A 143,782-nucleotide genomic window follows, 5' to 3' on the forward strand; every position below is an offset into this window, starting at 1 on the left:
ACTGGAGGCATCAGAGACCCAGGGAGACAGGGAGCAAAGCCAGCAACTCAGTGTTCAGGGTAAATTTCTTATTTTGGTTTTTTTATTTATTCTTTTTTTTCCCCCAGGGTAAATTTCTTAACCACCAGGTCAGCCTCCCCCAGACATCAAGACAAAACATCCTGTCTCTAATTAGGTCATAAAGTATATGTTGTCCCTTCTCCTGGCCTTCAGAGCACCAAAGTGTGCTTCCACTCCTGCCATGGACCTTCCCCATCTGTGGGAATTTTTCTGTTTCGATTTCTCACTGCTCACAAAAATGAATCTTCACAAAGCTGTCCTGCATTTTTTCTGTACCACTTCTGTGAAGCTTTCCCAAGACCCTGGGGGTTACTGTTTAGCTAGAGAATGATGGTGGATGGAGGAGGGGCTACCCTTCTGGGTACCTTCTATCCCTAACTATTGGCACTACCAGAGGAGGTCCAGTCCTAAAGGGAGGGAATGGACTGGGGCACGGGATACCCCAGATCAGTGGTCCTCAGGCACTGACAAGGCAATGACTCCTCGGAGGTCTTATTAGAAGGCAGATTCTGATATAGAAGTCTGGGGCAGGCCCAAGATTCTTCATACTCAACAAGCTCTAGGACACTGCTGATGCTGCTGGTCCACAGAGCCCACTTGGAATAACAAGGGGGCAAGACTGAGAAGTGAAAGTGCAGGAAGAAAAGAGGTCCAACAGGGACCATGGCAGGAAGAGGCCACAGGCTCTAGGGAAAGGTGGTTCGATGGTGCTCTCCAGCCGCATCATCTCAGCTGCACAGCCTTCCTTGCGGGGCCTCTGGCGGTCTGTGTGTTAGTTACAGTGGGATGCCATGGTCCTTCCCTTCCCCTTGTGTTCAACAACAGCAGGACTAGAGCAGCTATATGTTGGAGAAGGGTGGGGGCTGGAGACCTCCTCACCCCCTCCCACAGGCAGCTGTCAGGGAAGGAGGCAGGACTACCATGCTGGATTTGCCCCCTGGCTCTGGGTTCACTCCACCATGGAACGGCAGTTTTCCCAGGCTGGCCTCAGGGATAACAGATAGGCTCTCTCCTCTCCACTTCATTCCCAGCACTACTTCCTGAAGCCAAAGGAGTGAACGTCTTCACTCTCAAACAGCAGCTTCCACTTACTGGGTACCAGGCTGTGTGAAACACCCTCCTACATTGTTTTATTTAACCCTCACAATTACCCCGGGCTTCCCTGGTGGTTTGGCAACAAAGAACCCACCTGCCAATGCAGGAGACACGGGTTTGATCCCTGGGTTGGGAAGATCCCATGGAGTAGGAAATGGCAACCCACTCCAGTATTGTCTGGGGAATCCCACGGACAGAAGAGCCTGGCAGGCTACAGTCCACGGGGGTTGCAAAAGAGGTGGACAGGACTTAGCAACTAAACGGCAACACAATTACCCTATGGGGTAGGAACTGGTTTATCCCTACATTATAAGGAAACCGAGGGTCCAGAAGAAGTTTGTGCAATACCTTGTGGCAAACGAGACACAGTCTATACCCATCCCACGCTGGCATTAAACCATAATTGAACTACACACTGTGAGACTAGGAGCCTGTGGGACGGAATCCAGGAAAGAAGCCTTAGGATAGGAATTTAGATGACAAACCAAATAAGCTGAACTGACTCATGACCCTCCGAAGGTCAGCAGTCAAACCCGCTCTTGTCCCTTACCTGCCTCCCTCACTGGACCAGTAATGGAGGCTCCTCTGTGCACAACCTGGAGGAGGCGACTTGGAGGTGGTTGTGAACTGGGCTCACTGGCCTGAGCAGAGAGTGTCAGGCAGACTTGATTCACCAGGTAGTATCAAATCTTGTCTACAGAGCAGCCGGCCTCCCCGGCAGCTGAAGAGGGTCATTTAGATAACTGAACGAAACAAGACCAGCCCATCTGTTTGTACCTCAAAACACTGCACCCTGGTGCAGAAATGCGCTGGTTCTTCATTCAATAAACCTAAATGCCCACAAGCACTGTATTAGACTTTGTGAAACTGTAAGATACACTCTTTGCCCTTAATGAAGAAAACTAACAGGTCTGATGCAAAAGGAACCAAGCAATGGTGGGGACTGCAGTGAATTTGACAATTCTGCTCAAAGCTGCTTCACTTACTATTTTGCTCCAATTGGTTGCCTCTGAGCAATAAAAATCTGATTTTTTTTCAAGAAAAGCCCCAAATCAGGTTCAGTTGAACTTTTCCATTTTTAAAACTATTCTGGCCAACCTCTGCTTCTCACTGACTAAGCCTTATCTTTTCCTATAATAAAGTTATAGCACCTAAAAATTCTTGGCAGAAAGGAAGCAACCAACATGCTTCTGGCACACAGACCAGGTAAAGCTTATCCAGAGAGAATGGGCCTGAAACTGCCATCATATATATTAACAGAACATTAACATTAACAACTGGGGAGGATTTTTAGCCTTGGAAATGACTAATGAGAGGCATAATTGCTGTTGCAAATAAGAAAATCCTTATAAATCTAGGGCACACTTTGCTTAAACATGAGTCCCAAATATTAACTTTTCATCTAAGAATCTTTCTCAATTCAGGGTTTTCCTAAATATTAAAATATAGTAGAAACATGTAATGAAATTACCTGGCACAACATTTGGCAAAGCGTTCAAGAAACACTGACCATTATTATGGAGGTTTATACGTTTTCTAGAAAGCACGAGAATATACCACTACTGTCATTGCATAGTTACATAAAGTCTGATTTTGGCTTAATAAAAAATACTTCTGTTAACAATTTCAACTACACTATGAGATTATGAACCTGACTGTTCAAATACAGTAGCAAAGGCCACTCCTCAGGGGATTGAAGATATGACTATCACTCCAGGAATCTGATTTTTATGGTCTCTCTTCTTAGGACCCTATGACTACATGCACAACTTGGAAAACTACACATATGATGTGCATTAAAAAGAAATGCGGCTAATCTCTGGGATATAAAAGATACACAAAACTGAGTATGTAGGGAAAAAATTTATATAACTATAGAATGTGAGTCAGTTTTTTTTTTAAAAAACAGATACAGATAGTGCTTAGAACATTTCTAGAAAGGGATACAAGAAACTTACCTAGACAACCTTGGGAACTGGCTGTTTACTCCCCCCCACCACTCCATTTTAATTTTTCCCCCCCTTAGTAGTAGTTATCATTACCCTTAAAAAATGGCCAGATAATTTAGTTTGGCCAAAGCCTTCTGGTTCTTAGCTTTGCAAACACTGCCAAGGATACTAAGCTTTATATATTTCCTCACCTTTTCACTGTCACAGCCCAAGAACTTCAGACTACTATACTCCCCAACCTATTTTCCCATTACCAAATGCACCTAACCTTGGTGGCTGCTTCAGGTCACCCTCTCACTGTCCCTCATTTCCTGAGTCTTACAGTAGATATTTTCCCCCATTTGTGCCCACTGTGAGGGTGTAACAGCTTTTAGATATCACCCCAATACTGACTCCCAAATTTCTAACTGTAGTTTTGACTTCCTTCCCAAACTCCAATCTACATATTGCAATTGCCTACTCAGTATTTCCACTTGGATGTCAAGTAGACATCTAAATTTAATACATCTGAAGCTGAACTCATCCTCCCCAATAACACCACTCTACCTATAGCCCTTCAAATCTCAGCCAATGGCACTTCCAGCCTTATAATCATCCAAATCCATTCATTCAGTTCAGAAGCTCAGTCGTGTCCAACTCTTTGCGACTCCATGGACTGCAGCATGCCAGGCTTCCCTGTTCATCACCAACTCCTGGAGCCTACTCAAACTCATGTCTATCACATTAGTGATGCCATCCAACCAACTCATCCTCTGTCACCCCCTTTCTCCTCCCACCTTCAATCTTTCCCAGCAGCAGGGTCTTTCCCAATGAGTTGGTTCTTCACATCAGGTGGCCAAAATACTGGAGTTTCAGCTTCAGCATCAGTCCTTCCAATGAACATTCAGGACTGATTTCCTGTAACACTGACTGGTTGGATCTCCTTGCAGTCCAAGGGATTCTCAAGAGTCTTCTCCAACACCACAGTTCAAAAACATCAATTCTTCAGCGCTCAGCTTTCTTTACAGTTCAACTCTCACATCCATACATGACTACTGGAAAAACCATAGCTCTGACTTCAGAATAAAACAATGACTAGAAAGCAAAGTAAGCACAATGCTAGTTAACCAAAACTGAAGGTTGCCCTGGGGATTGGGATCAAAGACATATAATCATTAAACTGTTTTCTAAAATAGGTTAACATTAATTTTTAAGTCTAGGATTTAGATATTGACATTTTAATTTCTTTTGAATACAAGTCATTTTTTGCAAGCTAGGAGGCAGATCAAGCTAAGGCAGTTCAGTCCTCTGAGATCCAGGCCAGTTCTTAATATCTTCAGCAGAATGACATTAATACAAAGTGCTAACAACAGCGTTATAAACTCTAAATAATAACCATTCGTCTACATTTTTTCCTTAGGAAACAACCAAAAGGTATGATATAAGAACATCTTGATCTACACAGGACAAAATGATCCAAATTATATGCTGGCCAACCTATCAGTGAGCCAGATCAGAGCTGGCCAAGGATTGGTGTACAGAGAAAAGTGTTTACATTTTGAAAATTTGCTTTGAGGTTTAAAAAATTTCTGGTTGTTGTTAATAAGAAACCAAGTGAAAAATATAGATGCACCACAATGATATTTGATTGTGCCAAGGTCTTCCACTAGAACACAAAGTTAAACAGTATGGGGAGAAGACACTTAAGATATTTTCAAAATAAATTTCTTAGTAATAAGAAATCTGACATATCGCATTTTTTCATTTGCCATAAGAACATTCTGACCATGAGGACTATTTAAAAGAATCCTCAACTTTAAAAAGGGTGGTGGCAGAACACTTTCCACTACAGAAAAACCTCCCACTTTCCCATACAATTAATATTGCTACTCTCCCATGATGCATATTCATACAGAAAAACTTTTGTCAGGAGCTTTTTGCCAGGGCCAGAAAATGAAAAATAAGAGAATGCCCGAATGACAGTTACTTGTGAGCTTAGTTAACATCTTTCAGGATGGACCCATAAAATTTGGCCACTGTTTTGTTAAACATCTGCAAACTGCAGAACTCCTTAGCCCGTAGTCATAGTTTCTGCTCAATGTCTTAAAGCTGGGCTCAGTTCCATCTGTGACTCTTTTCTTGAGGGCTGGGGTGGGTGCTAGTCATCAAAGTCTGGAATGTCATCGTAGGAGTATCCCCGGTAGCCTTTGGATGCATAGTAGGCGATGCGCAGGTGGTAAAATCCTGGCAGGAACACCAGGATGCCAATGATCAGGACAGGAACAGCCCGGTCTGCCCCCTGGTGGCAGAAGGAAGCAAACATTACTACATGCAAGTTATTAAAATTTAAAATAAAGTCATGGGTCCAATTCATAAATCAGTTATCATATACTTTTCAGAGCTTTGGGAAGTACACTACCAAGAGAAAAGGCTTACATCTCTTTGTCTCTTTAACAATTGCAGAAAAATTGCAAAGTACTAAAATTATAAATAACTTATTCATGTTCATTCACAGATATTTTGACTTTTACTCCTTTAAAGTTTTTAGTTGTGAATATACCAAACTCTGTGCCTTGTTTTTTGTCCCTTATTATAACACAATCTGGGTTTCCCTCATAGCTCAGTTGGTAAAGAATCTGCCTGCAATGCAGGAGACCCAGGTTTGATTCCTGGGTTGGGAAGATCCCCTGGAGAAGGAAATGGCAACCCATTCCAGTCTTCTTGCCTGGAGAATCCCATGGATTCCGGCAGGCTACTGTCCACTGGGTCACAATAGTCAGACACAACTGAATGACTAAAGCACCACAACACAATCTATAAAGATCTGCTTTTAACAGAGCTATACATGCAATGTATTGATATACTGACAGGCTACTTCATTCAAATCTGAAATAGGATTATTTACCTCACATGGTTACAGTGGAAATTAAATGAGGTGATTGATACATGTAAAGCAAGTAGCCTCAGCTGGCACACAATGACAATGAAAGCAAGCTTAAAACCAAAGGAAGAGAACTTGAAGGGGATTATTTGAACATTAAAAATGATGATCTACAACTTTCACAACTGACATACTTGGTGCTATTTCTATTATCTTATTTTACATTTTCTACTTTTCTGTTTATTTTTTTCTGGATTTCGACTGTACATCCCTAAGGAGATATATCCTAAGGATTAAAAGAGTTGCTAAGAAAATTTACAGTGCATTCAGCCTTCTTTTACTTAGCATTAAACTGCTGTTACTTTTAAACTGCTGCTGCTAAGTTGCGTCCAACTCTGTGCGACCCCATAGACGGCAGCCCACCAGGCTCCTCTGTCCCTGGGATTCTCCAGGCAAGAATACTGGAGTGGGTTGTCATTTCCTTCTCCAATTACTTTTAAACTATTTAATGTCAAATAAGGCATGAAGAAATTATTTCAATATCATTGGGATAGACATACATACCTACAAGCAAAGAAATTAAGTAATCTTAAACTTGCACGGGAAATATCTAATACTACAGCTATTATGACATATTGGATTGGCCAAAAAGTTCATTTAGGTTTTTTGTAAGATGTTTTGGAAAAACCCAAAAGAACTTTTTGGTTAGGTCAATGTCTATACAATATGTTCTTGTTTTCTAAAGGGTACTTATTTCCTAATTCTGTCTCTGAAAAAGCCTAGAAAAAATGAAAACCAATAGTAATGGCATCATTAATGCCCAGTTTGTGAGCTCTAAATCTACTTCCCATAAAGAAACCAGAGCTCCTTAGTGAAATGGCTGTTTAAAAGTTGGGGGACAGGGAATATACAGATGGGCCTGGGATAATGTACTGAGCCAGAAGGCAAGAAAACTATTAAAGGTTTTGAGAACCCATGTGTAATAGCAAACACACAGCATCCCTATGAAATATTCTTTCTAAAACAAAACTAAAGTAGATCTAAATCTAAGCAAGTTCCTAAATTTATCAGTATGCAAGAAAAAGGGGACTAGAAAAATAAGGTAAATTGTATTAAGACAATACCCCTAGATTTAGGTAAAAACTGTTAGAGATGCATACTGATGATGCACACTTATAATAATTTACCAGCAAATGTAAATCTGGTATTTGCTTTAGTATACATAGGAAAATAAGTTGGGGGTATAGATGAAACAAAAGGTCACTAACTGTTGATGTTCAGCTGTGGATATGTACTGGGGGTTCATTATGTTATTTCATCTGCTTCTGTTTTATTTGAAATGTCTGCAATAAGAAGTGAAAAAACCCCAAACCAAACCAAAAACCAAAACAATCTAATAACTGATTTTCTTAGTTAATACCTTTATCTTTACTTACAAAGTAGTCTTTTATAAATCACACAAGGTGTGACCTCACCTCCATTCTCAACTTTTACATCATTAATAAAGTTAACTGAAGGCAGTCCTGAAGTTCGATGTTCAAATTTAGACAGCACTAAGTAAGCCTCTGGTAGCCACAATACTTTTAAAATAGCTAAAGACAAATTGCTACACAGCTAAAGCAAATTTATATACATCTCAAAAGCCATATGCAGCCATTTTATTGTGACAGTCTACTATTCCTAATTCCAAGATGCCCAGAGTTTTAGCTCTTTGCTGTGTTCCCTATACAAAGCAATATGACCATCATCCCCTGGTCTGGTGTGTGTTGAAGATCAGATGTGAACTATGGTCAATATCAGTTTACATGCTGTGTATAAGCATCTGTCTTGGGCTTCCCTGGTGGTTCAGATGGTAGAGAATCTGCCTACAATGAAGGAAACCTCGGTTCAATCTCTGGGTTGGGAAAATCCCCTGGAGAAGAATATCCTCCAGTATTCTTGCCTGGAGAAATCCCCAGACAGAACAGCCTGGAGGGCTACAGTCCACGAGGTCACAAAGAGTTGGACATGACTGAGCGACTAACACTACCACTACTATACAATCCAAGAGAGAGAATCACCAAAATCCACTTTAGGTTTCTAAGGTATCATACTGAAGCTCAATAGCAACTTCAAATCCAATTTAAGAAAGATCTGGTCCATGAGCCAAAAGTCTTGGCTTGGTCAGTGGCCCCAGACCTATACAAGCCTCACTGCTTTTGCCCAAACACTAACTACAGTTGTACGTCTGTGGCATTGCAAAGTTACAATAATAGCATCCCACTCCAGTTATAAACTTTACCACTCAGGAATCCTCAGTGTTAGACTCAGCTGTGCTGTTCCAAACTATGATGGTAGGAAAACTGCCCACATCTCAAAGGGAAAATTTGCCCACCTGCCATACCCACCTCATAGGAACTGTGGGAGAAGTTTGTTGAGGCTCAAAGGAAGAACATCTTGTTATCTGAGAACAAAATCTTAAAAACAAAACAAAAACAACCTTTTCTTCTTTCTGGTGAAATATGCTGTACTAGATACAAGACAACAGAGTGGCTCACATTTTAAACATCTTATGGAAATCCCACAAGCCCCTCAGCTTACCCCTTTGCTGATATGGCCTGCCAGCAGAAGGGAGCCTATGATAATGAGAAAGGCGCCAATCAAAAACAGCACTGTAGCAAGCGCAATGGCCTTATATGGGATCTTAGGAGGGCTTTTCTTAAACTGGAAGAGAAACAAACAAAAAAAGACAAGGAAGAGCATTATGAATATACCAGGACTGAGACTTCAAAGCAGGGAGGATATGAAGAATCAATCTTAGTGTGTCTTGAATAAGCTCTACCACCCAGTGCAGCTCTGGGAGAGAAAGGAAAAGGACTGCAGGAGATGAAGTTCCAGTTACTGCTCTAACAATAACTCGAGTAAGGAAATCCCAGCAGAATGTTATTTTTTCTAGTTCTAGTCTCATTCCACAGACCACTCATTGTACTGTTAAAAAAATCATTTTCTTACAAAAACAGGACACTTCATGTTACACATGTTTTTAATAAACATGCCTTTGCACATGGAAGGCTGTACTAATCTACAGGGATTAAGAGTGAACATTAAGCTCTGGAAAAGTAAGAAAGAAAAAAAATGATTTCTGGCATTCAAAGTTAAGTTGGCATCTGGTCAAAAGTTTTAAAAACAACTTTTTCTGAAGCATTAGTTGCTGCCCCACAGAGCAAGTAACCTGCCTTATTAACAAGTTCAACTCAAGGTTAACATTCAAAGACAAATTTCTAAGGTTTGGCTCCTGTTTGTGTATGACCAAACTGACTGGAAGCTTTTCCAACCTGTTTTATAAAAAAAATCTCTCTCCTTCAAGTGTGGGTCCCAAAAGTACAAAGAATAATTGATTTCTTTATACTGTTACTTATTTAAAAGGATGGGTTCCTGCTACTTCTTTGATCCTAGTTCCACCTAAAATAGTCTAGTCTAAAGGGAAGTGGGCAAAAGGAGATGCTACACCCTTAAGTACTTGATAAACAAGATCAGGAAGGACACACATTTAAAAAATATTCTCTGTTTTACTTACTGTTTGCCACAAAGAATACCTTTAATAAATTGGATCTCATGACATCAGGAAAGAAGGAAGATTCCCACAATCTGCTGGCTTTAGTAGTGAGTTTCTCCCTTAAAAGATGAACTGGTTTTGACTGAAGTGTAAACAAACTGGTAACACAGTCTTTAAAAAATTCTACTTAACAAAAAATAATCTGATTATTTCCAGATAAACTAAATAAAATTTGCAACTATTGGACTCTGGCATCACAACTAAAATTTCTCAGAAATGGACAATATTTATATTGGTTTGAAACTAATCTGCCAAGGTCCCTTTTCCTGCAGGCTATGGCTGAAAGAGTCAGCAGTTTCTTTCCTGCCTCTCCCTCTAATCCCTAGGAACAATCAGCAAAACCTGGAAGGTCTCCCTGCTAACTCAGCATCAACAGAGCCAGCTAATGTCATTAGGTTCTTTCTGCATTTACCTGAAGGTCAATGTAGCCATCATCTGTACTAGAGAGTCTTGAGTATTTCACTTTGCTACTGGGAATTCCAGTAGCCAGGTTGGTACGAGACGGCATCATAACACGCTGACACAGCTACAGTATGAAAACAAAGAAAAGTATTATTGTTTGCAGGCTACAACAATGTGTTTGTTATACACACTGGAGTTCTGGGCTGCCATGTTATACTAGCAATTGGCGACTGAAGCTCCATTGCTTTTAGAGCCTGATATTCCTTTGACATGAAAACATTCTCATTATGCCTCTCCTCTAGTTTCTCCTGGTAGAATAAGAATCAAGACATTTGCCAAGAACCAGACTTCATATTTATTTTTCCATTAATGTTTCCCTGTTTCCTAGTTTTTTCAAAGTCACAAGAGAGTAGGTGAAACAGTGGTCACTTAAATCCATCTGACTTTTCAACCATTCTGCTACAGTACTGCCTGTCCCCCTGTCCCAGCTTCCAGAAAAAGCAAGAGAAGCATATACTCAAGTGATTCTCTTATTTCACTAGGACAGAGGAGAGAGGGTGGGAAATGAAATACATTCACATCAGCATTTTGCCTATTTCCCTCTGATGGATATCATCCGTTTAACGCAAAAGTTCTGTAAAAGTTCTTGTACATTTGGAGAAGCTACTGGCTACCAGTATTATACCAGTGTCCTCTGATTTGCCTGTCTCTCTGCTCCACCCCAGAGGGCTTCCCAGTTGGCTCAGTGGTAGAGTCCAATGGAGGAGACCCAGGTTCAGTCCCTGGGTTGGTAAGATTCCCTTGGAAGAGGGCATGGCAACCCACTCCAGTATTCTTGCCTGGAGACTCTCATGAACAGAAGAGCCTGGCAGGCTACAGTTCATGGGGTCGCAAAGAGACCAACAGGACTGAAATGACTGAGTATGAATGCACTGCTTCACTCCAAGCACTGAAAGTAGCAATTTCACTTTCCAGGTTACTTCTTCAGCTATATCAAAAACAAAACAAAAAAACTCTGAATGAATACTTGGTTTTTGTTCAAACTAGTCAAAGTTGACTCCCATAATGAAATTGTGGCTATTACCTCACCAACTTAAAAGACAGTAGATAAGATTAAATTGAAAAACATTTGTAATTTGTGTACTTTTCCTCCATAAAATCACAAAGTTATGTGAATGAAACAAGTAAACCTATTCTGATCATGAAGTTACCTGATTTCTAAAAGTGAAACATATCTAAGCGCTTTATATATACTTAATTCTGAATATTAAGCTGTTTTAAGTGGCCTGCAGTCAACCTAATTAGCATTATAAAGGAACTGGTGCTAAACGCTCCTGTTCCATTTTACTAATTTTGTAATGATGCACAAATCAAGTACTGAAAAAATAATGTGTACTTTTCTTATAAGCTTTTCAAAAATGGTTAGATCAAATTATGTCAAAAATTATGTTTTTAAGTGTTGTGATCCTGATTACACGATAATCTAAATTTAATTCTATAAAACTTTAAGTTCAAACTACCAATAAGTGGGGAGTTTTGAGAGCATTTAATCACCTGTGATTTGTATCAGTCTTTAAAAAAGTTCACATACTGTCATTAGCTATTCATACACTACATCATACACTACATCAAAATATAAAAATGGGCATGGCGTGAGGAACACCAGACGACTGCTTATTGGTAGCTGAGTAAGAATTCTAAAACAAGGAAAAGGAAAAACGTAAAGCAATGTTTTCTGAGTACCTGCCCAACAGGCTTTTTTACCAGCCTCACCGGAATCCCAAAATTTCTTCAGCACTTGAATGTTGCAAGAATTTTTAAAGCATCAGCAAAGCACTTAGCACACAGCTTCGCACTACGGGCCTCTCCACACTACCTCCCCGTCCGCTTACAGACCCAGCCAGCAAGAGAAATGAGAACTGACGTGAATTTAGATGGAAAAAATCTGGTTTCAGGAAAGCGGCCAGCCGTGCCCCTGGAGAGTGAATGCTCCACACCGATGACTCCAGCCTTGACCGGCGGAGAACGCAGTCTGGGCCGCGCCGCCAGCCTGAGGCGAGCGCTTCCGCTCCCGCCCAGCGAGCACACACACCTTATCCGAAGCCCGAGCGCCGACAGCTCGCTCACGGTTGGCAGCTGAAGCGCCCGAGGCCTCCCCCAACTGCCACCCCGCCTCGACCGGCTGAACGCCGGAAATGGCGTGTTTTGGAGGCTACGGGCCGGACGTGGCGTCAACGGGGGCGACGCATTCTCATTTTACTTGTTCCGGTTTCAAGCCCGCCTTCTTTCCAGCGGCCCGCAGAAGGCGTCGGGTCTTAGGGCTCCGGAAGCGGAGTGCCCCCCGTGGGGTTGTCTAAGGCTCTGCGGTCCCGGCTGGCTGTCCGCCACTTCCGCCGGGGCCGGTGGGTTCCTAGGCAGCGGCGCCGCCTGGGTCACAGTAAGGCCCAGGGCTGCCCGGCCACGTGTTTCTTTCCGGCCGCCCGGGCAGTGTAGAGAGCTCAGTAGCGCTGCGAAACGCGGAAGCGGAGCTGAAGCTCCAGAAAGCTGGAGCTGTCAGGTCTCCGTGTGCCCAGGGAAGGCCGCCTTCCCCGGGGTCTGCGCAGCAGTCTCTGCCGCCGTCTACCTCACCCACTGCTCTCTAGTAGCACCCTGCATTCTCGTGCTTGTTTCCTGCACATCTTCAGGCCATGCTCCATTAAGAGGCCTGCCCACAAGGGACATTTTGCAATACATAAAGCTTAAAATGTCAAGCTTTATTAAAATATAATTTACATATAATAAAGTACAATTGGGTTAGTTTTTTGACAAATGCAGTGGAAACATCACCACAGTGTAGATAAAATATTTTTTTCACTCCAAAAACTTCCACCAGGCCCTCTGCTGTCAGTCTCCTTCCCCAACACGCCCGGAAGATAATTTATCTCCTGGATACAGTGAGTTCTACCACCGGATAACTAGAATGTAATATGTGACTTTGTAGCACAATTACTGCTGGGCCTTTTTCACTTTCTTGGTTGACTCCCGACACCCATCGAAACTATTTTCATCCTTAAGGGGAATAAGTCCCCCTTGCCCCTCCCCAAAAGTCTACTTACACTAGAAAAACTATTTTTGCACAAACATACTTCTTGGGAACTATCACAGGCCCAAGGCCTATAAAGGCCACTGAACATTAAGCTTCTGTAAAGTGTTAGTTTCTGCTAATACTAAGTATTATATATGTTCTACTCTCTTTTCATTTCTTGAGCTCAAGTCAGAATACCAAAGTTAGTTTGGCAAATGAATCACCCCAAAATACTCGCTGTATTCGGAATACTTTAGACTGAACAAATAGAGCTGTTACATGAAAGAGTTGCTTGAATTGTAACTTTAGGATACCTGCAATCATTGTAGTCCAAACGAAGGCACTGTCCTGTGATGCTTAAATTCAAATGACTTTTATTTAAATTGAAAATGATACTTAAAACACATTTAGGGTCAAAACTCTTTTGTTTATAAAAACTATAAGGATTATTCCTAGGTAACACAGAAGTATTACTTGGTTAACAAGACCAGATTTGACTTTGGACTTTTCTTTAAACAAGTTGTAGAGGATGGAGAAAAAAAATTATTTACAGAAAACAGTATCTACAATATGTATTCAGAGATACAAAGACAAAAAAGACTTAAGTGTGTGCTGGCATCTTAGAAGCAGTTCTCAAAGAGCTTAGTTTTGTTTCTTTGAATTTTAAGAATGTCTAAGATCCTTCTTCATCCTCGATCTTGGGAGCCAAATAGTACTTTAAATGTCCCATATCAGCAATTTTATACTCTACAACTGAAAGAAAATAGGAGAACATAGTTAATTATTAAGAAGTACCACATACACTACCTACAAAACCAAGATTCAACAAGTTTGTTATCTTACCAAGGGGTACATCTGCAGACATACTGAGTGTTACTGTAGGAGAGAGTGGAGTGGCTTTTGTAAAGAAGTTCAGGTACCTCAGTGCAAAAGTTAGCTGAACTGGTTCATTCATCTCTATGGCAACCTTAGGGAGAAAACAAAAGATCCATTATACTGAACGACATTAAGAAAACTGCAATCCATTCATTTATAGTATACATTAACAAATAATCAGCTAATAAATAAAGGAATAAAATATATTAATATATTACAATTCTGCAAACCCTAATGACTTAATGATTATAGACAAAATTTACTATGGCTGATAAATCACAAAGATATCCAAATATCTCATGTCTCCTATAGAGGGACACACCACTATCTATAAAATATTCTCCTTCTCCCACCTTCAAACAAAACACCTTGAAAATCATCAAGCCCCTAGAGCTGTACCTATCAGAAAAAGGATCTGAAAAACATATTAACTGACATAAGGAACTCAGTGAGCAAAATCCAGACTTTGGGAAATTTGACAACAAATGACTTAGTTTCTTCAACGAATGAAATTATAATGGAGAAAGGGAAACTGAAACTGGAGAAACAATGGATTAAAAAAAACCTGAAGAGCACATCCCAGTAAACTGTAATGTATGGACCATATTAAAAATCTTGATTCAAATAAACTGAAATAACAAGGGAAGCAGGAACACTGAAAAATTCCTTAACATAAATTTTCTTAGATGTCATAAAATGTTTATACTATAGTAACAGTAAGATATTCATGTGTGAACTTTTTAAATTTCTGGCTGTGCCTCACAGCTTGCAAGATCTTAGTTCCCAGACCAGGGATTGAACACATACCCTCATCAGTGAAAACATGGAGTCCTAACTACTGAACTATTGAGAGAAAAAGAAAAATCAAGATTGGCAAGGAAATGAGATGTAATTTAGAATAAAAGAATTAGCTCCTGGAATTTTGTTACTAATACATATTTATTACATATATATATTTAAACTCTTTATTTAAAAGTTAATATATAAGGATTACTTAAGAGCTAGATTTTCCTTTTATTGACCCTTTTATTGAGTTGCTCAATTATTTGGTAAAAACATAGTAAATACCCCCAGAAAGTCAAGGGTAGCCTTCCAATCATATTCTTAAGAGTACGTGTGGGACTGATACACAAACACATTGTTCTGTAGTTTATAAAGGCTGCACTGAATTTGCATTCCCTTCTCGCAAATTTAAGTAAGATGGCATTTATAGATCAGTTGCAGATTTCAAAAGTGTCTTTTAATTCTCACAAATCAGTTACTTGAAAATGCAAATTGTAAAAAAAAAAAAAGAAAATGAAAATTGTTTTTCTTTAGAGCTCTCTTTAATCTTAGCAATTACCTTGCTATGGACAGAATGTTTGTGTCCACCCCACATCAAATTCACATTAAAACCAAATTTCCATTACGATGGTATTGGAGGGGACTTTGGGAGATGCTTAGGTTAGGAAGGTAGAGCCCTCATGAATGGGATTAATGCCTTTTAGTGACCACAGAGAACTTCCCCACCCCTTTCACCAGGTAAGGAGGCTGCTGTCTTCTTAAACCAAGAAGCAGGCCCTCGTCAGATACCAAATATGCCAGCTTCAGAACTGTGAATAAACTTTTGTTGTTTATAAGCCACTCAGTCTATGGTATTTTGTTATAGAAGCCTTAGCAGACCAGGACATAACCTAGTTTAATTCTTCAAAGTATTTTATTTACTTAAAAACTACTTACAGCTTCCTCCTCTTTATCAACATTACTTGTCTGTGACAACTTAATATTTCCATTTCCAAGTTCTCCACTTGCAGAAAATTTCACTCCATCTTTTGCACAGGAAATTACAACAGCATCTCCAATATGACTGAGATCTCGGCATATACGTGCAAATTCACCAGAAGGCATCTTTACTACACAGCTATACTCCTGTTCCTATAAAACAAAGAAATGTAAAGGTCATGGAAATGAAAGATTTGGCACCCTCACTTCCTGAAGATTCAACATCTAAACAAGAACTCAGAATTCAAGATTTTCTGATTACTCTGAAATATCACTCACTGTGTAATTTCTTAACATTCTACTAAAAAAAATGCAGATATAAAAAACTATAAGAATAATCACACTAAGAAACCAATTAGAACTTAAAACTTTTAAAAGTAAATGCACTATCCAGGGAACAAGAGCCTCCACCTATCACTCTACAGGAGGTCTAAATCAAGAAGACATTAGGATATGACATACAAATGGTAACAGCGCAAATAGGTTTGCTTTCCAAAACAAGAGCATGTTAGGCATTGTAAACATCTAAACACATGTTCTCTTGATGTTGATAAATCTCCTCTCAATAAAAATCAAGCACTCTAGGAATAATAATTTTTTTAAAAGATGCAGGGGCTAATGCAAATATGTCCTTGGCAGTAATGAATTCAAACCAATGAGCTACTGTATGAATACCATAATTTAATAAAATGACAAATATGTCAGTCTAAATACCCTACTCTGGAATATTCATGAGCAAATATATAGAAAAGTTCTGTTAGGAAGTAGGCTTTAAGTTATTATATAGATATATGTTATATAACTATCATGACTGTGTACAGCATGCTCAACCAGAAACTTCTGATACTCACTGGAATTCCAAGTTGTTCAACATCTAAATCCATTAACTTCATTTCATAGTCTGAAACCTTTTCCTGATCTACCAAAAGAAAGCAAATTTGAAGAAAAACAGGTAAGTTTAAAACTAAGAGGTATATTTTACAATCATCAGACTTGGGAAATACTGACACTGCATTTTAGTTTCCTCTACCATAACTCAGTAGAAGGGTAAACTTACTTGGAGCTTCAAATACTAGTGCCAAGGTGTCTGCATTATCTTCAGCTCGTAAGGTAATGATGTCTTCATTGCCAGCACATTTTAGTATTTTGGACATGCTAAAACAGAGAAGACAAAGGGTTTTAAATCAACACCATCTTCTCAAGATCGTTAGTTTTCTAATGGAATTAAAATCAGGAGTTACCATTTTTAACCATTTAGCTGCTGTAGTTTAGACCCCAAGTGGTGTTCGACCCTTTTGCAACCTCCTGGATTGTAGCCTATCAGGGTCCTCTGTCCATGAAATTTCCCAGGCAAGAATACTGGAGTGGGTTGCCATTTCTTTCTCCAGGGGATCTTCTCTACCCAGGGAACGAACCCCCATCTCCTGCATTGGCAAAGGGATGCTTTACTAGTAAGCCACCAGGGAAACCCTTAACCAGTACGCCATCTGTCAGACTGGGGAGTTAGGAAAACGTACTGCACGGGGGATATGCAAGCCGGTCCAGGCATATTGGAATGCAATCTGGCAGTATTTATACCCCAAAGGCCCACAATATACCAAGAGCAATTTCGCTTCTGGATATAAATAAAAGAACAATATTTTATGAATTTCAAATCCCTTTTGGTGGGTGAAGTAAATTATCGGGCCAACTATCTTTAAAAATGACCTAATACACCTATTAAAGTACACTGCATGTACTATGGGTATTTATCATAAGCTTTAAGCTGTCAACATGGTATTTATCATAAGCTTTAAGATTTAAATATGTGTATTTCAAAAGTTGAACGCCACTGCCCTGGAGAAAGTTTTCAAGTCCAGGATCTTAGGGTGCTCACCGCAACTTTGCAGTAAAAAAAGAAATACTCTGGTCCCTAGATAGGGTGACAGAACTAGGATACACTATAAAGTCAACCAGGACCAAGGTTTCTCGTCCAAGTCGCCTGCACTTAATGACCAAAGCGTTCTGCAACAGTCTTTTCCTGGCACCGCAAAGTCCATCATTTTCCCGCCACCACCCGCTTTGTGACTTTGGCGCGGAAAACAGCCGGTTCGCTGTTCGCGCTGCAGCCAGCGCGGGCTTTGCAAACCGCGCGCTCTGCTGGGTCCCGCCACCACCCTCACTCCGCAGCAGGCCAATGAGAAGACGCAGATGGCCCACGCCAGCCAATGAGGGCCCGGCTCGTCGGAGCTCCCGCCAAGAGCCAGACGTAGGAGTGGACCAAGGCCCGGATGCCCGAGGCTTTGGAGCTCACCTGGTGAGGTTCACGCCCATGGCCAAGTTGCGGTCGCAGCGATAAGTGTCGAAGCCCTCGGAGCGAAGGGTTAGCTGCACCAAGGAGACATGAGACGAGTCCATGCTCTGCAGGTTCACGCCACTTGAGCTGATGTCCCAGCAGGCCTCGTTGATGAGATCCTTAAGCGCTTCCAGCACCTTCTTCAAGATGGAGCCCTGGACCAGGCGCGCCTCGAACATGGTGGCGGAGTCGCAATGACACGGCTACAGGTAGGAGTGAGGAAGGTGTAGCCGGCTTAGGCTTCACAGGATGAGAGCGAGAGGCGGAAAACGACTACGAGCGCCTAAGACGAAGGAAGCCACTAACAACTCGCCGCGCCTGCAGCCGTTTAATACTGCCGCGTCTGCTAGCGCGCGCTACGCCCCCGCGCCCCTTGTTGATACGTCATCACGCTGCCCTCCCGCTGCCTGGGCGGAGAGACTGTAGAACCAGTCTTGTCCCTGCACTGCACGAAACCCGCCCCACCCCGAACACCCATTGGAGGATGCAGGCATGGGGGCGGGGCAGGGGCGGAGTGTTTCGGAGGCCCCGCACATAGGCGTGCGCTGGAGTTCGGGCCTTTTTGTCTTATTACGGCACCCGTTAGAGGAGTCCATGTGAGTGTGAAAATCGGTCCTAGACTGGGCGGGAATGGTCGATGAGCGGCGACTCTGGTGCCTCGTCAGCCTCCCGCTTGAGGGGTAGAAAATTTACAGCCGTGAGTGAAACGTAAATCCAGCCTGTGTGCTCAGTCGTATCAGTTTGTCTGACTCTTTAGGAAGAAAAGCCACCTTGTAGCCTGAAGAGTGTAGGTGCTTTAAGGGAGGTACAGTTATGATTAAAAAAACAGACAGCTCCTCACCACCAGCTCTTAAACCTCCTCCGCCACCTACACACAAATTGATATCATTTACTGTATGTAACTTTCTAAGTTTTTTTTCCTCTACAAGTTTATATATTTTAAAAAATGAAAATGAGTTCATGCCATAAAGAATTCAGCAAAGTGCTTACTAAAGTATGTTTAATTTTATGCCACGTTCATGTTTTGTTTATCAGCACCTCTTAAAAAGATGGCATCATATCCTACAAATGTAACCTAACCTAATTGCCAATCTCTTGTAATTCGGGCAACTCCTTGAAGTAGTATTGCTGGATAGAGGAGCATACGCATTAAATTTTTGATAAATGTTAACCAAGTTGACTTCTAAAAGATTGTAAATTACATTCCAGCCAAGACTATGAGCATGTTCCTTGCCCCTAATTTTTCTAACTTTAGTTATTAGCAATCTAATTTTTAAATCTGTGCTCATTTGTGTGGAAATTTCAATTTGCATATTAAAAGACTGGTGCAAATTGGATATCTTTCATACAGTTCTTGACCATTGCATGTTTATATTTTTTCTATTAAACTTTTTTCTTATTGATTAAAAGCATTTCATATATTAATCATCTCCCTATTATAAATATTCCCCCTTTGTTTTTTCCTTTGTTTACAGCATTTCTTTTTAGTTGCTTCTTATGTTTTACCTTGGTCTGTAGAATTCTTTAGCCTTTCTACCATGTATGGTGTGGATTTGGTTTTATTTATCCTGTTCATGGAATTTTTGTATTCCTCAGCCAAAAGATTCACGCATTTCATCAAGTCTAGAATATTGTCAACCATTATGGTTTCAAAAATTGCCTTTCCCTACTCAATGCTCTCCCTCTAGTATTTCTATTAGATGTGTCTTTAATTGAATTTAAGATACCTTCAATTGTAAGATGTAGCACAAGAAAATAAAATATGAGACTATCCTGATTTATCATTTAGATTTTCTGTTTTGTTATTATCCTAGAACTTTGACTTTTCAAAACATTTGTATCATATATCTTGTGCATGTGATGCACACATATTATATATAATATATATGTAAAAGCACACATATATAAAAGCTCTCGTAATATATCTTAACATTCAGTTTCTCAGTCAGTTGCTAATAACTGCTGTTTTTCCATATATCACCGTTGTCAAGGCTGTGAATGACGCAGCATTCTTAAGAGTGATACTGGGCTTCTATGGTGGCTTAGTGATGCAGTCACCTACTGGTGTATGACCTCTGGGTTCGAGCCTAATCCTGAAAGATCCCACATGCCTTGGAACAACGATCTATGTACTACAGCTATTGAGCCTGTGCTCTAGAGCCAGGGAGCCGCAGCTACTGAAGCCTGAGTGCCCTATATCCCATGCTCCAAAACAAAAGAAGCTATCACAGTGAGAAGCCAGCACACTGAGACTGAAGCCAAGAGTAGCCCCTACTAGCCGCACTGAGAGAAAGTAACAAAGTAACAAAGATCCAGCATGGCCACAAATAAATAAATAAAATGATGTTAAAAAGAGTGCTACTCTGTTGTTTCTGGAATTTATTCCAAGACTCAGTCATGCATTTGTAAATTTTGATGCTAGCACTAACTTCCTTTATGTATGATCAACTATCCTTTTGCATCTCTCTTTATATCAAAACACAACAGTTTCATCTTTTGTGGGTATTTTTCTTTCTAGGTCATTTTGGTGTCTGAGTTCCTTTGCAAAGTGTGGAATGCATTTATTCTTCCAGTGAGAAATATTTGCTTCACTAGTAACATGTATACTCTGTTACTTTGTTTTTATGCTTTCTGCTTACATAATCGCGTTTTGGTTTAATGCCAAATCAAAGTGTTACTAATTTGAAAGTATTTTAAATGGCAATTAAACTCCACTCATGATTTAAGAATGGCTATGAACTGTGGCCGGAGAAGGCAATGGCAACCCACTCCAGTACTCTTGCCGGGAAAATCCCATGGATGGAGGAGCCTGGTAGGCTGCTGCCCATGGGGTCGTGAAGAGTCTGACACAACTGAGCAACTTCACTTTCACTTTTCACTTTCATGCATTGGAGAAGGAAATGGCAACCCACTCCAGTGTTCTTGCCTGGAGAATCCCAGGGATGGCGGAGCCTGGTGGGCTGCCGTCTATGGGGTCACACAGAGTCGGACACGACTGAAGTGACAGCAGCAGCAGCAGCAGCATGAACTGTGGTTAGATATGGCCTTTCTGAGTAGTTAGCATTTTACCAGAGAAACTAGCTGTTTGGAGAGTGGGAGAAAGAGTATTCTTGGCTAAAAAAATAACATGTTTAAAAGGTCAGCATGCTTAGAAGGTGTTCAGATAGTAGTTTGTTTTAAAATTCAAAGCTTTTTGGACTTCCCTAGTGGCACAGTGGATAAGAATTCGCTGCCAATGCAGGGGCCTCGGTTTGATCTGTGGTTCAGGAAGGAAGATTCCACATGCCATGAGCAACTAAGCCCATGTGCTACAACTACTGAGCCCATACTCTAGAGCCCACGAGCTGCAGCTACTGAGCCTGAGCACCTAAAGCCTGTGCTGGGCAATAAGGGAAGCCACCACATTGAGAAGCCTGTACACTGCAAGAGAAGCTACCACAATGAAAAGCATATACCCTGCAATGGACAGTAGCCCCTGCTCACTGCAACTAGAGAAAGCCCAAGAAAAGCAACGAAGACCCGGTGCAGCCAAAAATAAGTAAATAAATTTGAAAAACTTCAAAGCCTTTTAATAAATATTTTCCCCCAGTTTTATTGAGATATAATTGCCATATAGGCTTCCCTAGTGGCTCAGTGGTAAAGAATCAGCCTGCTAATGCAGGAGATACGAGTTTGATCCCTGGTCTGGGAAGATTCCCTGGAGAAGGAAATGGCACCCACTCCAGTATTCTCGCCAGGAAAAATCCCATCAAAAAAATCTCTGTGTAAAAGCCTACAGAGGATCCTGCTGGACTGTGTGGTTCATGGGGTTGCAAAGGTTTGGACAAGACTTAGAGACTGAACAACAATTGACATGATAGAACTCAAAGATTGATATGTCTGGAGCACACTGAACAGAGGGGAGAGAAGTTGCAAAGAGAGGCAGGGCTGAGATCTTACAGCACTTTGCAAGCCTTCTATAAGTGAAAAAGAAAGTTATCAAAGAGAGCTTTGACATGAGACTTCTATTTTAAGAGGATTACTTTAACATCTAGTAAAGGTGCTATTCCAAACAGTGAGAAAAATGAATTAAATTATGATAAAAAATGCATTAAACTTTTAGGAAAGAATAAAGCTATAGACTCTTCCTAATTGTTTATTGAAATAAATTTGATGATTAATTAAAATTCAAACACATGTAAATTCAAGAAATGGAAAAATATATTGGTAAATATTTAACAGAGCTTGCTATGGACTTCTAAGCATAAAAGGAAAAAATACCCCATAAAACATAAGGAATGACTACATAAGTTTCAAAACTTCCATATGTCTAAAAACTTGTGTTGGTTAATATATTTGAAGTTTCCACACTAGAGAAACCCAATTCAATGTATCTAAACAAAAATCAAAGGTCTCTGGCTTTCAGTGTCTAAGGTCCAGTCTTCGTAAATGTATGAAAAATGGTTTGCATTCTGAAACTGTGTGCACTGGTTCTCCAGTTAGGCTGGGTTTCAAAGCAAACAGCTGAGCTTCCAGGAGGACTGATGTATTGCTTACTTGGATGTGACCTCTCACATGTTTCCCAAAGGTGAAAATATAGTTACTAACACTTCCACTTGTCTTAAAGGATGAACTTGTGACTCTCTGTTGACATCCTTTTACATCCTATAGCTAATAAACCTTGTATAATTTGTCCAAGAAGTGTCTAGTCTTCAGTTTAAGAGGTGATCACTAACAGTCAAAATAGTGGTCACACAGCCCCCAACAGATTAAAAGAGTTTAAAAATTACAATCAGTGTGTTATTTACTTTTATAAATAAGATTAAGACAAAATAAAACACAAAAGCAAGGCTTTCTCTAAATAAATAATGGCCTGAATGGAGTGGTCTGTTTCTTTCAAAAAACAAAACAAAACCAAGTATTTATGCAATGTTGTTAATAGGGAGCAAAGCATACCCTGAATTCAGTGTTCCTCCACACCTATTTTGGGCTTCCCTGGTGGCTCATCGGTAAAGAATCCGCCTGCAATGCAGAAGGGAGACGTGGGTTCTATCCCTGGGTCAGGAAGATCCCCTGGAAGAGGGCATGGCAACCCACTCCAGTATTCTTACTTGGAGAATCCGGTGGACAGAGGAGTCTGGCGGGCTACAGTCCACTGGGTCGCAAAGAGTTGGATACCACTGAGGCAACCTAGCAAGGATGTCATGTCTACTTTACTGTAGACTGTAAGCAGTGTTACAGGCATTTGGGGATCTAGTTTCACAGAAATCAAGAAAATAAAACATCCTTTTCAGAATTCTCACTATTTTCCCCAAACCTCACAGTTCAGGTCAAAATTGCTAACACAAAATTGCATCTCCTATGTGTGCAAATTTCTCTCCTTGTTAAATTACAAGATGCTAAGGGAAGGGGCCCCATTTTATACTTGTTTTACATCACTTACAAGGCAGCAAACAGGAACTGCTGAAGGCAATGCTGAGTAACAGATATTAACAATGAATTTAAGAAGGCTGGGAGTATGTTAGAGCAGGCGTTGGTGGCAAACAGATTTATGTTCTAATTCTTAGTGGGCAGTTTTTAGCCGTGAGACCTTGGCTAAATCATTTTCTTTTAGGAGAAACTTCATTCATTAGGGACTTGGGATGTGTCAGGTACAGAGGGGATCCAGCTGCGAACAAAGTAGGCAGCATTCCTCCCCACCTAAAAGGTCCTTCAGTAGTTCAGAAGGCAGAAAAAAAATCTGAATAATCGTGGAAAACCCTACGTGTAAAATGAAAATCATATCCACTTCCAAGTGTTGTGCAGTTTAAATGAGATAAATTAGATTACATAGTTCAGTGACCAGCACATAAAGCAGACGATACAGACAGAAGTTTGACTTTCACTTCCTTATCAGTAATCTCCTTTACACAGGTGGGCCCCCCAGGCCTTTCCGCTCAGGGCCTACTAAGCAGATACTTATCCGTGTGAGGGAAAGTACAGACTAGGCAGGTTGGAGACTGGGGAAGTAGTCTATTATCTCCAGCAAATTGTTAACCTCTAAGACCCTGGGCGCCAGTGCTCGAGTTCCCATTGGCTAGTCTCCTTCCAAAACGCACGCCTTTTCCCGACCCCCTCACGCTACTAGCTAATAATACACGCCTCCCCATTACGTTTCACTTGCCCCGCCTCCGCCCCGCCTCCCTGACGGGTTCGCGCCATTGGTGGATCTCCCGGGCCGTGATGGCGGTGGTGCGCCTGCGCCCTCCCTCCTGGCCTTTACCAGAAAAGGAGCTAGCAGGCAGAGGCTGGAGAAGGCTGGTCAAGCTCCGCCCGGGTGAAAGGGCGGCGGCTGCGCCGGGCGGGGCCGAGTTCCAGGGCTGGCGGCCGGGCTGCGGTGGGGCTAGCGAGGCGCTGCGTAGTTGCGCTCTGCTTTGGCGACTCGGGGCTGGCCGAGCAGAATCCGCGCGCCGGCCCCGGCGTCTGCGCTACGCGGCAGCGGCGACTAAGCGCTGGTGTCTCCAGCATGACGGAGCTGAGGCAAAGGGTGGCCCGCGAGCCGGAAGCTCCGCCCGAGGACAAGGTAGCGGCGGCACCGGGTGGGCGCGGCTGCGGAAGCGGCGTCCTCCAGAAGTCCGTGGGGGGCGCGCACAGAGGGGTCGTCTCGCCAATTGACTCTGGCGCGGCCGCCGGCAGCATCGGGCCTGACTAGGGCCGAGGGTCCTTGGGTGCGGGGTCCCGCGGAGCTCGCGGCAGGGTTCAGCAGGTCGAGGTCCCGAGGACACGGCTCTGGGGTCCGGTGGGGTTGGTATCTCCGCGGCGCAGGAAGGAAAGCGCGGGAGGTTGCGCACGTCCGCCAGCCTCGCAGGGCTGATTGGGGCGGGGGACTGGGGGGTGTCCCACTCCAGTCCACCTCCCCAGTCATTCCCGGGTGTGAAGACGTCGAGACCCAGCAAAGATTCCTCAGAGCGTGACTTAGCCTTTCCGATCTCCCGTTATTTGTTGAGGGGTGAAGGTGTACCAAGACAAGGCCATGAGATTTGCCTGTTAGGAGATTTAAACCCCTTCTCGAAAGTTAAATCTGTTGGCTTTAAGCAGAGAAGTCATGCAATCATTAGGTGTTGAAAGGTATATTCCCCAAAGATGGACTTGTTTCCTGCTTCAGATGTGGGCTTTGTTGGGGTAGAGAGGAGGGTAGAACAGAGGCCATCTTGGGGGGTTGAGGGATGAGGTGAGTAGACTTACTTGGTTGAAGTGAAAGGTCTGTGTAGGAAAGTTGAGGAAGGTGATGAGTGGCCTTGTTACTGTGGACGCTAAATGACAGCGCAAACTTCGTGGTAGTATTTCAAGCCTGGAGTTAGTCGTGGTCAGGAGCAGTGTTATTTGGTGGGTTGATGACAGTGATGTGTAACCTGGACTGAGGGAACCTGGACCAAATGAAAGAGAATCTGACTCGCGGGTTGCCAACTGGTGACCTGCAGTTGTTTTCTTGGGTCCCTGTGTTGCTTTAAGAAACCAGAATGTTTCTCCCAGCCATTTGAATTTATTACCTATTTTGGATCATTGGAAGATCTGCCGTCATATTCCCAGCTGATTAATGTTTGGCTGGAACTGAGGAACAGCTGCTCTCACCAATCCCTGTTGCCCCTACACCAGGCCCTCAATACCCATTTATGTAGCTTTCCATTTTAGAAAACTGGAGGAAAGGAACGTTAGGGAGATATCAGGAAGGAAGGAAGCCAAGATTTGGTGTCAACAGCAGTTACACTAGAAGGGTGAAAGATAATGAAATTTTATTTCTAGAATATGTTTTGGAGAAAAATTTGGTTGCACGTTGAGGAGTCGCTTACAGAGACAAGGTACTTTGAAGTTTCTAATCTTCCCATTAAATACCCTAGTTTGGCCTGGAAGAGCTCTGTTGCCACCATGCATTTGCCTGTTGGGAAGTTACCAGATATTTTGAGGCTGTATAGGGTGAGAGATCAGTCTTGATGTTAATGGGACTTTGTGGTTTTAGGTGCGAAAAGAGCAGTCAAAAAAGAAAGCATGATACCTAGTGGTCTGTATGTTAAAAAGCTACTTGTAAGAATTAATGGTAAAAACAAGCAAACCCACATACCCCAAAACCATGAGGTTTTATGAGGTAAAACAAAATTTCTACCCTTCCCATCCAACTGCTTGGATCCATTTCCCAGACAAAAGTACCAGCTGATTATTAAGTATTTTCCCATCCCCTGTTTTAGGTAGGGAGGGTATGAAGAACTAGTCAGCTAAAGGTACTTACATTTTTTTACAACTTGGCTTAAAGTGCTCCTATGATGAGAGAATGCCTGGGGCTTTGAGGTTCACTGAACGCTTGTTGCTCCACAAACACTTAGTCCTTTAGCTCAGAACAAGGCAGTTGCTCCGTTGCCAATGTTTCTGGATTACCATGCATGAGGTTTTTAATAATAAAGATTCCTTTTAAAAACTGTGAAATGCTTTATTTGTCTTTGATGAATGTATGCTGTGCTTAGTCACTCAGTCGTGTCTGACTCTTTGCAACCCCATGGACTGTAGCATGCCAGACTCTACTATCCATGGGGATTCTGCAGGCAAGAATACTGGAGTGGGTTGCCATGCCCTCCTCCAGGGGATCTTCCCAACCCAGGGATCAAACCGAGGTCTCCCGCCTTGCAGGTGGATTCACCGCCATCTGAGCCATCACATGAATGTATATAAAGTATTAAAATTAGGTTTATTTTATTTCATGGTTCATAAAACTTACTTCCATGATTCTGACTTTGCTGATATTCTTGGGTTAAAATTTAAGAAAATAAATAGTAAAACAAGGGTATCTTTTAAGGGAAATAAATGGCTAAATTCCAGCTTTCTTATTTTATAGTAGAATTCAGAAAACAGTGTCAGGTCAGTTTATCAAAAGAACTGAAACAAATTTTAAAGATTTAGGAAAAAGTGCTACAGTTGTATTAACTGGTGTGACAAAATTTAAATAGTCATTTCAAAATAATCTGGGGAATGTGTTTATTATTATAAAAGTCAGAATGTATTATATTTAGCATCCTAGAATGGAATTGTCGAACCAGTTGCTAATAAAGGAAATTTTTCCTCTGGGAACCATGCTTAAAATTTTAAAGTCCCAAAGCATGGTATTGTTGGCAAAGCAAGAAACTTGGAGTTTAAAGTTTGGAAATGATCTTCCTCCCATAGTTGCATGTTTTTCCATTGGAGCTTAGGAAAGGAGAGAATGGAACTTGGGCCAAAACACTGGCATCTTAAAATTTATGATTGGGTTGGCATTTCAGGAGACTTTGTTTTGGAGGTTAGAAAGAAGGATGTGGAGTTGTCTACTGTCCTTAGGTGCTAGAGTGCTGTTTAAACTAGAGTTTTACTCATTCAAGGCTTTCTTTCTACATCAATGAAACCAGCATAAAGGTGAAATAAAGGCATCATTTAGAAAGAGGAGTTTAGATTTTAACTGAAGATGGTGGTTTTAAGAGCAGGGGCATAATAGTCAGCTAGAGCTAGTAACTGGACAGTACACTTACTAGCTGTGTGTGTGTGTGTGTGTGTGTGTGTGTGTGTGATGTCACTCAGTCCATGTTGCTCGGTACACTTACTAGCTGTGTGTGTGTGTGTGTGTGTGTGTGTGTGTGTGTGTGTGTGTGTGTGTGTGTGTGATGTCACTCAGTCCATGTTGCTCGGTACACTTACTAGCTGTGTGTGTGTGTGTGTGTGTGTGTGTGTGTGTGTGTGTGTGTGATGTCACTCAGTCCATGTTGCTCGGTACACTTACTAGCTGTGTGTGTGTGTGTGTGTGTGTGTGTGTGTGTGTGTGTGTGTGTGTGTGTGATGTCACTCAGTCCATGTTGCTCGGTACACTTACTAGCTGTGTGTGTGTGTGTGTGTGTGTGTGTGTGTGTGTGTGTGTGTGTGTGATGTCACTCAGTCCATGTTGCTCGGTACACTTACTAGCTGTGTGTGTGTGTGTGTGTGTGTGTGTGTGTGTGTGTGTGTGTGTGTGTGTGATGTCACTCAGTCCATGTTGCTCGGTCATGTCCAACTCTTTGCCACCCCATGGACTGTAGCCTGCAAGGCTCCTCTGTCCGTGGAATTTTCCAGGCAAGAATACTGGAGTGGGTTGCCATTTTCCTACTCCATACCAGCTGTGTAACTTTGAGCAAATCACTTAACTTGCATAAAAGCCTCAGCTTGTCCATCTCTAAAATGAGGGGTGATAAAAAGTAGCATGTGCTTCAGAGGATATTCCTGTGGATTAAATGAGCATGCATGTTACATTTGTAGAGCAGAAGTTGTTACATTGTACTGTGTTAAGGGATTGTTTCTGGTTGAAATGTAGTTTTACAGGAAAAAACTAATATTCACATTCTACTCTTGGAAGATGATTCAGTCTTCAAGTTATAAGTGTTCAGAGTAGTCTTTTCCTATTTATCACCTTTTAAAGAAGATTTTACAGACAGAACTTGATCTTCTATGACCCACCTTTTCAGTTCATTTTCTTACTGAATTTTTCATTGCTCAGAATCACAGTCAAACTTCAGCTGTAGAAGGAATATTGCTTCATGCAATTGTCTTTCCCTAATAGCTTTTTCAGACCTCCCTCTTGGCTCAGCTGGTAAAGAATCTGCCTGCAATTTGGGAGACCTGGGTTGGGAATATCTCCTGGAGAAGGGAAAGGCTACCCACTCCAGTATTCTGGCCTGGAGAATTTCATGGACTGTATAGTCCATGGGGTCGCAAAGAGTCGGACATGACTGAAAGACTTTCATAGCATATTTTAGAATAGTGGTAAATAATTAAACATAGTTTTCTGCTAGGCTTCAAAAGTGAACTACTGAAATAATAAAATCTTATTTTCGGAGCTCTGACTACTTCAGATGCAGGAGAAATGCTTTATTCTTTCAGTCTATTTTTTTTTTTTTTACATTGAGAAATAATTTAGGTTTTGAATAATCCAGTAAACCTTAACTATGGCTCCCAGACTTAAATAGAGAAGATGAAAGATGAGTTTGTCATATAACCCAGTATTTTAAGTTGCTGATCAAACAGTATAATTTTATTTTAAAAACTCAGTTACGTTCCAACTTACGGCTACTTAAAATTAGTTTTTTTCAAAAAATATTTTGTTTAAAATGTTTTGTGTACATTTATGTGATATTTCATTAGCCTTTAACATTTTAAAAAATATTAAATTGCTGTTATCAGATGCTAGAACTAGAAGGGATTTTAGAGTTAGTTATTTTATAGCAGAGTAGCCCAGAGAGCTTGTTACTTGTTCAATGTCACATAGCTGGTTAGATGCAGAGTTGTTAATAGTATGAAGGTTTTCTTATTCCCTTTTACTCATTATGTTGCATAATGTTGCCTTTTAGGATACAGACTTAATTTATAGACTTTAAAAGTTTCTGCCTGATTGACTTTGATTTAAAAAAAGCCCCAGTATCTCCTGTTGTTTCACAAAAATAGCAAAATCTTTCAAAATGCCAAATATATATATATGTATATAACCGTATGTATGTGTTCCTGAGTGAAGGTTGAAACTCTGAGAAAACTTTTTTTTTTTTTTTGGTAGAAAAAGTTGATTAGGTCCTGTTTTCCTGGTTATTAGAAAAGTGGTGATTTATATATTTTAAGTTCACCCCTGGGAGCACCCACTCGGGTATCCTTGAAAGGAACTCCTAGCAAATTGTCAGCTCCTCACTCTGAGCTTCATGGGAAGCTACTCAGAATAAATACTTTTTGGTTGGTGGCTCTTAGTAGTAGAACTATTTGTCCTAGCAACAATGTCATTCAGTATTTACACATTTTCTTTCAGAATGTTCACTGAACCCAAGGTCTGCTATATACAGTCTCACTAGCTCTGAGAGAGGGCTGGTGTCTGTGCTCCTGGGGAAAACGTCCAGGATTTTATATCACTTTTGGCTCCAAATAATCCATTCTTTCTCCACTGATTTCAAGAAATCATAATTTTGAATGTATCTGGGAAGCTTTTGAAATGACTCTCCTAATTTCACAGTGCACATAATCACCCTTTAAACTGTTTGAAAAAAATAGTGCATCATTATTTCTGATTTGTGCACTCTGCTATCTTTTCTGAGATCCACACAGATGGAGTGTATTGAACTTGTTAGTGTGGCAGAGGGCTCGCCAAGTATCTCTCCTGCACACAGGTTTTTAACGTGCTGTCTGTGCTTTGCCTTCCTGCCTGGTGCTGGAGGCTGTGGGGGTAACAAAACACAGCTTTCCACTTAACAGACTGTGTCTGCTTTGGAAAAGAGACTCTTGACTGTTAATTTTGCCAGCCTCTCCTTGGAAGAATGCTGATTTGTTCCTAGGGTTGGGTTGAGTTCCTGCCTTCCAAGCCTTGCTGCGCAGTAGTGGCCTGGTTGGGGCGGTGGTGCGGCGCCAGCCAGGGCAGACCTGGCTCCCTTTAGACAGGTCACCCTTCCACTGCCTGCTCTTTGTTCTTCTGCTCAAGTTTGCCTCAGCGGTGGGGATGGCATAGGGCCCACTCAGTTGAGTGACCTTTTATTTATTTATTTAGAGTGACCTTTTAAGGAAGGTTAAACTTTGTTATTTTGACTAGACAGTGTGTGCATGTCTCAGAATTTGAAAGGTGATGGTGTACACTGGGAGTGCCTCCCTCCTACCTCCCTGATTCTCCTCCAGCAGCAGCCTACCCCTGCCAGGAAGTAGTGCTCAGGAGCCCCTGCTGCTGGCCTGGAAGGACCCGAACTGTCCTTTGAATTTGTTGCTCTTTGGCAGCAGCTCTTTTGTATTAGAGTCACCCCAGGACCAGCCTGGGACTTCTCTGTGAAGACCTTGCTGCGTTTTTGAAAGAGCCCTTGAGATTTGAGATTTACTGACAGCATTCTCTGCTCCTGGGTCTCTGACATTGAGAGGATATGTGTCACTGACCTGAATCCCTCAGTGGGTGACTCTCAAAGCCTTGTACCCACAGTCTGTGTCCTGCTAGTCCTGTGATTTTAGTGATCTGCAGGAAATTCCTAGGTATATGTATACCTCAGTCAGCACAAACTTTCTTTGTCTCAAATCTGATTTTTGCCTTTTAGACATAGACCTTCCTTCTCCTGTCTGCTCTGCTCCAGCTGGGAGTCCATTAGTCCCCGTGTCTCTGCTCCCTCATCTAGTCCAGGCCAGATGCTTACATCAGATACCTGGATTCCTTATCTATTGCTTTTGCATATTTAAGGTAGTTCAGGACTTGATGCCTGAACTAGTTGTAAATCTAATTGAGTTTCCTTCCTTCAGGATTTACTGTCAGCTCCTTCTGGTCCTCCTGACCTTTCTTTGAACAGCTCTGAAACTACTCTGTGAGTTACAGAAGGGAAGAAAAAAATTCTGACCCTCTTTTCGGATCTCTTAAATTTGGTCCTTTATGACCCTGTCTCTTAACCAACCCCCTTCCTGCTTGGGGCCTCTCTGACATGGATCTTGCCTCTTGATATTTCTAACCCTAGGAAATATGCTTGTTTTCTGTCACCCCTCTTTCCACCTCTACCTGTTGAAGTCATGTTTTCTCAAAATCCATTTAAGATCTTCGCTCATCTCAGTATGCTCCTTGCTAGTCTCTGGAACTGCATTCAGATGGGTTTGTCTTTTGTTTTCTCCTTTGCCGTTTGCTTCTCTTCTTTCTCAAACTAGGCTTCAACAGTATGTGAACCAAGAACTTTTGGATGTACTAGTTGGATTTAGAAGAGGCAGAGGAAACATTAAATTGCCAGCATGGGTTGGATCATAGACAATGCTAAAGAATTCCAGAAAAACCTCTACTTCTGCTTCATTGACTATGCTAAAGCCTTTGATTATGTAGATCACAACAAACTGTGGAAAATTCTTAAAGAGATGGGAATACCAGACCACCTTACCTGCGTCCTGTGAAACCTGGATGCAGGTCAAGAAGCAACAGTTAGAACTGAACATGGAACAACTGATATTCAAAATTGGGAAAGGAGTACATCAAGGCTGTATATTATCACCCTGCTTATTTAACTTCTATGCAGAGTACATCATGTGAAGTGTCGGTCTGGATGAACCACAAGTTGAAATCAAGATGGCTGGGAGAAATATCAATAACCTCATATGTACAGATAACACCACCCTTATGGCAGAAAGCGAAGGGAAATTAAAGAGCCTCTTGATGAAAGTGAAAAAGCTGGCTTAAAACTCAACCTCCAAAAAACTAAGATCATGACATCTGATCCCATCACTTCATGAAAAGTGGATGGGGAAATAATGGAAACAGTGACAGATTTTATTTCCTTGGGCTCCAAAATCACTATGGATGGTGACTGCAGCCATGAAATTAAAAAATGCTCCGTGGAAGAAAATCGGCGACAAACCTAGACAGCATATTAAAAAGCAGGGACATTACTTTGCTGACATAGAGAAGGAAATAGCAACCCATTTCTGTATTCTTGCCTGGAGAGTCCCATGGACAGAGGAGCCTGGAGGGCTACAGTCCATGGGGTCGCAAAGAGTCGGACATGACTGAAGTGACTTAGCATGCATGCATGCATACTTTGCCAGCAAACGTTCAAATAGTCAAAGCTATGGTTTTTCCAGTAGTCATGTATGGATGTGAGAGCTGGACAGGAAAAAAAGCTGAGTTCTGAAGAATTGATGCCTTCAAATTGTGGTGTTGGAGAAGACTCTTTAGAGTCCCTTGGACTGCAAACCAAGCCAGTCAATCCTAAAGGATATCAAACAAGTCAATACTAAAGGAAATCAACCTTGACTGTTTATTGGAAGGACTGTTGCTGAAGATGAAGCTCTAACACTTTGGCCAACTGTTGCAAAGTGCTAACTCATTGGAAAAGACCCTGCTGCTGGGAAAGATTGAAGGCAGGAGGCGAAGGGGATGACAGAGAATGAAATGGTTGGATGGCATCACCGACTCAATGGACATGAGTTTGAGCAAACTCCAGGAGATGGTGAAGGGCAGGGAAGCCTAGCATGCTGCAGTCCATGGGGTCACAGAGTTGAACATGACTAAGTGACTGAACAACATCTCAATACTTCATCAGGAGGTATGTATTATAGAAATCACAGGAATGTATGCAAATGAGGATGAAATCCACCTGTAATCTCATCATGCAGGAAAGCAACCATTGTTCAAATGCCTTTTCCTCCTGTGCATATTGGACACGTGGCTGTAATGCTACCACTCATGGCCTGGTAGCTTTTTTTTTTTTAAATTCAAATGTAGTTGAGTTGGGAAGATCCCCTGAAGGAGGGTGTGGCAACCCACTCCAGTATTCTTGCCTGGAGAATTTTATGGACAGAGGAATTTGGCAGTCTCTTGCAGTCCATAGAGTTGCTCAGAGTTGAACACAACTGAAGTGACTTAGCACGCGTGTAGTTCATTTATAATGTGTCCGTTTTAGGTGTACAGGAGTGATTCAGTTTTATATATATATATACTTCTTAAGATTCTTTTCCATTATAGGTTATTATAAGATATGTCATATAGTTCCCTGTGCTGTATTAGTCCAGTTCAGTCGCTCAGTTGTGTCCCATTCTTTGCGACCCCGTGAACTGCAGCATGCCAGGCCTCCCTGTCCATCACCAACTCCCAGAGTTTACTCAAACTCATGTCCATTGAGTCGGTGTTGCCATCCGACCATCTCATTCTCCGTCATCCCCTTCTCCTCCTGCCCTCAATCTTTCCCAGCAACAGGGTCTTTTCAAATGAGTCAGTTCTTCGCATCAGGTGGCCAAAGTATTGGAGTTTCAGTTTCAACATCAGTCCTTCCAATGAATATTCAGGATTGATTTCCTTTAGGATGGACTGGTTGGATCTCCTTGCAGTCCAAGGGACTCTCAAGAGTCTTCTCCAACACCACAGTTCAAAAGTATCAATTCTTCTGCACTCTGCTTTCTTTATAGTCCAACTCTCACATCCTAACATGACTACTGGAAAAACTGTAGCCTTGACTAGACAGACCTATGTTGATAAAGTAATGTCTCTGTTTTTTAATTTGCTGTCTAGGAATTGATGGGACCGGATGCCATGATCTTAGTTTTCTGAATGTTTAGCTTTAAGCCAACTTTTTCACTCTCCTCTTTCATTTTCATCAAAAGGTTCGTTAGTTCTTCTTCACTTTCTGCCATAACAGTGGTGTCATCTACACATCTGAGGTTATTGATACTTCTCCCAGCAATCTTGATTCCAGTTTGTGCTTCATCCAGCCTGGCATTTTGCATTATGTACTCTGCATATAAGTTAAATAAGCAGGGTGACAATATACAGCCTTGATGTACTCCTTTCCCGATTTGAAACCAGTCTGTTGTTCCATGTCCAGTTCTAACTGTTGCTTCTTGAAACCTGCATACAGGTTTCTCAAGAGGCAGGTCAGGTGGTCTGGTATTCCCATCTCTTTAAGAATTTTCCACAGTTTGTGGTGATCCACACAGTCAAAGGCTTGAGATTGTCAACAAAGCAGAAGTACATGTTTTTTTTGAACTCTCGCTTTTTTTAATGATCCAATGGATGTTGGAAATTTGATCTCTAGCTCCTCTGTGTTTTCTAAATCCAGCTTGAACATCTGGGAGTTCATGGTTCATGTACTGTTGAAGCCTGGCTTGGAGGATTTTGAGCATTATTTTGCAAGAGTGTGAGATGCGTGCAATTGTGTGGTAGTTTGAACATTCTTTGACATTGCCCTTCTTTGGAATTGGAATGAAAACTGACCTTTTCCAGTCCTGTGGCCAATGCTGAGTTTTCCATATTTGCTGGTATATTGAGTGCAGCACTTTCATAGCATCATCTTTTAGGATTTGAAATAGCTCAACTGGAATTCCATCACTTCCATTAGCTCTGTTCATAGTGATGCTTCCTAAGGCCCACTTGACTTCGCATTCCGGGATGTCTGGCCCTAGGTGAGTGATCACACCATCGTGCTTATCTGGGTTGTGAAGATCTTTTGTATAGTTCTTCTGTGTATTCTTGCCATCTCTTCTTAATACCTTCTGCTTCTGTTAGGTCCATACCATTTCTGTCCTTTATTGAGCCCATCTTTGCATGAAATGTTCCCTTGGTATCTAATTTTCTTGAGGAGATTTCTAGTCTTTCCCATTCTATTGTTCTCTCTTTCTTTTCATTGATCACTGAGGAAGGCTTTCTTATCTCTCCTTGCTATTCTTTGGAACTCTGCATTCAGATGGGTGTATCTTTCCTTTTCTACTTTGCCTTTAGCTTCTCTTCTTTTCTCAGCTATTTGTAAGGCCTCCTCAGACAACCATTTTGCCTTTTTGCATTTCTTTTTCTTGGGGATGGTCATGATCACTGCCTCCTGCACAGTGTCACGAACCTCCATCCATAATTCTTCAGGCACTCTATCAAATCTAATCCCTTGAATCTATTTATCACTTCCATTGTATAATCGTAAGGGATTTCATATCTGTTAATCCTCAGTTCCTAATTTATCCCTCTTCTCTCCTCCTCCCCTTTGGTAACCAGAAGTTTATTTTCTATATCTGTGAGTCTGTTCTGTTTTAAATAGAATACTTTCTGCTTTAAATAGCCTGTTTCTGCTATAAATAAATTCGTTTATATCATTTTTTTGGATATAAAAAAATGAGCCACTGATTGGTTTATTTATTTGGCTGTGTCAGGTCTTGGTTGCGGCACTCAGGAGCTCTGTGTCATGGGGGATCTTTCACTGTGGTGCAAGGACTCTATGGTTGTGGCACATGGGCCTAGTTGCTCCAAGGCATGTGAGATCTTAGCTCCCTGACAAGGGATTGAACCCCTACATTACATGACAGATTTTCAACAACTGCACTATTTTTAGACTTTTGATGATGGCCATTCTGACTGGTGTGAGGTAATACCTTATTGTAGTTTGATTTCCTTTTCTTTAATTATTCGCAGTGTTGAGCATTTTTTTCTTGTGCCTGTAACTTACAATGTAACTTACAGTGTATTATTTTAACTTATAAGAATATGCTCTAGGAACTTTCCTGGTGGTCCAGTGGTTAAGAATCCTCCTGCCGTGCAGGGGACACAGATTCCATCCCTGGTCCGGGAAAATCTTATATGATTCCATCTGTGGTCCTGGAAGATCTTATATGTGGTGGGGCAAATAAGCCTGTACAACACAACTGCTGAGCCCATGCTCTAGAGTCCGTGAGTTGCAACGAGAGAAGCCATCGCAATGAGAAGCTGTGTACTGCAAGAAGAGTAGCTCCTGTGTGCAGCAAAAATAAATATAAGTAAATAAGTGAAGAATATGCCCTAAACATTGTTCGGGTCTAAACTTTTTAACCCACTATCATTTTTAGTGACTGTGTGTGATTTTGTTGAGGCCATGGTGTTGTTCGGAGGCATTATCATGCCTTTCTTGCATGCACTGTACCTTAGAGTAACCAAATAGTTGACTGGAAGTTTCTCTGTATAGAATAATTGAGAAAGGAGTGATAGAATATTAATATTTTTACAACCATTGAGTTAACTAGAACGAAGCAATAACCATCAGGGCTACTACCATCACACAACCAGATAGTGTGTATTTCTTGATAAAAGTATATTGTACAGTACTACTGATGGAGAAATCTTCTCAAAAAAAATCATACCTAAGACTATTCAAGACTCTAGGCTAACTTCTAGTTTACAGGAAATCCAAGGAACAGTGAGAAACAGCACTGGACAAGTGCCCTGGTTGCTTTAGAAAATAAGTGGTAAGGAGACCCACCTCCCCCGCTTAAAAAAAAAAATCAAGAGGAATGCAATGGAGATAGATATATGGAGGATTAAACCTATGAATTAAAAGACTTAAGACATATTAATGATTTCTGGACCTTCTTTGGATCCTGATTCAGTCAAACTGCTATTAAGGAAAAAATGAAATTATTGGGTAAGTTTGAATATTGGATATTTAAAGGATTTGTTAATTTTTTAGATGTAATATAATGTTAGTAATGTCTAAACGTCCCTGTGAAAAACCACTCACTATGAAGGAAACAGTTGACAAATTGAGCTACATTAAAATTAAGAAATTCTGATAATTGAGCTGTTAAGAGAATAGAAAGGAAGCCCACAATGAGAAGATACTTATAAAAAACACTTCTGACATAGGACTTATTAAGAATCTATAAGTAATTCCTACAAAACGAATATAAAAAAGATAACTAAGTAGGAAAATGGGTATTTCAGATGGTCAGCAAGGGTTGAAGCAGTCATTGTTGATAGGTGTGGTTGAGTTGGGTGATGAAAAGGGTGAGACACTCTTTTTGCTCTCAAGTGTCTCAGTTTGGAGGATACATAGGTCATCCTAATGATGGGGTTCACATCAAGTGAATTATCAGGTTCGGGAATCAAGTATCTTGTTTTTGTGTTGCTGTAAATCTTTCTGAACTGTTAGGCTTTCATCTTCCTTTGGACTATGTTGGACCATGCTTTAGGATGGAAAAACTGCAGAGTGAAATTGTGTTATACTCTTGGTAGTTAGATTAAATTTTTCTTTGTATGGTGCTATATGATATGTGTCAGGCCATTTTTTAAAAGAAGCTTCTTGGGAATTCCCTATAAGCACCGTGGTTAGGACTCCACGTTCTCACTGCTGAGGGCCTGGGTTCAATCCCTGCTTGGGGAACTAAGATCCTGCAAACTCTGTGGCATGGTCACAAAAAATAAAAGGAAACTTCTCATTATAATATCTTCACAAGGCATGTGTTGACAATATGACTCTCAAAAGTACCTTTGGAGACCACACATCTTTAGAAATTTAATATAGTATTTAAAAATTTTGATGTTCTCCCAGTACTATTTGAAATGTAACTCAAAAATTCCTACCCTTGGATTTCCCTGGTGATCCTGTGGTTAAGAACCCACCTACTAGTGCAGGGGACACGGGGTCGATCCCTAGTGCTGGAAGATGCCACATGCCATGGGGCAGCTAAGCTGTGCAATGCAGCTACTGAGTCCTCACGACCTGGAGCCCGTGCTCTGCAAGAAGAGAAGCCCCCACAGGGAGAAACTCATGCACTGCAACTGGAGAGTAGCCCCAGCTTGCTGCAACTAGAGAAAAGTTCACGCCCAACGACGCAGAGTCAGCGCATCTCCCCGCCCCGCAAAAAAAATGTTCTCCAATTCATTGTCCTGTTAAAAATGCTGAATGGATCTTTGGGACATAAGATATTTTGGGGACATTTTTTCCTTCTATAAACATTGGAAACATCATGTTGAGGATCATGTGCATTCTATGAAGTGTGTATTACTCCTCATATGTCTTTAGAAGAAAGCATTAGCTGGGGAGGGATGGCAGTGTGTGTGTTGCTTGATCTGGGCTTCTCTTCTGGCTTGCAGAACTCATCGCCTCCTCCCAAAGCAGACAACACAAAGCTCTGTCTAGTCACCAGTCATGTGTGACTGATAGTCCACATCACACTTTGATGTCCAGTGGTCTCCTCACTGGGTCTGACAACTTACATATGAAAGAGTTATTATCTGTCATCTCTTACCCCTTCAAGTACAGTTGTGAAAAAGGGACAGGATGAAGGTGGGCAGGACAGACCCCAGTCTGACATGGAAAGAATGGGGTAGACACATAGCAGTGTCTTGGTTCATCTCTGTCCTGAGTTGGAATTGGCCTGACTTCTATGTGGTTAGATGGAGTCTTTTGCCTGAAAGGCTTCATTTTAGGTTGAGTGGTTAGGGAGCACAGCCTCCTAAATCTCATCTACCATCTCATATATCAGATCTCAGTCTAGAGCTCTTCCAGGGTTTCAGAGGGCAGAGGGCTCCTACTTTTCCTGGAACCTTTCTTCTATATATATTCTTGGTCATGTATGTGTTTTTTTTTTCCTTTCCCTGTTTTATTCCATCCATCTTAGCTCTTCAGTCTACTTTGTCATCCAGAAATTTGTTGAAATCTCATCCACTGATGATTTCTGTCCCCTCATATTTCTGTCTGAGGTCATGGTTTTGTTACTTATTGTACCCATTGGCATTTCAGAGGCATATTGAGGTTAAAGGGAATGGGCCCTGTCTGCACTTTTCAGTAGTTTTGAGTTTTGAGAGACCGAGCTCATCTTACAACATGAGAAGCAGGTAGTTGCAACACTGTTCTTGTTGCTGTTTGATGTGTGTAGTGAAAATAAAAATGGTTCCTCTTGACTGGTGAAAACTGAATTCTGGGCTTCTGCTTTTGACACGCAAGAAGGACAGAGAGCTAATGACTGACCCTGGGAAGTTTGGTCGGAGTTTTCTAATGGAGGAGAGGAGACAGGGTAGAGGCCAATGAAGGAGAATGTGATGTGCTGCCAGCATCTGAGACAACAAGTTTTGGGGAAGAAAGAAAAGGTCAGTGTCATGTGCCTTGGAGATGTCAAGTAGAATAAGAAGTGAAACATGGTTTATCTTCTGCCCCTATATTTTCCCGGAATGACCCCCAAATCAACTTACGGAAGATGCTATCTCAGAAGGTAATGGGACCTAAGTTTTTTTGAACAGTAACTCTTTATACATACATTTGCCATTTTATGGATTTTGCTAAGCTCTTTTGGTGATATATTTTTTAGCCCTTATATAGCTTTTCAAAACAACTAGCAATGTATATTTATAACCTATTTCTTTAAACATAGCAAAATCTCAGGCTTCTTTGCCAAAAAGTAGCCCTTGCCCTGTTTAACTCCAAGTGACTGAAAACCAAAAATGATAGAGGATTAAACACAATGGAAATGTATTTCCTTTACATAAAGGAAGGTTAGAGGTCAGTGGACCAGCAGCTTCATAATGTCAAGGATTCAGTTTCCTACTCTTGCTCTTCAGCCATCCTGAGTATGTGACTTCTGCCTCTAGTAAAGGATGGCTGCTGCAGTTCCAACCATTGCATCCATATTTCAGAAGGAAGAAGGGCAGAAGAAGAAGGCTGCTTCTTTCTTGTAAGGCCATTTCCTTGAAAATGCTCAGTTTCTTTGAAAAACTTACTGTTTCTGCTTACAGCTTATTGGCCAGACTTTGTTACATATCTTCCTTTGGTTGTAAGAGAAGCTGGGAAATGGCCATGCACTTGGCTAAGCATTGGGGTTCTATTACAATGAGGAAAAAATCAGAATAGATGTTGGGGCAACTAGTGATCTCTAAGCACTTCCAAAAGCCTGAAAATGCCTGTTAAAAATGGGCAGGAGATCTGCTAAGCAAAGAAAAAGAAAAGGTGGGGGAAGATGAGGGCAGAGCGTAGAAGAGATTCCTGATGCTGAGGGTCTCCTCCAGTGGTGGCAGGCAGCTGATTTCATGGACAGTGAGGCAGCAAAGAAAGGGGAACTGTTTTGCAGGTTTGGGGATGGGAAGGAAGGGGCTGAAAGAAGGCAGCTGAGAGCTGCCTGCTCCTCAGTGGGAGAGCTATTGAGGCACAGGCCTTGGGCATCTTTTGGATGGTGCAGTACATAAATGTTTGGCAAACAAAGGAATAACATGTAGAAAAGTCCCTGCGTCCTTGAATCTCCCAAGATGGATGTCTAGTACTGCTTTGTTAAAAATAGAGGAAAATCCAGGCCCTCAGTTCCTGTCCATCATCATCTAATTTATATCTTTTGATCTCTCCATAGGATGGAGCAGAAATTGTTGTTTAAAATGATGTGCTTAAATTTTTACAAACTTGTGTGGTGGAAATAGCCAGAAATGGTGCGGCTTTAATAAGATGACTTTGGATAGAGGTTATTGCCCATGTACCCCCTTCCCACTATTACAGCAGAAATGTGTATTTCCTAGATGTTGGAACAGTAACTTGCTGAACAGGGCTACTGGCAGGGCTGCCATTGAAACCCAGCTGTCCTGTTGCCTGAAGAGCCTAACAAGGATGTGCAATGTGGCAGTTATCTTTGAAGAAACAAATCAGTTTTTAATAAGTACAGTCTTCAAAACAATTTTAGAAAGTATTCAAAATGAGAAGTCCTTGGTGGAAAAATAACTAAAGGATGAGATTAAGAAATAGTCTTATATTGCATGTGAAGACTGGTTGGCTCAAGTTCTCATTGCCTCTGGCCTTTTTTTTTTTTTTTTGCCATGGGCTTGACACTTTCTCTTTTCGTTTCAGTTGCAGGTTTATAGTGTCTCATCCTGCTTTGAGGTGAAGGTGTTTTTAGAAGCTCCTTCCTTCATTGCTGATCTTCGGCTACTTTGAATAGAATCTTCCACCATGGTCCTGTCTGTGCTGTTTGGGCCCACGTCTGTGCCCTCCTGTAGTTTTGGGAGGGCAAATCCCACATGAGTTTTATCTTCTCATAAGGTTATCAGTCAAACACCCAGTTTCTCTTGAACAGTTGCTATTACTAACTCTTGTTTTTTCCGCAGATTTCTTTGTCCAGAGACTTTTCAGTTTGCACATAGTGGTCTAGGGAAAAGGAGCCCCGGGGGGATAGCAGTTTTGAGAACTTCTGACCAAAGAACCATTTCTTCCTCAGGTATAGGCTCTTCTAGGAACTTTTCATCAGACAAGTGACACCTCATATTTTTGTAGGGTCCTGCTTGAGCCCTAGGAGCTTTGGTTAGACATCTTGTTTCCTAGATCTCAGGGAAGAATTATCCTGATTATTTAGTTTGGTGTTCTAACATGGCTGTTACATTTCTTATTGGTCTTAGGATATACAAAACACTAGAATGAACCACCAGTTGAAATTGAAAAAACAGACTTTTAGTGTCCCAGCAATCAAACAGGGCATAGAAAGCCAGGATGGTTTCAGATTTTCATTTCCAGCGTTTGTTGTCCACTAATATCGCTTGACTTTGACGAGTTGGGCACAGGTAATGTGGTTGTGGAAGCTGATCTTAGGACTGATTCTTCTGATTGCTTCAAAGATTCTCTTATTGCCTCATGTGTTCATCTGTGTGTGATTCCGGGAATCATTCATCATTCTGAGGTGTTTAGCACTGTCTGGTCAGGGGCAGAGGAAAGACCTTGTACAGGGTTTCATTTGAGCTGCAGGAGCAGGAATGAGTCAGGGGTCCCAAAGTACAACGGGGAGGCCTTGAGTGCCCTGCCATAGAGCTTAGGGGAAGGCAGTAAAGGTGTCAGCACAGAGGAGTGAGAGGCTTAGATATATTCATTGTGTACTTTTAATTTTTATTTATTTTGTTTTTTGGCTGTGGTGACTCTTTGTTGCTGTACATGAGCTTTTCTCTAGTTGTGGCGAGCAGGGGCTACTTTGTTGCGATGTGTGTGGGCTACTCTTTGCTTCTCTTGTTGCCCAGCACAGGCTCTAAGGCACATCGGCTTCAGTAGCTGCCGCGATGGGCTCAGAAGTTGCGGTGCACAGGCTTAGTTGCTCCACAGCACGTGGGATCTTCATGGACCAGGGATTGAGCCAGTGTCTCTTGCATTGCAAGGCAGATTTTTAACCACTGGCCCACTAGGGAAGCCCTATAATTTTTAAATTATGGAAGCAATACTTGTGGCAAATGTGGAGGCGACAGGAAACTATAACTATGTGTAAACTACCCAGAATATAGCTGCTGTTAACATTTTCATCTTGTCCTGTTAATCTTTTCCCCGTGGTTTTAAAATGACTATTTGGCATTCTTTCCTATCTTTGTTAAACAGGTAATGGCAGAATCTTCTATTGTTGGACATACAGCTTATTTCTTTCTATAATTAATGCTATGACGAACATCCTCATAAATTGGGTCTCTCTGGATATTCACTTAGGATAGTGTCTTAATATGGAATGACTAGATCAGAGATGTGAACCTTTAAAAGGCTGTTTGTATATATTTCCAAATTGCCTTTCAGAAAGGTGGTACTGATATACATTTCCAGGAATACTGAATAAGTACTGTTTTTTTGCCAACCTTGGTCTATAGTGAATATTCTTTTTATCTATTCGTTCAGTCTGATGTGAGAAAAATGTTTTTTTGTGGCCATTTTATTTATGTCATTTATAAATACAGGTTATTTGTATTTAACAAATTGTCTTTCTCTTTTGCTGATTTTTCTATTGGTATATTCACATTTTTCTTACTGATTATAAGGTTTTTTTTGTTTTTTTGTTTTTTTTTTAAGTAATGAAGTTGAAAGATCTAAACTGTGGTATTGTTCTTAAAGGATTTTTGGGAATGATTATCCATTTTTCACAGACATGCCACTAGGATAGTCTAGAGGAGATTTGGGGCAGTGGGGTGTTCAGTAGGGCTGTGATATTATCACATGGCCTGTCTTGCCATGACCAGCTGGTGACTTGTATATATTTCTAGAAGTGTGCTTACTGGATTATCAGAAGCTTTGACTCCTATTTTATAGGGATGAGCAAAAATGCCTAAAATTCAAGTTATAGCCTGAACTGTGCAGGGCTAAATGTTAGTTTCTCTGTCTTTGCCTTAGCCTCCTGTCCCCTGGGCCTCTTCGTTTCCCCAGTCATTTTTCTTCCGTCATGTGTCCAGAGAATCCCTAACACAGGAGGACTTATGAGTATCTCAGGGTTTCCATGGGAAGGCAGTGGGGGAGCCTGTGCCTCACTCTGCACCAGTCTGTGAGAGAGGAGCTGGTGACAGTGGCCATTGAGTTCCTTGGGGCCTGCAAACTGGAAGCAGGGACATCTCAGCCAGCACAGGCCCTGCAGACTGCAAGCAGATTGGAGGCTACACTGGTATGAGGCCTGTGAGGTGTGGAGCCCTCGTCCCCTGAGGCCCAGCTCTGCCCCAATCTCCCTGTGGAACCCTTTTGACTACTACACCCTATTTCTTCATTCTCCTCCCTTCTCTAGTCTTCTGTGGAAATTGTCCAAATCCTGGTTAGGTCCTATCTCCTCAGCAGATGAAATCTTTGGAGTTGGGCTCCTTGTTTTGGATTTTTGCAGTTCCTTTGAGCTCGGTCAAGACAGGTTGATCCATCATGGGTGTTCCTGGTGAGCCTGAAGGCACAGCTTTCCTTTATGTCTTAGTCGTAAACTCCCAGTTGCTGTTGGACTTGGCTGTTCGTAGACCTAAAATGATTGGGAGGTTGAGTGGTGCTGAGTCAGCTGTGAAGTTTAGCAACTGGCTGGGCAGTCTGAACCAGCCCTCTGGTTTCAGGAGGAATTTGTTGAGCTTAGTGATTAGGGTTGTGGAACAAAAAGAAAACATTGGCAGATGAGTGTTTATTTTTAGTATTGAAGTACCATGCTGCATTAACATATGATATGCTTAGTATCAATCACAATGTTTGTTGAAAAGTCTTTGGAATTTTTAAAGTTAAAAAATGGTAGAACTAAACGGTTCAGATGCACAAAATTTGGACTTGCCACAGAATATAAAGTACAATTTAAATGCATGAAAAGGCTAAACTAAAAATTATTGTTGGGGAGGAGGAAATTTTCCCCTCTACTCCTCTTAAATTCTGATGACTGCACTATTAATAAAATTGATGGAGGACAGATTAACAGGAGAAAAAGAAGCATTTTAACTCAAGCGCATGGAGCCCCCATAGGAATGGGACCTAAAAAGTGGCCACAGCAGGTAGCTTTATGCTTTTCAGACTATTTGTGAAGAATTGACAGGATGAAGAAACTTAGGTTTTGGATGCCCAATTAGTGAAGAATCTAAACAGAGCTTGGCCTTGGCATAGTAAATTAAAGAAGTGACAAGGTTAGTTTATATAGGCTTCTTGGATAAATTCCCTATCTCTTGGATATAAAAGTGTTCTCCTAAAGCTCCAGATGCAGGGAGTACATCTTTCACATGAGAGATTTATTTCTTACTTTCAGGGAGACAGAAAAAAGGGTTGGAGTGTCCCTTTTCCATTGGCCGCTTCTTAAATAACTAATTCAAAATAATTAGTATACTGTTGTGGCATATTTTAGGGTGGCCTGCCTGAGTCTCAGTAATGGCATGCAGGTGTGACAAATGGCTTAGACTGAACACAGCTTCATTCTCACTATGCAGCAGAACACTGTGGTGATTTTCCTCCCTGCCTAAGGAAGCCTTTGGATGGATTTCTTCCCTTCCCATGTCTTTCTCAGCCTCTGAAATACCTACCTGTAAGGCCCGAATACTTAGCTGTCTTGTCATTGGCCAGGCCTTTCTGGTTAAGAGATTGTTGCTCCAAGCCAGGACCTCTTAGGATAAATGCTCTGGAATAGCTGGAACTGATGTCCACAGTCTATGCCCAGAAGTTTTTGATTGGGCACCGAGCCTGAGGGCTCTCTTAGGCTGTAAAAGTTTACTGACTCTGTCCATTCTTAGCTCAGGCCCAGTTCTAAGAGCCTTGGAGAGAGGCCCCACCCATGATTGAGTTCTCTGGAAGAGATGCAGCTGGAAATGATCTCAAGGCAAGAACTGATTGGTAGGGAGAATGAACTCTAGGATTCAAGTTCAGTTCAGTTCAGTCGCTCAGTCGTGTCTGACTCATTGTGACCCCATGGACTGCAGCACGCCAGGCCTCACTGTCCATTACCAACTCCCAGAGTTTACTCAAACTTATGTCCATTGAGTCAGTGATGCCATCCAATCATCTCATCCTCTGTCATCCCCTTCTCCTCCAGCCTTCAATATTTCCCAGCATCAAGGTCTTTTCAAACAAGTCAGTACTTCGCATCAGATGGCCAAAGTATTGGAGTTTTCAGCTTCAACATCAGTCCTTCCAATGAATACTCAGGACTGATTTCCTTTAGGATGGACTGAGTCTTCTCCAACATCATAGTTCCAAAGCATCAATTCTACTGTGCTTAGCTTTCTTTATAGTCCAACTCTCACATCCATACATGACTACTGGAAAAACAATAGCCTTGACTAGATGGACCTTTGTAGGCAAAGTAATGTCTCTACTTTTTAATATGATTTCTAGGGTGGTCATAACTTTTCTTCCAAGGAGTAAGTATCTTTTAATTTCATGGCTGCTGTCACCATCTGCAATGATTTTGGAGTCCCCTAAAATAAAGTCTGTCACTGTTTCCATTGTTTCCGCATCTATGTGCCATGAAGTGATGGGACCAGATGCTATGATCTTAGTTTTCTGAATGTTGAGCTTTAAGCCAACTTTTTCACTCCCCTCTTTCACTTTCATCAAGAGGCTCTTTAGTTCTTCACTTTCTGCCACAAGGGTGGTGTCATCCTTTTATCTGAGGTTATTGATTCTCCTGACAGTCTTGATTCCAGCTTGTGCTTCCTCCAGCCCAGCGTTTCTCATGATGTACTCTGCATGTAAGTTAAATAGGCAGGGTGACAATTTACAGCCTTGACGTACTCCTTTTCCTATTTGGAAACAGTCTGTTGTTTCATGTCCAGTTCTAACTGTTGCTTCCTGACCTGCATACAGATATCTCAAGAGGCAGGTCAGGTGGTCTGGTATTCCCATCTCTTTAAGAATTTTCCACAGTTTGTGGTGATCCACACAGTTAAAGGCTTTGGCATAGTCAATAAAGCAGAAATAGATGTTTTTCTGGAACTCTCTTGCTTTTTCTATGACCCAACGGATGTTGGCAATTTGATCTCTGGTCCTGTACCTTTTCTAAAAGCAGCTTGAACATCTGGAAGTTCACGGTTCACGTACTGTTGACGCCTGGCTTGGAGAATTTTGAGCATTACTTTACTAGCGTGTGAAATGAATGCAATTGTGCGGTAGTTTGAGCATTCTTTGGCATTGCCTTTCTTTGGGATTGGAATGAAAACTGACCTTTTCCAGTTCCGTGGCCACTGCTGAGTTTTCCGAATTTGCTGACTTATTGAGTGCAGCAGTTTCATAGCATCATCTTTTAGGATTTGAAATAGCTCAACTGGAATTTCATCACCTCTATTAGCTTTGTTTGTAATAATGCTTCCTAAGGCCCACTTGACTTCACATTCTAGCATGTCTGGCTCCCAGTGAGTGATCATACCATCTTGATTATCTGGGTTATAAAAATCTTTTTTTGTATAGTTCTTCTGTGTATTCTTGCCACCTCTTCTTACAATACCTTCTGTTTCTGTTAGGTCCATACCATTTCTGTCCTTTATTGAACCATCTATGCATGAAATGTTCCCTTGGTATCTCTACTTTTCTTGAAGAGATATCTAGTCTTTCCCATTCTGTTGTTTTCCACTATTTCTTTGCACTAATCACTGAGAAAGGCTTTCTTATCTCTCCTTGCTATTCTTTGGAACGCTGCATTCAAATGGGTATATCTTTCCTTTTCTACTTTGCTTTTTGCTTCTCTTCTTTTCTCAGCTATTTGTAAGGCCTCCTCAGACAGCCATTTTGCTCGTTTGCATTTATTTTTCTTGGGGATGGTCTTGATCCCTGTCTCCTCTACAATGTCATGAATCTCTGTCCGTAATTCATCAGGCACTCTGTCTGTCAGATCTAGTCCCTTGAATCTATTTCTTACTTCCACTGTATAATCATAAGGGATTTGATTTAGGTCGTAGCTGAGTGGTCTAGTGGTTTTCCCTACTTTGTTCGATTTAAGTCAGAATTTGGCAGTAAGGAGTTCATGATCTGAGCCACAGTCCGCTCCCAGTCTTGTTTTTGCTGACCGTATAGAGCTTTTCCATCTTTGGCTGCAAAGAATATAATCAATCTCATTTCACTGTTGACCATCTGGTGATGGCCATGTGTAGAGTCATCTCTTGTGTTGTTGGAAGAGGGTGTTTGCTATGACCAACGTGTTCTTTTGGCAAAACTCTTATTAGCCTTTGCCCTGCTTCATTCTGTACTCCAAGGCCAAATTTGCCTGTTACTCCAGGTGTTTCTTGACTTCCTGCTTTTGCATTCCAGTCCCCTATAATGAAAAGACATCTTTTTTGGGTGTTAGTTCTAGAAGGTCTTGTAGTTCTAGAAGGTCTTGTAGGTCTTCATTAGAACCGTTCAACTTCAGCTTCTCCAGCGTTACTGATCAGGGCATAGACTTGGATTACCGTGATATTGAATGGTTTGCCTTGGAAGCGAAGAGAGATCATTCTGTCGTTTTTGAGATTGCATCCAAGTACTGCATTTCGGACTCTCTTGTTGACTATGATGGCTACTCCATTTCTTCTAAGGGATTCCTGCCGACAGTAGTAGATATAATGGTCATCTGAGTTAAATTCACCCATTCCAGTCCATTTTAGTTCGCTGATTCCTAGAATGTCGACATTCACTCTTGCCATCTCCTGTTTGACCACTTCCAATTTGCCTTGATTCATGGACCTAACATTCCAGGTTCCTATGCAATATTGCTCTTTACAGCATTGGACTTTACTTCTATCACCAGTCACATCCACACCTGGGTGTTGTTTTTGCTTTGGCTCCCTCTCTTCATTCTTTCTGGAGTTATTTCTCCATTGATCTCCAGTAGCATATTGGGCACCTACCGACCTGGGGAGTTCATCTTTCAGTGTCCTATCTTTTTGCCTTTTCATAATGTTCACGGGGTTCTCAAGGCAAGAATACTGAAGTGGTTTGCCATTCCCTTCTCTAGTGGATCGCATTAACCTGAGCATAAAAGCACAGGGTCTGTATTATTGGGGATGATAGCCTCTCTTCATTCATTAGCTCCTGAGGTCTGCACAGGTGGAAAAGCAGTGGAGATTCAAGGTGTTAAAAACAAGACAACAGGCCCCAAATGGAGTCACTTACTCTAAGCTCCACATCACCAAACCAAGACTTAGTTAGTCTTCCAGAAACTAAATCTTAGAGCCTCACTCAGGAGTCACCTAATCAGCACTACTTAGGGTAATCTTCCTGATGGACTCCTGCCATTCCCTGAAGGAAAATAATATTTCAGTAACCAATCTACTTGTTTCTTTTCTTTTCTTTTTTTTTTTTTCTTTTTTGCCGTACCATGTGCAGCATGCAGGGTCTTCGTTCTGGAACAGGGATTGAACCCATGCCCCCTACAGTAGAAGCGCAGAGTCCTAACCACTGGACTACCAGGGCATTCTCCCAGTCTACTTTTTTGCTAGTATAATTTCCTTGTTCCTACTCCTTTCTGTGTATCAAAGTCTTTCATTTTGTGCAACTCCTGGAACTCATTTCTTTCTGCTAGGTTAGATGTTGCCTGATCATGATTGAAACCCCAAAAGATCTTTAAAGTATACTTTAGTTGAGTTTGTTTTTTTTTTTAATAAGGGAAATGTAGAATGATTATCAGGTTAAGCATCTGTGTTGTGAGGTGCGTAATCATTTTTGGGTAGATTTGCTTTTAAATGGCTTTAAAAGAAGGCTAGTTTTTTAATTGATCAAACAGGTATATTTTGTTATCTAGAAATTTCACTCTGGACTAGCAGATCTTTCCTTAATACCAGATAACAGAAGTGTTAGTTTATTCTGTTCATCAACCTCAGTCCTCAGTTGAGTTGGAATTGGGTAGAGGTGATAGCCAGACTGTTCAGTGTGTAGATTGAGTGGCCAACACTATTGCCTATGTTGTTAAGGTGGTGAGTAATTTCTTTTTTGGTTGATGCATCTGTCTGTGCTTAGAGCAGAAACTAGCTTGGAGAGTTCAACTTCTGGAAGCCCAAGCTGCAGGAGGCAGGTATTTTCTTTTTGCAAGAATACGTGGAGGGGAAGACAGTAAGCAGCTGCTTAAAATTGTCTTCTCGGTTTTCCTACACACCTCTGTTCTCTTGTTTGATAGCTCATCCTTATGACATTCTCAAGAATTTCACATTCCTTTCACATAGAATCTGTAAATCTATGTAAATACGTTGAGATGGGGATATTTTGTGCAAAGTGGTTGGCTATTGCAAGGTGATGTTTATGCCTGTCATTTTAACCTACAGACTCAAAAGTGGATAATTTCTTAGTCATTCCTTAAACTGTCTTCTTTCTTCCCTTCGTCCCTTTGTACAGAGACATTTATAGAGGACCTTCTGCCAGGCAGTATTGTAGACCAAGGGGATATAGCAGTAAATAAACAAAGTCCCTTCCACATGGAGTTCATGTTCTAGTGGAGGAGACAGACAAATGTGTAATCATTTTAGGTGGTAATGATTTTACAAAGAAGAATAAAGCAGGTGTTTCTTAATATGAAGTAGCATTTCAGAGTTTGAGCATTCAAAGGGACCTTCCAGTATGCAGTCTAGTTGGCTTAAAGGATAGATGTGTTCTGATTCTGCCTGGAATATTTCCTGTCATTCAAGGGAAATGAGTGGAAATGTACATAGACCTATACATTCTTTGGGGCAGCATTGAAACATTTTGAGTTTTAAAGGTTTCACTTTGCCAACTTATTCTTTATTCCTTGGCAACACATTAGTTGCTGTCCAGAATACAGCTCATTATCACTTGAGTTTTATCAGTGTCCCTCCCCAAATAGTTTTAATCTTTGGGAAGGGCTGAAAATGTAGTCCTTTTTGTCATTAGTTACAATTGTGTAACTATAGTTCTAGAGTTATCTTTCCTACCCAAATGGTGGTAGCCATTACGCTCGGTTTTGTAGATAAAGGTTGATGAATTTGATTAAAATTTAGTAATTTTAAAAACACTCATTGAGCTTTTACCAGATTCTAGGCAAGGAACACTCAAGGTAAAGAAAGATGAATAGGGCAGTCCTTACTTTTGATGAGCTTGAAATCTAAATTAGATAATGGAAAGTGCCTCTTAACATAACTACAAAGTGCAGTGAAGAGTAGGAGGAGGGATGCATAATGTGCTGTGGGAACTTTATTGGAAAAGAAAACTGATGAGAAGCGTGGGGTGTTAGTTTCCTGGAACTGTTCTAACAAATTGCCATAAACCCAGAGTCTTAAAACAATAGGAAATTTTTCTCTCACAATTTTTGGAGACTGGAAGGCTGAAGTCAAGGTATTGGCAGGACCATACCATTCAGAGGACCATTCCTTTCAGAGGCTCTAGGGGAGAATCCATTCTAGGCCCTTTTCCAGCTTCTGGGTGACTCTCGGCATCTCTTGGCTTGTGGCCACATTTCTCTCTCTAGCCTGTCTTCATGTTGTCTTCTCTTTTGTTTCTGCATCATATCTCCCTCTGTTTCTCTCTTATTTTAAAAAAATATTTATTTTATTTATTTGGCTGTGCTGGGTCTTATTTGCGGCATGTGGGATCTAAGGAGCTGAACCCAGGCCCCCTGCATTGGGAACTTACGTCTTAGCCACTGGACCACCAGGGAAGTCCCTGCCTCTCTCTTATAGGTACGTGGGATTCCACTTAGGGCCCAACTGGATAATCAGGATAAACACCCCCTTTCAAGATCCTTAACACATCTTTTGCCATATCAGGTAATATTTACTCTTTTGCCATGTAATATTCACAGATTTCTAGGAAGTCAATTTATTTTGGAGAGGCGTGTTTGTTGGTTTTTTTTTCCTGTTTACTGTAGATGAAAATCAGAGATGACATTCCTTAAGGAGTCTTAGTGCTCCTAAGATGGGACTTGATGAATGAGCAGGAAGGAAAAATGGCTGGGAACAAAGTGGGAGAAGAGAGCAAGGGGGGAGGTCATGAGGGTCAATGAGTAGCTATGCTTAGTTGGAGCATGAGGTTTGTGCAGGGTGTAGAGGACAAATACTGGAGGACCTGAAGTGGGAGACTATTTGTCATTAATACACTAGGTGAACGGAGAAGGCAATGTCACCCCACTCCAGTACTCTTGCCTGGAAAAGCCCATGGACAGAGGAGCCTGGTAGGCTGCAGTCCATGGGGTCGCTAAGAGTCAGACACGACTGAGTGACTTCACTTTCACTTTTCACTTTCATGCATTGGAGAAGAAAATGGCAACCCACTCCAGTGTTCTTGCCTGGAGAATCCCAGGGACGGGGGAACCTGGTGGGCTGACGTCTATGGGGTCGCACAGAGTTGGGCTCAACTGAAGTGACTTAGCAGCAGCAGCAGCAGACTAGCTGAAAGTGAGTGGAAGAGGGGTGTAATCAGAGCTGTGCTTTATGAAGATTAACCTGGGGAATATGTTTGAAAAGGGAGAAATTAGTGGAGAAATCAGTTGGGAGGCCAGTATAGTAGAGAAGTGTTGACATGCAGACATTAGCAAGTATACCAGGGGTGAGAATGGAATAAGGAGAGACCCTGGAATGTTAGTATCATACAGTTTGAGACTGATGAGGGGGATTTGGAGATGGTGATGAGGTCAGTGTTCCCTATGGAGCACATCTCAGGTAGCTTAGGTTCTTGTTGGAAAACAGAAGAGCTAGTGTGGGTGGTAAAGGAGTTGATTCATTTTGGACATACTGAGTTTTGAAATGCTGGTTAGACATGGAGGTATCTTGTTGGCAGGTTGAAATGTAGAGCTATAGCTAGGGAGAGAGGGTATAGCTAGTGTTATGGAAGGTAGGTCCACAGAAGAGAGACTAGTGGTTAAACTCTTGTGTTAACTGCTATTTTTATATTTGTCTACTTAGCTCATCTTTCTAGCACTTTGATTTTTTTGTTTTTAATAGTTACTTTTAGTTTATTTTTGTTTGCACTGAGTCTTCATTGCAGTTCATGGGCACTTCGGTGCTACATGCAGTTTTTTTTTGTAGTTGCGGCAAGCAGGAGCTACTCTCTAGTTGTGGTGCATGGGCTTCTCGTTGCAGTGGTGTCTCTTGTTGCAAAGCACAGGCTCTAGAGCACTTGGGCTCAGTAGTTGTGGCGCATGGGCTTTAGTTGCCCCACAGCACGTGGGATCTTTCCGGACCAGGGATCAATTGATACTTATGTCCCCTGCATTGGCAAATGGATTCTTAACCACTGGACTACCAGGGAAGTCCCACATTGATATTTTTAAGTGTTTATCTGTCTTTCTGAGCTTTGTGTCACTTGCATGTTTTATCAGTCTACCATCAGTGGTTTTATTTAAGTCATTAATGACAGAGGTGACTAGGAAGCAAAACAGAAATTGGGTGTTCAGGATGATTACAGCTATTATCCCCCCCACAATACATGTATTTATAGAAAAAGACTAGTGTGAAATATATCACTGCATTTTGGTAATCTGGGCATTCTAAAGGTGTGTATCCCAGTTATCTTTAAGGAATATATATTACTTCAGGAAAAATGTTTTATTAAGGGTTGAAGTGGCACATATCCCTAGTGCCTACAAAGTTGATATTGATAATAAATTTCAGGCATTGGTAAGTGCTATAAAGAAAAGAAAGCATTCTGGGTCTTCTTGGCGGTCCAGTGGTTAAAACTCTGTGCTTCCATTGCAGGGTGTATAGGTTTGATCCCTGGTCCAGAAACTAGGATCCTGCATGCCATGTGACCAAAATAAAAATAAAAATAATTTTTTTTTAAAGAAAGCATTCTAAGGAGATAGAGAATGATGGAGATGGAGATGGAGGTGGGCCATTTTTTTAAGTAGGGTGGTCAGGAAAGCCCTCTTTGAGGACATTAAATGAAGATTGAGTAAGGTGGGCTGATTGAGCAATGAGAACATTACAGAGTTAATATGAAGGCTCTGAGTCAGGAATTAGTTCAGCATACAGAGGGACAGCAGAAAGGCTGTGAGTTTGTCCTCCCTGGAAATCACTGGTATAGGAAAGAAAGATGAGAGGTAGGCTGGGAAGTTAAGGTAAGGTAGTGAGAGGTCATTAAAGGATTTTAAATGGGGAAATTGAATGTACTGATACATATTTTAGGAAGATCACTGGTTATTTGTGAGGAGAATGGATGGTGAAAGGAGCAATTAGGAGACCATTACAAGCGAGAGATGATGGGGGCTGGGGTGAGCCTGCGTGCGTGCATATGTGTGTGCTCAGTTGTGTCCAACTCTTTGCGACCCTATGGACTGTAGCCCACCAGGCTCCTCTGTCCGTGGGATTTCCCAGGCAAGAATACTGTAGTTGGTTACCATTTCATCCTCCAGGGGATCTTCCCAAGCCAGGAATCGAACCCACGTCTCCTGCTTTGGCAGGCAGCTTCTTTACCGCTGCACCATCTGGGAAGCCTGGTATGAGCCTAGTGACTGTGAAGATAGAAAGGATAGATTTGAGATATATTTTTGGGCATAGAACCAACAAAACTTGAATTGTTTTTCGACTATGAATCATTTGCAGTTTGATTTACTGCAAATCAAAGTAAATTTACTGCAAATTCATTTTGTATGAATGAATGAATTCATGCAATTCATTGGCTTTAAAACCATCCTCTGTCCTCAACGCTGCTGCACCTTTCGGGTGTTGGCATCATCCAAAGACTCCCATGAAGATGCAGGCCAGTGCCTTAGCATCTGAGGCTCTGCCTCTCCACCTGTTCCCTTTTTCCTCAGGCTGGTGGGGGGAAGAGAACTCAAGTGTCTTGTCCCACAGTCATATAATTGGATTCTAGAGTTCTAATTTGCCATCTTAGGCCAAGTGCTTACTCCAGAACAGTTATGCCCCCCCCACCCGACCCCACCACATTGAGTTATACTGGGGTTAAAATGCCTGTTCATGAACTTGTCATTGTGGGAAAGGGCATGGGATTAAAATAAGGGAGTAGATTTTAGAAGGGAGTCAGCTGCATGTCCAGTACTTGGGGAAAGATGAGAGAGGAATTAAGCAAATTAAGCATGACTCCTGGGTTTCCTGGGTGGTGCTTGTGGTAAAGAACCTGCTTGCCAATGCAGGAGACGTAAGAGATGCAGGTTCGATCCCTGAGTCAGGAAGATCCCCTGGAGGAGGGATGACAACCCACTCCAGTATTCTTGCCTGGAGAATCTCATGGGCAGAGGAGCCTGGCGGGCTATGGTCCATAGAGCTGGACAAAGAGTTGGACACGACTGAAGCGACTGAGCACACACAGCACCTAGGTTTCTGGCTTATGCTGGATACAGATTGTGGTGCCATCAGCTGGCTAGCTAGGCACTTGAGGATCAAGAGTTTTGTGGGCAATGTCAGTAGTTCTGTTTAGATATGTTTGAGATGTCTGCGAGAACTTTCTGGTGGAGATGTCAGTAAGCAGTTAGAAATATAGTGTTTGGGTCTGGAGCTGGAGGAGAGGTTGGGGTTGGTGATATAATCATCAGAGTCATTGGAATGGAATTGGTAATTAAAGCCAAGGTGCTGGATGGTAATACTTAAGGGAGTGAGTGTAGTGGGTCCAGAATTGAGCCTAAAGCCAGTCCAACATTTAGAGGACAGGTAGAGGGAAGACAGCACAGGAACTAAGAGCAGCTGGTCAGGTAGAATGAGAACCTGGAAAGTATATATCATGCAAGCCAAGAGAACAGTGTTTCAGGAAAGACGTGTTCAACTAGATCTGATATTGCCAAGAGGTACCATAAGATGAAGACTGGAACATGCATTTGGTTTTGTGTCTTCAAGGCTGTTTTGTTTACTTCATGTTAAGAAATTTTAAATTCATTTTTGTGCTCAGAGCCTGACATCACACTGAGGCCCCAGTGGTTTTTCTCTGCTGAGGTTCGGGATATCTGAAAGTCACATGCATTTCAGCTGACCAGGCACTCTGTTTTTTTTTTTTTTTTAAACCTTTGTATTAAAGGAACTTTTCAAACACAAAAGAGAATAGTTTAGTCAGTTTCTTTGTACCCATTGTACAGAAAGTGAAAGTTGCTCAGTTGTGTCCCACTCTTTGCAACCCCATGGACTATACAGTCCATGGAATTCTCCAGGCCAGAGTACTGGAGTGGGTAGCCTTTCCCTTCTCCAGGGGATCTTCCCAACCCAGGGATCGAACCCAGGTCTCCCACATTATAGACGGATTCTTTACCAGCTGAGCCACAAAGGGTGTGAAAAACACATTTTTCCTTTTTTTAAAAAAATGCTTATTTGGCTGTTGGGTCTTACTTGTGTCACGTAGGACCTTTCACTGTGGTGCACAGACTCCCTAGATGTGGCGCACCGGCTTAGTTGCCCCAAGACATGTGGGATCTTAGTTCCCTGACCAGAGATGGAAGCCGTGATCCCTGCATTGCAAAAGCAGATTCTGAACCACTTACTTTGTATAGTAATCTTTGTAGTAGGAGCTGTTGGAGATGTGTGACACTGAGGCAAGTACTGGATATTGATTTATGATTTCGGGGTTCATCGGATGAATCTAGTAGCTCGTCCTGGTTCCATTTTCTTCCTAAGGTCTAGGGAGTACATTTGAGCCCAGGTTTGAGATTGCAAATATATTTCTCATCTTATTAATTCTTTTTTATTTCTTACTTAACTCTTATTATTTTTTATTAACTTATTTCCCATCTTATTAACTCTTGGTAATATTTGATAAACTTTCTTCTTTGCATGAGCCTTGTTCTAATAATGAAGAAACTTAAAATTACTTTCTCCCCCAGTAAGGATGGTCTCATTTTTTTTTTTTAAGTACTAATAGAGATGCCTGACAATCTGATGATAAGAGGACCTATTGGATTCCAGCAGGACTTCTGATTTTTGGTGTTTGACTCTGGAGGACAGTAGAAAACAAGTAGTATCATTAGAACAGAACTGTGGGCAGAGCCTTCCAAGAAACAGGTGATTTTTTGAGCTCTGGGAGTCTCTGTCCTGAATTAAATAATGTCTTCTGATGATGACTGGTATTAGATTAGACTTGTATGCTTGTTCTTTTAGTAAACAGATGTGTTTACTCCAGAGGAGGGCTTTAACGGGGAAGGTGAAGAAAGAATAATACCTGTTTGTTCTGTGTCATCCAAACTCTTGGTTTAATGTATGGGAGTAGCAGTTTTGAGGAGGTTGAGACTTAAACCAACAGTGTCCGTCTGGATTAGAAAGCCTTGTATTCAGGTAGGCTGCTGCTTTTCTGACCTCTTTCTCAGACATACCTGTGTGTGTTTTTTTTAAATCCCCTGTATCACTTATTATTTATTTGGCCACAAATGACAGAAAACCCAGAATAACAGTAGTTTTCCAAGACAGAATTGCCCTTATTTCTCATGTAATAAGCAGTCCAGGATCCATGCAACTTTGTTCTTGCTACATAGTTGTTCTCTGTAGGTAGTTTTTCCTGATGGTCTCCTCTTCTTATCTGGTTGCTTAGACATTGGTAATAGATGGTTTTCACCTCATAGGCCAAGACGGTTGCTGGAGCTCCAGCTAGCCTTTCCGCAATTCAGTCGGCATGGAGGGAAAAAGGTGTAATTGCTCACAACACTTCTGCTAATATCTCAGTGACCAGATTTGGAAAATGTACTCTTGGTTCTAAGCCCAGCTAAAAATCAGGGCTTCTGTTCTAAGAAAGAAGGGGAGCTCAACAGTGGGACAATGGACTGCAACCCTATAATGCCTCATATGGTGCTTTTAAGAGTGTGGAAGATGTTGAAATGCTACCTGTTGCCCAGCTCTGCAAATCTAGTAAACCCAGGATCCTCTCTGAATGATTGACTGTGGCTACTTAGGCACATGTGATGAGACTTAGTGTCTTCTCTGTACGCACCGTGCCAGATGTTGGGAGGAAGTCGGCATATCCCCCTTTCCCCCACCGAGATTGTGTCTGCAGGAGGAGACCATACAGTGTGGAGTGCATTCTTGAGGGAGGGCGGGGGCCACTGGGACACAGGGCAGCTGGGAAAGGTTTGGAGATCTGTTAGCTGAGATCTGAAGTAAATTATAATTGGCCAGAGGAGAGGTGAGTTTCTAAAGAGGGCAATCTGCATAGACTGTTCTAGGAAGGAACAGAATGAGCAAAAAGCCTAAAGTAAGAAAGTACAGTCTGTTCTAGGAACTGACTGTAGGTCAGAATGGCGGAGAGACAGGAGGCTGGAAGGATAGACAGGACTCTGATCCCAAAGGGGCTTGTAGATCATTTTAAAAGCCTAGATCTAACCTTTAGATGACAAGAGGAGGAAGAATCACCTCTTGTTTAGCCTAGGGAGCTCCAAGAGGAGTACTGGACAAGGAGTGATATGGTCAGGTTTTCTTTCCAGAAAGACCTTCCTGGTGCAATGTGAAGAGTAGAGTGGAGATAGAAATAGACTCAGGGCTGGAGATAAGGTGGCCAGCTGGGCTGTTGCAGTTACCTGGAGGGAACAGTGTTGGCTTAGGAGTTCCAGAGGCAGTGGGAACGGGTTCAGTTCAGTTCAGTTGCTCAGTAGTGTCCAACTCTTTGCGACCCCATGGACTGTAGCACGCCAGGCCTCCCTGTCCATCACCAACTCCCAGAGCTTACTCAAATTCATGTCCACTGAGTCAGTGATACCATCCAACCATCTCATCCTCTGTCATCCCCTTTTCCTCCTGCCTTCAGTCTTCCCAGCAGGGTCTTTTCAAGTGAATCATTTCTTTGCATCAGGTGGCCAGAGTTTTGGAGTTTCAGCTTCAGCATCAGTCCTTCCAGTGAATATTCAGGACTGATTTCCTTTAGAATGGACTGGTTGGATCTCCTTGCAGTCCAAGAGACTCTCAAGAGTCTGTTTCAGAGGTAGTGATCAGAGACCAGGTGATAGGAGCCGAGGGAGGAACCACGAAGGCTGATTGACCACCTTTTCACTTGAGTGTTCAGGTGAAAGGGAATGAATTTTTTTTTTTTAGCACCTAGAGAGTTTTAGGTATCTGTGGGACATCCAAGGGGGGACATCAAGTATGATTGGATATGTGGGTCTGAAGCTCAAGAAGAGGCTGTTGGAGGCATCAGAATGAATGAGATTACTCAGGAGAGTGTGTAGTAGAACAGAAGGAGCACCCAGCATGGAACCTCTCGGAGCCCCTCAATTTAAAGGGCAAGCTGAAGAGGAGGAAGCTGCCAAGGAGAAACTGACTCAAGAAGGCCTGGCTAGATAGGCAGGTGGGAAACCAGGAGGATGTGCTGCTTGGAAGCCAAGAGAGGAGTATTTCTCGCTAATAACATCAAAAGTTGCTGCAAGGCCGTGCTGGCAGCAGAGAACTGGGAATGCCCAGGGATGAAGGTGGCTTGGTGTGGCCTGAGGACTGAAGGTCAGTCAAGGGTGAAGGTCGGTCAAGGGAAAGGGATGGGGTGTTCAAAACTCTTCCCAAAGTTTCACCTGTGAAGTGGAGAAAAAAGTGCTTTCTTTGGATGAGCCTGCTTAAGTGGTGTAATATGAAGGCCTGGGGTGAGGGGGAGGCTGGAGGACAGAGGGGAGGGAGGGGAGATCAATGGAGCAAGGTGCTGAGGAGGGGGCAGGATGGGGGTTGGCTGCATGTGGGCTGTTCCCACTGTGGCTCTCCTGGAAACAGTTGTCTTCCCACAGGAACCCTCTCTAGGCCCAAGACTGGCAGTGGTAGATTCTCTGCAAAGAGCCCTGTGGCTCTTTGGAAATACTATTGTCTGGAGGTAAAATGGTTCAGAGGCAGAGCTGGGTTTTAAAAGTCGAACCTTCTGCACCTGCATCTTTCCCCGTCCTCTCTCTGGAGCTCTTTGGTATGGAGAGCAGTTACCCATGGAGGTACTTTAAGGAAGCAGTCCATCTGGAGTAATTGAATGCATTTTCTGTGGATCACATTATTGATATGAGGCTTTTGAAGGCAGGGTGTGGACATTTGGGGGATGATTCTAAACTTTCAGAGCCAGGCTCCTCCCCTTTGATCCTTTGTTCAGACAACTGAATTTGTCAGATGAGGTGAGCATTAGAAAAAGCTAGAAATATTTTCTTTGCTGTTCCAAACACCATGCACATGCACACATACACTTTTTTCTCCCTCCAATAGGAACTCAGATGAAAGCTTACTTGGCTTTTTTCAGTGACAGGGACATAGAGGTCTCCTATACTCATTAGGGATAAACCCATCTCTGGTAATTTCTTTCCTGGAGGTGTGTGTGTAAGTGGGGGAGTTGATTGCCCTGGTATCTGGCCACACGGCTGGTTAAGAGGATGGCAGGTGGGACTTCCCTGGTGGTCCAGTAGTTAAGAATCTGCCTTCCAGTGCAAGGGACGCAGGTTCGACCGCTGGTTGGGGAACTGAGATCCCACATGCTGTGGAGCAACTCAGCCGGTGTGCTGCAACTAGAGGAGCTCTGTGCTCTACAGTGGAGACCCAGCACATCCAAAAAAGCAAAAAAGATGGCTGGCATGATACTTAATAGAAAGATTAGGCTCAGCCTGCTGATTTTCCTCCAACACAAGATTTATAATTTCCATCTAAAGCAGTGGGAAAAATAGTTTATGTAAGGTGTGAAGACACTCAGTAAATGAAACTTACAAATTTTAATGCAGCTTAGTATGCTCTAAACTGCTAGGGTTCTCCCCTGGGTTTCCTACCTAGATATAGCAGAGAAAATGAGTCCTACAGATGCTATACAGGAAGCCTGGCCTTGAGCACAAGGACCTTCCTCCTCCCCTTATTACTGGGCCCTGGCCCTCCCTCACTGGCATCTCTTGCTTCTGTTGAAGGAAGGCCTCTGTGCTATCTGGGTCCTGGTTCATTGGTGTCTGGGCAGTTGTGGGAGGTAGATGGGAGCTGGAAGGCTGGTAGGGGAAGCTTTTTATGCACGAGTTCCTCTAAAAATGTTAGCAGGTCTTATCTGAACCCTTGGTACGCAAGGCTCTCCATGTGTCTATCATATCACCTAAGTGTTTCTACCTTAGAGTCTAAGTGAACCAGAAGGAAGGAGGCCTCAGAAGTAACTTTTTTTTCTTCTCCTTTTAAAGCAATGCTCTTGTTTCCTGTTTACACCAGCACCACAGCCCACTTGGGAAATGGCTGCAGGACCGTGGGAGGATGGGCGGTGATTGAGATAGAATCTGAGAGATAGGGTCTGCTCTATTCAACCTCTGATCTGGCTTCTTGGTTGAAAAGAAAGGGAGGAGGAGGGGATGCCTGGGAGCTGAGCTGAGCTTGCAGCAGCAAGGCAGCCTTTCCCCGCTACTGTGTGCTGGTCCCAGAGCTCCTGAGCTGGATCCTTAGACCCTCAGCTAGCAGAGAGAGGGGATGAGAGTGGGCACTAGTCTGGCTCTGTTACAAGGGTTGCTGCCGAGGCAGGGGCCTCTCAGACCTGGCACACGAACAGATCTGAGCTGATTTTGTCATATGCTCAGTGCAGTCCAGACACTGTGGTCCATGGTAGGTTAAGAAGAATTAATTAGCTTATTAGTCCAGTAAATCTTTGGGTTCGTACTGTGTCCCAGGCACAGCTTAGTGTGGTGGGAATCAAGAATTCCAGGGTCACTGACCCACCACTGTGTCTGACATGTATGTGACGTTTTTACCACCTTCCCCAGCTGGCACAGCCTCAGTTATATACATGTTTTGATAGGTTCCTCATAAAGCAGACACAGGAAAGAAAAGATGAGCGAGGTAAATAGAAGTAAGTTCTAATGTTTCCTTCCACATCTCAGTGAACTGTGCTGCACACATCCCATGTCAGGAAGTGTTGGTAGGTACTGCTGCCTGTGTTTCAGACTTCCACCTTTCTGGGAACTTTGAGAAGTGGATCATTTCTGAGTTGGGGCCACCTGTTGGAATGGAAGACAGAAAAGAGGAAGCAAGGCAGGCAGATGCTGAGTTCACAGAATTGATTAGCACACAGGCCCCAGCAAGACTTGATAAGCACTGTTCTTTCTCCACTCCACCGTCCTTGGGAAGGATGCCCAGGTTGCCTGGGATGGATGTTTAAGGTTCTTGGGCTCCTGTGTTGTGTGCCATGGTCAGCGTACTGGAGAATGGGGGTAGGATGGAATTCAGCAGGTCCCTGTTGCTCTTCAGTCTTATAGTTTTAATAGACTTCCACTGGTATTGCATTTGATCATTCCAGCAACCAAGTGAGGTAGGGGGCGCTTTCCTCAGGGGGAAGACCAGGGACGGGAGGCCTGTGCTGAGTGTAAGGAACACCAGGGCTGGGAATTGACTGGCTGCCTCTGCCTCCTACAGAAGGTCTTTCTTGGCATCTGCTTGTCTTTCCATCCCCTGGAGGAGCAAACCAGTGAAACGCTTGACATCTCTGATTCTTGGTCCTCACATGTGCCACTTTCTCCTGGGCAAAACCTTGGGCCCCAGGTTTTTGACTCCTCCTGGGTCCACAACAGAAGCTGCTGCCAGCATTCACCTCCTCACTGAGGCATAAGCAGCCCAAGTGGAAGGCCCTGCCCCCACACAGGGAGTAACCAGAACAGCGCAGGGTTTCCAGGTTCTCCGAGGCTTCTGTTCCTTCGTCTGTTCTCTTGGCAGCCACACCTGGAGCCCTGAGAGTTGGCTGACTTACCTCACCCTGATCCATGACTTCCCAGGTTGTGCCCTTTCTTCCTGCGCAGGGGTTTGCCCTTCTGCCTTTTTTGACTCTGTTTCAGCTTATGGGAGAGAGGTTATCTGTGTAGGTGTTTGTCTCCTTCTCCAAGGACACCTCCAGTGAAGGGCTCTGAGGATCTTATTCAGTGGCCTGAGCTGAGGCCCAGGACCCTGGCATTACTTACTTGCTTTTAAAAGTGAAGTTGCTCAGTCGTGTCTGACTCTTTGCAACCCCGTGGACTGTAGCCTACCAGGCTCCTCTTTCCATGGGATTTTCCAGGCAAGGGTGCTGGAGTGGGTTGCCATTTCCTTCTCCAGGGGATCTTCCCAACTAAGGGATTGAACCTGGGTCTCCCACGTTGCAGACAGACGCTTTACCATCTGAACCACCAGGGAAGCCCTTACTTGCTTAAAGGCAGGTGACAACTGGAAAGTTAATCTCCTTCGGGCTTATTTCTTTAGTTTACTTCATTTCTTAGTTGTTCATCCCAGGCCTTATGTCTTGACAGTAACAACAGTCACTGTGTCTTTGTGACATTTCTCTATGTCCTTTTAATGCTTTCTGCTTCAGGATACCTCTCTTCACTGCACCTCTTCCTAGTAAGGAAGGAGAGGAGTCAGATACAGCATTCTTTGGGCTGATGTTTGTAAAAGGGTCTGCAAGGTCCAGAGACTTAGTACCAAGCCAGAGCTCCCTACCCCTCCCCTGCAGGGGCTCTGCCAGGGCTCCTTCCTGCCCTTCCTGGCTTGGGGAATGTGCAGCCTTTGTGAGTTTCCTTGACAACAAGATGGATAAGTTAAAAATAGCTGGTGCTAGAGCTTCTGTGTGTGTATGTGTGTGTGTGTGTGTGTGTGCGCACGCGCGCACACATGGGCATGCATTCGCAAGCATTTGCGCCTACATACATACCCTCTCGCCTGCTGTTGTTAACTCAGTCCCTGTGGCTTCTACATACTGGTGGAGAACATCTGTGGGAGGCCTTGGTGGGGCCCTGTTACTTGCTCTTTGCAATTCTTTGGTTTAGAGGGCAGATATAGATAATCCCATAGCATCGTTACCTCACATCCCTGATGGTCGCTGATGGGAAAAGGATGATAATGTTAGCCTGCAGCATGGAAATCTGTTCTGAATGCTTCCGTCTTCACAAAGTGTGACTGCAGAGAGAGAATCTCAGTTACACTTCAGGGCATTGCTGCATTTCAGAACCTTGTGGGGCAGTGGAATAGGACACAGCTCTGGGTGTGTGTCTGGTTATGTCTTTCTGGAGAACCCTTACACAGATGAGAAGGATCCTTTCTGGTCTCCTTTTATTAGGTAAGGAAGTGGAATACAGCACGTGGGTGACTTGTCCACTGGCTCAGCCTGGTGGAGGAAGGAGCATTGACCTCATCAGCAGCAGCTGTGGCTCTTTCCCTCAGGTGCTACTGATGAGGACACTTCCATAATGTCATTTTTTTGTTTTGTTTTTTTAAATTGAAGTATAGTTGATTTACAATGTTATGTTAGTTTCTGCAGTACAGCAGAGTGACTTCCCTAAGTTCTTTACCAAAGCACCCTGTTTCTGAATCAGCAATCCTGTAGTAGTTAAGCCTTCTGTTTTATGGTGTTATCTCAGTTGTAAGTTAATTTAGAAACAGCTGTCTCTATGAGAGCAGGGCTGCTTTACCATAGCTGGAAAAAATTCCTCTCTTTCTCCACCATCTTCCATGTATTTGTCAGCATCTGTGTGCCAGGCATGAGGATATCTTGTCTTTAGGGGCCTTATGGTCAGTTGGGGCAGCAGACAATTCTACAAAATCTCCCACCAACTCCCCATTATGGCCAGTGCTGACCGAGAGGGAAGAGGTTGATTGTGGGTGAGAGGAGGACTGAGGTGGGTTGTTAGGGTTTAGAGGAGACTGGGGGGACATGTTAGTGATAAAAAGTACTTAAATTTGGAACATATTAGAAAAAACTCCTACACATAAAAAAAAGCAAGGAGAGAAAAGGGAACCCTCTTACACTGTTGGTGGGAATGCAAACTAGTACAGCTACTATGGAAAACAGTGTGGAGGTTTCTTAAAAAACTGGAAATAGAACTGCCATATGACCCAGCAATCCCACTTCTGGGCATACACACTGAGGAAATCAGATCTGAAAGAGACACGTGCACCCCAATGTTCATCGCAGCACTGTTTATAATAGGCAGGACATGGAAGCAACCTAGATGCCCATCAGCAGACAAATGGATAAGGAAGCTGTGGTACATATACACCATAGAATATTACTCAGCCGTTAAAAAGAATTCATTTAAATCAGTTCTAATGAGATGGATGAAACTGGAGCCCATTATACAGAGTGAAGTAAGCCAGAAAGATAAAGAACATTACAGCATACTAACACATATATATGGAATTTAGAAAGATGGTAACGATAACCCTATATGCAAAACAGAAGTACAGAACAGACTTTTGAACTCTGTGGGAGAAGGTGAGGGTGGGATGTTTCGAAAGAACAGCATATATATTATCCATGGTGAAACAGATCACCAGCCCAGGCTGGATGCATGAGACAAGTGCTCGGGCCTGGTGCACTGGGAAGACCCAGAGGAATCGGGTGGAGAGGGAGGTGGGAGGGGGGATCGGGATGGGGAATACCTGTAACTCTATGGCTGATTCATGTTAATGTATGACAAAACCCACTGAAATGTTGTGAAGTAATTAGCCTCCAACTAATTTAAAAAAAAAAAAAATTTAAAAAAAAGCAAGGAAACCCAGTAGAAAACTGACCAGTGAGTTGACAGGCACTTCACAAAAGAAGACATCAAAATGGCCAAGAAATGTGTGAAATGGTGCTCAATTTCGTCACTAAAGAAATTCAAATTGTTCAATTTGAAAAAAGATACAACTTTTTGTTTGTTCATGTATGTAATGGAATCTTTGATGATTTGGTGGAACATCCTGTTGTCATTACCAGTTTACTTTGTTCTGAATCACTTAACTGAAGAATAAAATGGATTCTGAGATGCTTAAATAAAAGGAAATGTAGTGGAATGAAAACATTAAAGTCAGAGACCTGTTATAGGAGATTTGGGGCCAACTATTGAATTTCTCAGAGCCCCTGTTTCTTCATTTATAAATAGTGATCTTTCTATCTGCCTTTCCTTCCTTCCATAACTGCTCAAATGTTCACAGGTACGGGAAATACTCTCAAAATTCTGAAGGGCTACTCAAGTACTATGTAGTATCATGACTTTGATTTCAAGTGATTTGATTTCTCCTTCACCTCTTCTCACGGCATCTATTCTAAATTCCCCTAAGAAATAAAAGCTTGGTACTTTGGATGGAGGACCTGTTGCTGGCATGCTCTGGTCCATTCATACAGACTGGGGATCAGGGTGAGTTTCTGCAGGCATTTACTTACATGACTGTGACCTGGTGGCAACTCTGTGAGTGACATTGAAGTGTCTGCTGACACCCAGGCCTGGTGGCAGGGGGAGGGCAGTGGCACACACCAGTCCTGGTGAAGTGTTGACTAGAGTTAGTGATCCCATAGGGCTTCCATACCTGACTGGGGCTGGCCTCCTCACGTGGTGGATGGTCTTGTGAAGCCTGGAAGTAACACCATGGGTTTTCGGGAGCTCTGTTGCAGGGGACAGTAGCCTGCACACCCAGCTTCCCCCGAGAGAGCCTGTCCAGAGCTACTAGTTGTCCTGTGGCTCCAAGAGTCCCCAGCTTATTGTGGTATTGTGGCAGAGCAGGAGCTATTCACTGTGTGACTTAGGTGTTGGTGGAGAGGCTTTTTCAAAGGTAGATGGGTCCTTTTGGATGTTTACACCCAGTATCCTACTCAGCGCTTTTGATCTTTCCCTCTTCTGTTTTTCTGCTGTGCAGGAGTCAGAGTCAGAAGCGAAGGTAGATGGAGAGACTGCATCGGACAGTGAAAGCAGAGTGGAAGCTGTCTCCCTACCACCCTCTGCAGATGATACCCCAGAGGTTCTCAACAGGGCGCTTTCCAGCTTGTCTTCAAGGTAGCTTGGCTTACTCATGCAAATGCTTGCTGAGAGCTCTGGGTCTCCAAGTGTCATGGAAGACCTGAAGCCCTTAGAGAGCCCACAGTCTTGTAGCAGGAGCCCACATCTGTTAAAGTGTGAGGCCCAGACCTGCCACTTTCATTGGTTATAGTCTCCCCTGCCTCTGCTTAAGGCTCCACTAAGTGTCACCGAGTACTTAGCAGTGACTACAAGCACAACCTGAGTGGATCTGGCCCTTGAAGGGTACCCTAGGCTGGCTGGGAGGTACTGTCCAAAGAGCAGGAATACATGGACATAGGAGTAGTCACTGATAAAGCACATGAAGATAAATGGTCCTTGGGGTCTGTGACTAATGGGCAGGCTGCTTTCCACTGTGGAGCCTAAATCTCTAGTTCAGAATTCAGTTTTCCTTCTCCCCACACGTCTGTTTTGGACAGTCCTTTGATTCTCCTGTAGGAATTAAGAAACATCTCAACTTTGGTGAATTCAGAGTTAAAATTTTGGTCCCTTGAGATTCTGGTCCTTCTGATTCCAGCCAAGTGGGCAAACTCTAAGACCCCAAAACATTATATAAAAGTGTGCCTGGGCATGCCTCCCACACATTTGTCCTTTTGAAAGGCTGTATTGTGCAGTCATTAGGATTACGGGTTCTGGAGCCAGATTGGCTCCCAGGATTCAATTCCCAGCTTAAGCACTTCACAGGATATCATCTGTACATCCACTTCCTCATCTGTAAAAGCTAGTAGTATTGAGGGTTGAATCAGTTAATACACATGAAAGTCCTTGTAGAAGTGCCAGGTGCATATGTGCCAGGTGTGATAGCTGTTATTACCACTGTGTTTGATACTGCTATTACCATAGTGATGCAGGAGCAGAGAAATGTAGGATTCTGCTGCAGCAAAAATGTTAATAGTTTTTTCTCAGAGACACCCATAGAAGCCATCTAAATAGATACATAAGGGGGGGCGCGGGCAGACATTACATTTCCCTTGGGATTTTTGCCTGATTCCTTCATTAAAAAACAAGTTGGGTGTATTTTTATTGCAAGCCTTGAGCACTTGCTGAGTTTAGTGTAGATAAGGTGATGGCTCTGATGAGGTGAGGTGACCTGCTTCTTCCAGCATATAGCTACTTCCTCTGTCAAGATGAAAGACATACTCCTGGAAAGCATTGACCTCAGAGCCCTCTTATCCCAGAAAGGTAAGAGTGAAAAAAAGATAAGAGTGAAAAAAAGATAAGAGTGAAAGAGCCCTCTTATCACCCACCTTGAGTTTGTGCTTCAGTTCTTTCGGGCTCCTAATGTTTTCTCCTTCCCTTCCTCTCTAACTTAGATGGAAGAACTGGTGGGTGAGAGGCATCCTGACTTTGGCGATGATTGCATTTTTCTTCATTATCATTTACTTGGGACCAATGGTTTTAATGATGATTGTAAGTGCCATTTACTTGCTGTTTTAGTTTTACCTTCAGTTTTTCCTGCACGTCTAGTCATTTTAAGTGCCAGGTGTTGGGTTGGTTCTGGGAATCACTTGGGGTCCTGGCTGCTCAGACCATATCCGCCTTAGAATAGCTATAATTTCTCACCTTCAGCAGCCAACTGGAGGGTCATTGGCACAGGCCAGTTGTAGGTGATTAAAGATCACTTCAAAATTTGATTTTATTACTTCACCTCTTTGGTCAAACTGGGAACCTGGCTATGATTTGGTGTGACTCTTGATTTTGTTTCTTGTTTTCCTGGGGCCTCCCTCATAAGTTTGGGACTTTTGATACAAAATTCCAGTCCACAGTACTTTGTTCTGAGTCTTCCCATTGTCATAGAAGCATCAAATGACTATACAACTGACAACTGAGCAGAGCAGTTTGGGACTTTTCAAGTATGTATTTTTATTCAGAGTCAAAAATGGAAGAGATTGAGTCCTGGGGGATTCTACAATAAAAAGTTAATCAGAGTTTCAGAAGCATGTATTTATTGTGAGAAATTGGATCTGCTCTGTGTGACATAAAGGGCCTCCCAACCCTGTTGAGTGATGTGAGAGAAAGGAGGGGAGCAGAAATCACTGGAGGACTGACATTGTTCTTAAATATAATGGTTTTTCTTGAAGGCCTATGACCTGTTGGTTTCTGTTTCCACAGATGATAAGAACTGAGGAGATAGCAAGTGTTTTAATTCTTTTGTGTCCTGCAGGTGATGTGTGTTCAGATTAAGTGTTTCCATGAGATTATCACTATTGGCTACAATGTGTACCACTCCTATGACCTGCCCTGGTTCAGAACCCTCAGCTGGTAAGCTCTCTAGCCCCACAGAGACCTGTAACTGGTTTGGACAAAGGTTTTGTGGTAGGTAGTTACAGTCGTGGTTGGAGGGAGGGATTGATGGCCATGGATCTTCACAGCACCTTTGAGACCAAAGTATTGCCTAGGTCAGACTGAGTGGCTGGCTTGGAAGGAGTGGTTCTTCCTTAGAAGAATCCAGACCAGCTGCATCTATGACCATATTTGCATCAATATTTGGATTCCTTAGACTGCACAATGGCCCCTGTTTTCTAAATCAGTACATTTTTTGTGCTCTGGTATCCCAGCATCCCACAATAGTCATCTGGGAGTTGTCAACACTGGTGTTGCTGTTTCTAGAATTTGGCTTGCTCATCCGTAAAACAGATAGTAGTGACCTAGTCAGTGCTTTTCAACCTGTGGTTTTGGAGTCCTAGTTCCTTGGAGGTTCCTTGGGTGCCAGTGGGCAGGCGTGAGACTGAATGCAAGGGATCTGGGCTCCTCAGAGGAGCTCAGCTTTCTCCTCCTAAGAAAGGGCTTGGATGTCCTTAGGTGTTTTTTTGTTTTTTTTTTTTTGGCTGTGTTATGTGGCATGTAGGATCTTAGTTCCCTGCCTAGGGATTGAACCTGGGCCTGGCCAGTGAGAGCAAGTCCTAACCATTGGACTGCCAAAGAATTCTGGGCTTGTCTGTCTTGAAGCCAAAACAAAACCTGTAGTGCAGATGATGTCCAAGACACCTTCCTGATCTGAAACCTTTGCTGTGTTGACCACACTCTTCCGAGGTGGTGACATGTGAACAGAGCATTGTGTAGTCCTGAGAAGACTTAGGGCAGATACAGACTCCTCTCACTCTGCTGTGCTGGGTCTTGGGCATTGATTTCATAACTTACCAGGCCAGAGAGTAGTGCTTTGGGCCCCAGCAACTTGGCTATGGCCAAGGGAGCTGACATGCTCATACTTGGGCTGGACACATCCTTCTCAGAGATGCTTCCTTGTCACCCAGCAGCATAAGCTGCCTTGCAGTCACCACAGGGCCTGTGCCTGCCCCCCTGGGTTAAGATGTAGGTTTCTCTTGTGGGTCTCCTATAGTTGGAAAGCAATGTTATGAATTTTATTAACATATTCAGGATGTTTGACCCCTTACTGTGGTCACTGTTCAAAGGAAGTGTTTTTCATGTAAACAAAGCTTGTTTGGGAGTTCTTGAACTTCCACAATTTAAAAAAAAAAAATGGAAGAGATAAGAGAAGCCCTCCCCTTTCTTTGATGTCTGGATATTTATTGAGTGCTTAGAGTTGGGTTGCTCATTCTCATACTCAGAAACACTAGTGAGGCTGCACATGTATATGGACCATGGCTTCTCCCTCCTTGGAGCTCCCTCTAGTTGAGAAGCGGTTATAAACAAGTGACGAATTAATGCTAGTGAAAGATTTGTGTGTCAGAGCTGGGCATCAGAGAGGAAGACAGTCTGAGATGAAGCATAATTAATTGCTTAGTGAAAAGAGCAAGTATTTCTCACTATAGAAATAAAGGCAGAGGAGGCAGATACCACATTCGATCATGCAGGGTTTTATGAAGACAATGGTATTTGAGCAATGAGTGATAAAGTGGGTAAGTGAAGAGGATGTTCCAGGCAGGGAGAAGAAAGGAACCAAACAGACAGACAGAAAGCCAGAGAAACTTCGTTTTGATAAGCATGCAGAGTTCCTATCAGGAAGAGTGGAATGAGGTACCTTTCTGGGGGTTGAGTGTTGTTAGACCTGGCAGTGCTATAGAAGGGGCAGAAACTGGGTCCCAAGTTTGTGATAAATGGAGAGTGAATGAAAGCCACAAATTTCTAGATAAATACCTCACCTACAGGGTCACCAGAGGACAGGGATCTGTGGTCCTCTTGTCCTGCTGTGGGCTCCCTGGGGGGTTCTTAGGGGTTGGGCGGACTGCTGCTCTGGTCCTGACAGCCTTGCTGTAAGGGAGGGGCCACGTGTGCTCCCTTTGGCAGTGATCTGTCTTCTTTAACAGGTACTTTCTGCTGTGTGTAAATTATTTCTTCTATGGCGAAACAGTGACAGATTACTTCTTCACTCTGGTCCAGAGAGAGGAGCCTCTGCGGATTCTCAGTAAATACCACCGGTTCATTTCCTTTACTCTCTATCTAACAGGTATGTGTTAAGCGGCTTGCTAGTTGTTGCGTATGTCTTGTTTTTGTTATCCGCTGAGTTGGAGTTGGGACATTTCTTGGTTCATATAAAGTTTTGATGACTTAACTCTGACCACACAGGGAAGCAGAACTAAGGACTCTGCCTTCCATGAGCTGTAGGAGCTCTTTACTAAGAGAAATGAGGTCGAGGGGCTCGTGTGGTTGCGAGGGCTGTAGTCTGTGCCACCTGTCCGTGTGTTTCAGCCTCTGTTGAAAGACCCCATAGCATTGTTGTGTCCTGACTCTCTTGTTGGCAGAGATTCTGCAGGGTGACCAGAACAAAACCATCCAGAAACTTGTATTTAAAAAAGGACTTTTCATTGACATATACATACTATTGTATATAAAACAGATAACTAATAAGAACTTACTGTCTAGCACAGGGAACTCTGTAATGACCTATAGGGGAAAAGGATCTAAAAGGTGGAGGATGTATGTATATATATAACTGATTCACTTTGCTGGACACCTGAAACTGACACAGTGTTGTAAATCAACTATATTCCAATAAAAATTAATTTAAAAAAAGGGACACTGTAGTGCATTAGAAATTTTACTGATTTGGATTTAAAAAGACCTGTGATTTCAGAAGAGCCAGGAACTTACTTTGAGTCTCAGTTAGCTCTCCTGTAACCTAGAGCTAAAATGGCAGAGTTACTATGAGGATTTGATAAGCTATATTGAAATTTGACAAATGGTAAACTGCCCTGTCAATCTAAACTCAGTTGAGACAATATAGGAATTCAAATAATGCTAATGTTTTTCATGGTTACCCTGAAAACCAGTTTGAGGCATATGGGAAATTTGTTCTGACTCTGACCTAAATTTCAACTTGACCTATTTTTTCATTAGCTTGATAGTGATACTTGGCTCTCTGAATGATACCTGGCTACTGAATATGAAGTCTACTGCTGAGAAGCCTGATGTATTGAGGATAGTCAGAAAGCATGCCTCAGAGCCTGGAAGCAGCCCCACAAAGGGAGGCCAGAGGTCTAGAACAGTGATATGCTCTCTTCTGGGCAGGGCTTTTGAGGGACCCAGCACACTTGTGGGTGAAATCCGTTTTCTTGCTAGAGGTTTTAGTCATGTGGGTCAGTAGGAAAGAGATGCAAGGATGACTTTAGCCTTCTACCATGTGGATCCCCATTCTGCCAGCCCTGTTCTTTAGGATAGAGATTGGTTTCTTAAGGTCCAGATAATAATATTACAGGTTTTGGGGGCTATGGAGTCTCTCCTGCAGCTCCTTAGTTCTGCTATTTTAGCACAAAAGAAACCCTGGATAACATGTAAACAAATAGTTATGCCTGTGTTCTCATACGAGTTTGTTTATAAAAACAGGCAGCTAACCTTGATGATGAGTTGCCATGCTAATAACTGAGCTACCAGCTAGGGCAGTGTTGCCGTGCTTTGGGTGCCAGTGAGTTTAACAACAACAACAAAACACTGGCAGCCGGCCTGACCATTATCAGCCCCTGTTCTAGAATCAAAACATTTCTGTCTGGTGAACAGTATCCTAAGTTGAGTGTAATCTGTAAAATTTTTAAATATTGTCTTCCTTTGATTGTCTTGAAGTAGTCATTTTTCCCTTCTGACTGCCTATCTGAATAACTGATTTTATTCCCTAGGGCAATGGATTTGTGCCCTGGTTAGCTGTTGCCAGGAAATTAGCAAAGGACCATATGACACAGCTAAAGGAAATGACTAGGACAAAGATAAATGCAGAATGTGATTCATTTTACCCTTTCTCTTCCTTCCTTCTCAAACTAGGATTCTGCATGTTTGTGCTGAGTCTGGTCAAGAAGCATTATCGATTGCAGTTCTACATGGTAAGGGTAGTGTCAAAATGTGTCAGTGTCAAAACTCTTGATATAAGTGAAATTCTGCGGAAACTCCACAGGCCTATCATCCTTTCGGTGATAAATCAGAACTTTGGAATGTAGTCTGTTCTTGTGCATCTGAAACCTGGAGGGTGAAAGAGGCATCCCCTGTGACGTTTGGTGGCTTCTTATCCACCTAGACCTAATCACTGTTATATACTGTAAGCAGTCTCTCCCATCTGGATCTGAGTGTGGCCTCTAGGTAAGGCTCTAGGTGACACCTAAGACATAGACCATAGATATCCTACCTGCTGTATTGCTCCCTCAACTTAAAAACACCCCCTCTCTGAGTGTCCTAATCTCTCAGTAAATACTAAGAAAACAAGAAGTACCCAGGCTTTTGGAGCATAAAAGGACTAACTAGTGGGCCACGTGCACCCTCCTTTTGTTGGGAACTATAGCTGGAAAACATAGTTATTCTCGAGGCCTGTTCTGTAGCTTTTCATTTCCAATAAGACAGATACAGAAGCAGATATCTTTCCTACCTGTTTCTCAACAATTTTCTGTTTGATATTAGCTATTATTTGAAGTTCCTTTCAAGGTAAACTGATAGGTAACATTTATCCTTTATCTTCTTTTGCAGTTTGGCTGGACCCATGTAACATTACTGATTGTTGTAACTCAGTCACATCTTGTTATCCACAACCTATTTGAAGGAATGATCTGGTGAGTGATGTTAGTGAGGGGCATTTTTCCTTTTATTTTGTGGGTGTTCTTATGTATAGGAGGACTGAGAAACCCCATTTGCTAAGTTGGCAGTTCTCACCTGAGCATATCAGCAGCACCTGCAGGCCTAGTTACAACACAGATTGCTGGGCCCCACTTTTGATTTTCTGCCTCAGTAGCTATGGGGTGAAGCCTGAGAACTCCATTTCTAGTACATTCTCAGGTGATGCTAATGCTGCTGGTCAGGACCTACACTTTGAGAACCACTGTTCTAAACCAACAGCTATAGGGATATTTAAAGAGTCAAGGACAGTGCAACTGTATGGCAACAAATATGGAAATCTAGAAGAAAAAAATCATTTCCTGGCAAGAGGACACCGAGAAAAAGTCACAAAGAAGAAAACTTGAACAGATCAATAATTATAAAAGAGCTTTGAAAATCCCATAAGAATCCACACCTGGAAAAAATGAGCAGTGATAGCAACTGAGTATTTATTTATTTACTTTTGACTGCACACAGGCTTTCTCTAGTTTTGGCGAATCTTATGACCTGCCTCTTGAGAAACCTATATGCAGGTCAGGAAGCAACAGTTAGAACTGGACATGGAACAACAGACTGGTTCCAAATAGGAAAAGGAGTACGTCAAGGCTGTATATTGTCACCCTGCTTATTTAATTTATATGCAGAGTACATCATGAGAAACGCTGGGCTGGAAGAAGGACAAGCTGGAATCAAGATTGCCGGGAGAAATATCAATAACCTCAGATATGCAGATGACACCACCCTTATGGCAGAAAGTGAAGAGGAACTAAAAAGCCTCTTGATGAAAGTGAAAGAGGAGAGTGAAAAAGTTGGCTTAAAGCTTAACATTCAGAAAACTAAGATCATGGCATCTGGTCCCATCACCTCATGGGAAATAGATGGGAAGACAGTAGAAACAGTGTCAGACTTTATTTTTGGGGGCTCCAAAATCACTGCAGATGGTGACTGCAGCCATGAAATTAAAAGACGCTTACTCGTTGGAAGGAAAGTTATGACCAACCTAGATAGCATATTAAAAAGCAGAGACATTACTTTGCCAACAAAGGTCCGTCTGGTCAAGGCTGTGGTTTTTCCAGTGGTCATGTATGGATGTGAGAGTTGGACTGTGAAGAAAGCTGAGTGCCGAAAAATTGATGCTTTTGAACTGTGGTGTTGGAGAAGACTCTTGAGAGTCCCTTGGACTGCAAGGACATCCGACCAGTCCATCTTAAAGGAGATCAGTCCTGGGTGTTCACTGGAAGGACTGATGGCTGAAGCTGAAACTCCAGTACTTTGGCCACCTGATGAGAAGAGTTGACTGATTAGAAAAGACCCTGATGCTGGGAGGGATTGGGGTCAGGAGGAGAAGGGGATGACAGAGGATGAGATGGTTGAATGGCATCACCAACTCGATGGGCATGAGTTTGAGTAAACTCTGGGAGTTTGTGATGGACAAGGAGGCCTGGCATGCTGCGATTCATGGGGTCGCACACGACTGGGTCGTGTGCACGACTGAGTCAGGCACGACTGAGCGACTGAACTGAACTGAACTGATCTAACCCTTAGTATTAAAGCTGATAAAAACACAGGGAGAAACAAGAATGATAAACTGATTTTTTTTCATGATTATAGTTTTACCATTCTAAATAAACTATAGCAAATAGAATCTGGCAATGTGTCAAAAGAATAATATACTTAGTAGATTTTATTCCACAAATGCAATGATTTCAGCAAGAAATCTGTCACCATTGATAGAAATCAGTAGGTTGACTGAAGAATCTATGCTTTTAATGATAATGTGAAGACATATCCTAGTGTTTAGAGCCTCTTGATGGGGGTGAAAGAAGAGGGTGAAAAAGCTTGCTTAAAACTCAGTATTCAAAAAACTAAGATTATGGCATCCGGTCTCATCACTTTATGGCAAATAGATGGAGAAAAAATGGGAACAATGACAGACGTTAGTTTTAGGGGTTCCAAAATCACTGCAGACTGTGACTGCAGCCATGAAATTAAAAGACACTTATTTCTTGGAAGAAAAGCTATGACAAACCTAGACAGCATATTAAAAAGCAGAGACATCACTTTGCCAACAAAGGTCTGTCTGATCAAAGCTATAGTTTTTCCAGTAGTCATGTATGGATGTGAGAGTTGGACCATGAAGAAGGCTGAGCACTGAAGAATTGATAACTTTTGAACTGTGGTGCTGGAGAAGACTCTTTTGAGAGTCCCTTGGACAGCAAGGAGATCAAACCAGATTTCCTAAAGGAAATTAACTCTGAGTATTCATTGGAAGGATGATGCTGAAGCTGAAGCTTGATGCTGAAGCCACTTGATGCGAAGAGCCAACTCCTTAGAAAAGACCCTGAGTCTGGGAAAGATTGAGGACAGGAGGAGAAGAGGGTGACAGAGAATGAAATGGTTGGATGGCATCACCGACTCAATGGACATGAGTTTGAGCAAACTGCAGGAGATAGTGAAGAACAGGGAAGCCTAGCATGTTGCAGTCGCAAAGAGTTGGTCATGACTTAGCCACTGAACAACAACAACAGAGATACTAAAGTACTGTGATTAAGATCCCGGACCATGCCTTTGTTTCCTGTTCTCAGAATGAAGATGTTGTCATACCTACTGCCTGAGGAATAAATCAGTGAAAATATATAAAGAGCTTAGAATATGTAAAGACTAGCTCATCTAAATGTTAATATTGAGTTTTAAGCCAGTTTTTTCACTCTCCTCCTTCACCCTCATCAAGAGCTTCTTTAGAGCCTTAAGGCATTATCATGTTTAAAACAATGATAATGGCATACTGTGAGGGCATTATTATGTTTAAAACAATGGGAAGGCATATTCTTCCTCTCTTTCAGAGTGTTAAGTAATTTCAAAGAGAGGCTCATGCTAAGTTCTTATCTTTAGGGCTAGACATAGACTTTGTTCTAGAGTGAATCATATTAAAATCTCTAATTACTGGTTTTTAGATGGAACCTTCAAGACTTGATTACAGTTGTAGAGCAGAGAATATGTGGAAGCCTCAACAAAGTAAATAATATGGGTGGTTGGGTGGATATAGGTGCTTTTAATCTCTCCCTTAACAAACAGGGAGTCAGAAAACTAAAGCCTGTAGTTGAGGGACTAGAATGTATGTATATTATGTTCAACTATAGAGGAAATTTTAAGAAGTGACTGTCAGAGAATAGAGAGTGAGGAGAAGAGAGAGATGGTACAAGTGTGGAAACTGTCCCCCCCCCGTTTTTTTTGTGGTAAGGATGATCAGTCCACTAACAGAAGGAGGCAGAGGAGAAATCTGGCTATATGCACTTACATATCAAATTTTGGTCTTGCTGTCTGTGTAGTCCTGGGGGAAAATTGGGCTCATTAGAGCTAGTAATAAACAGTTAAAAAAAAAATCAATTATGAAATAGATAATAAATGTAACAGAATAATGGAGGTAACTACTAGAAGAAGAGTCAGAAATGATTAAAAGTAGTTGTTTTGGAGAATGGAGATAGGAATAGGGGAAACAAGGACAATTTTAAATTTTTTTCTGTATACTTAAAAATTTTGTATTACTTTGTAGTGAAAAAGAACATGACATTTTATATAGAATACCACCTCCATTTATTCAGTAGTCATTCAGTAAACATTTGAATGCTGCTGTGTGCCAGGTGAAAGTGAAGTGAAGTCGCTCAGTCTGCTGCCAGGTACTCAGTAGCATTTTTGTTCTTTTAAACTTATTTCTTAATGGGTAATAAGTACTTTTTGGTTATTTTGGTACGGAAATTTATGAATAGCATTGTTTTGTGGACTTTGGAGGTATCATCTTGGTAGAGTTGATTCTTACTTTGGTTTAATTTCCTAGGTTCATTGTCCCCATTTCTTGTGTGATCTGTAATGACATCATGGCCTATATGTTTGGCTTCTTCTTTGGTCGGACCCCACTCATCAAGGTAAACGGATCACCCTAACATGGATCATTACCGTGAGGCCGGGGTAGTGCTTTCAAGTAGATCAGCTTGGGAGACAGAAGAGATCTGCAAGGCGTGTACGTCTTCATGTCATCATGGAGAAAGGCTAGTAATAAATTAGATTCAAGAGAAAAGCCAAAGGAAGACTTAACAATTACTCATGTGGAAAAAAATAAAGAGCTGATAGAGAAAATATTTTATAAACTGTGTAGGTACACTTTTGGGGCTTTGATCTGAATTTGAATGTTGTCATTTATTAGTTTACTGTTTTATAATTAAATTATTTGACCAATTGAAACAGAAAGGAAACTGAGGGCTGTCAGGCTATTCAAGGAAACCAAGAATGGGGTATTTTAGAAAGTGAAGTGGTTAATTGAATGAGGTTTTTTTAATAGTAGAAAGACTTTAAATAATCATTATTCCCAAAGCCAGAGTTATCAAAATGCATTTTGTTAAGAACTTGCTCTCTGTCCACAGCTGTCCCCGAAGAAGACTTGGGAAGGCTTCATTGGAGGCTTCTTTGCTACTGTGGTCTTTGGCCTTCTGGTAGGTAGGGGCTCCCAGCTGGGTGAGGGTTGGGTAGAGGCTTCCCACCCACCTTCAGAGCCCATCCCAGGTTAATGAGCTTGTCTCCCAAGGCCAAGGACTCTGTCCTGCTGAATGGTAACCTTGCCCTGTAGCAGGGCGTGAACATGGCACGGGCAGCATCAGCTGTCCTCTATCTGCCAGTCTTTAAGCAGGGTCTTGGCGGTAGAGGAGCAGAGGCCATGTACAACTTGCACTCCTCTCATGCTGAGGTCTGGTGACACTCAGGAGATGGCGTTCGTGTCCAGGCTTTTGTTACTTTGCCTCAGAGTAAGGGGTGAGGTGGGACATGCCATCCTAACCCAGATTTTCTCCTGCGTGTGCCTTGCCTGGAGGGGAGTGACTTACCACCCCTTTCTAGAGCACCATTCCCTGCCTCTGACCTTCAAGCCAGTCTCTCCCCTTTTCAGAGCTGTCTAGCTATCCTTCAAGACTCACTCGCCTCATTAGTGGTCTTCTGCTTCTTTCCTCCTGGTTGTCACCCTCTCACTATACCGCTCCCCTCACTACTTGTCATTTCGAATTAAGAGATCCTGAGAAAAATGAACCATAGGTACTCCAAATAGGACAAAACTTCTTATAGTTCTTGCCCAGTTTTCTTTAGGTCTTTCCTGGATTTATTCAGGACCTGGTTGTTGGAGCAAGTACATGTGAGGCCTCAGTAGGCCATAAGTCTCTTTTTCATTTTTTTCCAGAATTCAGGTAAAATAACACATATGGTGATCCATGAACCTCTGATTTAGTGCATATTTTGCAATTAGGGTGCTAGGTACTGTGAGGAACATGGCCTAACCAGGTGCCTACTGCCCAGGCAAGATGGCTGGAATTTGTCTCCTCTGTCTGTCTGTTCTCATCCTCAGCTGTCCTATGTGATGTCCGGGTACAGATGTTTTGTCTGCCCTGTGGAGTACAACAATGATACCAACAGCTTCACTGTGGACTGTGAGCCCTCGGGCCTGTTTCGGCTGCAAGAGTACAACATTCCTGGGGTGATCCAATCGATCATTGGATGGGTATGTGCTGCTCACATGGGGCGAATGATCCTCGGCTGGTTAGTGACTACAAAGAGAGCCCCCTCTCTACCACTGCCTTCCCCCCAGAACCTAGCTTCTTCCCTCCCCAAAGCTGTAAACCCCAGGATGGAAGAGAATTGCTTAAGTGAGTTCAGGGTGAGGACAGGAGGAGATGTTTCCTCCTACCTCAAATTATTAAGACCAGAGTTCTGAAAATGTGCTTTTGCTTCCTGGGGCACGCTGAGATGCTTTGAGGGATCTGTGAAATCACAGTTGTTTTCTTCATAACATGATGAAATCATTTGCTTTTTCACTTTGTCATCATTTGCCATGGTGGTGCAAAAGCAGTGGTGGGCAAGCCTGCTGACACCTTAGCATGAGTGAAGGCAGTGGCACCAAACTGGACTGTCATTGGATTCATGATGCCACACACTCACAAGAAGACCTACCCAGCTTATCTTAACAGTGTCTTTGATGAAATAGTAAAATTATTAATTTTATTAAATCTTGACCCTTGACTATACATCTCCTAATACTCTGGTGCCAAAATGGAAAGTATACATAAAATACTTCTGCTGAATGCTGCAGGACAGTGCTTACCTAAAGGAAGAGTTTGTGTGCACCTGTTTGAGTTCTGAGCTGTACTGGTGGCTTTTTTATGGGGACATAAATTTTAATTGAGAAGAACTGAGAAGCTATAGGTTTTCATATATGGGTTTTTGGCAGACATTTTTCCTGAAAAGAAACGAAGTGAGATTTGTCACTTCCAGAAAACAACTGACAGTAATTGTTACCAATGATAAAATTTGGTTTTCAGTAAAAATTAGAATTTTGGAAAGTATATACCTGCCATGTAAGTTTGATAACTTTGTAATACTTAAAGGCTTTTCTCATGAGATCTGTGGTGATTTTTAACATATGACATTTTGACATTGTATGGCAAAATGTGTCTACATATGGCAAATTTATGTAACTCATTGAACCAGTATTTTTGAAATGGCCAATGCATGGTGTTACACAGTCATACATGGATAAAATGATCTATTCAAAGTGTGATATAGACCAATGGATTTTAATGTGAGAGTACAAAAAAATTATTGATAGGATTTCAGATTTCACATTGCATCAATTTTTTAGAAACCTATCACTTGTCAAGTTTTGGTGTAGTATCAGAAAAGAATCCCTGTAATTATCTGAAAAGACTGCTAAAATAATCTCCCTTTTTTCAATGATGTATCCTTATAGGACTGGATTTTCTTCATATACTTCAAACAAAACATATTGCTGTAGTCTGAATGCATAATATATTAATGTCCTCTATTAAGCAGTGTGTTAGAGATTTAGCAGAAACAGAACTCCTAAACCAGTCTTTTTTCTAATTTTGGGGGGGAGATATAATTCATAAAGAGGTGATTTTTTGTCTTTTTTTTTTTTTAATGGTAACAAGTAATAAGCCTGAGCTTGCAGACGTCTGAACTGATTTCATTTATTCTTTTTAGAAAACAGTCCGGATGTACCCCTTCCAGATTCACAGCATTGCCCTCTCTACTTTCGCCTCGCTCATCGGCCCCTTCGGAGGGTTCTTCGCTAGTGGATTCAAACGAGCCTTTAAAATCAAAGTAGGAAAACGCTTTTTGTTCTCTCGTTGTCTCCCAGCCAGGCCCCTTCTCACCATCTTCTGCCTTCCTCCTCCTGTCTCACCTCATCAACTACCACCCCCTTCAAAATACCAGGCTGTGAACCCTGACTGTTAATGTGTGCTCTTCACTCATGCATGGAATTTAGGAAAGTAGGATAAAGGAAGATACATTGTTTCTAAGAAAATTCCGTGGTTGGGTTTCAGTTTTATGATAATCTTTTATGTTAATCTTTCTTCAAAAGAGATATTTATAATTTAATAGGATTGTATACTATAGCTTCAGCACCTGAATCAATACTTTTCACTTTCTGTTGCCCTTAGCTATTGAGTACAGTATGTGGACACTGAGGTGTGACCATAGACAAAGCTTTGACTTGGATGAAGCCAGGCTTACCAATCCTTTCCTTCCTCTAACAGGACTTTGCCAATACCATTCCTGGCCATGGAGGTATCATGGATCGCTTTGACTGCCAGTATCTGATGGCCACCTTTGTCAATGTGTATATTGCTAGTTTTATCAGGTATAGTACCTTTCCTCTGAACCAAACTGGCGGATTTTAGAATTTCATCTACTTCTCAGTTTGAGTGAAAAAAATTCCAAATAAGAATGCAGTTTTCAGTTGCTATTAGTTATGGATTCTCTGAGGTCCCCTACCCTCCATTAGTAGAGAATCCAGGAAGGAACAGCCACTAAAATAATCAGGCCCTTGAAGTTGCTTGGCCCCTGCTTTGCTCACTGTTGTTTCTTCATCCTCTTGCAGAGGCCCAAACCCAAGTAAGCTGGTTCAGCAGTTCCTGACCTTGAGGCCAGATCAGCAGCTCCATATCTTCAACACGCTCAAGTCTCACCTGACCGACAAGGGGATGCTGACAGCTGCCACGGAGGACAAGTAGGGGCCACCCAGGGCCAGGAGAGCAGAAACAGGGCTGAGTGAGGGGCAGGGCTCCCAGGCAAGCTTAGCTGGACAAAGACAAGCTTCAACTCACTTTTTTTTTTTTAACCAGTATTTCTATTTGTGGATTAAAAAAAAAAAAAAATCTGTGTATACAGTCCATATGCTTATGATCCAGGTTGTGAGTAACCTATAGCTTTGAGTTGGAAAGAAGTCAATTTTTGTTTTTAAAACCAAAGCTTTTAACATCCTGGAGGACAGTGTTGCCCAGCTCTGGAGTGCCTGCTTGGGGCTTCTAGCTCCTAAGCTGGAGCTTCCATTTCTGGGCCTGATCAGAGTGGACACTCATCTGTGTTTGTCTAGTTTAGGCCCCCCACCACCAACTGTCTTCGTAGCTGACCCCCAGCAGGGAAAAGGTGCACAGCTTGGATGTCTTTACTACTGGAGTGCTTTTCCTGGACTTCTCAATGATCCCTGCCTTGGAGCTACAGGAGGGTTGCCTTCTGAGGGAAGAAGGATGAAGGCTTATTAATCAGATAAGCATTCTGTTCACGAAATCCTGTGGACTGTGAGCTCTGCTTTTTGATAATGGATTCACCTCACTTCATCACAGACTGAAGCAGTTTTCAGTTTTAATTTTTTTCAAAAAGCATGAAAAATTATAATAGTCTGGAAAAAAGCCACACTGTTCTATTTCAAGTGTATGCAGTAGGATGTACTGTAACTAGGTCTTTTCCCACAGGGTTTAGGCTCAAGTGGCTCCTATAGGGCAGTCGGCTAACTGGGTCTTTTCAGGGATGATGCTGTTCACATTTGTGCTATAGACTTGTTGCTGCTGAATCCTTTCTGGGGGCTTCCTCATGAGGCAGGGAGCAGAGGGCTTCTTGTTCATACACCCATGCCCTTGACCTGGCTGACCACCCATGTAGCTGCTGTGTTGTATATATTAATATATATATATATATATATTACTCTTAAGGCAAGTGTATATCTGTGTGTGTGCTTTAAAAATCACTTATTTCTTACAGTGATTTCAATTGTACCATGAATTCTTCACTGAAACCACAAAGTCCTGCTTACAACGCTGCATAACCCAATCCAGAGGTTTGAAGCTTCTGAAGGTTAAATGCGCACTTGTATAATGTGACCAGTTTAAATGTAGTTTGTATTTTACAGGGGGACCTTTTCCTTTTTAAATTGTGATTTATTTATTTTTTCCTTTTAATTAGAAGAGTGAGGTTGACTTTTGGAATATACATTCTTTGTCAGGATAATAAGCAAGGGGGTAGAGGAGAGACAGCTTGGTGCCTGAATGTGTGTCATTATTCTGTGCCATGGTGGTTCTCATTGCCAAACGGGGGTGTAACAGCTTGTTTCAGCACCTTGGGCTGGAGCTGCTTTTCTTTGTTTGTATTTATCTCAACCTTACTGTATCTGTGGACGCTTGCAGCCCAACCCAAATCACTGAAGTGTCCAGCACAGGCCAGACCCCTCTTGATGTCTCTGTTCACAATCACTTTGTGACCTTCTACATATAGCAGCTTCTTTCTTCTGAACTTTTATTTCCATTTCAGTAAATGGCTTTTCTTTTTTAAGTCTAAGGCCCCCTGAAAAACAGAATGTGTTTTCAGTGCTGGCCATGTGACACTGGGCAGAACACACCATTCTGTGGGTTCTCATTTTCTGAGCTGTCTTCTAATTCCCATATTCCATGATTCTGACTGAGCAAGTATACGTATCAGAGGCTGCTTACAGATATTGAGTCATGTCCTGGGCATGCAAAAATTAAGTGCTTACAGGCCTTTTCTAAATACTTTTCCTTAAAATGCTTGTCCTCAGCAGTAAATCTTAGAATGGAGTACAGTAATGAATCTAGTTTTCTGAATGAATAATGAACTTGATTCCCCAAACCAAAGATAGAATAGCACTTCATTTGTCTCTTGGTGCCCCACTGTGGGCAGATAGGTGAGTCCTTAGGGACAGGAAATCTCAGCTGGGACCTCGCAGCAGAGAGCCACATTTGAATAGGGCCACCTTGGGGATCAGGAAGCCTGGCACGTACCTGTGGACATGACTGCTGATGAGGGTTCCAGGAAATGGCAGCTGGAAGCTCAACAGAGCTGCCATCCAGAGAGCCCGAGGGTCAGCTAGGATTTTGTTTTCTTCTGATTTCCCACATGCTTTCTGGTGAAATAGGGGAATTTCATGGGAGGTAGCCAGGAGACAGACACCACCTTGTGTCTTTATAGCACATTGGTTTTCTTTCTCCCATTTATTGAAAATCTTTCACCAAACAGACAAGTTTCCAGAGACTGTTGTAACACACAGCTGTGCACATCTTAATGAGTGGCATAACTTGCTCTAGATCCATTTTTGTGTGTGTGTGAGAAATAAAAGTGACAAATTGTATGCCCTCTCTTGTCATGAATTCAGTTTCTTCCCTGTATGGTTTTGTTTCCCACTTGATTTTGTGCAGCCCTTATTTAGAGATTTTTGTTTTGTTTTCCAAGTTGAATTCAATGCATTCTCACAATAGCCTTCTGAGTTATCGCAGGTGAAAGGCATGAGCACTTTGCTGATGAGGAAGCTGAAGGCTTGGGGGGAACTTGAAATTGGGGGGAGCTTGAAATTAGTAGGTTTGAAATCGAATGTCTCTTTCAGATGGGGCAAAATGTAATTTTTAACCTTATACAGGTAGACTTTGAAACAGTTTATGGTATTTTATTTTTTCCCCACTGGGCTTTTTATCCTGTAACTTATATTGTATAAGGAGATTCCAAAAATATATTTGAATAGAGACTAAACAGACCCTTTGATTTGAGTGAACTAGTTGCTGAATTAGCTGGAGACTGGATCCTTAAGTTCAGATCCTCAGACTGTCAGCGAGACCCTACCAGGCTTAGGAGCATCCCTGACATTGCTGGGGGTCAGGGTGTGTGGCTGACTCAGGGCAAAGAGCGTCATTGCTTAGAAAACTGGAAAGCAGTGGCCTTGCTCCATAAGAAACCTGCCCAAGGTTGGTTTCCAAGGAAGTAGATTTGCATTATTCTAATAGATGTGGCACACCTGAAACTTCTTCTTGGGTCACTGATATCTTAGGCACCATTGCCTTTTGTTTTGGGAGTTACTCAAGCTGTGCCCACCTTTCTTGTGCATTGTGATTATGTGCTGAGGAAAGGGGGGGAGTGTGGAGGGGATAGTTTCCCTTAGGCCCACAGTCAAGGTAGGAAGAAAAGGCTACGAGGAGGATGTCTAGGTGACATGTACACACATCACAAGACAACAAACCAGGGGCCAACCTACTCTGCTTCTCTGCAGCAGGGGCTCAGAAAGAGTGTCTGGAAAAAATCATCAGCTCTGAAGAGAGAGTCTGACTCTTGGGCACTATTCTGCCCTTGTCTTGGTCAAAACAAACTTCCTTTTCCCTTGATCACTCTCCATGCAGTTACCCAGCTTTTGCTTATGAAAGAGATTACCCACTCCCACCTCCTGACTTGTTTCCCCTTGTTGGATGGGGGCCTTGCGGCACAACCTACACAGGGTGCTGGACTTGGACCAAGTGGGGATAATGAGCCTAATTTAAGGGCTCATCCAGGCCTGCCTCCTCTTGGTCCTGGACCCTGCTTACCCATATTCCCTACAGAAGATGGGCCCATTCTCAGCAAGGAGTGTAGTCCCAGCTGCTGACTGCCTATTTCTATTTGAAGGTGGTTCCATCTTTCTGTTCCTCCCAGCACTATCCCTTAACCCTTTCTGGTTGACCAGCAATGACCTTATTCACCTGGGCTCTCAGGTGGGCTAGAGGTTGCTCTTCTTACCTGTGACTGCCTCTTGACAGAGTAAGGCTTTCACCTGTCCACATGTGTCACCATGTTTTCAAAGGCAAAGAGATTTCAGCTGTGAGGGTGGCTTCAGAGGTAATACTTTGGGTGCTGAAGTGTTGGTGTTTTAGGACATGTAGATAATTTATGAGAATAGAATGCCAGAATAGGTGAAGTCTAGAATTTCATGGCCAGTGACTTTCACATCCATTGGCTCTTGAAAAGAAGCCTCTGCTTCCCCTCTTACCAAATGCCTATCTGTTGAGGCTCCTTTTTACTTGAGTCATTAAGTTACTTGCAGTGTGTTTATTAATAATTGCAATAATAATGCTTAAAAGTGCCAGGCACAGTGCTAACGATACATTATCTCTTTTAATCCAGAGAACACCTTTGATCGGGTATTACTCCATTTTATACACGAGGCATCATTAAATATACACATTAAATATACATTTAATGTGTAAATATACACATTAAAATGAGGCATCATGACAGGCTAAGTGCAGTGGTTATGAAGATAGACTTTGGGCTCAAATAGCCCTGGGTTTGGGCAGGTTACTAGGTACAATTCCAACTCACTTGGCTCTGATCATAGCACCTCCCTTTCTGGATTGTTGTGAGGATTTTGAGATAATGCATGTAAGCATTTAGCACAGTGCCTGGCACATAGTTTTTATTGAATCCTGCTGGTAACTTGAACCCAGAATTGTGTAACTCTGGTGACTGTTTCTCAGGCACTACACTGCCCCTACCCTGTACACAGCCTGAGTGTTCAAAGTCTAGACAGTGACCACATTCTTCTTCAGAGAGAAACAATCCAACCTGAGCACCTGCCTACAGCATCTGAGTGCTTCCCACTTCATTTAGAAAGCCAACCTGATGAAACGGATGTAGACAGGTTCCTGAATTCTCCCTTCCTAGTAGGAATGGTTTGCCTGAGCTCTTGCTCACCTCCTGCTGCCCCTGGTCTGATTTCCATGGGGAAGGAGGCCCTTTCCTCTTGTCCACTGGTGCTGCCCTCGCTGTGACTTGACTCAGTGTTCCCCTCTGCCCTGTGCACACAGCTCAGGAACCTGCAGCACTCCTCTGGGCAAGCAGACGTGGTGGGGGCCAAGAGGAGTGGGAGAAAGACCTTCTCTGTAGCAGATGACAATACAGAGGGAAGGCCTAAAAGTTTTCACTTATGTCCTTACATAAAACAAGTCAGGGGCTTTGTGTTTCTTGCTTTCTTTAGAGTCATGACAGGGTTAGATGGCAGGTGGCCACTTGGGGATAGATGATGGGGGTTGTTTCTCTTGGACTCTAGGTTAGCAAAGGATCACAGGGGTGATTCATGAATGGAGACTAGGCACTACATTGAATGAAAACTATTTCTTTTAGTTTTCTGAATGCAGACAGAGGAGTGGAGGAGGATATGTGTGACGTAGACCATTCTTCATTGAAGAAATGACATTGACAGGAGGGATCCGTGAAGTTCTTGAGCGGATAGAATAATAATGACCTAGAACCACTGGCTTGACTGCCCTGTTTCCTGAGTGTTAGTGTGGATTGAAGACCAGGCCCAAGGGCCCATTGTGTTTAAGTGATAGTCTCTCCCTTTCAGTTAATTGACGAAGTAATGATTATGACAGGAAGCAGGAACATGGTTGTGGAGGAATGGTAAGTAGCTGCTGTGATGGACTTACGCTGGGCCTGCCCTCCAACTCTCCTGGATGCGTGCTTGCAAGGCCTGGCACTAGCACTTCCTCACTCATTGTTAAATCTAATGGACCCAGGCAGCTTTTTATCTGTAGAGAAAAAAATGGCTCCAAACTGGGGGCAGTGACCCTCTGGGCCTTGGGCTAAAGTTGCTTCTGCTGTGGTCTCCCAGGTATCAGGCAGGGCCGAGCTCTTTGAAACCTCCTGAGCACTTTCTTTATGTAGTGCTCAGAGGCTGTAGTTGGTTTAGCAGCTGCTGAAATCCTTTGCTGACATCACCCACAGTGCAGCCCCTTTCCTCGGCTGCTGGAGTACCCAGTTCTCACCTCCATTAAGTTCATGTGCTGGTTTTGCTGGCTTTGTGCCAGGGAGTGCCAGAACAGGAAGGGGGTTAAGAAGGTACATGCATCTTCTTATAAGGATGTCCTTTGTGTGCTATTGCATTTAGGTCCACAGACACAGCTCTGTGTGGCTGCCTTATGTCACAATGGCTGGGTATCTGGGATATGATTACAAAGGGAAAGAGCTGAGCAGGCATCAGAGCCAGTATAATCAAAGGACTTGGAGCCAAGAGAAAAAAAGGCAGGGGCAGGGTACAGTGTTTGTTGTTGTCCAGCCAGAGCACTGTTGAGAAGCCCCAAGGGGTGGGGGCAAGAAAAGCACGGGTAGAGGAGACCAGCCTGGTGTGTCTTGCGGGTGTGGGGACCAGGAACTGTGCTCAGAAGGCCGTCCATGGAGACTCAGTGCTCATGGATTGTGGATTCTCTTCTGGAGTTGATGATACCAATTTTCAATTTTTATTGATGTTTAAAACTTTCTAAAAACAGGAAGGGAAGACAAAAGTGTTAGAAGAGGCCCCTCTACTGAAGATTGTTGGGAAGCCTAGTGGTGTGGGTGAGTCAGGCACTTTCTCAGTTCTGTTTACCCTGAAGGTCTTTTAATGAGAAGGTTTCCGCAAACATAGAAATGATCTCCCTGGCCCCACTAGGAAGTGCCTTGTAGTCAAATGAAGCCTACTGCAGTGTCTCAGACAGTAAAGAATCCACCTGCAGTCCATGAGACCTGGATTCAATCCCTCAGTCAAGAAGATCCCCTGGAGAAGGGAATGGTTACCCACTCCAGTATTCTTGCCTGGAGAATTCCATGGACAGAGGAGCCCGTGGGCTACAGTCCATGGGGTCACATAGAGTTGGATCTGACTGAGCGACAAACACTTTCACTTTTTTTGGTCCTGGCCCTGCCTCTGGCATTTCATTAAATCTGTGTGTTTTTGCCACAGCTGACCTTTCTCTGTGCACTGTCTGATAGTATTGAACTCATTCTCTTTCAGTGCAGTGTCAGATCATGATAAACTGTACCTTGGAAAGTAATCGTATTTATATATCTGTATCTTCCCACTACACAAATAAACACCTGTTAAATTCTAGATGGCTTGTGGTATCTGTTGGGGGGAGTGCTGACTTGCTATGAGATATGGGGAACCAGTGTCACTTTCCAGGATGCTGCCAACCAATCCCTGCTTCTAGAGACATCCTCTGCCCTTGACCTTCACCGCTTGCTCTCCAGCTTTCCGCCTTTCCTCCTCCTGCCTTGGCTGCTCCTCCTCAGTTGCTTTTCTGGGCATCTCTCCTCCCACCAGTCCTGCCCTGAGATGGTAGATTCTGCCAGAGACTCTCTCCCCACCCCCCACCACCCGCTACTGAATGCTCTCCTAGGTGTTCTTGCCCACTCTCAGGGCTCTAGTCATCACAGTCCTGCAATTCCCAAGTCTACATCCCTAACCTCATGGGCCTGTGAGATCTCTTCACGTGGACTTTGCATGGCCAAACCTAGGACCTGCCCCAGTCCAGTATTACTTGACCACCATCAGTTCTGTTCTAGTAGTGATCTTGTCAGTGACCAAGACCTGCCCGTTCTGCCTTCTAAGTATTCTTTGGATTCATTCTGACTGCCATCTGGCTCCCTGCTGCCTAGTCACCTTTGCTCATTCCATTCTTAAACAGTAGTGGGGTGAGATTTATCTGTTTGGTGCCTTTCTGTGACCTTAGCTGAGGCTTGCTGCTGAGTCCGCCCCCTCCCCATCTGAACCCATCAGGTCTTGTCTCTCACAGCCACACTCCTGCTGTCCCCTCTTTGTCCCAGTTGCTCTGTCTTCTAGCCTTTGCACATGATGTTTCCCCTGCCTGATTCCTGTCCCTCCCTCCCTGGCTTCCATCGGCTGCCTGACTCCTGCTCATCTTACTGTCCCATCAGCAGCAGCACCTGACCTGGGAGGTCTATGTGCTCCCCACCCCAGGACTGCTTTCCTGGTGACACTGGCCCTGGTGGGAGGGTAAGGGCTGCTCTGGGTCTGAAGTCCTGGGGCTAATGCCTTGGGCCAGTAGGACAGGGTTGCTTGCCTTTTGGACAGGGACTTCTGTTTTTCTCACCTATATGGACCCTAAATGGTGGGATTTCTGCAATGAATTGATTCCCAACACACAAGGTTTAAAAGATACAGCGTTTACTTTCCTAAATCCAACTAAAGCTGACTCCAAGCCCCCAGTTTCCATGATTGATGAGAACCCTGGCGTTAGCAGTCTTCCTTTACTACCTTGCTCTCATGGGCTCTTGTGGTGCTGGAGCCAAGCAGGTCCCTGGTCTTCAGTCCATTGACTGAAGGTTCTCGTCCAGGCCTGTGAGGTCCATCTACTCACTCCTGAGCCAGTGCTGTCAGCATCCACCTCCCAGGGCACCCTTGTAACTGTCTGCATCTGGTATCCTGCCACCTGAGGGCCCCCACAACCAGATCTTGATGCCCTCCATGCATTCAAGAAACATTGGTGGGGTGCCTTCCCTGTGCTAGACCCTGGCTGGATCTTGGGGAAGCAGCAAAAAATAAAGCCGACACAATCAGTGTTCTCATGGGGCTCATTTTGGAGAAGGTGGCAAGCATGTGAAAAAGGCGTGTAGATGGAGAAACTGTAGCTGGGAGAGGGGAACAGGAGATACTGCTGAGAAGAGGCTGCAGTTGCAAACAGGGTCCTCAGGAAGGGCCTTGCTGTACCACGGTGGTGTTTGGGCAGGTGGACACACACCTGGGGAGGTGGGGGAGGGTGTCCCAGGCAGGTGCAGGACAAATGCAGACACTTTCGCCCTCAGGAGCAGCAGTGATGGATGAAACAGGGTGAGTAGGGAGGGAGTGGTGGCAAGGAATGAGGTCCCAAAGAGTGAGTAATTACGCAGGGCCAAGGCCACTGGCTTGTACTCTAAGCAACATGAAAAGCTGTTGGAGAGTTAAGAGCCAAGGAATGACTTGATCCAATGTTTGTTTTCAAAGAGTCATTTGACTGCTGTTCTCAGACTAGATTTCAGATGGGCAAGGGCCGGGGCAGGGAGCAGCAGCATTCCGGGCAAGAGAGGATGCTGACCGAGCTCCGGTGATGCTGTGAGAAATTGTCAGATCCTCAGAAAGTGCTGAAGGATTCTGTGTGGCTGGGGAGAGTAGAGGGGGAGTCAAGGACGGCTGTGACGTTGTTGACCTTGGTAACTTAAAGAATAGAATTACTGTTTTTCTGGGCTGAAGAAGGCTGTGGTGGGAAGACAGAATTGGGGTGTGAGGTGGACCAGAGGGAAGATCAAGATTTTGGTTTTGGATGCAGTAGGTCTGACGTGCCTGTGAAATATCCATTTGGGGATGTCCAGGCCAGGGGCGTGGTCACAGTGTGGATGTTATTCTGTAAGAGCCAGGATACTGGATGAAATCGTTGAAGAGTTGAGGTCCACAGCTGAGCCCCCAACCCCCTGCCACCTTTTCTTGACTTGAGGATCCAATTCTTTGCAACTTGGGCCACTCCCTCCATCCCCTTAAAGAGATTTTCCTCTCTCAGGAACTCAGACAATCCAGCTCTTTAAGCCAGGACATGGACCTGGGTGGAGCTTGTCTTCTGGTGGCTCCAGTCCCATCTGACAGCAGACCTGCTACCTCCTGGGGAAGGAGGCTGCAGTTGTAGAGGAGGAAGTATATCATCTTTTTGATTTCTTGCTGGAGAAGTTGGGGGTGGGAAAGCAAGAGTGACTTCCGTATTTGGTTATTCAGGGGATAGGCAGTTGGGCGGAAAGCCCCAGAGAATGGACCGATGCATGGGCTTCTGTCTCTAGTTGCCCCTACCTACCAAGGTCATGATTGTCATCCTGAAGAGGAACCAGGGAGGGAGCCCTGTGGATAATAAATTGCAATCTCCTATGAACTATAGGGCTTCCCTTGTGGTGCAGCTAGTAAAGAATCCACCTGCACTGTGGGAGACCTGGGTTTGATCCCTGGGTTGGGAAGATCCCCTGCAGAAGGGAAAGGCTACCCACTCCACTGGCCTGGAGAATTCCATGGACTGTATAGTCCGTGGGATCACAAAGAGACACGACTGAGCGACTTTCACTTTCATGGACTATATCAGTTATAAGAGAAAGTTCTAGGAACCTAGGGTGCTATGGTGGATGGCTTCCTGAAGGTACAATTATTTATCTTTTTATTTGAAGTAATTTCATACACAGAAATGTTATAAGACAGTGTAAAGAAATCCCTACATATTTCCCCCAAATTTGCCAAATGTTAACATTTTACTATGTCTGCTTAATTAGTCTCCTTTTTCTCTCAATGCACACACATGAAGGCACTTTTAAAAATCGAAAGTTGTAGACATCATGTGCCTTTACAGTTATGTAACCTTATTTAAGGGCTTTCTGGTGGCTCAAATAGTAAAAAATCCTCCTGCAATGCAGGAGACTGGGTTTGCTTCCTGGGTTGGGAAGATCCCTTGGAGAAGGGAATGGCTACTCACTCCAGTATTCTTGCCTAGAGAATACCATGAACAAAGGAGTCTGGCAGATTACAGTCCATGGGGTCACAAAGAGTCAGACACAACTGAACGACTAAGAACACATACCTTATTCAAATGTTACCAATTATCCCAATAGTGTTCTTCGTATCAAAATAATACATACAGTTTTGGCTGATGCAATTTGAGGGGCTCTGTAGTGGCTTTGAGAACCAGAACTACCCTTCCTGCTTCCCCCCTCCCCACCCCCAACCTGTTCTTCATTAGATGGAACCTTCTCAGCACTCTGTGTGCTGTAGTTAAAACTTGGTACCCAGCCCAGCAGGGCAGTGCTGTCCCAGGTCAAGCGGAGGGCAGCAGTGGGTCACAAGAGGCTCAAGGCTTTGGAATAAGACACGTTTGGGTGGAATCCTGGCTCAGGTGTCAGTGACTGTGACCTTGAACAAAGCACTCAGCCTGCCCCTCTCTATCAGTTCAGTTCAGTCGCTCAGTCATGTCTGACTCTTTGCAACTTCATGGACTGCAGCATGCCAGACTTTCCTGTCCATCACCAGCTCCCGGAGCTTGCTCAAACTCATGTCCATTGAATCGGTGATGCTATCCAACCATCTCATTCTCTGTCATCCCCTTCACCTCCTGCCCTCAATCTTTCCCAACATCAGGGTCTCTTCCAATGAGTCAGTTCTTCGCATCAGGGGGCCAGAGTATTGGAGTTTCAGCTTCTGCATCAGTCCTTCCAATGAATATTCAGGACTGATTTCATTTAGGATTCACTGGTTTGACCTTCTTGCAGTACAACAGGAGAGATTCTGCAACATCACAGTTCCAAAGGATCAATTCTTTGGTGCTCAGCTTTCTTTATAGTCCAACTCTCACATCCATACATGACTACTGGAAAAACCATAGCTTTGACTAGACGGACATTTGTCGGTAATGTGTCTGCTTTTTAATATGCTATCTAGTTTTATATAATGGAGATAATTGAGAAAATATAGAAAGCACTTGACCAGCACCCAGCACATATTAATCACTCATCAGAAATTTTATTTGTAAATTGCCACCTTGGTAAGTGAATTTCTGGGGGATGCAGGGGAAGGAGCTGGCACAAACACTCCAGTGAAAGCAGGGCTGCAGGGAAAGGAAACCTGTTGGGGAGGAAGGGGAGGGAACTGAGTCTAATGACCTCAGCACCCCAAGGCCAGTTGAAATGAATATTAACTCTGTCTAAACATTTCATGGCATTGTCCAGGCTCTCCTGTTGCTGGAACCCCCCTCCACAGCCATTCTCACCAAATCTTAGGAAGGAGGAATGGTTTTTCTTGTTTGCTATCTTGGTTGGGAGAGCACCCAAGTTCAGCTCATGACTATCATTTACTTGTTTGATGTTGTGGCTTTGGGAAAATTATTTTCTGTGCTTTAGTTTCCTCATCTGCAACGTGGGGCTAATAATACTTAACACCCCATGGATTGTGAGGATAAAATGTGTTAGCACTTCTAGAGAGTTAAGATTAGCTTCTGGTACATAGTACATTTTCGTAAGTGTTGGTTATTATTTCAGTGTTCCCTCCCTCTTCCTGATCACTCCTGAGATGGTCCCGTTGTGGGTGGGACATTACTTTCGGCCTGGAGCTACCTGCCCTGAGCACATCTGTTATACACAAGCAGCTGCTCAAACTGAACTCTCCAAGGCCACCAGTCTACCTCATAGAATTTTCACCCACCCAAAGGGTCACTACCTGTCCATTATCTATTGCCACAAACATACCAGAGAGCAAGGGAGTTATTGAAAAAGAACAGGTTTGGGAGTTCCCTGGTGGTCTAGTGGTTACTATTCTGGGCTTTCAGTACTGTGACCCAGGTTCAATCCCTGGTCCCCATAAGACCCCACTGCATGGTCAAAACAATAAATCCCCCACAACAGGGTCATATCAAAATGCCTCAGAGCCAACAAAAAAGATATTCCCAAAGATGGGACATTTTGAACATCAATGAGGATAACCACAATTGATTGAAACATTAATTATGTTTTAAATATATAAATTCATAACAATACTTTAAAAATGCAGTTGATCACACTGAATGATGCTAATAACCCCAATCTATTTCTAAGAATAGTAAACAAAGAGGAAAAACCAAGCATTTACCCTGCCTTTTAAAATTAAACCATACCACTGGTATCAAGGACCTGCAGCATAAAGATGAAACAACTAGCAACATAGGTAGCAATTTTTAAATTGGTAAATGAAAGACTTAAAATCTGGGAAATAGACTCACACATATATGGTCACTTTATTTATGACTAAGTTACAGTGGAAAAAGGGTGGTTTTTCAGTAAATAGGCTACATCAATTGGATATCCATGTGAAAAAATTACCTCACATTACACTGTTCTACTTGGATTGTAGATCAGTTCCAGATGGTTGTAAGTCTAAATGTGAAGGTAAAATAATAAAGCTGTTGAGTAAAACATAGGAGACAGCCTCATGACTTGGAGAGGAAAAGATTTCTTGAACAGAATATGAAAGGGCTAACTATAAAAGAAAGAATAGAAAAGAAAAACTAAAAGACTACTGTGTTAGGTACCTAGAGGGAGTCAATGACAGCAAGACCTAGTTCTAGTCCTACTAAAGTTTATGATTAAGCCCGTCTATAGTTTTTTCTTTCTTCCTTTCTTTCTCCATTCCTTCCCTCTCTCTCTACTTTCTTTCTCCCTATTTCCTTCCTTCCCTTCTTTCTCCCTCCCTCTCCCCTTTCTCTTCCTTTCTGTTTCTCCTCCCTCCCTCCTTTCTTTCCTCCTTCCTCCTTTCCTTCTTGCCTTCTTTTCTTCCTTTCTCTCTCTCTCTGTGTCAAGCTCTTCCTGTGTGGTGGGCTACCGCCCTCATTTGCCCTGCTAAGTGTTCCCAGAAAACCTGTCTCCTCACTGAGCAGTATTTTTCCTTTGTCTTGCCTATGTCACCTGGATTTGGAGAGGTGGTGTAGTGGTTGAGGGATGGGATTGGAGAGGAAAACAGATCTCCTCTGCATCACTGACAGCTGATTTCTGTTGTTAAAGTGTTAAGATTGTGAAATTGGCAATTGGTGATGATTAAGATTCTGATAAGACACTGTGAGGGCAGGTGTGGTAGCTTTCAGAATATAACCAGAGGCGTTTAGGGAAATAGAAAATTTGCTGTACAGAGCCTCCATCTGATCATTCACTGGGCTCAGAGATAGTTCCTTTTCTTTATCCCCCTCCTCTCCCTTCCCTTTTTTAATCCTGTGGGCTCTGGACCTCTAGTACTTAAAGGAGTCAGAGAAAATTCAGTTGCTTGGAATTATCCTTCTATTTATCCACCAAAAAAATGTGAAGGCAAGTAAATAATTCTCTGCCTTTGTTATTATAAGAGATAGACATTTAAAATGGACCATTACAACACTGGGGGGAGGATTATTAGTAGTTAATCATCAGTGACATTTATGAAAGTTTTCCATGGACCAAACATTGTACCTGACACTTTCTTTGTACTATTTCATTTAATCCTCATGGTATCCCTGTGAGCTAAATAATATTTTACTTATTTAATAGATTGTGAGGTTGAGACTCGTAAAGCTATAGTAACTTGGTCAAGGGTATTATCAAGGATCCCAGGACAATCCTCTTTACAAGTCCTGGCCCCTCAATCAGATGCTGCTTGGCAACAACTCTTACTTTGTTAACAAACTATCTCCCCAATTATTTGAAAGCTGAGGGAATCACAGATAGATGTGACATTTTTGTTTGTTGATATGACAGGAGAGATTGCATTTCATGGGCTTCCCTGATGACTCAGTGGTAGAGAATCCACCTGCAATGCAGGAGACCCAGGTTTGATCCCTGGGTCAGGAAGATCCCCTGGAGGAGGGCATGAGAAACCCATGAACAGAGGAGCCTGGCGGGTTATAGCCCATAGCTTTGAACACGACGGAAGCGACTAAGCAGCAGCAGCACCACCCATGAAATGACTGTAAAGACGTGAAACTAACGCATCCCCCTACCTGAGGCTTGCCATTCTAGCAGATATTTGCAGGTATTAAATGGTCTTTTTACCTTGTTTCCTCACCTCCCCCTATCTCTGATCTGTAAGGGAATCTGACATCCAGGCCCCAACAAGATGAATATTTTGAGGCACTAGCCTGCCATCTTCTTGGTCAGCTGGCTCCCGAATAAAGTCCCTTCCGCATCCCAACACCTCATCTTGAATTCACTGACTTATCTTGTGGTGAGCAGAGTGAGCTTGGACAGGATGGCATCACCAATTCAATGGACATGAACTTAGGCAGACTTTGGGAAATGGTGAGGGACAGGGAAGCCTGGCATGCTGCAGTCCATGGGTTGCAAAGAATTGATATGACTTGCCAATTAGAACAACAACAACAAAGAGGGAAATTTATAATTGTAAATGCCTACATTTAAAAAGGATTCCACCTTAAGACATTAGAAAAACAAGAGCAAACTAAAGCTAAAACAGATAGAAGGAAGGAAATAATAAAGATTAGAGAGGAAATGAGTGAAATAGAGAATAAAAGAACAATGGAGAAAATCAACAAACTCAAATCAACAAAATTGACAAAACTTTATCTTGACTGACCAAGAAAAAGAAGACCCAGATTACTAAAATCAGGAATGAAGAGAAAATATCACTACCAACTTTATAGAAATAAAAAGGACTATAAGAGAAAATCATGAATAACTTTATGCTAGCAAATTAAGTAAATAAAATGGACAAATTCCTAGAAAGACAAAAAATACCAAAACTGACTCCTGAGGCAGACATGGCCAGGTAAGAGGCTAATGCAGTAATTCAAGTGGGAGTGCTGATGGCAACTTGGACTTGGGTGGTAGGGCTGGATAGTGGGAGGCGTGGGACCCTTGGTATAGATTTTAAAGGTAGGACTAGTGGGGTTTGCTGGCAAGTTGGATGCAAGGTGGTGAGGGAAAGAGGAATAAGGAATGCGTCTTAGCTGTGAGACCCAATAATAGGTGGTCAGGGTATTAGTGTTTCTCTGTAAGAATCTCGCTATTTAGTTTAGGACAGAGGTTGTTACGGAGATGGAGAGAAATTTGAGGGAGTGGGACCATAACTGGGTGAAGGTGGTGGAGGATGTTTCAGAGTGCAGACATCTGAACCAGCTCTCACTTTCCCTTTCCCCATTTTGGAAATCAGAACTCCTCTTATTCATCTGGGAGTTGCTTACACTAGCAACTTATACTAGCAAATTGCTTTGCAGCATTTGTTTCTGTTACCTTTGTTTTGACGGCATCTGTTTTGCTGGCATTAAGTGGGTGTCGGCATAATTAGTTTTGCCGAAATAAGTACTACTTATTCCGCCCACTGAGTGGAATTGATATGAATGTCATTTGTGGATGTTAAGTTCTTCTGTGAGAATTACTTCCTGTCTGCCTTGGAGTCTGAAGAACTAGACTTGAAGACTTAAGGGAAGAATCAGCTAAACTAATCCATTAAGCTGCTGCTTTAGGTTGGGTTTTCTCCATAAGCAGACCTTGAGATGAGTCTGTCCTGCAAGTGAGCTCAGGACAAACCTCTAGTGGCACAGTGAAGTAAGACAGAAAAGTGTGTATTAATGAGCAGGTTGCTGCTGGAGGCTACTAGTGTTTAATCCAGCTGCAGAAATTTAGGAGATTATGGAAAGTATATTGGTCAGAGTTGTCACTACTAAGAGGTGAGGCAGTTCCTCCAGCCTGCTTTGTCACTGGCTGAGGAGAGCTTCTGGGAGCACAAATCTTCCATGACATCCTACCGGCTGTGCCAGTGGGCTGTGAACATTCCTGAAGCCAGAGCTAGCTCTCAGGCAAGGAGTCACAATTGCTTACTCTGGGAAGCCATTGTATGCATAGGAATGGTGAAGGGCCAGGGAGAGATGGGTGGTGAAATGACACCAGCTGCTACAATAGCTTTTAGGGAATATATGAGTTGCTGGATCCATGGCATGGGAGGGCATGCAGATGAGTTTTCCAAGCATGACATGAAGGATGCCACTATCGCTTGTGGTGATTTCATGGTCTGAGATCTTCACAACAACTTATAAACAGTAGCAAAATAATTTCCATGATAATTCCATCTCCAAAATATTCCATTAATTCCTGATATTTCATCCAACTATTCTGTCCTTTTAAATGGTCAGTTTGTACCTAGCCCATGCAAGATCTGCAGAAGATATGGGCTAGGGGTGGCAGGTCTTTTCCAGGAGTTCATTGTATAAGTTATTAGGATAATGGACTGGCTTTAATTTATTGAAACTGTTGCTAACCAGGTTGTTTTTCATGAAGCACAGCAAGGCAAATCCTTAGATCCTGAGATCTGCAGCAGACTAAGGCAGCCAAGCCTGGAGAAGTCTCAGTTTCACCTCTCTAATAGTGAGAGAGTTGGAGCATAAAGGGGATAAACAGGGTGGTCTTAGGGTGGGAAAAGGTGGTTGAAGGTAGTGAACAGGTGAGGTAATTGTGCTCTACACAGGCTTATCTGGGCTACATCCTTCTTCATGGGATGCATATTCAATAATTGAGGCACTTAGCATGATCTAAGGTTGGAGTTTTTGGCCCTCTGATATCAAAAGGTCATTCATTGGATACCTGGGCAGGCCCAGTTTTAGGGTCAGTGGTCCCAACCAGTCTCAGCTGGCTTGAGCTGATTAGGAACTGACTCCAAGTTCTGGGAAACAACTTACGCCCTTTGTTACTAAAGTAACCCATACATCAAAGTTGTTATCTTTATGGGTGGTTGAGGAGTTTTGTGATATATTACCTAAACTTTGTGAAGCTTGACCTGTATGCAGTTATTTAGTTAAAGGGAAAACAAAATCAAAAACACCCCCTAACCCATCCGCCCCTAGAAAAACTAAAGTGAGCTTAATCAGTTAAGACAGGTTACAAGCAGAGGCTTTTGTTTTTGTTTTTTTTAAAAAACAAATTGTTCCCGTATCTGCTTTTCTGTTGAAGAAGGAATTCATAGGGCCAGGACTCCATCTCAGGCCTATCTGTGCTGATCATGCTCGGCTGCCTCTCCAGTGGACTCTGAACTCTCTGCTTAGTGCCTGTGGGAATGACAATGGAAGGATAAGACCCCCCTCTGGACAGGGGAATCTTGAAGATCACATCCAGGTTACTCATTGCCTAAGAGGAAACATACTGTAATCACCCCTGTCTCCGGACAGGTCATAAACTTTTTCCGTATCTATCAGGATGTAATCACAGGCTTATCGATTATTAACTGGTTGGAACGTGACCACAAACTTATTGATTATTGACTGTTTGGAATGTAACTGCGGGCTTATTGATTATTGATTGTTTGAACACATAACACGTGAATGATGGGGTTATTGTAGTTGTATTTACCCTACCTTTGTTTATGTAAGTCTCAAGGGAATTGGGGTGGTGGGTTTGGACACGTACACATGGGGTATAAAAGATTTTCACAAATGCTGGTTGGGGTTCTTGGCTAACAGGAGACTCTGCCTTGGGCCCGCCGGTGTAATAAACTGCACTCCACTGTCTGTACTGTCCTTCTGAGTGAGTCTGTTTCCCGGAAAGCGTGGCTATAACACTGTGAGATAAACTCAAGGATTTCTGTTAGTCACCAGCTTCTGTTAATCCTGTGGGACACTGTTCCAATACCGGCTCATTTGGGCTCCGTTTGCTGGGTATGGAGCAGAGTGCAAACTACTGTGAAATGAAAAATGTTGCCTGCCCTATCAGTGAACAAAGGGTATTGTAACTCTCAAGTCACTATACCCATCCCAGACAGTGAGCCCTGGAGGAAACTCAGGATTGAGACAGGGGCTGCCCACTGCCAAGCTCTCAGCCACTGCAGTCACCCCCAACTGTGCACCCCAAGGGAACTTAGGATGGAGAGAAGTAGTATCCTGGCCCCATATAGTCAAGATGCTTATCAAAGGGATGATTTCCATGAGCCCAGACTCTGGCATCTTCCCATACATAGAAAAGAGCTAAGTTCCTTAACTTGAGATGTCTGATTTTCTTTAACAGTGAAGTGAAGTGAAGTCACTCAGTCATGTCCAACTCTTTGTGACTCCATGGACTGTAGCCTACCAGGATCCTCAGTCCATGGGATTTTCCAGGCAAGAATACTGGAGTGGGTTGCCATTTCTTTCTCTTTAACAGTAATCTTTTCAAATTCTGACTGCCTGGCTTTTGTTGCAAAAACTCCTGTATATCCATTATATGATATATAAAGGCTCCTCCTTTACCTCTTTGAAGCAGTCTTTCAGAGCTAAGAGGCTGTGACAGGCTTAAATCCTCAGTTCTGTCTGCCAAATAAAACAATTCTCAACTTTAGGTTGTATGTGTGTTTCTGTCTCCAGTCAACATCACAGGGACTGCAGGGTGATGGGGCCCAACACAGAGAACAACTTAAAGCACCTAGTCCTACATTCAGCCAGGAGACGTATCCAATCTGGGTACATCTGGTTGCAAGGAGTCTACAGCCAGTCTGAAGGATGTATCTTTTTCTACTTTGCACCAAGTTGCCATACCAGTTAATGGAAACACCAAACAGGAAAAATGAGTTTAGAAAGCAATCATTTATAACCACGGTATATCTTTAGGGCAACTGTGGCATATATTGAATAATAAAGACATAGAAGTGTGTTCAGTGTGGACATGAAGATGAGACATAATTAGTTCTGGGAGCTGCCATATTTTTTCCCCTAACAGTCCACATACCCCCTGACCCTTTTGAGAATATTTATCTGTTAACTTGGGAAGGGACTAAGTGGAAAATCATGTCAGTTGCCTTAAAGAATGCCTTCTACTTCAACACATAATATCAGGTACTAAATAACCAGTCACTCCATTCTACAAATAAAAGCAAAAGGAAACACAGGAGGCTTCTAGAAAGTCTGTCCAGCTTCTGAAGGTGTGTGGAAGCATTAAGATCTTGCTAACACCAAGCCCCTTGCAATTCAATATCCTGTGACATGAATGATTTGGTGGCCTGAAATAATGCAATAGGAAAGTTACAATCTGAAATCCAACTTTGGGCACTTTAAGGGAATGGACCTTTACATGGATAAAACAGTGAAAATGCATTAGGGTCTTTAAAGTGAGAAAAGGAACTAGTAGGAAAGAATTGACACTACCCCTCCACTCTCCAGGCCCACACTTCACATGTAGCCACAAGTTCTGGGAAACAAACTCACTCAGAAGGACAATGCAGATAGTGGAGTGCAGTTTATTATACCAGCGGGCCCAAGGCAGAGTTTCCTCTTAGCCAAGGACCCCAACTGACTTTTGTGAAAACCTTATATACCTTAAGTGTATTGCTCAAGGCCACATCCCCAAATTCCTTAAACCTAACCTGGAAAGTGTTAAAGGGAGATACAATCAGGTTACAGCCATGATTCATAATCAGAAGGGTCAGCTGGTTATACTTTGTAGCCTGCACCAGTGGTTGCCATAAAGATACAAAGGTGATGGACTACACTGGGGATTACTACATTTTTGGCGATGGGAAATCTTGGTATGGAATCTGGTGTTTATCAGTCCAGGAGGCCAGTTCGGCTGCAGGTATGTTATGCCCGTTGCTACCAGGCACATAGTCAACAGTCACTGAAAGTGCAAGATGGAGTTTCCTTCTTTTTCAAGATGGAGTCAGCTTGGCCTGTTCCCTTCTTCCTTCACACACAGGCAGTGTCCATGACTGGCTCTCTTTTTGCCAATTACAGTTTTATGGTATGAATAAGAATACCTAGCTTCCCTGGTGGCTCAGACAGTAAAGAACCCGCCTGCAATGTGGGAGACATGGGTTGGATCCCTGGGTTGTGAAGATCCCCTGGAGAAGGGAACGGCTGACCACTCCAGTATTCTGGCCTGGAGAATCCATGGACAGAGGAGCCTGGCGGGCTACAGTTCATGGGGTCGCAAAGAGTCAGACACAACTGAGAGACTTTCACACATCTAAAATATCACTTCTGGCACAAAGGCACACTTTACTTACACTTTCTCTTAAAAATGATGCATTTTTCATCTGATCTCTTCTTATCTCTTGGTATTACTTTGGAACATGCTCCTCTCATCTCATATCTAGATTAGCCACCCTCCTAACTGGTATCTCTTCTCTGTCCCTATCTTCACTCTATTATTGAGTTAGCTGCCAGTGACCCAGTTCCTTTCAGATCCTGTCTCTCTTCTCAGAGCTCTACAGGGACTCTCCATTCACTCAGTAAATGCCAGAGTCCTTATGATGCTTCTGTGACCTGGCTCCATTTCCTTTTCACATTCCCTTCATTCACCATATGCCCACCAAGCTGGCCCCCAGAATAGCATGCTACTCTGGGCACATCCCACCTCAAGGTCTGCATTTGCTGTTCCCTCTGCTGGGATTGCCCTTACCCCATATATCCACATGACTCACTCGCTCACCTCCTTTTGGTCTTCATTCAAATGTCTGCTTACAGTGTTTCATCAAGCTGCCTATCCAACAGTATGCGCTCCTGATTAAATTCTTCCTTAATTCTTGTCACTATCTAACACATTACAAATTTTACTTAATTCTTTGTTTATGGCCCATCTCTCTCTGTGGAAGCTAAGATTGCTGAGAGCAAGGATTTTGCCTGCTTTGCTCACTGTTGTGTCCCCATCACCTAGAGCAGTGCCTGGGGCATAATAAGAGCCCTGAAAATACAGATTAAATATGAAGAATGGGAACCCAGTGGGGCTCATTCTATGAATTTGTCAGCAACCATCCCAAATGGTCACTGAAATCACTTCCCTCATGGATTTCCTGGTGCATGGAAGGTTAATTATTTTGGTTTTCCCTTGCAATCTCTTGCTGTACGTATAATTAGCTGGCTATATGGACAAAGGATGTCATGAAAGCCTCTGGGTTTTGGTTTCCTGTAAAATAGTGGTTTTTGAACTGGATGATCTGGGGCTCTTAAATCCTAATCTTCTAAATCTTAATTTTTTTTCTCTTTCCATTTTTGTTTTCATGTGACCAGTCTTCAACAAGACTATATTATCAGGGTAATTAATAACTGAGTTCTTTTGGTGAGTCCCAGGCTCAGCTGCTTGTAGCAGACACCATCAGTGACCAGCCCAACTTGGCACTCACCATCCCAAGACATGCTGACTGCATTCTACTGCAAGTTGTTATGCCTTTATGCCCAAAGATCTTCTTTTACTAAAAAAAAATTGAATTATAATTGGCATATTAGTTTTAGGAGTACAACATAGAATAACTATTTGTATATATTACAGAATTATCACAGTGGTAAGTCTAGTTTATTTGCTTGCACTCAGATTCTTGTTTCAGAATCAGCTTCTGAAGGACCCACCTAAGATGCTGCTCTCTGACTTCTGGTCAGTCATTCATTATGCCTGTGACCTCCTGGGAACTGAGTATCTTATGAATTTCCTGCACAGGTCCCTCTTTCTCTGGGATTAATTGCAGTACTGACCCCACCCTCTCACAATCTCCATTATTTTTTTCCCTCAGACCTCAGTATACAACTCTTAAAATTATTATGTAGAATGATTTAGCTGTTCCTTATCTTCACCTCTCTCACTTAAGTTGTACCCTCAGGGATCTTTACCCTCTCTACCAACCTCACCTATCAAGACACCTGGTTAAACAAAATACATCTCACCCTGCACAGTTTGCTTAGTTTTCTGAATTTGAGTTGTTCAAACTGCAAGCAGTTTAAAAATGTATTTTCCTCATTACATCTGACACAATGAGCAAAAGTGAGCTCCAGGTGTACTAAGAAGTCTTAAAGTCATAGCTAGAAAGTGCTATTTATTCTTCAGAGCATCTGGGGTAAGACACACTGTATATTTTGGCCATATGAATGATGCCAAGCAGAGATACAGGCAAATTGTACAAGAAACTGATGTTCCTTCCTGGAATTTTTCTAAAAGAGAAAGAATGAGGACTCTCACTCTTATTGTTTTAAAAATTGTCATATAGCCTCTAATTGCCAATCAGCCTCAAGCATAAACTTTCATTTATAATTTTCCTTGAATATCTAGCATACAAATATTAGTCTCCATGTTCTAATTAATCCCACAGCACAGACTGTGGAAATGCTGAATTATGTGCCTAGAGACAAAGGCACAATCCCATGCAACCTCATGTTCCATGGACCCTGAGAGATAATCTTCCACAGTCCCTCCATGCTCCCTTAGCATTTTTAATTAGCTCAAAGACCATGGGCCCCTGTGAGGGCTCCAGGGAGAAGAAGGTTTGAGGAGGAAGGCACAAGCCACAGAGGTTTTTGCCTTCCTCTCAGTCCTCATCTTCATTCAGCCTCCCCAGACCAACTCTTTGCCTCAAAGATAAGGGAGAGAAATCCCCAAACTCAACTAACTGCAAGTCTGTGCACCTAAACATCCAACCCTAGGATCAAGCTACATGATCAAGGTGTGACAATATGATTGATGAAGAGTATTGACTTACAGGGTAAATATTCACAATAGATTGCAGACTGCAAAGCAGAATGTTCAGGTGGTCCTGATTTTGTTAGATTTTAAAGGCAGATATAAATTATAAATGCACTTATAAATTATTCCACACACATGACACATGCTTGCAATATACAATTTATACTGTGTGATGTATTTATGGGCTTCCCTTATAGCTCAGTTGGTAAAAAATCTGCCTGCAATGCAGGAGACCTGGGTTCAATTCCTGGGTCAGGAAGATCCCCTGGAGAAGGAAATGGCAACCCATTCCAGTATTCTTGGGTTCCCTGGTAGCTCAGACAGTAAAGTGTCTGCCTACAATATGGGAGACCCAGGTTTGATCCCTGAGTCGGGAAGATCTCCTGGAGAAGGAAATGGCAACCCACTCCAGTATTCTTGCCTGGAAAATCCCATGGACTGAGAATCCTGGTAGGCTTCAGTCCATGGGGTTGCAAAGAGTCGGACACGACTGAGCAACTTCACTTCAATGTATTTATAAATCATACATTTTTTAAAATATATACATATATTTTTAAAAAACTCACTTTATTTATTTTATTTTTTTGCTATACCGTGTGGGATGTAGAATCTTAGTTCCCTGACCAGAGATGGAACCTGTGCCCTGTGCAGTGGAAGAGGGGAGTCTGAACCACTGAATGGCCAAAAAAATCCCTATTTTGGGGGAAATATGCTATTTGTGTGTTTTTACAATATTTTACATATACTTTTTGTAAGTAGAAAAATATATCAAGAAAAATAATATTGTCTTTCCTCCTATTCCCATGAATATTGACACTAATGTTCTTGTCGTTCAGTTGCCAATCATGTCTGACTCTTCAGGACTCCATAGACTGCAGTATGCCAGGCCTCCCTGTTCCTCACCATCTCCTGGAGTTTGCCCAAGTTCATGTCCATTGCATCGGTGATGCCATCCAACCATTTTCACCCTCTGTCATCCTCTTCTCCTTTTGCCTTCAATCTTTCCCAGCATCAGGGTCTTTTCTAATAAGTTGGCCCTTCACATAAGGTGGCCAAAGTATTGGAGTTTCAGCTTCAGCATCAGTCCTTCTAATGAGTATTCACGATTGATTTCCTTTAATATTGACTGTCTTGATCTTGCTGTCCAAGGGACTCTCAAGAGTCTTTTCCAGCACCACCATTTGAAAGCATCAATTCTTCGGCCCTCTGCCTTTTTTATGGTCCAGCTCTCACAATCATATGTGACTACTGAAAAGACCATAGCCAGTGACTTTGGATCCCAAGAAAATAAAATCTCTCACTGTTTCCATTGTTTCCACATCTATCATTTGCCATAAAGTGATGGGATTATGACTAAGATGCCATGATCATAACTATGACTAAGTTATGACTAACTATGACATCATGACTATGATCTAAGATCCAAGCTATGACTAAGATACCATGATTTTAGTTTTTTGAATGTTGAGTTTTAAGCCAGCTTTTTCACTCTCCTCTTTCATCAAGAGGGTCTTTAGTTTCTCTTCACCTTCTGCCATTAGGGTGGTGTAATCTGCATATATGAGGTTATTGATACTTCTCCCAGGAAACTTGATTCCATCTTGTGCTTCATCCAGCCCAGCATTTTGTATGATGTACTCTGTGTAGAAATTAAATAAGCAGGGTGACAATATACAGCCTTGATGTACTCTTTTAACAGTTTGGGACCATTCTGTTGTTCCATGTCTACTTTGTTAGATCTGCATATAGGGTTTTCAGGATGGAGGTAAGGTGGTCTGACATTCCCATCTCTTTAAGAATTTTCCACAGTTTGTTGTGATCCCCACAATCAAAGGCTTTAGCATAGTCAGTGAAGCAGAAGTAGATTTTTTTTCTGGAATTCTCTTGCTTTTTCTACAATCCAGTGGATGTTGACAGTTTGATCTCTGTTTCCTCTGCCTTTTCTAAATCCAGTTTGTACATCTGGAAGTTCTCGGTTCACATACTGTTGAAGCCTAGCTTGGTGCATTGAGCATTACTTTGCTAAGCTAATAGATAGACTAATACCCTGAAATCACAATCTAAAATGGAGTCTAAATGAATATTGCCCCGCAAGATGGCAGAGTAGAAGAATGTGACCTTACCCCTTCTTACAAAAATGTCAAAATAACAACTAATTGTTGAACAACTGTTGGCAAAAAAATGTTGGACCTACCGAAAAAGGTACCCTACATCCAAAGACAAAGAAGCCACAATGAGATGGTAGGAGGGGTGCAATCATAATAAAATCTATACCTACTAGGTGGGTGACCCACAAACTGGAAAATAATTATACCACAGAAGTTCTCCCACAGAAGTCAAAGTCCTGAGCCCCACATCAGTTTCCCAGCTTGAGGGTCTGGCAATGCGAGAAGCCCCCAGAAAATCTGGCTTTGAAGGCCAGCAGGGTTTGATAGCAGGAATTCCACAGGTTAGGGGAAGTAGAAACTCCACTCTTGGGAGGCACACACAAGGTCCTGTGCACACTAGGATCCAGTGGGAAAAGTATTGACCTTCTAAGAGACTGAGCCAGATCTACCTGCCAGCATTGGAAGGTCTCCTGTGGAGGCAGGGGTGACTGTGTCACACTGTGGTGACAGATTCAACAGCAGTGGAAGCTCTTGTGGGTACTCATTTTTGTGGGCTCCACCCTGAGAGGCTGCTAGTCCTCCCAAGAACTAGCCCCACCCAGCAGCCTGTAGACTCCAACGCTGGGATGCCTCAGGTCAAACAACACCAACAGAGTGGGAGCATAGGCCCACCCATCAGCAGACAGGGTGCCTGAAGTCTTCGAGCAAGGCCCTGATCACCAAAGGGCCAATGCCCAGCTTCACCCACCAGGAAACAGGATTCAGACTTTCCCACCAGGAAACCTGCAAATCTCTTAGATAGCCTCATCCACCAGAGAGGGCAGACAGTAGAAGCAAGAAAAGCTACAATCCTGTGGCCTGTGAAATGGAAACCGCAATTGCAGAAAGTCATACAAAATGAGGTGGCAGATGAAGGAACAAGATAAAACCCCAGAACAAGTAAATGAAGTAGAGATAGGCAATCTACCAGAAAAAGAATTCAGAGAAATGATAGTGAAGATGACTCAATATCTCAGAAAAAGAGAAGAATGGAGGCAGAGATTGAGAACATGCAAGAAATGTTTAACAAAGATCTAGAAAAAAACAAAAAAAGAAGAGATGAATTACACAATAACTGAAATGAAAAACACATGAGAAGAAATCAATAGCGGAGTAACTGAGAGAGAACTCATAAGCGAGCTGGAAGACAAGATGATGTTAATCATTGCCATGGAAAAGAATAAATAAAAAAACATGAAAAGAAGACAGTCTAAGAGACCTCTGGGACAACATTAAATACATGAAACTTTTGCATTATAGGGGTCCCAGAAAGAGAAGAGAAAGAGAATGGACCTGAGAAAATATTTGAAGACATAATAAATGAAAACTTCCCTAACATGGGAAAGGAAACAGTCACCCAAACGCAGGTAGTGCAGAGTCCCAGCAGGATAAACCCAAGGAAGAACATTCTGAGATCCATAGTAAACAAAATGATAAAAATTAAAGGCAAAGAAAAAATATTAAAGGCTGCTGCTGTTGCTAAGTTGCTTCAGTCCTGTCTGACTCTGTGCAACCGCATAGACGGCAGCCCACCAGGCTCCGCCGTCCCTGGGATTCTCCAGGCAAGAACACTGGAGTGGGTTGCCATTTCCTTCTGCAATGCATGAAAGTGATAAGTGAAAGCGAAGTCGCTCAGTCGTGCCAACTCTTAGCGACCCCATGGACTGCAACCTACCAGGCTCCTCCTTCCATGGGATTTTCCAGGCAAGAGCATTGGAGTGGGTTGCCTTCTCTGATATTAAAGGCAACAAGGAAAAAAGCAACAAATAACATACAAAGAAACTCCCCTAAGATTATCACCTGATTTTTCAGCAAAAATTCTGAGGGCCAGGAGAGAATGGCACAATGTATTTAAAATGATGGAATAAAAGAAACTAGAGAATCTTCTACCCAGAAAAGCTCTCATTCAGATTCAACAGAGAAAATTAAAAGCTTTGCAAAGAAGCAAAAGTTAAGATAACTCAGCAACACCAGACTAGCCTTGCAACAAATGCTAACAGAACTTCTTTAAGTGGAAAAGAAAAGACCACTACTAGAAACAAGAAAATTGCAAATGGAGAAGCTCACTGGTAAAGTCAAGCACAGCTTTCTCAGGTGGGACGGTGGTAAAGAATCCACTTGCCAATTCAGAAGACACAGGAGACATGGTTTGATTCCTGGTTGGGAAGATCTTGTGGGAGAGGAAATGGCAACCCACTCAGTATTCTTGCCTGGGAAATCCCATGGACAGAAAAGTCTGGTGGGCTATAGCCCACGGGGTTGCAAAGAGTTGAACACAACTGAGTCCACAGCAAGCACAAAAGGCAAACACAAAGTAAAGGTAGGAAATTATCTGCACACAAATAAGATATCAAAATCAGCAATTTGTGAGAAGAGAAGAGCACAAATGCATGATATTATAAGTGGATTTGAAATGAAAAGACCAGCAACTTAAAACAATTGTTTTTGCTATATCAAAACTTCATGGTAATCACAAACTGAAAATCTACAATGGATACACATACATAAGGAAAAAAGAATCCAAACACAACACTAAAGTTAGTCATCAAATCACAAAAGAAGAGAAACAAGTAGGAAGGGAAGGAAAAAGACCTACAAAAACAAATCTAAAACAAATAAGAAAATGGCAACAGGAACATGCATATTGATAACTACCATAAATGTTAATCGATTAAATGCTCCAGTCAAAAGACATAGACTGGTTGAATGGGTACAAAAACAAAAAACATATATATGCTGTCTACAAGAGACCCATTTCAGATTAGGGAAACATACAGACTGAAAGTGAGAGGATGGGAAAAGGTCTTCCATGAAAATAGAAATCGAAAGAAAGCTGGAGTAGCAAAACTCATACTAGACAAAATAAGTTTGGTTGCTCAGTCATGTCCAACTCTTTGTGACCCCATGGATTGCAGCACTCCAGGCTTCCCTGACTATCACCAACTCCTGGAGCTTGCTCAAACTTAATCAAGTCGGTGATGCCATCCAACCATCTCATCCTCTGTCATCCCCTTCTCTTCCTGCCCTCAATCTTTCCCAGCATCAGGGTCTTTTCCAGTGAGTCAGTTCTTCACATCAAGTGGCCAAAGTATTGAAGTTTCAGCTTCAGCACCAGTCCTTCCAATGAATATTCAGGACTGATTTCCTTTAGGATGGACTGGTTGGATCTCCTTTCAGTCCCAGGGACTCTCAAGAGTCTTCTCCAACACCACAGTTCAAAAGCATCAATTTTTCAGTGCTCAGCTTTCTTCACAGTCCAACTCTCACATCCATACATGACCACTGGAAAAACCATAGCGTTGACTAGATGGACTTTAGTTGGCAAAGTAATGTCTCTGCTTTTTAATATGCTATCTAGGTTGGTTATAACTTTCCTTCCAAGGAGTAAGTATCTTTTAATTTCATGGCACAATCACCATCTGCAGTGATTTTGCAGCCCCCCAAAATAAAGTCTGACACTGTTTTCACTGTTTCCCCATCTATTTGCCATGAAGTGATGGGACCAGATGCCATGATCTTAGTTTTCTGAATGTTGAGGTTTAAGCCAACTTTTTCACTCTCCTCTTTCACTTTCATCAAGAGGCTCTTTAGTTCTTCACTTTCTGCCATAAGGGTGGTGTCATCTGCATATCTGAGGTTATTGATATTTCTCCCGGCAATCTTGATTCCAGCTTGTGCTTCCTCCAGCCCAGTGTTTCTCATGATGTACTCTGCATATAAGTTAAATAAGCAGGGTGACAATATACAGCCTTGACAGACTCCTTTTCCTATTTGGAACCAGTCTGTTGTTCCATGTCCAGTTCTAACTGTTGCTTCCTGACCTGCATACAGATTTCCCAAGAGGCAGGTCAGGTGATCTGGTATTCCCATCTCTTTCAGAATTTTCCACAGTTTATTGTGATCCACACAGTCAAAGGCTTTGGCATAGTCAATAAGGCAGAAATAGATGTTTTTCTGGAACTCTCTTGCTTTTTTGATGATCCAGCAGATATTGGCAAGTTGATCTATGGTTCCTCTGCCTTTTCTAAAAGCAGCTTGAACATCTGGAAGTTCATGGTTCACATATTGCTGAAGCCTGGCTTGGAGAATTTTGAGCATTACTTTAGTTAACTTCAAGCAGGTTGTTAAGGAGTCCTTAGGGAGGAGGTATACATTCTTTGCCTTAGTCACATAGGCTCCATGATAATTACTAAATAACAAAAATACCTCTATTACTAAATAACAATAATACATCTTGCACAGACATGCTTTTCCTTAGGCCCTATGTCAGGTAGGCATTGTGAACAAATAGCAACAATATATTTTGCTCAAAAGCATGTTTTGCTGCTCTTGTGCTGATGATTAAATGGCAACAATATATCTTGACCAAAGGCATGTTCTTTCCTCCCTCACAGGAACTTGTGCCTTTTTGTCAATCTTGTGCTGATGTTATCTCAAGATGTATACCCTGGGAAAGAGCTTTGGTAAAACTTTTACAGCCTTGAAATGTTTCTTTAACTTATTGTAGTAGCCCACTAGAAGGTATATAAAGCTCTGCTCAAATTAAGGAAGGGGTATTCTCCTTTACCCTCTTCTGATGTCTATGTCAGAAGCCTTTTCTGTTTCCCTTCAATAAACTCTATTTCCTCACTGTAAGACTCAGTGGTCTCTTTTATTTTCCTGGCTCAGTGAATTTTTCTCCTCACAAGACCTGTGAGCTTGGGTACAGCCTACATTGCATGGCTACACCATGGTAGTTTCATATTGATACTGTACAAAGAAAATCCTAAAGATGCTACCAAAAAATTATTAGACTTCATCAATGAATTTGGTAAATTTGTAGGATGCAAAATCAATACACAGAAATCTGCTAGATTTCTATACACTAACAGTAAAAGATCAGAAAGAAAAAAATCTCATCTATCATCATATCAAAAAGAACAAAAGACCTGGGAAAAAGTCTGCCTAAGGAGGCAAAAGACTTGTACTGCAAAAACTATAAGACACTGATGAGCGAAATCAATGATGATACCAACAGATGAAAAGATATACCATGTTCTTGGATTGGAAGAATCAACATTGTCAAAATACTACACTGCACAAGGCAATCTATAGATTCAATGCAATCCCTTTCAAATTATCAATGGCATTTTTCACAGAAATAGAAAAAAATCTTACAAATTATATTGAGAAACAAAAAGACCCTTAATAGTCAAAGTAATATTGAGAAAAAAAAATGGAGCTGAAGAAATCAGGCTTCCTGATCTCACACTATACTACAAAGCTACAATTATCAAAATAGTATGGTACTGACACTAAAACAGATAGATAGATCAAAGGAACAGGAAAAAATTGATTTCTAGAAAACCAGAAATAAGTCCATGCACCAATGGCCAATTAATCTGTAACAACAAAGTGATCTGACATCACTTTTCTGACAAAGGTCCATATAGTCAACACTATGATTTTTCCAGTAGTCATGTACGGATGTGAGAGTTGGACCATAAAGAAGGCTAAGCACAGAAGAACTGATGCTTTTGAACTGTGGTGCTGGAGAAGACTCTTGAGAGTCTCTCGGACAGCAAGGAGATCAAACCAATCAATCCCAAAGGAAATCTAAATACCTTGAATATTCATTGGGAGGACTGAATATTCATTGCTGAAGCTGAAGCTCCAATACTTTGGCCACCTGATGCAAAGAGACAACTCACTGGAAAAGATCTTGATGCTGGGAAAGATTGAGGGCAGGAGGAAACGGCAGTAACAGAGAATAAGATTGTTGGATGGCATTATGACTCAGTGGACATGAGTCTGAGCAAACTTTAAGAGGTAGTGAAGGTCAAGGGAGCCTGGCATGCTGCAGTCCATGGGGTCCTAAAGAGTTGAACATGACTTAGTGACTGAACAACAACAATCTGTAACAAAGAAGGCAAGACAGTCTCTTCAATAAATGATAGTGAGAAAACTGGATGGCTGCATGTAAAAAGGGCTTCTCAGGTGGTGCTAGTGGTCTCTCACATAGAGCCAGACATCCTGGAATGTAAAGTGGGCTTTAGCAAGTATTATTATGAACAAAGCTAGTGGAGGTGATGGAATTCTACATGAGCTATTTCAAACCCTAAAAGAGGATGCTCTTAAAGTGCTGCACTCAATATACCAGCAAATTTGGAAAATTCAGCAATGGCCACATGACTGGAAGAGGTCAATTTTCATTCCAATCCCAGAGAAGTGAAAGTGAAAGTTGCTCAGTCCTGTCCGACTCTTTGTGACCCCATGGGCTATACAGTCCATGGAATTCTCCAGGCCAGAATACTGAAGTGGGTAGACTTTCCCTTCTCCAGGGGATCTTCCCAACCCAGGAATTGAACTGGGGTCTCCTGCATTGCAAGGGGATTCTTTGCCAACTGAGCTATCAGGGAAGCCCCAATCCTAGAGAAGGGCAATGCCAAAAAAGGGTCATCAAATTGCGTTCATTTCACAAGGTAGCAAGGTAATGCTCAAAATCCTTCAAGCTAGACTTCAACAGTACGTGAACCGAGAAATTCCAGATGTACAAGCTGCACTTCAGAAAAGCAGAGGAACCAGAGATCAAATTGTCAACATCCACTAGATCATAGATAAAGCGAGGGAATCCAGAAAAACATCTACTTCTGCTTTATTGACTACACTAAAGCCTTTGACTGTGTGGATCACAACAAACTGAAAAATTCTTAAAGAGATGGGAGTACCAGACTATCTTACCTCCTTCCTAGGAAACAGATCAAGAAGTAACAGAACTGTACATAGAACAATGGATTGGTTCAAAATTGGGGAAGGAGTATGTCAAGGCTATATATTGTCACTCTGCTTATTTAACTTCTATGCATAGTACACCATGCAAAATGCCAGGCTGGATGAATCACAAGTTGGAATCAAGATTGCTGGGAGAAATATTAGTAACCTCAGATATGCAGATGACACCACCCTTATGGCAGAAAGCAAAGAGAAACTAAAGAGCCTCTTGATGAAGGTGAAAGAGTAGACTGAAAAAGTTGGCTTAAAATTTAGCATTCAGAAAAACCAAGATCATGGCATCTAGTCCCATCACTTCATGGCAAATAAATGGGGAAACAATGAAAATAGTGGCAGATTTTATTTGCTTGGGCTCCAAAATCACTGTGGACTGTGATTGCAGCCGTGAAATTAAAAGACTCTTGCTCCTTGGAAGAAAAGCTATGACAAACCTGCTGCTGCTGCTGCTAAGTGGCTTCAGTTGTGACTGACTCTGTGCGACCCCACAGACAGCAGCCCATCAGGCTCCACTGTCCCTGGGATTCTCCAGACAAGAGTACTGGAGAGGGTTGCCATTTCCTTCTCCAATGCATGAAAGTGAAGTCGCTCAGTCGTGTCCGACTAGTAGGGACCCCATGGACTGCAGCCTACCAGGCTCCTCCGTCCTTGGGGTTTAGGCAAGAGGACTGAAGTGGGGTGCCATTGCCTTCTCCGATGATAAACCTAGACAGTATGTTAAAAAGCAGAAACTTTACTTTGCCAACAAAGGTCCATATAGTCAAAACTATGATTTTTTCAGTAGTCATGTATGGATGTGAGAGTTGGACCATAAAGAAAGCTGTTCAGTTCAGTTCAGTGGCTCAGTCATGTCTGACTCTTTGCAGCCCCATGGACTGCAGCACGCCAGGCTTCCCTGTCCATCACCTGAGTGCTGAATAATTAATGCTTTTGAGCTGTGGTGCTGGAGTCCCTTGGACTGCAAGAAGATCGAACCTGTCAATTCTGAAAGAAATCAACACTGAATATTCATTGGAAGGACTGATGCTGAAGCTGAAACTCCAATATTTTGGCCATCTGATGTGAAGAGCAGACTCATTCAAAAAGATCCTGCTGCTGGGAAAGATTGAGGGCAGGAGGAGAAGGGGCAACAGAGAATGAGATGATTGGATGGCATCACTGACTCAGTGGAGTGAGTTTGAGCAAACTTCAGGAGATAGTGAAGGACATGGAAGGCTGGCATGCTGCAGTCCATGGGATTGCAGGGAGTCAGACACAACAACTGAAAAACAATATGTAAAAAAAATGAACTTAGAACATTATTTAACACTATAAACAAAAATAAACTCTAAATGGATTGAAGACCTAGATGTAAGACCAGATACTGTAAAACTCTAAGAGGAAAACATAGGTGAGCACTCTTTGACATAAATCACAGCAATATCTTTTCCAAGTCATCTCCTAGAGGAATGGAAATAAAAACAAAAATAAATGGAACCTCATTAAACTAAACTTTTTCATGGCAAAGGAAACCATAAACAAAATAAAAAGGACAACTCACAGAATGGGAGAAAATATTTTAAAATGATGTGACCAACAGGGACTAGTCTCCAAAATTTATGAACAGCTCATGAGACTCCATAGAAAAGAAAAAATCAACCCAACCAGAAAATAAGCAGAAGACCTGAACAAACAATTCTCCAAAGATATACAGACGACTAAGAGGCTCATTAAAAGATGCTCAAAATCTCTAGTTATTAGAGAAATGCAAATAAAAACTACAAAGGGATATCACCTCACACCAGTCATAATTTCCATCAGCAAAAAAGCTACAAACAATAAATGCTGGAGAGGGTGTGGAGAAAATAGAGCCCTCCTACACTGTTAGTAGGAATGTAAATTGGTACAGTCAATATGAAGAAAAGTATGGAGGTTTCTTAAGAAACTAAAAATAGAGCTACCATATGTTCCTATAATCCCACTCCTGGGCAGATATCTAGAGAAAAACATAGTTTGAAAAGATAAATGCATTCCAATATTCATTACAGTGTGATTTACGATAGGTGAGACATGGGATCAACCTAAATGTCCATCCGCAGATGAATGGATAAAGAAGATGTAGTACATATACTCTACCATTAAGAAAATGAAATAATGGCATTTGCAGCAAAATGGATGCACCTGGAGGTTATCATACTAAGCAAAGTAAGTCAGACAGAAAGACAAATATCATATAATATTTCTATATGTGGAATCTAAAAAATGATACAAATTAACTTATTTACAAAACATAAATAGGCTTCGAGAATGAATTTATGGTTATCAGAGGGGATGGGTTATTGGGAGGTATAGATTGGGAGTTTGGGATTGACACGTGCACAGTACTATATTTAAAACAGATAACCAACAAGGACCTACTGTATAGCACAGGAAACAATGCTCAATATTATTCTTTTCTTTTGCTGCACTACACAGCATCTACACAGCATGTGGGATCTTCTCAAATTTCATTTTCTTTTATTATTTTTTGTTTTTTAAATTTTGCAATGTTGTGTTGGTTTCTGCCATATAACAACATGAATCAGCCACAATTATACATATATCCCCTCCCTCTTGAGCCTCCCACTCTACCTCCAAGCCCCCCTCAAAGGCCATCACAGAGTGCCAAACTGGGCTCCTTGTGTTATATAGCAGCTTCTCACCACCTATCCATTTTGCACATGATAGCATATTATGTGTGTCGATGATGCTTTCTCCATTCATCTCCCTCCCTTGCTCCCCACTGTGTCCATTCTCTACATTGTGTCTCCACTCCTTCCCTGCAAATAGGTTCATCAATACCAATTTCCTAGATTCTCACTCTCTCTATATATGTGTGTATATATATACACTATATTTGCTTTTCTCTTTCTGACTTACTTCACTTTGTATAACAGACTCTAGGTTTATCCACCTCACTAGAACTTGCTTAAATTCGTTCTCTTTTATGGCACAGTAATATTCCATTGTGTATATGTACCACATCTTTTTTATCCATTCATCTATCAATGGACATCTATGTTGCTTCCATGTCCTGGCTATAATAAATAGTACTGCAATGAAATTGTGTGGCATGTGAGATCTTAATTTCCCAACCAGGAATCAAAACTACACCCCCTGCATTGGAAGTGCAGAATTTTAACCACTGGATTGCTAGGGAAGTCCTTCAATATTCTTCAGTAACATAAATGGGAAAAGAATTTGAAAAAGAATAGATACATGTATATGCATAACTGAATCTCTTTCTGTACACCTAAGTACACTTAAAACTAACACAACATTATTAATCAAATATGCTCCAATACAAAATAAAAATTTAAAAAAGAAGGGATTAACAGTAAGCTCCTACTGTATAGGACTGGGAATTATATTCAATATCATCTGATAAACCATAGTGGAAAAGAATATCAAAAAGAATGTATATATATGTATAACTGAATCACTTTGTCATGTAGCAAAAATTAACACAACATTGACATGACATCAATCATTGTTCAACAAAAAAATTAAAAAACATATTACAAAGGTACAGTAATCAAAAAAGTGTGGTGCTGGCATAAAGACAGACAAGCAGAATAATGGCATAGAACAGAGAGCCCAGAAATAAACCCTTGTATTCATAGTCATAGGATGTTTACAAAAGCGTCAATACCTCAGGGAAAGAAAAGCTTTTTCAACAAATGATGTTGGGAAAATTGAATATTCATATGCAAAATAGTGAAGTTAGGCCCTTATCTTATACCATATACAAAAATTAACTCAAAATCCTTGAAGATTTAAACTTAACACCTAAAACTATTAAACTCCTACAAGGAAACATAGAGGAAAACTCATGACATTAGACTTGGCATAGATTTATTGGATATGATACCAAAATAGAGGCAACAAAAGCAAAAACAGACAAAGGAAACTACATCAAACTTAAGAAAAGAACTTTGTCAATCAAAGGGCACAATCAACAAACTGAAAAAGTAATCTATGGATTGGGAGAAAATATCTGTAAATCACGTAGCTGATAAAGGGTTAATATCCAGCATGGATAAACAATGCTCACAACTCAACAACAAAAATTCAAATGAATTAAAAATGAATAAAGGACTTCAATAGATATTTTTCTAAAGATAGCATAGTAATGGCTGAAAAGCATATTGGAAGACGCTCACTGACCATCAGAGAAATGTAAATCAAAACCACAATGTGATATTACCTCAAGCTCATTAGGATGCCAACTATTAAAAACAAGCAAACAAAAACAACAGGAAATAATGATTGTTGGTAAGGATGTGGAAAAATTAGAACTCTAATATGCTGTTGGGTACAACTGGTTCAATTGCTATGGAAAACTGAAATGAAAAAAATTAAAAATAGAATTATCTTATGATTCAGCAATTCCACTTCTGAGTATATATATTCAAAAGAATTGAAATCAGAATCTCAAAGAGATATTTGCACATTCTTGCTCACAGCAACACTATTCACAGTAACTAAAGACAGAGATAACCCAAATGTCCATCAACAGTTGAATGCATAAACAAAATGTGGGGTGTATAGACAGTAGAATATCATTTAGCTTTAGAAAGGAAGAAAATTCCATCATACGTTACAACATGGGTAAACCCTGAGGATCTTACATGAGGTATCTAAAGCAGTTAAAATCACAGAAATAGAAAGTAGAACGGTGATTATGAGGGCAAGATAGAGGGGGAAAGAGGAGTTGTTTAATGGATATAGTTTCAAATGTATAAGATGAAAAGTTCTGAATATACACTCACAACAACATGAATATACATAACAGTAGTAGTTTGTGTATACATACATACACAAACTATGTACATTTAAAAATGGTTAAGATGATAAGTTTTACTTGTGTTTTTTTTTTAACCACAATAAAAATGGGGTGGGGAAACAGAAACAGAACCATTGAGCCATTTAAAAGCTTCAAAATGAAGGGTTTTGGTAGGTTTTGTACTGAACCACTTTGCTAAATATGTAAGAATACAGCACCCTCTGGCTAGTCTGCAAGAGCATCAAGGAATATGATGATTTAATTGCCAAGTGTCAACAAGAATTTTTACCTAATTAGTGGAAACTACACTAATGGAAAAATGAGTATTGCAATTTGGGAGAGTCCATCCAATGATGTCATTACTATATTTACTATTCATGAGAAGTTTTTTCAGCTATGACAATAATCAAAAGCAAGTGTTGAAAGAAATAGACCTGTATTATCACAAAATGTTAAATCAACATTTAAAAAAGTAGATTAAATTAGTTTTAATTCAAAATGCTAACAATAGGCATATTTTAATGCTATCTTAATCAGAACTATTTATTATAATGAACTATTAATGAATGACTTTATAGAACTATTTATTAAATATTTATTTCATAGGCAGTTCTGTTGGGGTCCTTTAATGGACTAGAACCTGGTGGTCCGGAGTCGACGATAAGAAAGTGAAAGAGACAAAGAAGCTAATAGTCCCTGGGTTAGGCAGAGAACCAATAAAGCCCTAGGACAGGGCTTGTACCGCTCACGGAGGCACAGGGTGCCCTCCTGAGGACGACTTGAAAGCCCGGGGCAGGTTTCCACGCTCCAGAGAATTAGCTGGAGGGAGAGAGAGAGAGAGAGAGAGAGAGAGAAGGAGAGAGAGAGAGAGAAAGAGAGAGAGAGAAAGACACGGGGACCCGTCTGGTGGAGCAAGGGTGTTTTAATGATCCTTTTGTGAGTATACATAGGCTGTTGTTTAAGGAATTTCTTTTGACAATGATAAAGATCAGAAAACCAAACGTACAGCAACCATTATCAAGGGAACAAGGAATTAACAATGGTCATAATGTCAGAAGACGATCTATATCTCAAGAAAGAGGGTCGTGACTAAGCAGTTTTGTCGTAAGGAGAATGTTTACTGAAGGAAATCCATGTATGTGTCTCATCCTATGACCTCAGTCCTGAGAGCGGCATGCCGTTCCACTCATTCCTGTTACCAGGAACTGACAAGGAACAGAGGATTTATGAGAGACAAAACAGCACACAGAAATCCTCCTGTTGAACGTTCTCTGACACAGTTCATCCTTTTAAATTTTCCTTTGATTGCAATTCAAGTATTTTTATCGCTGGGGTGCTTTATAAGAAGTTTGGGGTCATTGTTGTAGAATTCAGGGATTTATTTTTAATTTCTTTCTTTTTAATTGGAGGATAATTGCTTAGAATGCTGTGTTGGTTTCTGCCATACAACAATGTGAATCAGTCACAACTATCTATATATATCCTCTCCCTCCTGAACCCTCCCACTCCCATCTCACCCCTCTAGGTCGTCACCCACAAACCTCGGAGAATCTTATCAGAATTCTCCTGTAGGAATTCTGAACCAGATATAAGAAGAGACTGTTGTAGAAAGGGAGGAGAGAGGAGAGGTGTCAGGGAGGAAAGAGAAAGACTTTTGTTCTAATATGACTTTCAAGTTTTTCTAATTCTCAAGAACAACACTGTACAGTAGAGAAGAAAATGTTCTGTAGCTATGCTATCTGACACAGTAACCACTGTATGTGCACTTGAAATGTGGCTTGTGTAATTAAGGAACTGAATTTTAAAATTTTGCTTAATTTAATTATTTAAATAGCCATATGTGACTAGTGGCTACTGTACTAGACAGTGTTAGAAAGAAATCATAGCCAAACATACCTAAATGTCTAGTGACTGAGGAAAATATGAAATGTGTGAACTAAGCAACATGAACTGCACCTGAAGTGAAGAGAACTGCACATGAAGAAGTAAGTTGGTGCATGGATATAGAGATAGCATGATCTGAACAAGGTAGTTGGCTGAGTTATATCAAAGTGATCTTATATTTTCTTTTCTACCTTGACGGAAGATTTATAATTTCTATTTTGTTGTAGAAGAGAAAAGTAGCTTATGTTTCACAATTTACATCCCTCAAAAGGTATATGCAATACACTTTGGTAAGTTTGTTATCATATTTCATAGTTTCAAGTTACTTTTCCTTTCAGAAGTTACAGGCAGGAAGATGTGCACACCTCTTTCTTGAGTCTTCCTATGAGTATGTGCATCCCATACTCTAGGCTTATTTTTCATTAATACAAGTGGGACAGCCTCAGACTTTTTCTCCTCTGGGCTGTACGTGGCTGCTAGATTTCAACTTCTGCTGGAGAAGGGATAGGCTACCCACTCTGGTATTCTTGGGCTTCTCTAATGGCTCAAACAGTAAAGAACCTGCCTGCAATGCCAGAGACCCCCGGGTTCAGTCTCTGGGTTGGGAAGATCCCCTGGATAAGGAAATAGCAACCCACTCCAGTATTCTTGCCTGGGAAATCCCATGGTCAGAGGAGCCTGGTGGGCTACAGTCAGTGGGATTGTGAAGAGTTGGCATGACTGAGTGACTAACACACACACATGAAATATTGTTCAGTAATTAAAAGGAGTACATCAGAGTTACAGGTGACCTGGATTAATATTTACATATTAAATATATAAATTGTATATTTTAATAAATTTACATATTGGTATATAATATATATCAGATATATATGTGTGTATTTGTTCCCTCTAAGTTACTTCCTTCTAGTTATTATTTTCGTCTCTATAATTGGATTCCCTCAGATGTCTGCTTGTCTGCTCACATTGAATTGCAGGTCACTAATATTGATGGGGATTTCTGTACTCATGAGTGACCTTTGTTGACCTGTGGGTCTTGTAGAGTGACCTGGCTGGGCCATTTTGTTAGAAAAATTCTGTGTCATTATCTTTAGGTCTTTCCCCTTTGGACTGGGCCAGACTTCAGAGGAGAAAACTTCTCTGCCCAGTTCTAGCAGTATTACCTTGGCTGCCAGAATTCAGGTAACTAGAGGAGAAATAGAGTTGGAGTGTCAACACTCAGTATACAGGCAGATTTTTGCCTATTTTCCAGTTTCCAATGTAACACTTCCTGCCCTCACCTGTGCCTGGTGTCTGTACTATTTTCTCTCCAGGAAAAGCAGTCCTTCTGTCTTTGGATGGTACCAAGAAAGAGAATCTGGGTGTTTATTTTCTCATGACTACTCTCTTAACTTCATTCTGTTTTCAGTATCAGCCTCAATCCTGAAATTTTTAGGGCTTCTATTGAGCAAAGCAGATGGCATTTTGGGTTTTCCCACTGTTGATTTTGGACTCCACTTTCTCACACCTACCAACTCAATTACCACACATCCTACTGTGACCCAGCTTTCAAAATATGGTGGCTGTCATTTCGTCTCCTGCTGTCTTCATTTTGTTTTGGGTTTATATTATACCTTTAAAAAATCTTCTCGAGATCTATGGATGAATGAAAGATTTACACATAAAATAACATGTGCTGTATAATTCTATTTTTTTGACATTTAGGAAAGGTAGTAATACTCTGTGGTTATAGATATTAAAATAGTGCTATCCTTGAGCAGAGGAGGAGTGTCCTGGGAAGTGGCATGTGAGAGCTTTCTGGAATGCTGGAAATATCTTACAACTTATCAGATGATAGTTACACAAAAGCATCATATATAAAAATTATATCGCTCTTCATCCTGTTTGTGAGGCCAATTGTCGCACTGTTCACACTGTTCACTGAACCCAGGGTAGGCAAGGTGCAAGCTAAGGGATGGAAGGAGACTCAAGGAGCCACAGGAACTACAGACAGGTTTATTCTCTCCTGGCTGACGCAGCAGCTGCAGCAGCAGACACGCTTTATTCTCTCCTCCTTTGGCTGACCCAACAGACACAACTGTGGCACAGCAGTAAATGCCGCTGCTTATCTAGGTGGAGCTCACGTATCCCTACAGCATACAACCCATGACCCAGCGAGTACCTCGTGATGTGCATGTGCAGTGCTATAAATCTCAGTTGTTACATAGTCATTATTTACAAAACGTGGGGCAAGAGAGCCTGGACAGTCCATCTTGGCTAATTTGCTCTCTCCCCACAAAAATCAATCTCAGTAAATTTAAAATTCATGGCATTAACTTTTTTAAAATTTATTTTTAATTGGAGGATAATTGCTTTACAATGTTGTGTTGGTTTCTGCTGTATAGCAACGTGAATCAGCCATAAGTAAATATTTGTCCCCTCCCCCCACCCCAGCCCTCCCCTCCAGGCTATCACAGAGTACCGTGCTGAGCTCCTTGTGTTATACAGGAACTTTTCATTAGCTATCTATTTTACATATGGTAATACATGTTTCAATGCTATGCTCTCAATTCTTCCCACCCTCTGTGTCCAAAGTCTATTCTTTATGTCTGCGCCTCCATTGCTGCCCTGCAAACAGGTTCATCAGTACCATTTTTCTAGATTCCATATAAATGTGCCAATATACAATATTTGCTTTTCTCTTTCTGATTTACTTCACCCTGTATAACAGGGTCTAGGTTTATCTACCTCACTAGAACTGACTCAAATGTGTTTAATTTTATGGCTGGGTAATATTCTCTTGTGTATGTGTACCACAACGTCTTTACCATTCATCTGTCCATGGGTTCTCCAGGCAAGAATACTGAAGTGGGTTGCCATGCCTTTCTCTGGGGGATCTTCCTGACACAGGGATTGAACCCTCATCTCTTATGTCTCCTGCATTGGCAAGCGGGTTCTTTACCACTAGCACCACCTGGGAAGTCCAACTCACTTCTTACCAAATATTTCTTAAAATTGTCCAGTCTGGGAGTTGGCAATGGCCATAGTGTGTCTTTCTACCCCACAGAGCGCTGGTTCTCGGTCCTGGTTGGCTCTTTAGAATCACCTGTGGAGCTTACTGAAATACGTAGACACCTGAACCCCACTCCCAAGAATTCTGATTTCAAGCCTGGAGTGGGAATTAGGAATCTTCATTTTAGCACGTTCTACTAATGCTGATTGAAGGCCATTGCAGTAGAGAAACTTTCTGTCAAAGAGTTCCTCAACAGACAGTCAATCAGTTCCTAGTTTACATCTTCATTGACAGGCTGTGCAAGTAATTAAATGAACCTGACTATTAGGAAGTGACTTCAACTGTGTGGATCACAACAAACTGTGGAAAATTCTTTAAGAGATGGGACTGCTAGACCACCTTACCTGCCTCCTGAGAAACCTGTATGCAGGTCAAGAAGCAACAGTTAGAACTGGATATGGAACAATGGACTGGTTCAAATTGGGAAAGGAGTATGTCAAGGCTGTATATTGTCACCCTGCTTATTTAACTTCTATGCAGAGTACATCATGTGAAATGCCAGGCTGGATGAAGCACAAGTTGGAATCAAGATTACCAAGAGAAATATCAATAAACTCAGATATGCAGACGACATCACCCTTATGGAAGAAATCAAAGAGCAACTAAAAAGTCTCTTGATGTAGGTGAAAGAGGAGAGTGAAAAAACTGGCTTAAAACTCAACATTCAAAAAACTAAGATCATGACATCTGGTCTGATCAGTTCATGACAAATAGATGGGGAAACAATGGAAACAGTGACAGAATTTATTTTCTTGGGCTTCAAAATCACAGCAGATGGTGACTGCAGCCACGAAATTAAAAGACGTTTCCTCCTTGGAAGAAAAGCTATGACAAACCTAGACAGCATTTTGAAAAGCAGAGAGGTTACTTTGCTGACAAAGGTCCTTCTAGTAAAAGCTATGGTTTTTCCAGTAGTCATGTATGGTTGTGAGAGTTGGGCCATAAGGAAAGCTGAGTGCCGAAGAATTGATGCTTTTGAACTGTGGTGTTGGAAAAGACTCTTGAGAGTCCTCTGGACTGCAAGGAGATCAAACCAGTCAATCTTAAAGGAAATCAGTCCTGAATATTCATTGGAGGGACTGATGCTGAAGCTGAAGCTTCAGTATTATGGCCACCTGATGCGAAGAACTGACTCATTTTAAAAGACCCTGATGCTGGGAAAGATTGAGGGCAGGAGGAGAAGGGGACGACAGAGGATGAGATGGTTGGATGGTATCACCGACTCAGTGCACATGAGTTTGAGCAAGCTCCAGGATTTGGTGATGGACAGGGAAGCCTGGCATGCTGGAGTTCATGGTGTCACAAAGAGATGGAGACCACTGAGTGACTGAACTGAACTGAACTGAACTGAGGCGTTATTTAAGATATATATTTAATCCATATATAATCTTATGTTGCAAGTACTATGATCATTCCCATTTTACAAGTAAAGGGGTAAGAGGTAAAGTGAAAGTTATTAAATAAGAATTATTATTTGAATATAATTCTCATTGTGAATCCAAGTCTCTTTCAATACACCTCTTTTTTCATCCTGCTCTTTATCCTGCTGCCAGTGTTTGTTCTCCCCTAAACATCTATATTCTGTATGTCTGTCAAATCAAACTATTTGTCATTCCACTTATATTCTATCTCATTTCCCCTCTTTTATGTCTTTGCTGTTTCTATTCTCTTTGTCTAGAATACCCTCTCCCCCCCATTCTCCATCTTCCAGAACTCTGCCTAACAATCTCTCTACTCCAAGCCTTTTCTGATTCCCATGGTTGGAAGGAATCTGTCTTCTAAATCCTCTCCATTTTTGTGCTTACAGTGTCTCTACTTCAACATAGAATTAATCATGTATCATTTTGAGAGTCACACTCAGATTTAGACTTGCACCCACACCTTTGTTCCTCCACAGCAGTCAGCACAGAGACTAAATAAGTGAGTGGGTAGAAGATCTTCTGCACACAGTGGACTGTTCCTGCTGCAGAAGTCAGTCAAAGAACTGTATCAGGAACTTGCCTGGATCCAGAGCTGGAAACCTACAAACAGCATTACATGAGATCCTGGAGATGACCTCTTTCATCTCAGACTGTGACTCACATGCGGAAATTCAGTACAAGGAATCAACAAAGGGCTGGAAGGACCTTGTGTCTATATGACCTTCTGTTCCAAAACTGACCTCCTCACTTCTTGGAGGCAAACCCCCTGCCTACTTTCCTCTATCTGATGATTATTCTTTTCAAGTTCCAATGACTCTCTCACCTCCCGCCAATTTGTTATAGCTGAAGCAAGTGCCAAACACATTTTACCCCCACACCTCTTTATCGCTTAGAAAAATTGTCCTGTATTTGGAGTTCTTTGAGCATCTGTAAAGGAGTAATTGGTTCAAGCAACTCTAGGAGGTGATGTGTGGCCTGGTAGGTGTACCTCAGGAGAGAGGCTGAGCTGGTGACCAGAGGCATTTGGTTCCTGGGAGGCATAAAGAATGACCACTGCTCACCACTTGTGTGATGATTACACACTCTGGTCCTGGATTGCTTTGTCTTCCAATATAAGAAAGCCCTTTTCCCCACCACCTACTTTTCCTGTGGCCAAGGCCTCTTCTCATCGTAATCTGCTTTCCCACATGGCTCCAACACCACATCCAAATAGCTCCATGTACATTCAAGCTAAATGTGCTCAGACATCTCCCAAAGAGGGCACTTCTCCCATTAGGAGAAATGAAAGGCAGGAACATTAAAGTCGTCCTGGGGTAATTCTGGTTTCTCTGGAACCTTGGAGTCTAGATGATGAAATCTGTTGGATGGGATGCACTCTGCTTGGCAGAGGGAAGGAAGGTATCTTTTGCGCAGTTTAAGATTCTCTCAGGAGGTCAGGAACCAGTTTAAATGGCCCTCTAAACATTCTTAGAGGAAGTCCTCTCCTTTGGATTCAGAAGGGCAGTTACTGGACCAGACTGAGACCCTGGGGCACTATTTTGGCTCCAGCAAGTGTTAGCTGTGCATCCTTAAGCAAATCACTTCCTCCTTTGGAATTCATATCTTCTCATCTAAGACACTAGTGAGGTGAATTACATGCCCCCAAAGGCCTTTTCCTGCTTTGGTGTCCTGTTGAGATAGGGGTGTGTGTGTGTGTGTGTGTGTGTGTGTGTGTGTGTGTGTGTGACCTTGAGTTCAAGGGAGAGATAATGGTTAGATTGAGGAGATATGATTCAAAGCTGACACTTCCCCCTAGAGATAGAACTCACTTTAAGTTTTATAATCATGTCCCATGTGTAACTTTTTCCTTCATAAGTCTGGAATTGGGTTTTACCCCTGAAAGGCCTGAAGCTATTTTTTAATTTTTTCAATTTGAGAATCAACTTATTATTGATGTTGAATGCTGAAAGAAAAATCTCTAATAGCTTCATCACAAAGCCATCCTTCTTTTATTCTGGCCAAGGAAATGGACCTGTCTTGCTAAACGAGATTAAATTTTCAACAGCCCCAAATATAAAATTATATATAAATATTTATATATCTCAGTACATTAAAAGTATCTTAAGCTTAGCATTAATTAGTCTCGAGAAGAAAAGGGTAAACACAAGTGCTATTCATTTATTACCTTAACACCAGTTAGATCAATGAACAGTCTCCATGTAAACAGCATTATTCATTAAACAAACAAGATGATTTTAAAATGAATGTTTTTAAAAATTTTTTTATTTTTAAAGAATGAAATGAAGGGGGAGCGTGAATGTGAATGTGAACATGGAGTAGTGGTTCTCTGACTGATTTGCATGCATGAGTACTCTCCTGGGCTGCCAGCTTGAGAGAAGTGACCAAGATGAGACTGGTTGCTGGTGTGAGCTACTATTGTTCTAAAAATGCTTTTAAGAACTTCCTTCTCTGTTTCAAAGTTTAACTGTTTAAATGGTTATTACTTCACTGATATCTAAATATACTAACACATAGAAGATTAGCAGGGAAAATGCTTTAATAGTGTGGTTAAGATTCCATATGCTAATTATTTCATCTGATAACAATGTAGCACTTTTATTCACTGGAAACTCACAAATCACACTGATATTTACAAAAGTTGTTTCCATTAAATTGAAATGAAGAAAGGTTAGTATGTTTTAATATAAAAAGGAAAAAGGGGACTGAATTCTTTTGACAGATACAATTGTTAACAGTCTATTGTTAAAGAATCATATTATTAGGAGAAGAGTCAGGATAGGAGTAATAAATAAAAATGCAGTTATTACATTTGTAAAAATGTAGATAACCCCAAATATTTACTTGCTTGGCTTTAGAATAAATCATGTAGTTTTTTAAATCAGAATTTATAAACAGTTTGGCTAGCCTAATGTTAAAGTGAGTTTACATTTTCTGAGGGTACAATAATTGGGCTGAAAGTGAGTCTGTTGTGTGGTGATAGAGGAAAATGTTGGTTGAAACATTACTGTTGGATAAAACACCAACGACTAATTAAACACACATACACACATAAGCAAACAATTAAATAACACTTTAACTACAGAAAAGTGGGAATTGTCCAAACGTGGGTCATTTGAGTCAATCCCAAATCAGTTCCCATTTGTATAGCCTCTGCTTCAAAATGAATCCAGAAGAAATGAGGACAAATATACAGAATTACCACAGATATGTGATAATACAAACAGATTTAGGCAACTCTGGGGCATGTTGTTTGTCAACGTGCAGGGATGATTGTCAAAACACTTCTATGATCACAGGGATACTGAAAGTCAGGGGTGGGGGTTACCGAGACTCTGAGGTCGAATCTTCCTGATTATAACCCAGGACAAGGATTCTTTTTTTTCTCCTGATGTAGAGTTCAGAGATCTGCAAAGAGTTCAGGGCTCACTGGTTCATAGAATAAGGATGAAAAAGTGGGAGTGTTTCTCCATAATAAGCCACAGTGGATGGGGTCCAAACAAACTGCTCAATGTCAGTTATCCATTCTCGTCACTTGTATACCTGAAAATCACTTTCATAAACTGTGATTTCAGTGGTCTCTCCCAACAGTCTTGTAAGGTAGTCTTGTTTTATTGAACAAAACTGAGATGCAGAGAGAATAAACATCTAGGTCACATGATTTAGAACTTGAACCCAGGTCTTTGAATTCCAAGTAGAGCTCATCTTTGAAAAAGAGAGTGTGTTCTAGAAAAATGGCTCAGGCCTTAGCAAAATGGCCACACAGATTACGTTCATTGCCAGTGGCAAAGTGCACCCCTTTGTCCTTGATACTGGAGTTTCTGACATCACTTACTTTAAGGTGTCAGGAACTGGATGTGTTCCTCATTTCAGGATTATCTGTCTTCACCCAAAAGAATGACGAGCTTTCAAGGATCAGAGGAAAAGAAATTTTTTGGTTCTTTTCTTTGAAATGACACCATTATAGATAACTAATGACCTGATTAAGAGAAATTTTCTTTTCTGGCAACCAGAATCCAAGAGAATGTTCTAAGGAAATCATAAGGTCTGAGTGAAAGAGCTCATTGTGATGGCGTGAACTGTCTCCCCGTGAGGCTGTAAACCCCACACTGTAACTCATGCTTTTATCTTCATTGTTCTATATTCTGTTGGCTTTTGACTTTCCTGCACTGACTGGATACAGAATGAGGTAAGATGAAGTGTGAATCTAGAAAACCAACTGCGGCCTCTGACACCTAAATATCTAGATATAACTCAATGACTCCAGTGATTTCTGCCAATTCATTTTGCTATTTAAATATTTTTACACATAGTAGGTAATCAGTCAATGTCGGCTCCTGTTGCTCTTTAATCTCGCTGGTGTCGTGCACAGTACGTTGAGCAGGTATCAGTAACTGTTAGCTGCTGTGGTTTGTGTCAAGCCGCACTGCATTTTATGATTTCCGAAGCATCCAGATCCTTGAGAGCAGTGAAGTGTGAAAACAGTTGCCCTTTCCCCATGCAGCCCGTGAACTTGGTGATTGATAAACTGTGCTCCAAGTACTGGCTTTTGGGTTTTCAATTGTGAAATACCAGTGGGTCACTTCAGCCTGATACAATCCACCTCCTCCGTGGCCGGCAGGCGGCTGGTTTTGAGGTCGAGGTCAGCACTGGACTTACTCCCATGGTGGGAGGGCCGCCGGTGGAGCAGCAGCATTTTCTTGAAGTACTTAATGGTGGTGTTCTTCACTGTCACGAAGCACACGGTGTTGATCATGCTGTTGCTCATGGCGATGCACTCCACAACGTAAAAGGCTGTGAGGTAATGCTTTTCCTTCACGAACACAGTGGGGAAGAAGTCGCGCACGATTGTGAAGCCATAGAAGGGCGCCCAGCACAGAACATAGGCCGTGAGGATACACATGAGTACCAGTACCGTCTTCCGGCGGCAGCGCAGCCGCTTCCGGATCTGCTCAGTCTGGAACCCCGGGACCTCTTTGAACCAGAGCTCCTGGGAGATTCTGGCATAGCACAGGGTCATGGTGACCACGGGGCCCAGGAATTCGATGCCAAAGACAAAGAGGAAGTAGGATTTATAGTAGAGCTGCTGGTCCACTGGCCAGACCTGGCCGCAGAAGATCTTTTTCTGGTTTTTGACAATGAAGAGGACGGTTTCCTTTGTGAAGTAAGCTGACGGGATGGAGATGAGAATGGATATTATCCAGACCAAAGCGATCAGGAAGGAGGCTGTTTGATAATTCATTCGTGGTTTCAAGGGGTGAACGATAGCGAGATATCTGGTGGGGGAGGGAAGCATCAGTAGCAATGATGTATGCTTATATATGCTTGTAATCATTATTAGTTTTTAGCTAACCCAAACACCCACAGTAGCAGACAAAATGGCACAATGACTCCCCATGTACCTATTTTCCAGTGTCAACATACTTCATTTTATTTTAGCAACATCATTTGGCATTTGGAAGAGAGGAGAGGTTTAGTGAGAACAGCACAGGATTTGGGTCAAACAGATGGAATAGATCCTGGCTTTTAACCTGATTGGCTTTGGGGGTCTAGAGTGAATCAGTCTCTCTAAGATTCCTTTCCTCAAATGCAACATGGGATAAAATGACACCTACTTTGCAGGGCTGCTGTGAATATTAAATGCTACAATGTTTGTGAAATGCTTGGCATGTACTAAATATTCAATAAATACATGCGGTCTATCATGATTATAAATCCTATTGATAACAACTGACTTTCCAGCTTACCATTCTGCCTAAGAATATAATTCTTTCAAAACTTGTCAATTCACATATCTCCTGGTGTAGAGGCAAAAGAAGGTCTGTGGACTAGGACTTTCTGCTGACACCCTCAGGTGGAGGGTAGAGCTGGAGGGTAGGGGTGGTTTAGGGTGGAATCTGAGCAATCTAGTGAGATGTAAATGACTTGCCCAAGCTCAGTTGGTGCAGGAAATGGAATGTAGGCTCCTGATACAATTTACACCCACCTCCATGGGCTGTCTCAAGCTCAGATTAGAAGGTATGTAAAGTTGCCTTGACACCATCAAGCAGCATATAGCATAAAGCATTTATCCTCTTTCCAATCAGCAACACTGCCTGGGAAAGAGGTTGGAGCCCTTGGTGGGAAATGAGCCCATTTGTGTAGGTTGAACACCTCCTTTCTAGAGAAACCTAATAACACCTATTTAGATAATTTAGTGCCCTGGAATCATTCTTGTGCATTTTATGGGTCAAGAGGAAGAGGTGGTAGAGGAAGGTGGAGGAAGAAAAGAGGCATGAGGGGTTGGGAAGAAGCAATTCAGTCTTGGAGATGAACATATACCTCATACCTGGAGCTTGAGTCAGGTTATGACCAACAGCAGGAAGACGCCCATAGATTTCTATCTAGCCTTCCTTGGTGGCTCAGATAGTAAAGCGTCTGCCTATAATGCAGGAGACCCAGGTTGGATCCCTGGATCGGGAAGAGCGTCTGGACAAGGAAATGGCAACCCACTCCAGTATTCTTGCCTGGAAAATCCCATGGATGGAGGAGCGTGGTAGGCTACAGTCCATGCGTCGCAGAGAGTTGGAGACGACTGAGCGACTTCACTTTCACTTTACACTTTTTGGTAACTAGACCCTTTGGTCACCTTTCCAAGTTTCTGACTTGACCAAGAAGGCCTTCTGGAGTGCTATTTTTGTCTGTCCCTGGCAATAATCTGTCATGAGGTTGTTTTACCTGCTTTTGCCTTCCCCTTGCCCACCGGCAGCTCTGACCATAGACTTCAATTAAGAGATCTCATGGCAGCCTGTTTCACCCCAGGTTGCAGCTTTCTGAAGACCTGAGATAAAACTGGATCTCATCCCAACCACTGGCTGCACCCTAGCTATATAAATTAGTGAGCAGTGTGTCCTAGATTTCTTTACCCATCCATGGGTCCCGGTTTTTCCAAGTTAACCTGCACGAGTTGCCTGGATAGTACAAGGCTCACAGGGCTGGAGATTGGGCTGGAGATGAGCTAAGTGGGTTAGCTCATCCTTCACTGGGGCAGGGACATCTCACAATCATTGTCTCTCTATGATGCTAAGTGTATCAGTTTCCTATTGCTGCTATAACAAATTACTACAAACTCAGTGGCTTAAACAAATTTATTATCTTATAGTTTTGAAGTCTTAAATCTGACATGTATCTTACTGGGCTAACATCAAGGTGTTGGTAGGCCTGTGCTCCTTTCTGGAGACTCTTAGGGAAAAATCTCATTTGTTTTTCCTTTAGGGCTGCCTGCATTACTTGGCTTATGGCCCCCTCATATGTTCAAAGCCATCAATGATCAGTCAAGCCGTTCCCACAACACATCACCCTGACACTGACTTTTCTGCCTCCCTCTTGCCCATTTAAGGGCTGTTGTGATTACACTGAGCCCACCCAGATAATCCAGTATAATATCCTTATTTTATGATCAGCTAATTAGCAACCTTAATTCCTCTTAGGCAAAACATGTTCTGGGGATTAAGATGTGTATATCTTGGGGGTCATTATTCTGCCTCCCATAGTGAGTCCAAAGTCTTTACATAATGCAGAACTAGTTCAGGACTTATAACTCTCCCAATCTGATTCCAGCATGAAAAGTATCTTCAGTAATCAATGCTAAAGAGAATTTCTACAGCCCTGCTTACTCTGCTGTCAACTCTTAAATTCTAATTCCTTTTCATTCAGTAACTTCTTTCTTATCCTATAGGATGCTCCAAAATTTAGAGCTTTATTTTATGATTTATTGTCATCAAATAAATAAAATAAAAAACACTGCCTAGGCATTATTCAGAAGCCCTGAATTTTAGCTCTGTACCTAAATCCTCAGATAAATCACTTATGCCCCTGGGGCTTAGTTTCTTCATCTGTGAAAGGTAGACAAAAATAACTACAGATAACCTTTTTGAAAGGTCCCATTTGAGAAGGTAAATGTACATAAAGCATGCTGGAAGCTATAATACTTTGTTTAAACTCATCTTTTCCTATGACCCTTTCATTGGCAAGAGGGACATCTGTAAAGTCTTTGTGGCCATCTATCTGCTTGGCTGTTTCTTGAGGTCAACACTCTCCTTCTGGGGTCTCTGTGACTTCAGATAGCATCTCTTCTAGGCCCTCTGCACATGAACATTGCTCTTCTCCTGCTGCTGGTGTCAGGGTTTGTTCTGAGTATGATGTACCCCGTGCCTACAGATACAAGCCAATTATTTAATATTAATGTCATCTCAACAAAAGTAAGAGTTTGGCCATCATCTATCTTTCTTATCATTTTGCCTTATTTTTCAATTGGTTTGAAACTGAGTAAGAAAGAGGGATGCTATTTATTAGAGTCATGAATTTTAAGAGTTGAAATTTCATATGTGCTTTGATATCTACAAAAAGTTTAGTTGTGAGTTCCTCTGTTTTCACCGGATGTATCCCTCCTCCTGGTGGGAAAGGCTCCTATCCTGCTAGTTTCTCTATCAGTGGGAAAGAGTGCACCCCCAACCCACAACTAATGGATTTCACTTCCCTGCCAGTTGGCAAAATCATTCAGACAAGCCAATCACATCCTCCCATGGGAGCTAAGGTCACCTCAGCCTCTTGTCACTGTAAAGCCTGCTGTCCACAGCCCCTGCTGGTTCACTCTATTCCTGAGCGCAACTCCCACATGGCACACATGACCCTGCCTCGGGTGCAGCGATCTCCTCCCTCAGGCTGGGAGTATATGAGACCAACCAACTGCGGTCAGCCTCACTGTTCTAGCTTCAAGGGTTGTGTGTTCAGTCATCTACTACTGTTGGAGCTATAGAGTCTTGCCTTGATCAATGGAGTATAGGAGGTGGTCAGAATAGCACACTCAAATTACCACAACTTCCTCATGAAGTTTTCCCAGACTGCATCACCAACATAATCATTGTGTCTTCCTCTGAGTTACTCTTAACTTATCAATAGATTATCCTAGTTTTTGTGTGGAAGTAAAGCTCCCAGAGGTCAAAGACTGTGTCTTCTACTACTTTATGTTTCCACACACATAGGCTGGGCATAAAAATATAGTAGGATTCAGCAACCTGTGGATCTACCAGGTTTAAGCAGATGCTGTTGATGCCCCCCTATATCCCTTGGCTTTTATGACTTCAGTGCATACCTGTCCACTTCCACCAGCTAACACCTGCATTTCTTTGTCAGAAAATCGTCTCTGGCTTCCAGAGTACTCTTGGTAACCTGAACAGAATTTCCAGAGGCCCTCACAAATGACTTATGAGGTTTGGTATATAAATAACTCAGCTCCTTCACCCACCTCCCACTCCTGGGAGAACTCTGAGGTGTGATCAACACCAGCTCCAAGAGTTCTGTGGCAAGAATAAGCATCAGTTTCCCACAGTGGAAATTTGTTCAGTGACACAGCTTTTATTGACTGCCTTCCCTTGCGGCATTTCCCATCTCCCTGTAGGTGCTTCCTAGGTGCTACTTGCACATGAATCCCTGTCTCAGGGTCTATTTTGGGAGTAAACCAAACTAAGGCACAAGTTTGAGGCTCTTTGCTAAGCACAAAGCAAACATAAAGATAGAAGATGTGGTTATTGTGCTTAAAATACAGTGTCCTTTGGAAAAGACTGTGTCCCCATACATTAGACTGAAAGATAGATTGGCATCAGACTATAAAGACTACATACAAGGTGCTAGACTCAGGATTTGGCATGTATTCTATAGGCATTGAAACTTTTGGAGGTTTTGTAAGGAATGAAATATATTAGAAAGACTCTTCAATGGTGATATTCTGATGCTTATTATGGATGAGTATGGATTTCAGGGGGTAGTCAGGATCTCCTGTAGGGGAAGAGACAAGTTAGAGGAGCATAGTGATGGTCCAGCCATGACTTGCCAAGAGATGAGGCTGGAGGGACTAGTGCCAGGACCTGGTGTAGGGCTGCATCTGGCAAAGGGGGTGTGTGGGTGGGGGTAGAACGGGGAGAAAAGCAAAGGATGATGGTAGTATTACCTGCTTGTGTGACTGGGAGATGGTGGAACTGCTGACAGAGCTGGAAGCTGACTGAGGCAGGGCTAGTTTGGGGTGGAAAAGGAACCACTCCTGTATTGTAACAGGATATTTACTTCCTGAGAATCTCTGATATTAAAAAAAAGAAAGAAAAGCCCCGCAACTACATTATAAAGACAAAGATTTCAATGGAACAAAGGGGATGAGGACAGTGGTAACTCCCACTTGAGCAGACAACAGAGTCACTCAGGGAACTGGTTAAAATGCAGATGCTTAGCCAGGGGATTCCCATTCAGTAGGGCCCCAAGAATCTGACTTTGTATCGTTGTATCAAACATATTTCCCCTGGGGTATTTTGTGTAGTTGGTTGATAGGTAAGTTTCACAAACACTGGGTTCAGGGCTTGAGAGCCTCACAGTTGTGGTAACAAAATTGTTTTTTTCCTATAGGAATTAAGTTATAAAAAGGAAGAAGCCTCTTATATTTGCATGTGTATTATATTAACATAAATGAAAAAATCAATGGGTTGATTAAAAAGGACAATGGACCTAAATAGCACTGAGAACTGGGAAAAACAAGTTGGAAGATGATAAAAAGGAAAAAAATGATTAAAAACACATCATCAAAATGAGTTTCAGTATAACTCACAATGATGAACCAAGGAGATGTGACACGGATTGGCTTCTTTTTTTTTTTCTTTTTTACAACCCCCCCCCACCCCCCAGCCGGAATGGCTTCTTAAAAAGAGCCACTGGTGGTTCAGTGCTGGTCTACTACTGTTTACATAAATAAAACATGTGTCAAATTTGTCTGAAGCTGTAATTAGATATTTTTCTTTATAAATTTACAACAGATCAAGGACTTCCAGAACATATCATGCAAATATATGCAAATAAGCAGAGGGATGTATGCAAAAAAGAAAGGCAAAAATGTCCTTCTCTCTTTTTTACAAGCAAACCAGGCAATAAACCCACTGTAAAATCAGCTTTGCATCAAAGTCACCAGAAACCAGAGTGCCTACTGTATTATTCCATTTTTGCGAAGTTAAAAAGTAGGTAAAATGAAACTGTGACACTAGAAATCAGATTGATGGTTGCCTGGGGTGGGAGGATTGACTGGTAAGGAGCACAAGGAAGCTTTCTAGGGGATGAAGATGTTCTATATTTTGATTTGGGTTGTGGTTACAAGAAAAACTTTGCACATGCTGCCTTGACTGGAAGCTGCCTTGCCTATAATGTAGCTAAGTAGTAACTTGCTTAAACCTGCTGCTTTTGCTTGTGTGTTGGAGAGGCTCATAGTTATATGACATGACTGTATCTGAAGCAGATGTGGTATGTGGTGGCATGGCCGAGAGCTAGGGGTTCAGGAGATTCACTCTTGCCTACATTTGGGAGAATATGAGCCACAACTGAAGAAACCAACCCTCCTTTTGCCTCGATAGATTGGCAAACATTTGAATCTGGAATAAAGTCAGCTGTTAGAGCTGAAGCGAGGAAAGAGGAGACCTGGGCCACCTCCGTCATGTTTCCCGTGCCTGACATCCTCACCTGTCAATAGCAATGGCCAGCAGGGCGTTGGTGGAGACGTAGAGCGAGACGGTGCGCAGGTAGTTGATAGAGGCACAGAGCACATGGCCGTGCTCCCAGGAGAGCTGGTGCACCACGTAGTAGTCCATCTCAAAGGGGCAGCAGATGATGGCTACCAGGAAGTCGGAGATGGCCAGGTTAGCAATAAGCAGGTTGGTGAGGTTGCGCAGCTTTTTATAGCGGGTGAGGGCAGTGATAAAGACAAAGTTGCCAATACCACAAGTCAGCATGATACCCACAAGTGCCACCCCAATAACGATCTTGGCTGCAAAGAAGGTCTGAGTCTTGGTCATATCCTCATCCTCATCCAGAGGGAGGTCATAATCACCATAACTGAAGTTGAAGGGGAGGGAGGAGGCATGTTCTTGGGGTATACTGAAGTTGGTTGGAAAACTAGCATTTCCATTCTGGGCTGCCATGGTGAAGCTTGCCAGTGAGCGGTGTGTGGGAGACTCCAGGGTCTGCAGACTCTGAGCTAGGGTCCAGACCTTCTGCTCTCATGAGGTCAGAGATCCTAGCACCCTGCCCACATCCTTGGGGAGTCAACATGCCATCCTTGATCCTGGAAGGAGACACAGCCAGTTGATAAGATACAGGTGAACACCTGGTAGCATCTTCTCAGAGTCCCCCCACATGTAGGCAAACCAGATCCAGTGTCTACCCTCAGGCAGAACTGCCCATGGTACAGTGGGGAGGACACATGATACCTGGAAATTGGGAAACCCCCTACTGACTGACTGTCAGGAGGGTTTTGGGCATGGGTTGGTTTTGACTCCCCAGAGATACCCAAGAAGAATGTATCTCTTTGCTTTTTGCCCAGGGGCCAAGACCAGTTTGACTGCCCAGTCACCCTCCCCTGCCCCCCAGGAAGCCCCCACAAGGATCTTCCAGAAGTTTTCCCCAGCTGCTCAGGCAGCCAACTCAGGACTCTATGGGAGTCACAATGTTATGCCAGCTGTGACCAGGGACAATGAAGCCAGAAGATGTGGATACAGTAGGGTCTTTTCTCCAAAGCAGGGACTGCTTCCTCTCTGGGCCAGTTCAGAGACTTGGAAATCACCACTTTCACATGGACAGGCTGATTCATCTTGGGCCTGTGATTTATGCTCTCTGAATTCCAGTTTTCCTATAAACCAAAATCCTGATGCCTAGCCCAGGGCCTGGCACAGAGGAGGGACTGTTGAAAGAATGAATGAAGATCCCAACCAAGATTCTGCAGGTGGAGAAGGCTGTGGGTGGGAGGGAACTCTCCTGCTGCTTCCTGAGGCCATTTTTGAAAAAACCTGCTGTCTGCTTCCCTTCCCTGCCTCCACTCTTTTGATCTGCCCCCTCACCAGGCCCCCAGTTCCCCTTCCAGCCTTGACTGGGAGGCACCACATCTCCTTAACGAGTCTGTGTCCTCTGAAAGTGGTGGCAGCTCCAAGATATTGCTTAACTGAAAACAGCCGCCCAAGGAGGTGGGGGGGGGGAGTGTCAGTGAGGATCCAGGAGGGCTTGAGGGCTAACATGTCCCTTATGGCCTAAGTTCTCTACATTCGTGGTGCCTCCAGATGCCCATAGGGTAGGAAATAAAGTCCCTGAAGTACTGAACCCTTGGAAGATAGGGTACCGTTGGGTTCGAGGTGTCCAAGGCACTGGGAAAAGAATCCAGACCCAGCACCCACGGAATACCACCTCTCACCTGTCCACCCTCCGCCCCGCTCCCCGTGCTCATCCACCTTCCCCCACCTCCTAGCACACTGGGAAGGACTCCCAAGAGTGGGAGCCACGGGATGCTGGAGGCAAGAAGCGGAACAAACTGGACAGTAGGTTTGGTTTGGTCCAGCGCTGTGAGAAGATGCGGAGAAAGAAGGACAGAAACTGCTCCCCCCACCCCCCCCCGACCCCCAGCACGGACAGCAGTCGCAGGATGGCCAGTACACTGCAACCTGCGGCGCGGCAGCCTGCTGTGTACCGGGGAAGGTTCAAGACCGCAGCTAAAGATAGCTTCGTTTTGGATCGCCTCTGTGCCTCACCCGCAGGCTTTACTAGGGCGGCGATCGGGAAGCTGGACTCGCGCTCTCTCGGATTCTACTTTCGGCTGCTCTTTGGTTCCGGTCCCGGGACCCGCGAGAGACGGAGGGCTCCCAGGCTGGAGCCGGTCCACTCCCCATTACCTCGGGATGCTATCCCTGCCCTTGACCAACACTCTCCGGGAGTCTGGTCCTTCATCTCCCTTATTAACCACTGTCTCTCATTAACCACAGTCGCCGGAGGCGCTGCCCTGGCAGGGGCGGGAATCAAGTCAGAAATTCAGGCTCGAGAAGCAAAGCCTGTGAGGCCTCCAGGCGGGAAGAAAACTGAGAGTGGAGAGAGGAGCTGCAGAGCGGGGTTTTCCCAGAGGCACTTCCCCTTTCCTGCTCACCTTCCCGAAGGCGCTCCCTGCCCACGCCCTCCTCTGCGGTTTGGTGCTCGCCCTGCGGCCCAGCGCTCCCTCCGTCCACGGCCGCCCCGCCTAGCCCCAGCCTACCGCCCCCTGCCTGGTCATCTCCCGGCACCCACTCCTCTACTGCGAGCCAGCCAGGGCGCATTCGCAAGGCGGCAGCAGGCAAAGCGGTCCGAAATTCCCTAAGGAAGAAACGGGCGTCTGAGCCCTCAGCCAGAACGACGCCCCCACCCCGCCACCGGAGTCCGGGACTGCGCCAAGCTCTGCACTTACCCGCTTCCGAGCTCTCCCCACCAGCGGTCTCCGGAGGCCGGACTTGCGCTTCGAAGGAGGTGTCCCTATTCCTTCTCACCCAGCGCCCTTCCCAGGCGCGTCGTGGTCCCCGGGTTCCAGCCCGCGTTCCGCCCGCGGAGCTCTCCCTGGCTTCTGGGGCCCGGCTGGTGCGCCAGCTCCGCTCTGGGCTCCGCCCCAGGGTCCCCGCCTGTCTCAGCGCGGAGGCGGAGGGTGGCCTCTCGCCTCGCGCACCTGGTCCTCCCAGGATTCGGGACGCACGAAGTTCTAGCCGCCTTGGCGGGGTCGGTCCCTCGAGAGGGTTTCCGAGCCCTCGTACCCCAGTGTGAATGGGACCTCAGTAGCCGTTTAGATATGAAGCAATTCTGGGGAACCCGCGAGGCCCTCTGTACCCCTGCGAGGCGCCCCACAGGGATCCTGTCTTCCTGCAGCCCAGTGACCGCATTCCCTCCTGCTGCATACCCTGATTACTTCTGGAGGAGCCCAGGGTACATTCTATCGTTCGTTCTGGAAGCTGTGTGCTGGGGACACTGTCGAGTGCACAATAGAGCTTTGGGGCTGTGGGGGAGGAGATTCCTCTGGAGGAAGCTGGAGACTCTAGGAGGCTTGCCCTGCTCAAAGCACCGATGCCCACAACTGCCAGAGACCTTGGTCATTCAAAACCATCCCAGTTGGGGTCCTCCTGTCTTTAAGGAGTCTCTTGAGTTCCTCACTTTGTTTACAACAGGTTCTGATTTTAGGCAACTCCTACGGTTTCTCTGGTCTTTGGTTTCCTTACACATTGAACGAAGGGATTAAACTCTCAAGACCTGCAACTGATGGCTGGTAGCTGCAGCCATCAGAGGGAAGCTCTGGCTTTACAGGATTGGAACTGGAAGCTGTGGCAGGAGACTGAAGGACTGAAGGTATTTCCTGCTGTTAAATCCTAGCCAATGATTATCGACAGTTTGGAATATGGACAGGTCAGGTCTTCCCATCTTTTCACGGAGTCTGGGATTTCAGAACTTTATAAATAGTCTCTTGGGTTAGTTAAAACAAAACAAAAGCCCTGTGTTGTCCAAAGAGAACATATTTCATAATGGATATAGTCCAATGGGATGCCAATTTCAAATTCCTGAATGGATTACTAAGAAAACTTTTGAGTTGTGACATTATGTGATTCTGCTTCTCACTTTATATAGAACTAACCTTACCCTCCTTCTTTTCTTTAATATTTTTTACTTTATTTTTTCAAATTTATTAGAGTTGATATATAACATTGTGTAAGTTTAAGGTATACAGTGTGATGGTTTGATACATGTATATGTTGTGAAATGATTACCAAAATAACGTTAATTAACACATCCATCACCTCACATAATATGGTTGTTTTTTTTTTTGGTGGTGAGACAGTTTAAAGTGGTCAACTTTCAACTCATCACCTTTCGAGTCTATAATACAGTACTGTTAACTATAATCACCGTGCTGTAATTAGGTATCCAGAACTTATATTGATATTATAACTGCAAGTTCGTACCCTTCAACCAACAGCTCCCCATTACCTCTCCAGCCCCTGGCAACCACCATTCTACAGTATTCCATCATATGTATCTCATCTGTTCATACATTCATGGACACTTAGCTTGTTTCCATGTCTAGGCTATTGTGAATAACACTGCAAAGAACATGGGGGTGAAGATATCTCTTCAAGGTAGTGTTTTTATATTCTTCTGATATATACCCAGAAGTGGGATTGCTGGATCATGTGGTAGTTCTATTTTTAATTTTTTGAGGAACTTTCACAACTTTTTTCATAGTGGTTGCACCAATTTACATTCCACCCAACACTGCACAGGGTTCTCTTTTCTCTATAACCTTGCCAAAACTTGCTATCTTTTGTCTTTTTGATAATAGCCATTCTAACAGGTATGAGGTAATATCTTACTGTGGTTTTGATTTTCATTTCCCTGATGATTAGTGATAGTGAAGCATCTTTTCATGTACTTGTTGTCCATTTGTATGTCTTCTTTGAAAAAAAATGCCTAATCAGCCCTCTGACAATTAAAAAATCAGCTTCTTATTATTGCTATTGAGTTGTATGAATTCCTTATACATTTTGGATATTAACCCCTTATTTGGAAGATGGTTTGCAAATATTTTCTCCTATCCCATTAGGATGCTTCTTCATTCTGTTGACTGTTTCTGTTGATATGCAGAAGCTTTTTAGTTTGATATAACCCCACTTGTTTATTTTTGTTTTTATTGAGCATGCTTTTAAGGTTATATTTTAAAAATGGTCACCAAGACCAATGTCATGGAAAATTTTCCCTGTTTTCCTCTAGGAGTTTGACAATTTCAGGCCTTACATTCAGTCTTTAAAATATTTCATGTTAATTTTTGTGAGTGACGTATCTAGGGAGTCAATTTCATCCTCTTGTTTGTGAATATCCAGTTTTCCCAACACCATTTATTGAAATGACTGTCTTTTCCCCATTGAGTATTATTGGCTACCTTGTCAAATATTAGTTAAGTGTATGTACATGGGTTTAATTATGGGCTCTGCATTCTATTCCATTAGACTGTGTGTCTGCTTTTATGCTAGTACTATACTATTTTGTTTATTATGCTTTGCTAAGTCACTTCATTGTGTCTGACTCTTTGCGACCCCTCGGACTGTAGCCCACCAGGCTCCTCTGTCCATGGGATTCTCCAGGCAAGAATACTGGCATGGGTTGCCATTTCCTTCTGCATGTTTATTATAGCTTTGCAGTATTAGTCAAAACCAAGAAGTATCATGCCTCCAGCTTTTTTCTTCTTTTTTCAGGATTTATTTGGCTATTCCAGGTCTTTTGTGATTCCATATGAATTTTAGGATTTAAAAAAAATTCTCCTTTAAATTTGTAGTAGAATTCACCAGCAAAAGCATCCTGTCCTGAGCTTTTCTTTGGTGGAAGGCTCTTGATTATTATTTCAATCTCCTTAGTCACTATGATCTGCTCAGTTTGTCTATTTCTTTATGACTCAATCTTGGTAGATTGTATGTATGTTTCTAGAAATTTATCAGTTTCTTCTATTAATGGATTATCCAATTTATTGCTATAGTAACCTTAGGGCTCTTTGTATTTCCATGGTACCAGTTGTAATGTCTCTTCTGCCATTTACACCTTTATGAGTCCTTTCTTTTTTTCTTTGCTTAGACTAGCTAAAGTTTTCTCAGTTTTTTATCTTTTCAAAAAGTCAAATCTTAGTTTTATTGATTTTATGTCTTTCTAATCTTTATTTTATTTATTTCTCATATAATCTTTATTATTTTCTTCTTTTTGCTAATGTTGAGCTTCTAACTTTTTTTTTAATTCCTTGAGGTATAAATTCAAGTTGCTTATCTGAGATCTTTCTTTTTCTTAATCTACAAATTTATTGTTATAAACTTCCATCTTAAGACTGCTTTTGATATATCCCATAAGTTTTGGTAGTTGTGACTTCATTTTTGCTTGTCTCAAAGAATTTTATGATTTTTCTCTTGATTTCTTCTTCAACTCGTTGGTTATTTAGGAGTGTGTTGTTTAATTTCCACATAATTGTAAATTTTGCAGTTTTTTCCTGTTGCTGATTTCTGGTTTCATACCACTGAAGTTGGAAGAGACACTAAATGTGATTTCAATCTCCTTAAATCATTGAAGCTTGCTTTGTGACCCAATATACAATGTCCTGGAGAATATTTTGTGTGTGCTTGAGAAAACTGTGTATTTTGTTGCTGCTGTATCGAATGTTCTATATGTGTCTGTTAGGTCCATTTGGTCTATAGTGTTATTCAGGTGTGCTTTTTATTAATTTTCTGTCTGGATGATGTGTTCAATGTTAAATGTGGGGTATTGATGTCTCCTACTACTATTGTATTGCTATCTATCTCTCTCTTTAGTTTATTAATATTTGCTTAAAATACTTAGGTGCTCCAGTGTTGGGTGCATATGTATTTACAATTGTTGTATACTCTTGATGAACTGATCCCTTTACCACTATATAGTAACTTTCTTTTTCTCTGGTGACCAATTTTGACTGAAAGTTCATTTTAGTGATACTCCATTTCTATCACTCATTTTCAAGCTATGTGCATCTTTAAAGCTAATGTGAGTCTTATAGGTAGCATACTGTTGGATCTTATCTTCTTTAACCCATTCAACCACTTTGTGTCTTTTGATTAGAGAATTTAGTCCATTTAAGTAAGAAAGTGTGTTTGTCACTCACTCGCGTCCGACCCTTTGTGACCCCATGGACTGTAATCTGCCAGACTCCAAGTAATTATTAATGGGTAATAATAGTAAGGACTATTACTATTTAATAGTAAGTAATAGTAAATAAGTAATATGTATTACTATATAGTGGGCTTCCCTGGTGGCTCAGAGGTTAAAGCATCTGCCTTTAGTGCAGGAGACCCGGGTTCGATCCCTGAGTCAGGAAGATCCCCTGTAGAAGGAAATGGCAACCCACTCCAGTATTCTTGCCTGGAGAATCCCATGGAGGGAGGAGCCTAGTAGGCTACAGTCCATGGGCTCGCAAAAAGTCGGACATGACTGAGCGACTTCACTTTCACTTTTCATTACTATATAATAGTAAGGACTATTACTAACAGTAAGGATATACTATTGCCATTTTGTTAATTGTCTTTTAGTTTTTTTTTTAGTTCCTTAGTTGCTTTTTTCCTGTCTTTATTTGTGATTTTTATTTATTTTTTGGTAGTAATATGCTTTAATTTCTTTCCCTTTAACTTTTGTATAACTACTATAGGTTTTTTCTTTGTGGCTACTGTGAGTTTTACATAAAGCCTCATAGAGTCTTACATAAAGTTTTCTAGATATAACATTTTTTTAAAAAGCTGATCATAGCTTTCTGTAAACTGCATATAAAAATGCTATAATTTTACTTCTCCCTGCACATTTTATGCTACTGATGTCATACTTCATACATTTTTATATTGCGCATTCACTAACATGCTATTGTAGCTATGGTTACTTTTAATATTATTTAACAATTTTTCTACTTGAGATAAAAATGATTTATACACCACCATTACAGTATTGACTTCCCTGGTGGCTCAGACAGTAAAGAATCTACCTGAAGTACAGGAGAAGTGGGTTAAATCCCTGGGTCAGGAAGATCCCCTGGAGTAGGAAATGGCAACTCACTCCAGTATTCTTGCCTGGAGAATCCCATGGACAGAGGAGCCTGGCAGGCTACAGTCCATGGGGTCTCAAAGAGTCAGACAGGACTGAGTGACTAACACTTTTGCTTTCACTTTCATTACAGTATTAGAGTATTCTGAACTTGAGTATATTTTTACTGTTCAGTTCAGTTGCTTAGTCACGTCCGAGTTTTATATGTTTATATGTTTTCGTGTCATTAGCATCCTTTTGTTTCAATTTGAAGAAATTTCTTTAGCTTTTCTTGTAAGGCAGGTCTAGTGATGATGAACTTGTATACATTAAGCAGTTAAAAAGAAAGAGAAATCATGTAATGTCTACTCTCAGATCACAATAGTATTAAACTGTAAATCATTATCAGAAAGATAGTTGAAAAATCTCAAAATATTTGGAAATAAGGTAG

General features: G+C 42.3%; 4 protein-coding genes and 1 non-coding gene across 13 annotated transcripts; 2 read left to right on the top strand and 3 right to left on the bottom strand.

The window, feature by feature from the left end:
• Positions 1-2,999: 2,999 nt before the first annotated feature.
• Positions 3,000-12,166, bottom strand: TMEM230 (transmembrane protein 230). Of its 9 annotated transcripts, none has more exons than XM_065921455.1 (5): positions 12,054-12,070; positions 9,972-10,076; positions 9,540-9,618; positions 8,545-8,667; positions 3,000-5,382 (listed from the first exon to the last, which is right to left on the bottom strand). In XM_065921455.1, the coding sequence occupies exons 2-5, from the start codon at positions 9,992-9,994 to the stop codon at positions 5,242-5,244; spliced, it is 366 nt and encodes a 121-aa protein (XP_065777527.1). In that variant the 5' UTR covers positions 9,995-10,076; positions 12,054-12,070; the 3' UTR covers positions 3,000-5,241. The 9 variants fall into 9 exon arrangements, with proteins under 9 accessions (XP_065777527.1, XP_065777526.1, XP_065777532.1 ...); XM_065921454.1 differs by lacking the exon at positions 12,054-12,070 and adding an exon at positions 11,886-12,046 and having other exon boundaries at positions 9,972-10,085; XM_065921460.1 differs by lacking the exon at positions 9,540-9,618 and having other exon boundaries at positions 12,054-12,166.
• Positions 12,167-13,382: 1,216 nt separating this feature from the next.
• On the bottom strand, positions 13,383-18,373 carry PCNA (proliferating cell nuclear antigen). The gene is made up of 6 exons (XM_065921464.1): positions 17,956-18,373; positions 16,720-16,817; positions 16,514-16,581; positions 15,621-15,815; positions 13,869-13,992; positions 13,383-13,778 (listed from the first exon to the last, which is right to left on the bottom strand). Exons 1-6 carry the CDS (start codon positions 18,174-18,176, stop codon positions 13,699-13,701), a joined length of 786 nt encoding a protein of 261 aa, XP_065777536.1. The 5' UTR covers positions 18,177-18,373; the 3' UTR covers positions 13,383-13,698.
• Positions 18,374-24,247: 5,874 nt separating this feature from the next.
• On the top strand, positions 24,248-98,250 carry CDS2 (CDP-diacylglycerol synthase 2). Its single transcript, XM_065921465.1, has 13 exons — positions 24,248-24,538; positions 65,810-65,946; positions 67,281-67,377; positions 68,132-68,229; positions 70,236-70,375; positions 72,181-72,239; positions 72,874-72,956; positions 76,835-76,922; positions 77,418-77,486; positions 78,386-78,538; positions 80,038-80,157; positions 80,595-80,698; positions 80,939-98,250. Exons 1-13 carry the CDS (start codon positions 24,482-24,484, stop codon positions 81,069-81,071), a joined length of 1,338 nt encoding a protein of 445 aa, XP_065777537.1. The 5' UTR covers positions 24,248-24,481; the 3' UTR covers positions 81,072-98,250.
• LOC136162252 (small nucleolar RNA U6-53/MBII-28) lies at positions 71,760-71,865 on the top strand. Its single transcript, XR_010662061.1, has one exon. It is a non-coding gene; the product is annotated as a small nucleolar RNA U6-53/MBII-28 (small nucleolar RNA).
• A 27,853-nt stretch (positions 98,251-126,103) lies between the features above and the next one.
• Positions 126,104-136,015, bottom strand: PROKR2 (prokineticin receptor 2). Its single transcript, XM_065919623.1, has 2 exons — positions 135,448-136,015; positions 126,104-129,191 (listed from the first exon to the last, which is right to left on the bottom strand). Exons 1-2 carry the CDS (start codon positions 135,903-135,905, stop codon positions 128,495-128,497), a joined length of 1,155 nt encoding a protein of 384 aa, XP_065775695.1. The 5' UTR covers positions 135,906-136,015; the 3' UTR covers positions 126,104-128,494.
• Between the last annotated feature and the right edge of the window lie 7,767 nt (positions 136,016-143,782).

The sequence above is a fragment of the Muntiacus reevesi genome, chromosome 2, assembly GCF_963930625.1.
Source record: "Muntiacus reevesi chromosome 2, mMunRee1.1, whole genome shotgun sequence".
NCBI classification, from domain to species: Eukaryota; Metazoa; Chordata; class Mammalia; order Artiodactyla; family Cervidae; genus Muntiacus; species Muntiacus reevesi.

What these genes read in the sequence shown, in the direction of transcription:
- PCNA (XM_065921464.1), bottom strand. Translation starts at nt 18,176, where the DNA reads ATGTTCGAGGCGCGCCTGGTCCAGGGCTCCATCTTGAAGAAGGTGCTG. An exon ending in ACTAGTATTTGAAGCTCCAA is followed by an intron (nt 16,582 to 16,719) that starts GTAAGTTTACCC and finishes TTCTTTTGGTAG; the next exon opens with ATCAGGAAAAGGTTTCAGAC. An exon ending in TTGATAAAGAGGAGGAAGCT is followed by an intron (nt 13,993 to 15,620) that starts GTAAGTAGTTTT and finishes TTTCTCCCTAAG; the next exon opens with GTTGCCATAGAGATGAATGA.
- PROKR2 (XM_065919623.1), bottom strand. Translation starts at nt 135,905, where the DNA reads ATGGCAGCCCAGAATGGAAATGCTAGTTTTCCAACCAACTTCAGTATA. An exon ending in CTGGCCATTGCTATTGACAG is followed by an intron (nt 129,192 to 135,447) that starts GTGAGGATGTCA and finishes CTCCCCCACCAG; the next exon opens with ATATCTCGCTATCGTTCACC.
- CDS2 (XM_065921465.1), top strand. Translation starts at nt 24,482, where the DNA reads ATGACGGAGCTGAGGCAAAGGGTGGCCCGCGAGCCGGAAGCTCCGCCC. An exon ending in AAGCTCCGCCCGAGGACAAG is followed by an intron (nt 24,539 to 65,809) that starts GTAGCGGCGGCA and finishes TCTGCTGTGCAG; the next exon opens with GAGTCAGAGTCAGAAGCGAA. An exon ending in CTGTGGTCTTTGGCCTTCTG is followed by an intron (nt 77,487 to 78,385) that starts GTAGGTAGGGGC and finishes TCTCATCCTCAG; the next exon opens with CTGTCCTATGTGATGTCCGG.
- TMEM230 (XM_065921455.1), bottom strand. Translation starts at nt 9,994, where the DNA reads ATGATGGCTACATTGACCTTCAG. An exon ending in TGAGATCCAATTTATTAAAG is followed by an intron (nt 8,668 to 9,539) that starts GTATTCTTTGTG and finishes TTTCTCTTCCAG; the next exon opens with TTTAAGAAAAGCCCTCCTAA. An exon ending in CAGGCCATATCAGCAAAGGG is followed by an intron (nt 5,383 to 8,544) that starts GTAAGCTGAGGG and finishes TTCTGCCACCAG; the next exon opens with GGGGCAGACCGGGCTGTTCC.